Genomic DNA, 144,179 nt, shown 5'->3' with positions numbered 1-144,179 from the left:
TCAGCCTAGATCTCATTTTTTTTTCTAATGGTTGGTTCTATTCCTTCTGCTTTTCACATCAGCTACCTAATGAATGGAATTAGCCTACTGTCAGCCACGCGCCACTTTCAATAGTGTGTGGCTCAACTAATTGTACAAGGCACACGCACCTTGGTTGTAGTGTGACGTAAAGCAGCATGGGAACCATGCACTGGAGTAAATCTCAAGACAACAACCTGCGGCTGCCTCTTATCAGCCAGTTCTTGCCTACTGGTAGGAGAAACCTTGTCTGTGGATTTCACCTGGGAACTAGCATATCACTTGGATGTTCCCATGAGATCTAACTCCGGGCTATTTCTCACGTGTTCACTTCATTCTGCATGTGGAAGTCAGCGACAGGGAAGACTTGTGAAGGGCTGTTACACTCTACAACCCACCCCACTCTTTTAACTCCATAGTGTTTAGAACACCGACACTCAAACACACACACACCACACACGCACAAAAATATGACGGCTAACATTTCGAAAAAAAAAAAAGAGAAAGATTTTTTTGTCCGTCCCGCCAGAGGAAGAGAAAGAGAGTAGCGGGCGTCAAGCAAGGCACCGCTTGCTTAGGACTATTGTACTTAAGTGAAATACACGTGCTATGGGCCCCACTGACACGCACAGAGTAATTTGACCTAGGAAGCAAAAAAAGATTTCGTGAACCTAACCCAAACTTTTTTTTCCAATATATACTCAGTGATGGATTGCCTTTCTTTTAACTACTAATAAATTAATAATAAACGTTAAACTGCAATTAAAGTAATAATTTTTTCCCCACGTTGAAAAAGGTGCCGGTACAGTGCTTCTTTGTGAAGGTACGCACCGGTACGGCGCAGGGGGTGCGGGCCGCACCGGGTGACACACACTAGGATTGACACCCGAGCGGAAAATATGAGCTTTAGAGAGAAAAAAAGGAAATTTAAAAAAAAAATGTTACAGAAGCAAAATAAAAAAATAATAATAATGGTTGCATAAAATAGAGCCTAATTGGGAACAAAATCAAAGCAAGACGTTGTATTTATTTTATTGTTTTAATAAATTGTGAAAATTTCCAAACCAATTAAAATCGTAAGAAGACTGAAGAACATCAGGCTTTGAAACTTTTCAAATTGAAGAGTAGTCTTCGTTGAAATGGTTGAATAAAAGAAATTTTCTTGACCTTGTGGAAGTGTTATCCTAATATGACCCGGTAATGAAATAATAACTTATAAGATTGCGAGGCAGCGAGGAGAAACACATTTCAAAACGGGCAGTTCTGTACACTGAAACCGAAATCACTAAAGATATTGACTTTAAGGTTTTCAAGTTTGAAATCTTGAAAATGGAATTGTTAATTTGTCATTTTTAAAGTTCTTGTACGCTTTTAAATGTTAAGTTTAATAACTAACTACGATTAACTAATTATGAGCTCTTTAAAAGTCTACTAAAGAAAACATGTTCAGTTGAAGTTAAATCTGTTTCTAATTTAAAAATCTTAAATTTTAATATTTGTATTAACTAATGATAAAATGTTAGAAACAATCAAAGTTTAAAAAAGAATCGACGCTCATTTGAACGTAGTGTTAAGAAGAAACAAAGTTTCAAACAGAATCGATACTCATTTGAACATAGTGTAAGAAGAAACAAGCAATGAATGTAGGGCATTGGCTCACCGCATTATGGTGTAACAAAAGAACTAAACAAAGATAACCTGTATTAGGAAAATTGAGGGGAACGCTGGGGGGGGAGTGACACCCTGAGCTTACCGCACCGGGTTACAACCACCCTAGTGACGCCACTGGGATCACCGTCTCCTTCGGCAGAATGAATTACGCATACCAAGAGTTGCGACGACATGGAGGCGAATATGAGGAAAGCGCAAATAGGGACATCCTCGTATAACTTGGCGCAACACTTTCATGGAGGGCCTCTGAGCAGTGGACATCAGGTGGGAAGAGGCTTCAGATATTACCAGTGTCAGATCTTTGTGGAGACAGCTTGCTGCCCAATGTGCCGAACGGCGCGGGAGGATTTAAGTAAGTCTCCTCTCTGCATTCTCTATAGATAAAAGTCCACTCTGAAGAACATTTCAACTTAACTGTAACACATATGGACTAGGCTTTTTTTTTTTTTTAAACATCCAGGAGGCAGAGATTTATTTATTTCGACATCCATGGCTCTGTAACTTGACCCCTAAGACCTCGGAAACAATTGCAATCCCAAGTAGTCGACAGCTTGCAGTAATGGCTGGCCGAAATTACGTACACATTTATTCCCATGCCTCCCTTTCTTTTTTTTTTAGATATGAAGGAATTAAAACAGCAATTATAAAGAGAGAGGAGAGAAAAGTGTAACACAAGGGGCCGAACTGAAGAACTGGACAGCCTAAAATCACCTTACATACAAATGATTACAACATGGGCGTAGACAGGATTTTTTCACCCCCCGCCCTTGCCAGCGCTCCCCCAGCGCGGGGCAAAGCCCCGCCGCCAAACACTATTTCTTGTATTGAAAGTCAACAAGATACATATTGTGAGGTATCTACACTGCATTATCCTGCTATTAAAAAGTTTTATTTCAAAAACCTAATGTGCTATTCTTACTGACTTAGATCCTCCAGCGCCGTTCGGCGCATTGGGCGACAAGCTGTTTCCACAAAAATCTGTCACTGGTAATGTCTGAAGCCTTTTCCCACCTGCTCTGAGGGCCTCCATAAAGGTGTGGCGCCAAGTTGTACTACGATGTCCCTGTTTGTGCTTTCCTTGTAATGGCCTCCATGTTATCGCAACACTTATTATACGTAATTCATTGTATTGGAGAAGATGTCCCGCAAACCTCATGCGACGCTCTGTCACAACCTAACTAAGGGGTCGACTCCCAGTTCAGCATAGGATTTCCTTGATTGAGACCCGATCTCTATAACTGAGTTATAAAATCCGTCTTAGCCATCTTTGTTGAGCCACATTTAGTCTTTTTCACGGCACTTTATTAATGGAGCCCAGCCACTAGTAGAAATTTGTAACCTCTCTTAGCCACGCTCTTGGAATTAGGTGACTATAGTTAGTTTTAGATTTTATACCGAAAAGGGAGGTTTTATCGTCAAAATCCTCTGTTGGGGGGTTCTAAACTAAAAAAAACTCTGGATTGTTTTTACCAAATTCAAAACTACGCTCATAGGATTTAGTGACTGTATTTTGCTTAAGAATAATATTGAAGAGAGGGGATTTTAAACTCAAAACCATCTTGAGGGATTTTAAACTTAAAAAAAAAGCCCTTTGGAGAAGGGGGATTTAACTCATCCCCCCCCCCCATTGGCTTGGCTACGCTCATAGAATTTTTAGTGTGTAATTTGCTTTTTTTATATATTGAAGAGGTATTTTATAGCATCAAACCCCGTTGAAAGGGAGGGGTTAAATTTAAAATCCCTTTTGGCTACGCTCTTAGCATTTTGAGTGCGTAATTTGCTTTTTTTTTATATTGAAGAGATATTTTTTTAGCTTCAAACCCTGCTGAAGGGGGTTTAAACTCATAACCCATTTTGAGTGCGTAATTCGCTTTTTTTTTTATATTGAAGATGTATTATCTATTTTCAGACCACGCTGAAAGGGGTTTTAAACTCAAAACCCCCTTGGCTACGCTCATAGCATTTTGAGTGCGTAATTTGCTTTTTTTTATATTGAAGAGGTGGTTTTAGCTGCAAAGCCCGCTTGAGGGGGGTTTCAAACACAAAACCCCTCTTGGCTACGTTTATAGAATAAGGTGACTGATGAATGGATAGTCATATATTGAAGATGGGGTTTAATCGTTAATTTCGGAGGGGGTTTTAAAATCAAAGTCTTCCTTAGCTGTGCTCTTGGAATTTGGGGATTGTCGTTTGCATTTTTTTTAATTGTTTCATAGAAGAGGGGGATTACTGCGAAACCCCCTGCAAGGGGGTTTTAAACTCAAAAACCCTTGGCTGCGCTGGGGCAAGTGATGGTTTAGTATTAAAACCCCAACCCCCCCCCTGGCTACGCCCATGGATTACAACATACACGATTAGATTTTCCATAAACAACAATGCTGACACGGATAATGTCTAAGTCGTCAAATAAAAAGAAGAAATGTTTGTAAAACCCATCCAACTTCCACGTAATACTCATCTTAAAACAATTTTCAAGGTACAATCACTATATACCTATATTTGTTTTCGGTAAGAGGGTTTAGTAAGAGGAAGTGGGGAGCGAACCTTAAAAACCACTAACTACGATCATGGAATTTGGCAGTTGTAGTTTGGTTTTATTTTTGTTTTATAAAGCTTATATCAACTCTCTCTCTCTGTTACAAATCTTGTACACGTTATTTCTCCTATTGCCCATTCTCGGATCAAGCTGAGACTTTGCTCAATTATTCATTGTCGATGACAAAACACGAATCAATCGAATAAGAAACTAGCTAAGGGGAGATAGTAATAATTACTAATTTGACAGCAGTCACAAGGATAACAACTAGTAAGCTAGTTCAACAGTTCCGGAACAATATGAACGATTGTAAACAGTTAAATACTTCACACTAAATACAACCTGTACATTTGTGGTCGAATGTTTTGATGTAAATGACAATAGTAAGATTAAAAAAATATATATATTCGCAAAATAAGTTTCAGAAATTGCTAACTCTTGTTGTAATTCCTTAATTGGTAGTGTTAAAAGAAAAGAAATGTAAGTGTGTAATACAGTATAAATGGCAATTAAATGACATTATACACAGCTAGCTTATTTTTCTAAGTTGTAAGTTTTGGACAGGGTTTTAGTAACCACCTGTCACTGCCATAATTTATTTTAAAAAAATAAAACATTTCTCAGTCAAAGCACGGGACGCATCAGTTGTTACACTTGTCATCTTGTTCCAAGCTAACCCAACAATTTCAACACAGTTCTTCATAGCATTGAATGAATACTGGCCTGAGTTTGTGTCTTTGACTGAATGTTTCGAAATATTGCCAATTAGAATAATCTTCGTTTACTTTCAACTTTTCAAAATGACTTGTAGAGACAATGTTTCTTTAGCTTCATCATACGTAAAAAGAATCCGAAGTTTCAATAGTTTATGTAGATATTTAAAAGTATTTATTTTTAATATATTTGCATATTACAAAGCTTATATCAACTCACTCTGTGTGTCTGTCTGGCCAAACTTTTGTACACGTTATTAATCCGACTCCCAAATTTAGATCAAGCTGAAATTGTGCACAATTGTTACTTTTACATGACAACACAAGAATCAATAAAAAGTTAGTCAATTAGTTAATTAACTATTGGTAATAAATTACTTTATTTGGTATCTCAAACAAAACAAAGAATTAGTACTTCACTGATGTGGTGGTATAAGCTCAATTAGTCCCCTTTATATTAGGCTGCCATCTCAGGCTTAGTGAAAACTCTATGCCTCAGAAACGTGGACAGTGTACAGAAAACATGCAAAGAAACTGAACCACTTCCAAATGACATGTCTAAGAAAAATACTGAATGTCCAATGGCAAGAAAAAATACTAAACTTATTCCTGCGTTGGGCAGGACACGTCTGCAGAATGGAAGACCGCCGCATCCCTAAACGACTCTTGTATGGCCAATTAAGGGAAGGAAAGCGCTCGCAAGGTGGTCAAAGAAAACGCTTTAGGGACACCCTCAAAGCTTCTCTGAAGGCGTTCAGCATAGACCCAGCCACCTGGGAGACACATGACAGAGCATCATGGCGTCGCGCTGTGAAAACTGGCGCACAGGTTGCTGAGGAAAAGAGAACAACGCTGGCAGAAGAAAAAACGCCAGAGAAGAAAAGCAAGGCCAATGACACTAGCTCCAGCTGGAATAACCTGCCCAGTGTGCAGCCGAACATTCCGGGCTCACATAGGTCTCACCAGCCACATGAGGAAGCACAAAACCCAAGTGCAAAGCCCTCAGCCCCCTGGATGACAAAAGTGGTCATCATCGAACCACGATGGACGAACTATACATACAGTGAACACAAATATGAAATAGAAAAAAAAAAACAGATAACAATATAATCTAAATCTTCCATGTTCATAGACTCTTTGCTAGCAGTGTTGTTACCGCGTTGGTTTGAAAAGCCCGAGAAGGCTTTAGCTCACGCGTTGGAATTCAGGTCCCCCCCCCCTTTTTATTAAATAATTTGAAAAGCGATCACCCAGATACCCCGTTCTTTCTCCCCCTTTCCAACTGGTCCAGACAAGTGATAGGATCATGACGTATTGAGAACGCTAAAAGCATGAAATAACGCTATACAATAACAATTGGTAAAAAAATATTTCTAATCGCACAGATTTATTATTGTCTAGATTCTAGATCTATTACAAATTTAATCACATGACTGATACAAACTAATTGATACACATTAATATAATCTTTTTTTTTTTTTTTTTTTTTTTTTTGCCTGATAGTTCCAGCTCTGATATCCGAACTGTGGAAATTCGAGTTCGAATCCCGTTAAAGACATTTAAGGATAGTAGTTGGGGAAAATAAGTGTGGTTGGTCGTTGTGCTGACCACATGGCACCCTCGTTAACTGTCGACCACGGACACATAATAGGCCCTATATATCATAATATATGCTATATCTCCCTTTCTCGTCGTCGATGTATTGATAGTGTGTTACTCATCCCTAGCCATTTGGGTGAATATAGACTCTATATACTTATTCCATTAGTAAAAAAATAATAATATCGTGAACAACATACACAAGAAATTATAAAAAGATTACACACTGTCAATTAAAAGAATAAAAAATCAAGCTGTCACTGATAGTCGTTGTCTGCAGTGTCAGGATTCTGACTTAGCGCCAATCACACGCTTCGTCACGCTTGGCTTGCACGCCGTGTCAACCCAGGCGACCAATCAACAACGCTGTTATTAATATGACTGTAAACAAGGAGAACAGTAAGGAAATATAAGTTGACAAGCTTTCCGTCCCGAAAGAATCAAACTTTACAAGGTCACAGACTAATCAGATCTATCAGTTTAGGATCTTGGATTTAGATCAAGTTTTTTTTTATTTACTTGGCAGATCTAGATCAAATCTATAGGCCAGGCTAATATAGATTTATAGAATCTAGTCTAGAATCTATTTCTAACAGTAACACTAACAGTGACTGACTCTGAGTGATTACGAGATCTGATTCTGATAACTGTGACTGGATTAAGTTTTAGTTTAGTGTGTGACACAGTAAGTGTAAAGTGAGTAACAGAATCTAGATTCTAGATCTAGACTTGACAAGCAAGGTCAGGGGTAGCTCAAGTAACTGAAATCTGGATATTTATTCATATAATTTTAATATTCATATTTGTAATCATACTTAGTTACTTACCAGGACTTACCTGGTTAGACTCAAAATTATTGGATTGATTTGGATTGTAAGCTTCAAAACATCTAGATTATTCTAGACCTAGATTTAGGCTAGATTCTAGATCTAGATCAGATCTATTTTTTTTTCTATGTCTTTATACTCAACTTATAGATATAGAATCTAGATTAATCTCTAGTCATTTTAATTATAGTTTCTAATTCTATTAATCTATTAGTATTAAATATTAATATTAGAATCTAGTTCTCAAGCTACCTATATTAGTAGGCCCTACTACTACTAGTAGTACTAGATTGAACTAAGATTCTAGATAGATTTCTAGAATCTAGTACTAGTAGATCTATTACCAGATCTAGCATAGAGTCTCTATAAATATAGTTATCATGGGCGTAGCCGGGGGGGGGGGGGGAGGGTTCAACCGTAAGTTAGTGACTGATTTTGTGCTTTGATTTTACTTATTTTAGGAGAGATTTCAATACTAAACCATCACTAGCCCCAGCGCAGACAATTGGTTTTTGAGTTTAAAACCCCCTACCAGGGGGTTTTGCAGTTCAATCCCACTCTTCTATAAAACAAAACAAAAAAAAATGTAAATGACAATACCCAAATTCCAAGAGCATAGGTAAGGTTTTTTAAATTTTAAATCCCGTCCGAAATTTATGATAAAACACACTCTTCAATATAAAACTATTCAAACATCAGTCACAGTCACCAGATTATATGAGCGTAGCCAAGAAGGTTTTGTGTTTAACCCCCCCCCCACACACACACACACACTCCAGCGGGGTTTTCAGCTAAAAGCCACATCTTCAATATTAAAAAAGCAAATTACACACTCAAAATTCTTTGAGCGTAGTTAAAGGGGTGTTTTGAGTCTAAACCCCCCTCCAGTGGGGTTTGAAGCTAATAAATACCTCCTCAATATAAAAAAAAACAAATTACATGCTCAAAATGCTATGAGCATTTGAGTTTAAACCCCCTTTAAACCTCTTCAATATAAAAAAAAGCAAATTACACACTCAAAATGCTATGAGCATAGCTGTCACAGATTACGTTTGTACATTTCACTTTTGAAAGTAATATAAGCCCTCGATATGAGTCTCGGGATTTAATCCTCAAATTTAGACACTTGACATTCAAGTCAGGATTTACCCAAGGGACATAATTAGTATGTTTGAAATCTATTGGTTGATTTGAATTTAAACAAAGACATTTTTGAAAAGAGTTAGCGCCAGAGAATTGGCGGTAGTAAGAAGGTAAAGTCAGTCGATAAAATAATGCCTTTGTAGTCAGTCACGTTTCTAGGAGCTCTGTTTGAAAAGCCTTTGTAATATGCTCATTGATTTGTAATTTGTACATAAACTGTACTTACGTTGTATTTAAATAAAGTTCCAGAGTTTTGTTTTATCAAAGAATCGTTAATTTGTGAGTCTAGATCGTCATTTTTGTTAACTATTGAATTCAAGTAAAATCCCCGGCATAACAACACATCATAACATCGTGCATGTTGTTACATCTGGCACAAGTGTTGTTACATTGGCACTCTCCGACTAATAAAAGTTCACGGACAACTTTTAACGAAATTTATTCAAGATCTAGGACCAATTTCTAAAACTCTTCAAAGGAACTTCATTCTTATTTAACGGAGGACAGAATTTCTGTGTTTAACAGGTCAGTTGGTTATCGATAATTCTTTTATAAAGATTTTCGTTAGAGTTACGTCTAACTCACGAAATCTATTATTATATGTAATTGGCAAAAGGAATAAGACCAATATACATAATAACTGGCATTATAAAAAAGACCAGTAAAGTAAATAACTGGCATTATAAAAAGACCAGTAAAGCAAATAACTGGCAATATAAAAGACCAGTAAATCAAATAACTGGCATTATAAAAAAAAAAAAAGACCAGTAAATCAAATAACTGGCATTATAAAGAAGACCAGTAAATAATCATATGTGCAGCACAAAGTAAACAGAAGACCAGATTTAACCAACTGTTAAACCAGTAAAAAGTACATCGGCTCAATAGATCTATATATCAATCATACGACTCCAGTAACTACAAGTCTACTGTCAAGAATTTATTAGCAAATTGAGGCTTCAAGAACTTTGTCACTAGATCTATTTTATAATATCTGAGATAAAGCCAAAATCCAGATATTGAACATTTTGCTCCAATACAAGAAACTAACAAAAAAATTAAATATGGCTTCCAGTGCTAGAACACAACGATTCTTCGAATTGGTAGAATTAGCCAAAGAAAAGCAAATCCCAAAGTCAGACCAGTGGCAGTGGGCAGAGAGACAAGAAGAAAAAGAATATCAAGAGCAAGAATCTGAAAAACAAAGGCAAGACGCCGAAAAGCAAAGACAACATGAAAAAGAAAAAATGGAATTCGAAAGGCAAAATAAAGAAAGCATTCCAATTCAAAGTCACTCAAGTATGTTTGACAAATACAGATTAATGAACAAAATATCGGCTTTCAACGAAAACATTGACAATATGGACTCGTATCTCATAAGATTTGAAGAAATAGCTACAACATCCGGTCTACCTGAAGCACATTGGTCGAGCTCACTCCTCACCCTTTTGACTGGCAAAGCTGTCAACATTTGCTCACAACTGTCCATCAATGAACGCAGCACTTACTCTGATATCAAGGAAGCTCTACTGCGCCAATACGGAGCAACCTCAGCCAACTATAGAAAGAAATTCTATAATGAAAGGCCACAGCAAAATGATGATCCTCAAATTTTTGTAGCTAATATGTCAATGTGGTTTGATAGATGGGTATCCATGGCAAAAATAGAAGAAAGTTACCAAGCTCTTCGTCAACATATTATTATCGACAACATTACCCATGCTCACTCAGAAGATATTCAATCCTATATTATAGAGAGAAATCCTACTGATATCCAGACATTAACCAAGATCATCAGACAGTATAAAGCAGCATATCCAAACAAGTCAGTCAAACCATCTGTTGAAGAAAATTTTGTCTGTTTTGCTCAAGACAAAAATGCAGGATATAAGTCAGATGACAAAATCAAATGCAACAAATGTCATAAACTAGGGCATTTCACGTCTCAATGCCGCAGCAGAACCACAGAATGTTCATATTGTCATAAAAAGGGTCACCAAACTCATGAATGTTGGAAAAAACAGGCAGTCTCAAAAAATCAAAATTTTGATAGACCCACATCACCAACTCAAAGATACAGCAATAGAGAGCAATACAATCTCAACAAAGCACCTGGAAACAATAAACCAGATAACAACAAACCTCGCTACAGAAGTCATTCACAGGACTCCAGACCACAATATATGCCAAACAGAAGCTCATATAACAGAAGCTATTACAATGAGCACTCAACTATGACAGTCATTGCAAAGTCCAATGGTCTCAAATTTTATCCAGGCTTTGTAGGAGACAAGAAGGTGGAAGTTCTTCGTGACACCGGAAGCACGTCCACATTAGTACATGAACGCTTCGTACACGCAAACCGTTTCACAGGCAACCACGTCCAAGTCACTGCATTCAACGGAACTGTCAGCAAGTTACCTGAAGCCATCATTTATGTTACTACACCATTCTTCAGTGGTCAAACAAAAGCATTAGTAACACCCTATCTACCTGTGGACCTAATCATTGGAAACATAGAAGGAGTTAAAGAATGCACTCCTCAAGAACTTGCTGAATGTACAAATGCCATAGAGCAAGGTCAAAAATGTTTAACAGTAATGACAAGATCCATGTCCAGACAACAAGAACATTTGGCACCTGAACAAGTTAGCCAAAATAATCACATGGCTACCTCAGTTACTCAAGTTATGCAGAATGCAACAGAACCAGTTACTAGTCCAGTAGCCAGCAACAATCAAGAACATTCAACATGGACACCCCCAGTTACATCAAGCCCATCCCTACCGGTCATAAGTCCACCTCCAATTCCCGAATGTCCATTGTTGAACTTTGAAGAACAAAATGAAAGAGCCATTTCATGTCTTGCAGTCATACCAGAAGAAGATGAAAACGACACGTCCGAATTTGACGACATGCCCAGAGTCTCTAGCAATGATACAAAAACTCTAACTGGCCAAACTGAAGTCCATCAAGACAAGTCATATTTCACACATGATGACTTCATACATCAAGACTTGAATAAGACTGCATCTGCATCAAATACTATGATATGCATTGAACATTTCTGCTACAATCAAGACAAGTCTCATGAACCAGAAGCAGATACTTATATTCAATCAACTTTGGCTATACCAGACAAAAGAAAAACTATGCAACTTGACTCTAACACTCATACAAGTATTCCTCATTTGAAAGAATGTGAGTCAACTCAAGAAGCCATTACATCCAAGAACATTGAAGGTCAAAGAATATTACATGAACACATGAAATCAAAATATTTTGCTCAAGGAGATCAAGTCAATCTACTGTTACCAGATTGGAGTAACAAGCTATTCTACAAATGGCAAGGTCCATTTACCATCACCAGAAAGATTTCCAACCTGCTTTATGAAATCAATGTCAACAAGTTTACCAGAGTATTTCATGTTCATATGTTTGAACATTACCATGAAACAGATAATGAAAACATCAAAGCAGAAGTTGAACATTTTACAAGCTTAGCAACTATTCCTGAGGAAGAAGAAACATCATCAACACCCATTCCTGAGATAGATGTTTCATTACCAGCATCAAATCAATTTGACATTCCCAAGGTCATCACTCTGGATGACATAGCACTACAGCGAGTGAAGGACACTAAAGTGTTTACAGACCATGCAGATTTCTTTACCAGTGTTTCTGAAACATTTCCAGTACTGCAATTTGAAAACAACTCAGAGAGCAACAACATTGACAACACCAAGTTTCATCCTCCTTCTACTCAAGGGGCAACTTTTCTTCAGAAAGGAACAAATGAACTTCTTCAACATTGCTGTATTGACCGAGTGAACTCAGACATGTTCAGTCATTGCTCTATTGAACATTATAACGCAAAGCATTCTGCTACCATTGTTCTACAGCGTCAAAGTTCATCAACCAGAAAATTGAGTTTTGGTTTCGGACAGTTCTTATTTTCACCAAACTCAAACGCGGTTCAATCAAACATTATCTGTGAGATCATTATGACATGGAGACAACAGCTTCATAAACTGAAAGACCTTTTCTTCAAGTCTAGAAAACGCGTACACACATCCATGACGGCAACTCAGAAGGGTTCTGAACTTCACACTTACATTTTATATATGTACTATACCATATTTAGTGTCACTTGATCCATTATCATTCATACTCGTCAAGGAAGAACATTATCCAGTTATATTTAATTAATTAATTAATTTGTCTACTCATTTTTCACAGGAGTTCTATATCAGATGTTATATTTATTTCAGCACCAAGCAACCCACTGAGGAAAGTCACTCATTCAAGATACTTTGTTTATTATGTTTCAGCATCTTTGCATATGACATGCATCAGACATTTTAATTTTTAAATCATGAGCATTTTATTTCAGGTCGAATATTATTGCATATATCCTATTATAATAGTACAGATACATGACAGACAATTGGAATTTTTCATTGCTTCACACATATTGAGATTTATTTCACATTGAGTATTATTTTCTCAGAAGATTGTCATGTATACATCAATTTTTTCTATGTCAATTTTTTATATGCAATATATTTCTCCAAGTACACATTTTCACATTGGTACTAACCAAATGAGTTATATTGTCATATTTTAATTTCGTCATGAAGCTTCATAACTTATTCAATTCAAGATTTATGCTTTGTACAACTTTTGATATTGTTCATGACAAGCATTGTCTCATTTTCATAACCACTTGAATAGTGAGACGGGTATTCAAAGTCATCAATAATTTTATTCACTGCACTTACATTTTTTATTATTGTTGTTATCTCCAAGTTGACTTTATTTTGTCATATGTTACCTCAACCATTTTTCTATAGTTTCATGTATGGTATTTTATGTATACATATGAGCATTTCTATTACCATACAAATGCTAAATGGAGAGGGGGGTAATATGTCACAGATTACGTTTGTACATTTCACTTTTGAAAGTAATATAAGCCCTCGATATGAGTCTCGGGATTTAATCCTCAAATTTAGACACTTGACATTCAAGTCAGGATTTACCCAAGGGACATAATTAGTATGTTTGAAATCTATTGGTTGATTTGAATTTAAACAAAGACATTTTTGAAAAGAGTTAGCGCCAGAGAATTGGCGGTAGTAAGAAGGTAAAGTCAGTCGATAAAATAATGCCTTTGTAGTCAGTCACGTTTCTAGGAGCTCTGTTTGAAAAGCCTTTGTAATATGCTCATTGATTTGTAATTTGTACATAAACTGTACTTACGTTGTATTTAAATAAAGTTCCAGAGTTTTGTTTTATCAAAGAATCGTTAATTTGTGAGTCTAGATCGTCATTTTTGTTAACTATTGAATTCAAGTAAAATCCCCGGCATAACAACACATCATAACATCGTGCATGTTGTTACATCTGGCACAAGTGTTGTTACAATAGCCAAAGGGGGTTTTGAGTTTAAACCCCTTTTAGCAGGGATTGATGCTAAAATAATACCTCTTTAATATACCAAAAAAAGAAAATTACACACTTAAATGAGCATAGCCAAGCGAAGGAGGGGGGGTTGAGTTTAAACCCTCCTCCTCCAGAGGGCTTTTTTTTTTTAAAGTTTAGGTGGTTTTGAGTTTTCCCACTACAGAGAGTTTTTAGGTTGAAAACCTCTCTCTTCAATATTATTTTAAAGCAAACTAAATTCACCAAAGTCTATATAAGAGTAGCTAAGAGAGTTTTGAATTTGTTTAAAAAAAAAACTCTAGAGATTTTTTAGTTTAACCTGCGGGAGGTTTGGACTAGGAAGTAAATTATCTTCAACTCTGAAGGAACTTCCGAAACATGTAAAATAAAACATAAACTAATGAAAATCAACGTTTCATACATTGCCTAAAGCATTTCTAGGCATTCTATACAATGCCTAGGCAAAACAGGAAATCAAAATTTCATTTCGTACTTTGCCTGATGTTTTTAGGCATTCTATATAATGCCTAGGCAATCTATAGAATGCAGAATTTCACACTTTGCTGCTAACATATATATCCTAATATCAATTACTTGGATTTTACTAGATCTAGATAAGATATTGTTACGAATCTCACTATCCAGGCTCTCTGCAAACTGCACCATACACCACCACCAACTTAAAGAACTTGACAACTCTGGGCTTGAAAATAACGTAATAGTTTAATGTCAATAAATAACAGCCAATACTGTACAATTGGCAGCACGTAACACAAGACTGTACAAATATCTCTCCGCCGTATCAACTCTTGCACTGGTCTCTCTGTCTCGTCTCGGACTTGTACTGAGCCGTTGTAACGAACTGTAGATCGGGAAGTTGTGACTGACTGGTCTCTGATACCTTCGCTCTTTATATAGGGTCCCTGCTGGCCTTCTCGAACCGGACAGAACGCCGCTCGACGTTTCTGTGTGGTCAGATGACTACAACTCTCGTGACGCTCCTGAGCTCTGTTCACGTCGGCGATCCTTCCCGAACTGTCCTGTTGACACTTGACTCGGCTGACAGTCGTAACTCGTCACGGTTGACCGCTCCTCTAGCGCTGGCCTAGGGCGATTTGCGTCGGCTGACTACACACACACCACTACCCCTCTCTGTGCCACCACCAAGTTTATAACACTGCCCTCTCCTTAGATCTGTCCGTCCCGGACAGAATCAACATCATGGCATTGGCTGTGAAGTTTCATCGCTGTAGGTGGGGGTCGATCGGTGGCAGTTGGCTTGCCTCTTGAGCTTGATGGAGCCATCCATGTTGCAGTCATCTTCCTTCTTCTCCTCCAGTTGGCCTTCACCTGTTTGCCTCGCCGTCGTGCTTTCATCGCCATCCACGTTGAATTCAGAAAACGTTTTCTTCTTCTCCTCCAGTTAGCCTTCATCTGGTTGCATCGACGTCGTTGTCGCATCGTCATCCATTTTGCACTCAACAAAAGTAGCCTTCTTCTTCTTCTCCGCCAGTTGGTCTTCATGTGGCTGCAGTTGATTCTTGGTAGCATCACCATGCACGTTGGACTAAGCAAACGCCGCCTTCTTCTTTTCCTCCAGTTGATCGTCTTCTTGTTGCAGTGACGTTGTAGTTGCATCGCTCTCTTGTCTGTCGGTACTGAGGGCAGCCACTTGACACATGGAGAGGTATAGGATGTAAGGGTAGGGATTACCAAGATTGTTGGCAAAAGAGGTGGCTTCATAGGGCTTTGCGAAGAAGGACTGGGATGGGATTCAAATCCACAGGACAGGGAATTGTGGAACAGATCATCATCTTCAGCCTTGTCTGGAGTGCATGCTCGTGGGGCAGGTTGGCAACACTCCAGGTGCAAAGGTCCCTCGTCTTCGGCTTCAGGCTCCATTCGGCTTTCTTCACCACCATCAGGACCTCTCTCTTTCGTCTCAGTATCGGGCCAATCACTTGTTGGTTTCAGACCTTGTCGATGACTTTCGTCTTTCAAATGTCCATCAATGTCAACGTCAGACTGCCTTGGATTCTCTTTACCACCATCAGGACTTTCCTCTCCAGTCTTGGCAGCTGGACCAACGTTTGTTAGGTTCGGACCTGGCTGATATCTCTCGACTTGCATATGTCTCTCAACGGCTTTGTCAGGTTTCAATGGGTACTCATTATCACCACCAGGGCTTCTCTCGCTGAGCTTAGCATCTGGACGAACGTCTGTAGGGTCCAAGCCTCGCTGGTAGCTTTCATCATGTAAGCGTCCCTCGGCAACAGGCTTGTAGGCAGAATCAGCGTTCTCTTGATCTGTTTTGCTGTTTGAGGTGCTCATATCAGGTAAAGCTTCAGCACAAGATTCGTTCGAACTATGGGCAGCTCCCATTGTCTCTTCATCTGTCTCTTTCGGCTCCACAGATCTGTACTCCTTGTTTTCAGATTGACAGGCAGCACCACATTCATCAGCATTGCCGTTGTCACTGCATATTTCTTCAAAGCTTTGGGTGGCTAGTAGTTCATTGTTTAACGATGGCGCAGCTCCTTTATCTTTCAAGTCTCTTTGGTCGTACAGGGTTTCTTCCACCACGTCCATCGTTTTCACCACGGGGCTCGTTACTTCCTTCACTGAGGTATACATCTTTTCAAGCTTGGTACAGATCTCTTCGTTGGACTTCTTCCATGTCGTATTCATAGCCCGCAACTCTTCCTTCCAGTCATCTAGCTGTTGGTGCAAGAACTCTCTTAAATTTGGTGCGACTTCAAACAGATACGTGTCTGGATCTTCCTCTTCTTCAACTATACATTCTCGGAGGCGTGCTTGTAAGGTTTCTTTATTTCCGCTCGTTTTCAGATCTCGATCACGGAGTTCTTCCTTCAGTTCTCTAAATTCAAGTTCGTACAGCAGTTTCAGACGAGCCATAGTAGATCCGATCCAATCCGATTCCGATCCGATCCCACTTCTGACACCAGTTGTTACGAATCTCACTATCCAGGCTCTCTGCAAACTGCACCATACACCACCACCAACTTAAAGAACTTGACAACTCTGGGCTTGAAAATAACGTAATAGTTTAATGTCAATAAATAACAGCCAATACTGTACAATTGGCAGCACGTAACACAAGACTGTACAAATATCTCTCCGCCGTATCAACTCTTGCACTGGTCTCTCTGTCTCGTCTCGGACTTGTACTGAGCCGTTGTAACGAACTGTAGATCGGGAAGTTGTGACTGACTGGTCTCTGATACCTTCGCTCTTTATATAGGGTCCCTGCTGGCCTTCTCGAACCGGACAGAACGCCGCTCGACGTTTCTGTGTGGTCAGATGACTACAACTCTCGTGACGCTCCTGAGCTCTGTTCACGTCGGCGATCCTTCCCGAACTGTCCTGTTGACACTTGACTCGGCTGACAGTCGTAACTCGTCACGGTTGACCGCTCCTCTAGCGCTGGCCTAGGGCGATTTGCGTCGGCTGACTACACACACACCACTACCCCTCTCTGTGCCACCACCAAGTTTATAACAATATATAAATTCTTGATCTTAATTTCTAAAATTCTAGACAGATCTATTCTTCTTCTTCTTCTGGCCAGCTTTATTGCTGCTGAGCTGTGAGCTCTTTTGCAGACTGTGCCTAGGAAAAAAGTGTGCTGTTTTCTTCAGTTGTTCAGCACTGCCGTACAGGGTGTTGGTTATGTTGGGCTGTAGTGGAAGTAGGGTCTGCCTAAGGTGGATTAGGGAGGGACATTCAAAGAGGATATGGTTTACGGTTTCAAAGGGGTGGGCGCAGTGTCTGCAAAGGGGGAGCTGTGTGGAGTTTATTTTGGTCAGGTGGTAATTTAATAAATATGTCAACTATGTGATCAAAATAAACTTAAAAGTTGATCTTCTTGACTTACAGAATTACCCTATATAATAGAGACATGGGCGTTGCCAGGATTTGGGGGGGGGGGGGGGCTTCCCCCCTCCCCCGAAAAGAAATTATATATATATATATGTTTGTATGAATAGATGTGTGTGTGTGTGTGTACATAATTAATCTCTATAACATTCTGATCCTTCATTCTTTTGGAAGACGTTTATTGTGCCCCAGAAAAGGTTCTTCCTGGAGTTAGTGAAAAAATTGAAGACTCTTCGCCCTTGCCAGCAAGGGGTATGGGGGAGCGCTGAGAGCTCTCCACCGCGGGGCAGAGCCCCGCTGCCAAGCACTATTTCTGGTATTGAAAGCCAACTAAATGGATATTCTGAGGTACCTACAGTGCATTATTTTGCTATCAAAAAGTTTTATTTCAAAAACCTAATGTGTTATTCTTACTGACTTAGACCCCCCCATGCCATTCGGCCCATTTGCTGGCAAGCTGTTTCCACAAAAATCTGTCACTGGCAATGTCTGAAACCTGCTCTGAGGACCTCCATGAAAGTGTGGTGCCAAGTTGTACTAGGATGTCATAGCAACTCTTATTATTTTTAATTCATTTAGTCGGAGAACATGTCCCGCAAACCTCATACAACGCTCTGTCACAACCTTATTAAGGTGTCGACTCCTACTTTGGCATAGGATTTCCTTGATTTTGACCCGATCTCTATAACTGAATCCTAAAATTAGTCTTAGCCATCTTTGTAGAGCCACATTTAGTGCTTTTCAATTTCATTGCACTTTATTAATGGAACCCAGCCACTGGTAGACATGTGTAACTTTTCTTGACTTCTATCTTGGAATTAGGTGACTATTTTTCTTTAGATGTTATATCGAAAAGGGAAGTTTTATCGTTTTTTTTTAAAATTCAAAACCACATTTAGCGACGGTCATAGAATTTGGTGACTGTAGTTTGCTTTAGAAATAACATTGAAGAGAGAGGCTTTCAACATTAAAACGCTCTGTAGGGGGATTTTAAACTCAAAACTATCTTGAGGGGATTTAAACTTAAAAAAAAGCCATCTGGAGGAAAGGGCTTGAAACTCACCCCCCCCCCCCCCCACCCCCCCACCCCCATTGGCTTGGCTACGCTCAAAGAATTTTAGTGTGTAATTTGCTTTTTTTTTTATATTGAAGACATATTTTTTTAGCATCAAACCCCTATGAAGGGAAATTTAAACTCAAAACACCCAATAGGCTAGGCTACGCTCAAAGCATTTTGATTGCAAAATTTTAATTTTTTTTTATTTTGAAGATTTATTTTTTAGCTTCAAACCCCGCTGGCTGAGGGGGGGGGGGATGTTTAGCGTAAATTTTGGAGAGGGGTTTAAAATAAAAAAATCTTCCCTTGGAATTTGGGGATTGTCGTTTGCATTTTTTTTTTTATAGAAAAGGGTGATTGGAATGCAAAACCCCGTGGTAGGGGGTTTTTAAACTCAAAACCCCTGGTAGGGAGTTTTAAACCTTCTGGTATGGGGTTTCAAAATCAAAACCCCTTGGTAGGGGGTTTCAAACTCAAAACCCCCACGTAGGGGGTTTTCAACTCAAAACCCTTTGGTAGGGGGTTTTATCCATTGGTTGTGCTAGCGCAAGTGATGGTTTAGTATTAAAATTTCACCTAAAATAAACAAAATTAAAGCAAAAGATCAGTCACTAAACTCCAACATTCATTTCGGGGATACTACTAGAGATACTACTCAATTACAGTTCTAGTTTAGAATCATTCTAGATCTAAGATATAGATCTTCTATAGATGTATTAGATAACATTTTCAAGCATTTAGAGTACTTTTCTAAATTGCCATAAATGATAAATTAACAAAGCAAAGCTTAGGTATTAGACAGACAGTCAGAGTGAGTTAATATAAGCTTTATAAAAATTAAATTAATTATTAATTAAGTAAAATTGAAGTAAATGTTACTTTATTATACATTTTTTGTTACAGATGGTCATCACTTCTATAAATCATCAGTGCAGAGCTTCAGCTGCTCAAGTGGTGGCACGAAGACAAGTAAGAATGTATCTTCGGAAAATTCGAGAGAAAGAATATTCAAAATTGCGTGCCCTGGTTCCTTCAGTTGCTACCAAAAAAAAAGTTACTAAGGTAAACAAAGGTATTTTATAAACACTTTAAAACACAGTACTGAACTTTTACAGTCATATTCTAACTAAAATGAATTTTATTTCATTGTAAAAGAATCAATATGCTTACGTTTACCATTTAAGAATCCCATAACTTATGAAAAGTTAATCAGGTGGGCACATTTCTCTTGGTTTTAGGTTCAAGTAATAGAAGAGGCTGTAAGATATATTGAGAAACTTCACGAAGCTCTTTTAGAAAGATTTCGAGAAACACATGGTAAATATTCTTTTTGATTTGTTGTTGTCTTTACAATGTCTTAACTTTGGTTTATCTATTTCATTTTCTGTTTGCTCCTTGATCACTCAGTATCAAATTTGAAATGCTTAATTTTTATTACTATGTTTTCTCTAGGCAGTATGGCAGAAGACAAAGCTCAAGAAACTGTTAGAATATTTGTAAACCGCATGATGAGCCAACAGACATCAAATATTCATCACTCAAATCACACTCAACACAATTCCAGTAGTTTTGAAAAACAGAGAACACAACCAAGTTTTTTGTTTAGGAAACAAAAAAATCACTAGGTAACACAAGATTTATACATTTTAAGTCAATTTTATAATATTAGTAGATAACAATTTGCCACGTGAATTTTATGAACTCTTTCAATGTACAATAAAATTACTGAGGCTGAGGTCAACCCTGGTTTGATGTCATTATAATTATATATTCCGTAAAAGGTTCTTCACACTCACACTAATAATCTGTATTTCTGTATGCACCACAAAAATATATAATTATACTAGCAGGATATATGACCTGTGGCATGTGGGCCTAAGTTTGGGTATTACTGATCTACTGGATTTAATTTAGATCTATGTCAAAAATAGAGAATGTTCCCTTCACATTTTTTTAATATTTTGCAATGAAAATAAAAGTAGATTGTGAAAAAGGGTTTACCCGTTCAGCCAACAAAATCATAAGTATTATAAAACACTGTGAAAACAGGTTTACCGGATTTGTTAAAAAGTTTACTAATAGAGATACAAATAGGTACTTTTTGTCTATTTTTAGGGCCTTCTAGTTGTGGGAGGGACATTAAACAAACACTGTGCTCTCCGCCATGATCTAAGGAACATTTATGCCAAATTTTATCAAGATTGGTCAAATGGTTTTGATTTTTATTTGGAACATACATACTTACTAAAGTAAGCTTACTTTGTGCTTTATGTTATAGATATATAGATTTGTTTGTCTTTTCCAGGTAAAGGCTATATGATTGTCCTGTTCAAAGTGTTCAAGCTGTGATATTTTTTAGCATTCCATTCCAATTGTTGTTAAATGTTAGGGCTAAGATCATTAAGAAACTGGCTGATGGGTCCAGACATGAACTGTTTATAAAATTGCAAAAGTCACATCATTGCTTTGTCATCTTAATCTGATGATAGTTGTCTCTGCTAAAATTATACTACTGCACTCTTTGGTCTTGATCGCTTTCCAGCAGTTCTATAAATGGTGTTACATTAAAGGTCTGCTGACCAGTGTATTGTTTTACAAAATATAATTTATTAAATGTCTTAACAGGCCACATAAATATAGATTAAACTATAGATTAAATTTATGTGTGAATTAATACATTTTTGTGACTAAAACCATTTATAGGCTTAAATATGTTTAATGTCATTAAACTTAATAATATTTATTTCTATTATTTTTTTTTGTATTTGTTTTAAGAGTAAAATTAGAAAATAAATTAAATTGACTTATTGTTAAAATTTGGTACATTAAGAAAGACATGTTTTTTCCCACAAATATTATCTCATATAAGAATTTTTACGTGCCATTCAAGCAAAAAGTGTATTACCTAGAATAGTGTCAAGGTAAGAATACCAATTCTAAGAGGATTTAATTATTTAATTAATACAAGAAAAACATAAAAATACTTTTTAAAAAAGACCTCTTTCATACAGCTTATAGATTGATTATTTTGCTCTTAATAACTTATGAATGTTTGAATAAAAACAAGAAAAACAAAATACTTTTTTTAAAAAGACAATGGACCTCATTCACCAATCGTAAACAAACAAAATTTAGTCACGTGATAATATTGATAAAACACCAACAAAAAATTGTCATGTGATAGCCATTGTGTATTAAAAATTAGATCGTAATTTGTATAGAAGAGAGAATCACGTGGCTAAATGTTGTTTGTTTAAGATTGTTGAATGAGGTCCATTCTTCCTTTATACAACTTATAGAGTGATTGTTTTTCTCTTAATAACTAATGAATGTTACATTTTTAAAAAAATGGAACATTTTTTTTTACACACTGGGAAAATTGAGCTTGAGTACTAGATAATATTTATAAGTTATTTCAGCTTGTAGGAATTATTCATTAGAGTTTACTTAATTATGTTCAGGGACATTTGGCGTATCATCTAGACATAAAGGCTTATTAAAATATTATAGTCTAGTGGATTTATACATTTACTAACCAGGTGGGTGGAGGGGAATGTGGCAAGGTATAAAAAAGTTCCTTCTTTTTAAAACTTAACATTCATTAGTTAACAAGGACAAAATAATCGCTGAATAAGTTGTTTAAAGAGTAAAGGAGTTATATTGTCTTTAAAAAAGAGTATTTTTAAAATGATTTTCTTCTTGCTGCTGAGCTGTAAGCTCTCTGCTTGCAGTCTATGCGAGGACAAAAAATAAATTTTCAGTTGTTCCATACCGTCATACAGGATTTTCTTTTAACCTTGTATAGATTACATTTAAAAGTGTAAGTTAATACTATGGTGTGACTTAAACTGCTACCTTTCAAAAGTTAATTACCCCCTTAGTTCAAATTATTTGTATTTGCTTCAGTCTGGTGTTCAGCAGATTCTTCATTTTTTAAAAACTATTCTAAAGCATATGCTACTTTGCAAAGGGTACTATTTTAAATGTAAGATACGATAATTATTCAGATGGATTAAAAAACAACAACTTAATAATTGTAAGATTGACTGTCCTGAAGGAAATGTTTTACAAAACCAATCAACAATACTGAAGATATAAAAAGAAAAGAAAAATACATTTTTCAATAGTAATATTTATTTTCAAATAACACAAGTTTCAACTTCTACAAACTCAAAATAAAAGGAATGTAGTGTAGATTTACCTCTTGATTCATTTTCTGTAGTTGTTTAATACAGCATTGAATGAAGAGACTTTCTAACATTAGCCATCTCATGTTGTTGCTAGAGTATAAAGACATCATTACATATCAAGTGTCAATCACAATACGGGTATATATATATATATATATATTATTTATCAAAAACAGTGAAACAGTAAAAAAAAAAATGTTTCGGATGTTCCTTCAGAGTTGAAGATAATCTTATTGCTAGGATTGGCAAAGGAAAGTTAAACAACAGTTGTTAGGTCATACCAATGCAGTGCAAATATTTTCCGACGTTAAAGAAATAGAACCTTAGTATTGATAGATGAACTCACGCACTGTAGATTTTATCATTATTTTGCATTTTTTTAATATAAAAAAAGCCCCTCTATGTATGTATATATAAAGATTAATATATATATATAAGCTAAATATATTGTTGCCCCGCTGAGGATGGTCCTGAGTGAGGCTGAAAAAGGAGAAGAGTTGTGCGTACTTATCATAATAATCTTAATTTGTAAAGTTTGATTAAGCATCGAAAACTGAACTACTGTTTGCGTTAGTTGACCTAACCTATTGTATTTCTACACAAATATTGACTTAGAAAAAAAATACAATCGCAATCTTAATTAGTCTGAATAGGAGAGAACTTTGCATAATTTTATTTGAACTAATTGAAAAGAATAAAACATAACACGTGAAAACTGAGCGACATCAAAAGTTCTTTTTCTACAGCATACATTAGCCAACTAGTCGCTGACACATCGTTTACAATTTCTTGTAGAACGTCTTTATTCAATAGCCATCAACATGAAGAGAGAATATATTTAAACATTTACAGACTGATTATTATTATTCAAAGTGGTCCATTTGTTTGCTGCCCCACCGGCACATTCTGTGCAGCCCACAGAGCATTTGCCCGATTCGCCAACAAGTGTGTCACTATCAACTTGGTTATTGGGGGAACTGTGTTCCAACACAAACGAATACGCAAGGCAACTTGGGTATCACCAGACCTAGCAACAGACAACCAAATTGACAACGTCTGTATTGTGAAGAAGTTCCATCGCTCTCCTCAGAATGTGCTCGTCAAACGAGGAGCAGATGTTGCTTCAGATCATCATGTTCCGGTCGCCCGACTGAAACTGAAGTTAAAGAAAAGTTGGACAGGAGGATCCAGCCAACGCCGAAAAACTGCACACTCAAAAAAAAGTTGAGTTCAAAGTCACCTTTTCAATCAAGTTCTAGCTCCTAGAAGACAATAGATGTGGCAGAAAGTGAAGTAAAAAAAAAAGTACCCCCAAAACGCCAAGAAACACATCAAATCACACATCACTGGGCCACAAGTCATACACCTACAAGGAGTGGATTTCAGCACTCTTCAGAAGACCAAGGAAAGAAGAGAGACGAAAGCAGGTGTGAACAACAATAAAACTAAGAGCAGCAACAGCACAAAAACAATATGCGGATATAAATGTCAAGCGTTGCGTCAGAGCAGACCAGCGGAACTACATAGAAGCAATGGCAACAGAAGCAGAAGAAGCAACTCTCCAGAACAGTACTTAAGAATTTGAGTTTTGGCACATCGGCACAATTTAGGCCATGTCGTGCCCGCAATCCTTCAAGGGTTACTCTCCCTTCATATAACAGGAGCTAAATTTTATATAGTTAGGTCATTAAAGCAAGGTCTATTCACAGTTAGTAAAAATTGATTAATTTAATAAAAATCTGTTGAAAATATAATATGTTCACAAATAAAACCTTCGCAGACAAATCCACCTCCCGGACAAAGCCCAGTACCTTTCAAGGGTCGACATTATCGAACAGTGTTGTGCGCTCTAAAAAAATTCCCCCTAATATCCTGGTATCTGGGGCAATCAATGAGGATATGTTCCACGGTGAGACGAGAGTGACAGTACTCACAAAGTGGAGGCTACTCTCTCTTCAGCACAAAGGAGTGCGTGATGTAGGTGTGGCCAATCCTAAGTCTGGACATGGTCGTGCTTCCACGCCTTGTCAGACCTTTAGATGTGGGCCGCAACCTGGCATCCGCCACAATCTGTCTGAGTTTGTTGTGGGTCTCAGCCTCCCACCGATCCTGCCACTCTCGATATGTGGCAGAAGGAAATACTGTCTTAGGTCCGAGCAGGGAATTTGGGTTCCTGACACCGCTTGATTTAGGGCTCTCTTTGCTTCTCTGTCTGCCGTTTTGTTTCCCTCTCTATGCCCACGTGGAAGGGGATCCAGATGAAAGTGACATCCCTATGGTCAGCTGTTATTTGGTCCAAAAGCTTTAGGCTCTTTTGTACCAATGGAATGTCAGTCTTCATCCGCCCCAAAGCTTGCAATGCAGATTTGGAGTTGGAGCATATGAGAAATTTCCTCCTGTCTGATGCTTTTACGGCCATGAGTGCAAGAGATATTACATATAGTTCCGCCGGGGAGTCTACGGGAGATTGTTTTGTTCCGAAAGGAGCAGGCACACGCGACCTTTCCATCCATTGTGGATCCGTCAGTGTAAATGGTGCCACATCCGTAGCTCTCCTGCAGTTCCCTAAAGTGGACTACTAGTGTGCTAAGTTTTGTATTTTCTTTTTTCAAATTAAGAAGGGATAAATTTAATTTGGGTTTATTCATCAACCAAGGAGGGTTCTGTGGGAATTCGATTTTAGAAATTGGGTCAATGGGTGGGGTTAAATTTTGTATGGATTCTCTTATTCGAAGGCCCAGCGGCTGTGTGACGTTAGGCCTTCGATTGTATAGTCTGTAGGGATAAATATGGAGTCATCAAAAAGATATTGGGAAAATTACCAAGCCAGTATAGTGCAAGAATGGAGAAGTGATAGCAGATGAAGAAGGACAGAAGAGAAGGTGGATCGAGTATTTCCAAGAGCTATTGGACAGACCTACTCATGCAAACCCACCGAGATACCACCAGCGTCAAGAGAACTGCTTAAAAAATGCAGTTCACCCACTAAGGAAGAGATCCGCAGCGCAATCAAGCATTTGAAGAACGCGAATCTGCTTAAGGCAGACATGATAAAACTGAAGGGTGACCGGTCATTTCATCCCCAATTAAATATTTTTATTTTTCATTGTTTAATTGTGCTGTTTAGGCTTTGACTTTAAGCACTCATTTCATCTAATATATAAATATGATTATGTATATATATATATATATATATATATATATATATTGACATGTTACTAATGCGTTTATAGTATTATATTTTGATTGTTACTAATGCGTTTATAGTGTTTCCTCTTCCACTTTGCATTTTTGATGAGAAATTTTATAATATATTGTAAATCTAGGTGTGTACTTAGCTATAGCGCTTCTATCGGATGTGGGGGATGTAATATGACGTAATGATCAAAGAACAAGGTTTGGTAGAAGTAGAGAAAATCATTTAAGAGATAGAAGTACGATTATAATAATAATGACCATGCCGCTGATAACTTATCATCAAAGGCCAAGGTGTGGTGCAAGTAGTGGAAATCTTTTGAGAGATAGAAGTGCGATTAGAATAATTATGACCGTGACGCTGATAACTTATCATCAAAGGCCAAGGTGTGGTGAAAGTACGACCATGTTTCACTTTATTTTATTTTTCAATCACTTTCTTGAAATTCGCCACGTCATTTTTAGCCTGAAAATAAGGTTTAATTTTTTTCACTTATAATATCAGGATATCACTTTTTTTTTTTTACATTACCTCTATTCATGTTATTTTTTTTATAGTTTTTAATGGCATTTAATTTTAATGTTATTCTTATCTAATGTGTTACACTTTTTGTCATTTAAATAAAAAATGAATATATTAAATATTGCTCATTTCATGATTTTTTACTATTACTATTTGTTAGATAAAATGATCAGATGATGAAAATAACGGGATGAAAAGACCGGGGGATGAAATGACCGGGAACCCTGTGAAGCTACTCCACCCTCTCTTCGGTACCACCAGAGTGGAAGGAGGGCTACCTCATTTAATTAATTCCTGCTCACAATACCAAGGGACCGAATGAAGTTGCTGTAAATCAATATCTCCGTGATCAAAAGCCGTTTTTTTTTTAAGAAGAGATCATGCACATATCAGATTGCGAGGCTACGCATCATTCTAGAACAGTCCAAGTGGAAACAGCTAGACCACCTCGACTTGGCAGATGATATGGCTTTTCTCTCTGACACAACAGTAAATGCAGGAAAAGATAAGCACCTTTGCGGACAATTCAGCTACACTGGGTCGTATCCAGAAACAGAGGGAAGAACAAGGTGTTCAAGATAAAGGCGTCCAACAATACGCTCATTACAGTCCAAGGCGAGGCGCTAGAAGAGCTGAAAAGCTTCATATATCTTGGCAGTAGGCCAGCATCCTAGACAACCATGGATGCAGACGCCAGAGCCCGCATTGTTAAACTCGAGAAGCCTTCTATCGACTGAAAAACACACGGGGTTACACCACCAAGATCAGACTCTTCAACATAATTCTTAAGCCAATATTACTTTATGAAGCAGAGACCTAAGAATGAAAGAAAAAAATAACAAAGTATTCATCAATACCTGTCTCAGAAAGATTTTTTATGACCCACTGGTGTCAGGGCTGAGTTCTGGTCAGCCTGGGTCTCCTGTTAAATTTAGAGAAAGGGAGCAATTCAGGTTGTTGACTTCAAGACTATTTTTATTTTGGATTATTTTACTTTGTGAGATTTGTTTTTTTTTTTAATGGAATGTAACTCAAAATAAAATAGCTGTGTTTTTTTTTTTTGTTCCTAGTCCAGAACAGTTGGATTTTGGTTATAGAGTTGAATTATAGACTCTAATTATTTCTGTATAGTTACTATTCAGTCTATGGGATATTGAGCTGTTATATTGTAATTGATACTAGATATTTCATTTGCCAGAACTGAGCCTGTATTATATTACGGCATATGTAATAAACAAGTTATATCTCCGTGAATTGGCATTCTGAATATTCATTCTGTCGCTTCGTTCGTTACGGTATTGTTCAGGACTTGGGTACATTTAGTAATCAGCATTGAAATACACATACGTATATTAGAGAAGAAAAGAACTTTGACAACTAGCCAGACAAGATCTCAAATAAGGAACTGTGGCAACGAACAATGCAGCAGCCCATTGAAGTAGATATCCATTAGAGAGGCGCTGAAGATAGATATGTCACACCTTTCGCTAGGTTGCATCCAATATTACAAGGCAAGCTCACACCTAGAACCCCCCAAGGAAAGAAGACAATGGGATGGCCCAGGAATACATGGCGCCGCGATTTGGAAGCAAATGCCAAACAGATGTGCAAGACGTGTGGACAGTTGGATCGACTCGACAAGAACCGAGACACCTGGAGGAAACGGGTTGGTGGCCTATGCCCCAGGCAGATAAGATGCAAAATTAATCCTACTTACTGTGTCCATTAATATTCGTTTCTGAAGTAGCTGCATTTCTTTCTTAAGCTCACTTTGTAATAATTCTTGCTGGTTAAGTCTATTTCTTTCTAAGTCATCTAAACCCTAAAATCAGAAATACATCAATTTTTCAAAATGAGTTTACAATTATGATAAATGTAGTTCTAATGTAATTCACAAATTCGGGAAGTTTTTATGTACTTAAATAGCACCGCATACATTAACTTTTGAACCTTTCATGTGTTTTAAAAATGTATACTGGTACTTCTGTAATAAATGGAAGGCAATCTAAACATCTTTCTGTTAGAAAAGTATTACTTCCGAAAAAAAAAAAAAAGGAGAGGGGGAGATATCGAGTTCGAGGGTTATTGAAATGCTGGCAGCTTTAGGAGAGTGAAAAAAACAACGGTACGGCTAACGTATTAAGCCTGTGTGTGCAGCTGTAGGATGTAATAAGAAAAAATGGCCCAGTTGGTCAAAAGATATCATAGAGCCTATCAAATATTTCGAATAAGCCTTAACAACTGAAAAGCTGAAAAATAGTCATAAAGTGTAAATAAGAATAGGCCCCCCCCCCTTTTTTTTTGGGGGGGGGGGAGGGGAGAAGTGATGCTCGAATTTACGATCTGGTCCAATTTAACGTAATAGTTACTTGTTATCATTTTATTGTTATAAATAAAAAAGGAAGGTGGTCAATTATATTATCTCTGTGGCATTTTACGTCTCAAGAGACGATGCTTTCCCTTTGCAACTTCTTGTGTGACTAAAGAGGCCAATCCTTGATACACAGCTGCGATCGCAGGTTGGGCATATGTGATCGCCAGGCGCTGTTGCATTTTCACCCTTCTTTCTGCTTCTGTTGTGTTATATTGTTATAAGTAAGAAAAAAAGGAAGGAGGTCCAATCTATTGATATAAGTAACCAAAAAAAAAAGGGAGTGGGTCAATGGCAAAATAAACACTATATTAACCAGGGAACAAATCAATGAGCAAAGCCGGTGGGTAGTGCTAATATAAGATATAGGTTTAAACTTATTTGGCATATATTGTTTGAAGCAAGTTTAACTGCAATTTTATCGATTTGAAAAGTTATGGAACAAAATAATATATATATATTTAAATTTTGATAATTCTAGGCACTAGAAGATACTTCTATTTCTGTAAGTCCACATTAGATGCCTATGATAAAAAAAAATAACATTGTCAGATCATCAGAAGTTTGTTAAAAATTAACTGCTATTTTTGACAGGCAGGACAAATTCTGACATTTTATCAAAACTCATAAAAGTAAAAAAAAAATGTCAACCAATATTTACCCTTATAAACTGTGTACTTAGCTCCTTAATTGTTTTTAATCTTTGGCTCTGAATTATTACAGACTGCTGAAAAAACTTCTGCTGTTGTTTGAATAAAGTCTATGGAACAAATGTAACCAATACGTTATTTTGCATTTAACTTAAGCAGGAGTTATAACATGGTAGGGTTGAACTAAAAATTGAGTTTACAGTTATAACAAATGTGGTTATAATTAATTCACAAAATCAGGAAGTTTTTATGTACTTAAACAGCACTTGCATACCTTAACTTTTGTTTTCCAAATGTTTAACGTAATATATACTAGAATTCTTCCATGTGACATGTGCTTGACATGTCCAAGCCAATAGTCTTCTCTGTGTCAGTATTACATAAATCAAGTAGCCTACTCTATTGGTCAGCTTCAAAACTTACTCGTTTGTGACAATGTTTTTCCAGGAGATAAAGATAATGTGTCAGAAACAGCACAAGTGGATGGTGTTTAATTTTCCCTCTTAGATCAATATTCAGTAACTCCATGGTCATTGTAGACAGGGATTTCGGTTACCTATGTAAAATTAGTAGTTTCTTAGTCTGAACTTTTGACATACATCTGCTAAGACAGTAACAAGCCATTGTAATCATACTTGTTCATGAAGGGCTAGTGCAAGATCATCCGTAAACATAACTCTCAGATAAGGATGCTTTTAGTTTACGTTGCTTTAATTTGAGCCAAGTTAAAAAATTATTCCATCTAATCTGCTGTGGCAGTTGAATGTTCCAAAAATTCAAAGGTAGGCCTACTAAGTAGAACAACTGAGAAAAAAAGATGACAAAAAAAGTGTTGTTGCCAGAAAGCATAATCTTTTACTCCTGTTCTGGAAACGTAGTTATTGAATACACATTATCATGAAAAACTGTAAATAGACCACTTTTGCTTTTGTTCTATGCTTTTCTGTAGTTCTCGTAGTGTGTATTGTAGATCTACCCATTCTAAAGCCACACTAGACTCTAGACTAGGTAACTAGGTTCTGTAGCTTTTTTTTTTTAAAGAGGTCAGAGCGCTCTGTAATCTGAGCTGTCTGCGTTTTTTAAAAACATAATGATGATAGTGGCATTTTTTTATCTTAAGGAACTGTCCTTTATTTCTAGTAGTAGCTAGCTCATCATCATCATCATCTTTCCTTTGTGTTCATCATGGAACCTAGAGCCTCAGTAGAAACACGCCACTCTCCACGGTCACTTGCTAGTTTTTTAATGGCTTCCCAGCTCTTTCCTGTCCTCTTGGCTTCATCTAGTACACTGCGTCCGCTACGTTCTTTGTGGTCTTCTTCTACATCATGTGTCCTGGGGGTTCCACTCTAAGGCCTAGTAGTAGCTCATGTGTTTTAAAGACTTCTTATATCACCTAAATAGCTTTTCCAGGAGAAGCATTTTAATAGCTTCACTGAGTTCGACAATTGCTGAAATATGGAATTAGTTCAGCCTGAAAGATACTATTTTCAAAGTTCTTCATAGTATTCAATATAATTTAAAACACAACACACTTAATTGCTAAAACATGCCTTCATAAGTTATTTTGAAAAGTAACATAGTAACACATGATATAAACACATCAATTCAAAATGTAACAAATAAATGGGAAAAAAGCAATATATGGCTGTTTTATTTTACTTAAATGATAAAGTAAATAGAGATAGATCTAATTTCTGTTAATAAATGAAAACATCTCTCTTTCACAAAACCATTTTTTTTTGGGTATCACTGAGATTGTTTAAAGTATACATTAAACAAACAATATAAATAGATAATTTTTAAAAATGTAAAAGTTATTTCCATTCAAACATATTTAATAGTTACCAATAATTTATTGACTAACTTTTTAATTGATTCATATTTTGTTTGCTATAATAAACTGTTTAAAGTTTGAACTAGAACAGAGAATGAGTGTTGGAGAAGAAACGTGTACAATTATCTAAGGGGACGAAACCCTACCAATTTCGCTGTACCTACTTGATGGGTGTGGGAGAAATAAGGTGTACAAACTTTTTACCAGACAGATAAACAGAGTTCATGAAGCTTTCTAAATACACTTCATGTTCCAACCGTTTAAGATGATGTTTGTTAATATTCATCACAAACACTAGCTAGCCCCAGTTTGCATCTGGGTCGATTTCCTGAGGCTTTCTCAGTTCAAGCATCGCTCTAAATCGATCCTGTACATCCAAAACAGTTTCAACACAACATGGAGTCATGCCAGTTCTAAACACGATCGATGTATGTGAGATTATGCACACCAGATTTATGCATGGTGACGAATTTTTCAATACCAAGGTGTTTTTTTTATTATTGGAAAATGAAATTAAAATGAAAATTTAATTACATTCAAAACAGATTTGCAGCAATTGTCTGCTGTTATTGATGCAATTACCAATAGCACATCTCTCCAGGACAACTGACCATGTGCTGGAGACATTCCTCACTCAGGCGTTCAAGTGACCCAAGATTACAAGTTTGTCCGTGGTGTAATGTTCTGCCAGCAGCTTGTGGACATATGCACTAATTACTGTAAAAAATTTAGATCGATCCATTGTAAGTGACAATAGGTCAGATTGACCAACATATATGTCCTGTAGATTCCTGGCGATTGCCTGTTTTTTTTTATAGGGTCTTCTCCCAGACCAGTAGAGTGTATCAAGCTCCACTCTCTATTACTGACCCTTGATCTGCCAAATGTAGCACAGAAATAGCCACCCACAGCCTCCAGGGTTGATTTCCGCTGTCGGCAATCGTCATTGTCCTGCATTGTGCGGACATTCCAGCATGCACTTTTGATTGCCACTTTTTTTTAATCAGGGGTGATTCGACATCTTAAGTGGGTTATGCGAATCACTGTAAGACATCCAGCCTGTGCTAGGTATTTTTTTTTATAGTTGGGATTAGATTACACAGGCCAAAACCACTTTGAAAACCAAATGTCGACCAGAGTAGTTGGTTGTGAACAACAGGTTATATTTCTGCCCACCAAGGCTATAGTGCCAAGTCTGCCCCCATGGTCGTGAGTATAATTTCTTATAACAGATTCATCGTTTACAATTAATGAATAAAATAGATACTTAGTGTAGGTGTAAACTAAAGAGAAGAATATTTACAAATATGTGATATAAATCCTAACTATGTCGCCAATACAGGTTGCCCCAGTGAAAAACTAAAGATGATTTTAAAAGCTGACAAAATGGGACTAAAGAGCAAAGAGACACAGGGACAGTTGGACACAGGTAGGAATCCACAAGCAACTCATTGCTATTTTAACGATTATTTTAGATTAGCAAGAAAAAAATTAATTATAAAAAAAAGAAAAAAATTTACATTTAATTTTTCTTCTTGTTCTTTGGATTTTTCAATGTCAGATTCCCATTGCTGATACACTAAAAAAACCTGCTTGCTAAACTCTTCCTGCAATCTTTCTCTGAAATATACATAAAAACTTATTTAAACAATAATAGAAAAATGCATACTTTTTTATACTTATAATAATAATAATATAAAGCCTATAATTATTGACATTAGAAAATAGATATCTGTTACATATTTTACATATATCACTTTATATAATACAAAATTATATCAGATGTATTAAGATAAAAATGTATAGCATACATATTGTATTGTAAACAAAATAATTGAAACCATTTTTACCGTAAAATTTGTTGATTCTTCCATATTTCATCAACTTTTTTGTTCGCATTTTTTAACGATGCTTGAGTTAGTTGTTCCAGTCTTTTCTTTTTTTGTAGATGAGTCTTAGAAATGTCAGCTAAAGGAAACAGAAATACAAAGGTTGCATTACTGTACTAGATTATAGTTTGTTTTTTTTTCAAATTGTAAGAAACAAAATAAGTCTCTTTTTTAAGATTAGTGCACACATTTTCCTTTTACAAAGAACATTACCTTTAAACCCTTCAAGCATTTTTTGCATTTCATGGCTGTGTGAAAAAAAAAAAGAGAAGTCTGAATGAAACTCTGTACAAATTTAGGCCTATTATAGTTTATAGAACCTGGTTAAATATTTTTACTATATATTTCAAATACAATATATAAGAAATTATATAATTATATACAGGGCTGCCGCTACCTATTGTGCAATATGTGCATTGCACGCAGGCGGCCAAATTTAAGGGGCGGTCAAATCGTTATTTCCAAGGTTCCTTTGTTTTTAAATTTATTTAAATAAAAAAAATATTTTATAAATTCAAATTATTCCATTATCCTTTGAAAACCTAACCAAAGAAAAAACAAGCAAACGATATTCGTACATAAGAAATTATTTTGGAAATTTTGGAACAACTAAAATAGAGCAACATAAAAATGATCTCGTCCATTAGACTAAGACTAAGACTGCTTTATTGATCCTTATGGAAATTTGTTGTGATTACAAGGACTCATTTTCCCATATAAAGACAAGACAACAGAAACATACAATAAATAGAACAGACACAACATATAAAGAGTTCATTCAGCGACTACACACAGGCATCTTGGTCCTTTTCATGTTTCCTGATCAACGAGTGGCGTTGATATAGTCTGACCGAGTAAGGTACGAACGAGTTTTTGTACCGCTCTGTGTTTGCCTTGATTGACAGCAGTCACTCACTTCGTGGCAACCTGACGTAGTTCTGATGGAGCGGATGGCCGTTATCTTCCAAGATTTTTCCAACTTTTCTTAGACATTTTTGTTCAAAAAGTTCCTTTAAATATGGTAATGTTGTGCGTGTGATTTTTGATGCCCTTTTTTATGATGTTTTCTAGGCGGTGCAACAGTTTAGATGAAGCGTTGCCTTGCCAACAAGTTATTCCGTATGCTAGCAGAATTTGCATAGTCACGCCGTAAAAAGTATATAGGATGTTCTTATTTAGTTTAAAGCTATTGAGTTGTGTAGAAAAAAAAAGTCGCTGGGCTGTTTTCTTTGTCTGAGTTCCAAGGTGGTCTGTGCTTTATATGTACCTAGAATGTCTCTCGTATAATACTATAATAATACTATTGACCAGGGCTGCCTCTTTATTGTTAAACTTCTGAAAGAAAACACAACAATATTGATTGACCTTTTTATATTTTCTCTTCTTACTACGAGAAAAAGGCGCTGAAAATGCTAGGAAAAAGAATTTCTGAAGCTGAAAACGCCGAAATACGCTCAGCGCCAGGGACCCGCTCGGAATCAGACCCCTTGCCGACTTGAGCGGAAACCTGCCGCATCTTCATTTCTATCTCCAGGAAGAACTTTTTACAACACTTAAAAATTATGTAGGCAACATAATTTCCGAAAAAAAAAAACGGACTCGATTTAATTAGATTTCATTACGTAAATTTTGAATTCTATACACAGTTTCAATTAATCTAGGCTTAAATGAAAAAAAAAACAACTAAAAATTATGAATAATTGTAAGATTCTTTTCTTTTTCCTTTCATTCTATAATGTGAAAACTACGGAATTCACTGTGAAAACCTACGTAGCTCTTCTGGGCCCCAGCTTCTAAGAGGGTTCGAATGAAAATTTTGTTATCTAAGGGGTCCCCACCCGGTATGTGAGAAACACTGCCTTACTGTGTTTTATTTGAAGACATTGTATACTTGACTTGTACTTCAGATTATTTACTTTGTATTAAACTCAAGAAAAACATTCAGCGCTGAGTGCTTCTAGGCACCTACGAATCCGCTTATCTCAGATGATTGTGGATACAATGCACGTCTCTACAATACAATCGTGATAATTATTATGAAAGTTTACGGAATGTTGACAAAGTTCCCTCTTCAATGGCTTGTTCATTTACTACAGCTTCCAATAACAAACAAGTTAACATAGCCTCGTCCAGACCTTGTAACTTTGTTAAGCCGCCAGGATGAGGTAGATCATGATGATGATCATTGTAATATACCCGCTGCAGCTCATCAATCATAAATTCATCGGCGCAAAGATAAGCGAGTACGAATGAACGAGATCAGCTTTTAATGTTAATAAGAAATAACTAAGTTCAAAGATTTCTGAATGCACGTACATCTGAAATTGTTAATTGTGCATGGTTATTAGTTGTACTCTAGGGACACAACAACGATGCGAATATGAAATTAAGAAAAAGGAATGGTCTGCAAAAAATGGATTAAAACCAAGGGGCACCTATGGTACAGTGTCCAGCTCAGTCTTAATGATTTTTTTTTTTATAAATAAAGAAAGGGGGGCGGCTTTTTAAATTTTGCACGCAGGCGGCCACACCTCTTACGCGGAGTACCAAAGTAAACTAAGACTGCACCAGAGACCTGCTATTCGCAGATGACTGTGCCCTAAATGCCTCAAACGAAGAAGACCTTCAAAAGAGCATGTCCCTCTTCGTCAACGCCTGCATAAATTTTGGCCTCACCATAAATGTAAAAAAGACAGAAGTGTTGCACCAACATCCTCCCAGTGCTGCTTTTGGCAGACTTCAAGGACAACGAAGACTCAACCTATACCCCAAACTGAACGTCTACAGTGCTGTAGTTCTCCCGTCACTCTTATATGCATCAGAGTCACGGACCTTATATTCCCGCCACATGAAAAAGTTAAACTCCTTCCACCTACGCTGTCAAAGGATTATCCATAAAGTGACCGACCACATACCAGACACAGAAATCTTAAAGCTGTCCAACGTGAACTATAAAGTTACTATATCAATGCGACAGTAAAAAGTCCTAACTTCGATGGGCGGGACATGTAGTCCGCATGCCAGACAATAGCCTTCCCAAACGACTTCTGTACTGGTAGTTGTTTGCAGGAAAGCGCTCCCAGGGAGAGCAATACAAGCGCTATAAAGACACTCTCAAGAGCTCCTTCAAGGAATGCGATATCGACATTCACAGCTGGAATGCACTAGTTCTCGATCGCTCCTCGTGGCGTGAAGCTGTGAGTCTCGAGACTTGAAGCAAGAAGAGTGGGCAGGGTGAAATAGCGCCGAAACAACAAAAAGTTGAGAGAAGAAGCAGGTCTATCTGCAACTGACCAAACCTACCCATGCCACGTATGAGGTCGGCTTTTTTAAAGCGAGGATTGGACTTTACAGTCATCGTCGAGTCCATAGGATATGAGAAATGTGCTCATCTTCGATCACGAAGGAGGAGCTATGCATAAGAAATTATTAAGTTAAACAATTGCACCAACCTGAACTCAGCTGGATCATAGTCATTGTCAGCAACTCTCTTTTTTCCTCCTGCAGTTTTAGTATTCATTAGAGGTTGTTCTGGTTCTGTGAAATATTTACACATAATGAATAAAAGTGTATGCTTTAATTTCTATAAAAAATGGATTTACTATTATTATCAAAATAATCTATCAATTTCTTAGTTTTAATATTGTAATAAACTTAAGGAAGGCAACTCAACGAGGACAAGTGTTTATCACAAACACATAATAATAAAGTCAGACTGGAGCAAAGCTTCTTCACAAGTCCTAGACAGTGTCAACATTTATTCCAAGTCTAGTTTCTAACAGTGCAAGAGCTAGAGCGCACATTCTGCACTAGTTTGAATGGCGGTGTGCAATGGAGAGATATAACATTGTTTCCTTCGTCCCAAACACTATCTGGAGCAGTGGAGGTTTGTCAGTTCAGGCGGAGGTCGATCCATAGGAAATTTAAATCGACCACCTGCGGACAATAGTTATGCTTGCCCTGGATATGGCAAAATATGTAGATCACAGCTGGGGCTGCGCAGCCACGCGAAATACTGCATTCCTCACTTATCTTCGGACTCGATGACAAGCCTTATTATTATCATTATTAATTACATATATCTTTTCCCTTGCAACTTCTTGTATGACTAAAGAGGCTATTCCTTGATACATATGTGTGTGTGTGTACGTAGCAAATCGTTATTATATTCTGATCGTTCATTCTTTTGGAAGACGCTTATTGTACCCTAGAATAAGTTATTCCTGAAGTTCAGTTAGTGGAAAGATTGTAGACACCATGTCCTTGCCAGCTAGAAGGAGCTAGAAGGGGGGGGGGTGAGTTTTTTTGAGTTTTTTGGCACATCGGCACACTTTAGGCCATGTCGTGCTCATAATCCCTAAAGGGTTACTCTCCCTTTACACCACAAGTGCTACGATTTATTTAAAAACAAGGTCTATTCACAGTTAAAATAGTACGGTAGTAAAATTTAATAATTTAATAAAAATCCTTTGTAAATATTATATGTTCACAATTTAACAAATCAAATCTTCTTAGACAACTCCACCTCCCGGACAAAGACCAGTACCTTCCCGGAGTCGACACCATCAAACAGTTTTTTTTTAAATTGTGCGCTCTAAAAATTTTCCCCTAATATCCTGGTATCTGAGGCAATCAATGAGGATATGTTCCACAGTGAGACGAGAGTCACAGTACTCACAAAGTGGGGGCTCCTCTCTCTTCAGCACATAGGAGTGCGTGATGTAGGTGTGGCCAATCCTAAGTCTGGACAGGGTCGTGCTTCCACGCCTTGTCAGACCCTTAAGATGTGGGCCGCCACCTGGCATCCGCCATAATCTGAGTTTGTTGTGGGTCTCAGCCTCCCACCGATCCTGCCACTCTCGATAGGTGGCAGAGGCAATACTCTTTCTCAGGTCCGAGCAGGGAATTTGGGTTCCTGACACCGCTTGATTTAGGGCTCTCTTTGCTTCTCTGTCTGCCGTTTCGTTTCCCTCTATGCTCACGTGGGAGGGGATCCAGATGAAGGTGACATCCCTATGGTCAGCTGTTATTTGGTCCAAAAGCTTTAGGCTCTTATGTACCAATGGAATGTCAGTCTTCATCCGCCCCAAAGCTTGCAATGCAGATTTAGAGTCAGAGCATATGAGAAATTTTTCTCCTGTCTGATGCTTTGACGGCCATGAGTGCAAGTGAAATTGCATGTAAAGATGATGGAGCATCCATCGGGGAGTCTACGGGAGATTTTTTTGTTCCGAAAGGAGCAGGCACACGCAACCTTTCCATCCATTTCGGATCCGTCAATGTTAATGGTGCCACAATCTCAACAGCTCTCCTGCAGTTCCCTAAAGTGGACTTGTAGTATGTTTGGGTCTGTATTTTCTTTTTTGAAATTAAGGAGGGATAAAGTTAATTTGGGTTTATTCATCAACCAAAGAGTGTTCTGTGGGATTTCTATTTTAGAAAGTTGTTCAATGGGTGGGGTTAAATTTGCATGGATTCTCTCATTTGAATGCCAAACGGCTGAATGACGTTAGGCCTTCGATTGTATAGTTCTACATCTGTAGGGTTAAATATGGAGTCGAAAGCAGGGTTCGTTGGGTTGGATTTTAGCTTGACTTTATACTGCATTGCGAGCTTTTTCATTCTTATGTCCATGGGGAGTTCTCCAGCCTTCACGTGGAGACTTGGGATAGGTGATGTACGAAACGCGCCGAGACAAAGACGCAGGGCAGCATTTTGTATGGGCTCCAATATTTTTAAGTATGATTTCCTAGCTGCTCCATATATTATGGATCCATAGTCTAACTTGGATCGGATCAGACTCCGATATAGCAGCAGCAAGGTATCTCTGTCAGCTCCCCAGTCCGTATTGCTGAGCACTCTGAGTATGTTTAATGACTTTTGGCATTTCTCCTTAAGTTCCTTAATGTGGGGGAGAAAATTAAATTTGGAATCTAGGGAGAGGCCTAAAAATATTGTAGTTTTCACAACGGGGATCTTCTGTTTGTGTAAAAATAGTTCAGGGTCTGGGTGGATTTCCCTTAAATTACAAAAATGCATGCTAACTGTTTTGCAGTCCGAAAATTTAAAATCATTATCGTTTGCCCAATTTTGAATTTTGTTTAAACATAATTGTAATTTTCTTTCTAAAGTATTAATGTTTTTGCCATGTGTAAAAATGACAAAATCATCAACATACAGAGAGCAAGCACTCTATGCCAGGGGACAGAGCCTTTATAATGCTGTTTGGGAAAGCGCCTGTTTGCCACACACAATTATAGATTTTTAGCAGGGTCGCCAATGAGGGTTCGGGAAGATGCTTGAGGAACTGATAATGGATTTCTCTGATCTGAAGTCAATGGGGTGTCTTTACTCCCTGATTTTGATTTTTTTTTTGGGAATTCTGGCAGTGGATGATTTATCTGCTATTGAGGATGCAAGGCAGTCAATAATATCTCTGGGGGACGTAACAGTTCATCCTTGGTTTTTCAAACGCCCTATTGCATTTGATTCTTTCCCTTTGATCCGCCTTACTGCCTTCCAAACCGCTCTAGCAGAAGCTTTGGCATCCAGACTGCCGACAAAATTTCTCCAGGAATTCCTTTTGGCTGACCGTATGGTTTGTCTAGCCTTCGCTCTAGCTATCCTGAATAACTTTAGATTTTGCTGGGAAGGATTCTTTATAAATGCAGCCAGCCGTTTTTTCCTATCGCCAATAGCACTTTTGCAAGTTGTATCAAACTATGGTTTACTGGGCCGTTTTTGGGCCGTTTTTGATTTGCGGAGGTTAAGGTAACAACTTTCCTGGCTATACAAAGTAGCTTGCTAGCAAAGGTATCAGCTGGGTTCTGTTCATCAAGGATATTTTCTGTGATATCCTCGGAGCATCTTTTTTGGAATTGTTCCCAATTGGCCTTATTCAGTTTCCACCGCTGAGGTCGTCCCAATAAAGGGAGATTGTTAGTAATGATGATTGGGAAGTGATCACTTCCCCGTAGATCATTGCTAACTGACCATTTAAAATCGTCCAGAAGTCCGGGGACAAATACAGTGAGGTCAATGCAAGTGAGAGATCCAGTTTCTGAGTGCAAGTAGGTCGGCGATGCATCATTATATGGCTCCTTTTGTCTCGAAAGGCAATGGATGCGCCCAAATGAGTCACTGGTTTTGGCTTAATCTTGAGACGGGGCAGAATTTGGTGTGGCTAATCAAGCCAATTCTAGAACGGCAGACTTTGCCACAATTCGTACATGTGTATGCCTCTGATTTAGGGCTAGCAGACAGGGCAGCTTTCTTTTTATCCCTCTTGATTAAAGCCGCTTCAATTCTTTTGTTCTAAGCAAGGGTTGTCCCAGCGCGCACAGTCTGTCTCCATGCACTCCGGTCTTTGGCTATGTTTTCCCACATACTTTCGCTGATGCCTGAGGCTCTCATGTCTCGCTTGCAGACATCTCAATATGTTAGTCTTGGGCGGCCCTTGGGTCTGACTCCTTCCACAAGCTCAGCATATAAGATATCTTTCGGGATTCTACCATCTGGCATGCGGGTGACATGTCCGAGCCAGCGTAATCTTCTTTGTGTCAGGAGAGCATACATGCTGTTCATATTGGCCAATCTTAAAACTTCCTGATTGGAGACATGGTCCCTCCAAGAGATGCCCATTATGCGTCTCAGGCAGCGCAAGTGGAAACTATTCAATCTGTGCTTTTGGTACATGTATGTTGACACAGGCGTTGTAGACTAGGATTTTGGTCGCTGTGGTCAATTTACCATTTTCCCAGACGCGCTTGGAGAGTTTTGCCAATGCTGTGGTAGCTTTTCCTATCCTTTTTGTCAGCTCGATGTCTAAGTCTAAGTTACTGACAATTGTTGAACCCAAGTAGGTAAATTCCTGCACCACTGAAAGGGTGTGGTTCCCAATTTGTATTATAGGTATTTCTGCGACGTCTTGTGCCAGGATTTCGGTCTTGGAGAGACTTATAGTAAGGCTAAACTCTTGACAAGCAGCTGCTAAGGCGTTCATTAGCTTCTGTAGACCTCCTTGTGAGTGAGATACGAGTGCCGCGTCATCGGCAAACAGCAGCTCCCTTATCAAGATACGAAGCCTTTTCGTTTTGGCTTTAAGACGTGCCAGGTTAAAGAGCCTTTCATCGGATCTGCTATGGATGTATATTCCGTCTTCCAGGGATTTAAAAGCACTGGATAGTACGACTGAGAAGAAGATGCCAAATAGTGTAGGGGCCAGTACACATCCTTGTTTTACACCGCTCTTAATGGAGAATGGCCTGGAGGAAGAACTTTCAAACTGAACGGTTCCCTGCATATTTTCGTGAAAAGCTGACACTAGTTTTCTTAACTTATTTGGGCAGCCGATTCTCTCTAGTACAGCAAACAGACCGCTTCTGCTAACAAGGTCAAAGGCCTTGGTCAAATCAATAAATGCTATGAAGAGGGGCTGCTTTTGTTCTCTGCTCTTCTCCTGTAGCTGCCGAAGAGAGAAAATCATATCTGTTGTAGATCTACCTGCCCTAAAGCCACACTGCGACTCTGGATAAACACGATCTGCCAGGATCTGTAATCGCTTTAGTAATACTCTAGCAAAAGCCTTTCCGACTATGCTAAGCAGTGAGATGCCGCTCTAATTGTTACAATCAGAGCGGTCGCCTTTATTTTTATAAATTGTAACAATGTTGGAGTCTTTCAATTCCTGGGGGACCATTCCTTGTTTCCAGCACAAGCTTAGCAGTTCATGGAGTGGTTTGATTAGGGCATGTTTTCCAGCCTGAATTACTTCAGCAGGAATGCCATCTCCTCCGGGTGTTTTCCCATGTGCAAGCATGTCAATGGCAATGCTCAGCTCCTTTACTGAGGGCGTTTCGTCTAATTCCGTCAAAACTGGAAGTGATGGGAAGTTGGAAACAGCATTTGGTGAGATGGCATTTTCAATCTGGTAGAGTTCTGCATAGTGTTCAACCCATCGTTCCATTTGCAGCGCACGGTCGCTGATGATTGAGCCATCTTTTGACTTGAGCGGAGCACACTTGCTGGTGTGAGGTCCAAAGGCTTTTCTCATGCCCTCATATAGTCCTCTTATGTTACCACAGTCGGCACAAGATTGAATATCTTCGCATAGCTCCTGCCAGTATTTGTTAGCACATTGTCTCGCTACTCTTTGGGCATTGTTACGTGCAGCTCTGAGCCTTTTTAAGTTGCTTGGGGTGGGATCCTTCTTGTAGATTAGCATGGCTGCTCTCTTGTTCGTAGTGGCAGTTTCCATTTCTGGTAGACTAGCTTCAAACCAGTCTTCGCTTTTCTTGGTTTTGTTTCCAAAGACCAGTGATGATGTTTGGTAGATTGTATCACGCATAAACGTCCAGCTTTTTTCTACCTCAGTCACAGAGAAGTTTTTAAAAGCTTCCTCTAATTTGTTCTCAAATTCGGTGCAAAGATCAGGATTTTTTGTGCTAGTAGTATTCAGGCGTGATTTTCTTTTTCCCTGTGATGTGTGGATCTTAGTTGGCAGCAGTCTTGTCCGGCAGGACACTAAAGTATGATCAGTATCACAATCCGCGCTTTGGTAGCTACGTGTCAGCAGTATATTTCCAATGTCCTTTTTTCGTGTCAGTATCATATCCAGCTGGTGCCAGTGCCCAGACCTAGGGTGCCTCCATGAGACACAGTGCTGTGGTTTTGTTCTGAAGTATGTGTTGGTAATGCAGAGCTTATGGTATGTGCAGAATTCAAGCAGTCTTTGTCCGTTCTCATTCATCTTTCCGATTCCAAAAAGCCCAAGACAGTCTGGCCAGGTAGTGTGATCTGATCCTACTCTGGCATTGAAGTCACCTAGAAGGATCATATGTTCTTTTTGAGGAATGTTTGCAATGGCTTCTTTGAGGTCTTCATAGAACTTGTCTTTGTCCTCCTGAAGCGAGCTTAGTGTGGGGGCATAGGCACTAATTAGAGTGACTTTTCCAGATGCTGTCATCATACTTATGCTTAGTAGCCGTTCCGAGCCACCAACTGGAGGGACTATCATGGGAAGAAGACTGTTCTTGACAGCAAAGCCCACCGGAGCATGCCGTTTTCGGCCAGTCGGGTTTCTTGCAGGGCTGCAATGTCAATATGTAGCCTTTTTAGCTCGTTGTTTATAACTGCCGTCTTCCTTGCATCGTCGATCTGCCTTAGATCATCAGTGAGACCAGGACACATTGTCCTGACATTCCAAGTGGCCAGTCGCATGACAGGGATTTTCTTTTTCAGTTTAATTTTTCTTCTTTTGTTGCTTGGTGCAAGTTTCCAGCCTACTTGTCGTTTTAAACTAAGCTCTAAGCACCCATTAGAGCAGGCAGGCTGTGGCGGATCAGCACCTAACTGACTGGGGGCTGCCCAGGTTGAGGCGGGCGGTAGCTGATCAGTGAGGCGCGAAGACCTCTCCCACCGTCAGAGACAACCCGTGGCGTCCATACATTACGCCAATCAAGTTGGACTTATAACCCGTAACTGTTGTCTCCCGTGTTGTTTTAGCCGCTTTGAAGCAGCACCAGAGTTTCCTCTCCGGGGCGCATTCCTGGGCCTTGGATAAAGGGGTCATGGGTGGCCCATGCGTCATGATCCCTCTCTCGACCTTGCTGATGTGATCCAAAGGAACGCATCGCATTACATTTGGCACCAACTCAGTTGCAGAAGCTGCCGGAGGGAATTTCGCAGCTGATACTCCCAACGCCTAAGGGGCTTCACTCCTGATTTCTCCTCGAGGTTGTCTCCTGAAGCCTCAGTACCGCAAGGCAGCGGGGGTTTGAAGTCAGAGTACCCCTCTCCTAGATGAACTGCCTTACTAGGCTGACGAGCTCCATCTGCCCGAAGCTCCCGGTTTTGTGGCGCCAGGTATCCGCCTTCACCCCTTCACCTGTTAGTAAGAGCAGTTTCGCCGGGCTTAATATCTAAGCCACACGAGCAGGCCAGGTGCTGGACTTAGTTTGTCAGAGGCTATTTGAGACGCATGCCATTAGGAGTATTTTATAGACAATGGGAGCTTAACCCCATTGACACCCCTGGCCATGACAACCTTTGAAATTGTTCCCAATTGGCCTTATTCAGTTTCCACCGCTGAGGTCGTCCCAATAAAGGGAGATTGTTAGTAATGATGATTGGGAAGTGATCACTTCCCCGTAGATCATTGCTAACTGACCATTTAAAATCGTCCAGAAGTCCGGGGACAAATACGGTGAGGTCAATGCAAGTGAGAGATCCAGTTTCTGAGTGCAAGTAGGTCGGCGATGCATCATTAAGTATGCATAAATCATGTTGGAGGAAGATATCCTCCAGCATACGACCTCTTGTGTCAGTATTGTTGGATCCCCACATTGTGTTATGGGCATTGAAATCCCCAAGAATTATATAGGGCCGAGGGAATTGTTTTATGAGGTTCTCCATGTCTGTTGGGTTCAATGGAGCGCCTGGAGGTAGATACAGGCTGCAGCAAGTGATAACCTTTTGTAAGGTTATCCTAGCTGCAACGGCCTGTAGTGTGGTCTGTAGCTCTACCCTCTCATGGGGCACGCTGTCCTTCACAAGGATACAGACTCCACCTGATGCTCTCCCCGCATCATCAACAGTACTGCTGTAGATTCGGAAACTGATGTTAATTAATTAAGGAGACCAAACCCTACATATTTTTTTGTGACTACGGAAGTAACAGTAATAGTTTCCCTTGTTGGTATCAAACAAAATAATTAATTATCAGTAAGTGAGTAACTATTACTATTAGTATTAGAGGTTAAGAATTAAACTAAAATCTAGATCTAATTGACTAATGACTCTAACTAAAGGAGTAATTGTTCTTTTTCTTTATTATTATTATTATTAATATTAGATCTAATCCATGTCAAATTGTCATTAAAAAATTTTCATGCCTATGAGTATGAGTTTTGACTTTTGAGTATGCCAATGAATAATTATAAGTCTAAGTGTGCAAAGTTTCAAGTTTCAACTAGTAGGGTCTTATATTTTGGACACTCCGTCGAATTCTCCTTCAATGAACGGGTCGCTTTTTTTGTTTGTAATTCATTTGTTTTTATGTTTGGAGCAAAAATCAACGTTTCGGGACTGCGCATGTCCAATTTTAGATAAGTTCCGGTAATTTTGTTCCGTTTTTCCAAAGCAGATTCTCAGTAACCATGTATGTAAAGCTGTTGTTTTAACCTCCCCCGGCAATTCATACCCATATAAGGGATGAAGGCTATATCATGAGCCTGTTTGATCGTAGGCTGATGGGCATATCAAAATAAGCTTCCAAACATCTTTAGAAAGACAGTTAATCACATTTATACCGTTAGCTGTTAAATAAAATTTAATAAGGGGGTGTACAACGAATAATAATGAATTCAGCTCATTCTCCTTTTTGAACACAGCAAAATCGTATTAAGAAATATTATTGGGATAAATAAATCTATGATTTTTTCAATGAATAAACATGACCTTCATAGAGATATCTAGAATATATAACTTATGAATGAAAGAAAAAGTGTGGGCTGCTAAATTGAAGCCAGAGACCATGCCCACTGCATGTGATCACGCAAGATAAGCTGGCGGTGAGGAGAGGTATACACTCAGCGAGTAGTGTCACAAAGTATCCAACAGGCAGTGGAGGGAAGGGGTTATGAGAGAGTCATGAAAAGAATTATAAGCATCTATGGGAGGGAGGGGATTTTAAGGTTTCACAAAACGAACATCCAAATTATGAAAACAAGAAGAGGGTCCTTGGATGGGAGTTAAAAGAAAGACAGAGAGAAAATACAAGTAGCCTAGTAGAAAATATCATGTTTATTAAATTAAAATAATTAATTTATAGCTCTATAATCTATATAAATTTATTTCTGTCTGTTTCTACACATAGATTATATAGGTATTTAAATAAATAAACTATATATATATATATATATATATATATATATATATATATATATATATATATATATATATATATATATATATATATATATATATATATATATATATATATATATAGTAGCTTCTTATATTAGGCACAGCTCATCGAAATCTCCTTTAAGAAACACGTCGCTTTTTTTGTTTTTATGTTTGGAGCTAAAAACGATGTTTCGGGACAGTGCATGTCCAATTTTAGATAAGTTCCTGTATTTTTGTTCCGCTTTTCCAAAGCAGATGGCAGTTTTTTAGATTCTCGGTAACCAAGTATGTAAAGCTATTATTTAAACCTCCCCCGGCAATTCATACCCATATAAGGGATGAAGGCTATATTATGAGCCTGTTTGATCGTAGGCTGGTGGATCTATCAAAATAAGCTTCCAAACATCTTTAGAAAGACATTCCAAACACATTCATATTGTTAGCTGTTAAATAAAATTAAAAAAGGAGGTGTTTCAATGAATAATAATGAATTAAACACATTCTCCTATAGTGCACAAGGCAAAATCGTAATAAGAAATATTATTGGGATTAATAAATCTATGATTTTTTTCAATAAATAAATGTGACCTATATCGAGATATCTAGAATATACAATTTATGAATGAAAGAAAAAGTGTGGGCTGCTAATTTGAAGCCAGAGACCATGCCCACTGCAGGTGATCACGCCAGGCGAGCGCTGGTGGTGAGGAGAGGTATAGCCTACACTAAGCGTGTAGTGTCACAACTTATCATACAGGCAGTGGAGGGAAGGGGGAGAGAGTCATGAAAAGAATTATAAGCATCTATATAATCTATGGGAGGGAGGGGATGTTAAGGTGTAACAAAACGAACATCCAAATTATGAAAAGAAGAGGGTCCTTGGATGGGAATTAAAAGAAAGAGACAGAGAATACATGTAGCCTAGTTGAAAATATCATGTTTATTAAATTATAATAATTAATTTATAGATCTATAATTAGCCTATATAGATTTATTTCTGTCTGTTTCTACACATAGATTATATAGGTAGGCATATATATATATATATATATATATATATATATATATATATATATATATATATATATATATATATATATATATATATATATATATCGAGAGAGAGAGAGAGAGGCAATATACTATAAATACATATTGCAGAAGTGAATCTACTTCTTTTAATACAATCTAAATAATTTTTAATTAATGCAGATATAATTTATTAGCAATAACATAGTGGTGTTTCTTAACGGTGCTCGATGTGCGCTGAAGGAGAAAGCACAAAAACTGCGTTTATTATAGGAGCATGAAGTGGCCTTCTTTATTTTAAAATAAAATCTTGACTATGGGTGGTAATTCAAAGAAACACAGCTATTTTTATAGTCCTTTGGTTGCAGAATAAGAATCTGCTTTCAGTTTTTTTGTAAGTTAAACCGTCACCAAATAAAAAAATAAAATAAAAATTTGACCTAGTTCCCGAATACGGTGTGCCTAATATAAGAATCTATATATATCATGGGCGTAGCCAGGATTTTTTTTCGGGGGGGGGGGGGGGGTTGGGGGAGATTTTTTTCTACCCCCCCCCCCCCCCGCTCTCTCTCTCTCTCTCTCTATATATATATATATATATATATATATGTATGTGTGTGTGTGTGTATGTATAATTAAACTTTATTACATTCTGACTCTTCATTCTTTTGGAATACGTTTATTATACCCTGGAATAAGTTAGTGAAAAAATTTTAGACTTCCCGCCCTCACAAACAATGGGCTCTGGGGGAGCGCTGTGAGCTCCCCCAGCGCGGGGCGTAGCCCCGCCGCCAAGCACTATTTTCGATATTAAAAGCCTAAAAAATGCATATTCTGAGGTATCTACAGTGCATTATTCTGCTATTAAAAGTTTAATTTCAAAACCTGTGCTATTCTTATCTTATCTTATATAATACAGAGGTTACTTCAAAAAAAGAAGATGATTACGTCCTTCAGTCATGCATATTAACCAATGACTTAAATTCTGCCAAGTCACTGGTTTTCCTGGCTAGCTCAGGCAACCCATTCCATGCTCTAATAGCACTAGGGAAGAAGGAGCATTTGTGCAAATTTGTCCTAGCATATGGGACGAGGAATGTACCTCTATGTTTTTGTCTTTCTGGGTATTTTATTAAATTTTGTTTTTGTATTTGAAGATTACGGTTCAGTGTTTTATGTATAATTGCTACTTTACTTTTGAGACTTCTTTCCTGAAGGCTTTCTAAATTTAGTGATTTTACTAAAAGTGTTACTCTAGTCAAATGTGAATATTCGTTTGTTATGAATCTCACTGCTCTATTTTGTGTCTGTTCCAGTTTCTTAATGTTTTCTTGAGTTGAGGGGTCTTACTGACTTAGATCCTCCCGCGCCGTTCGGCTCATTGGGCGGCAAGCTGTTTTAAAAAAATCTGTCGCTGGCAATGTCTGAAGCCTCTTCCCACCTGCTCTGAGGACCTCTATGAAAGTGTGGCGTGAAGTTGTTCTAGGATGTTCCTGTTTGCAATTTCCTCGTAATGGCCTCCATCTCATTGCAACTCTTCTTATGCGTAATTCTTTTTGTCGGAATACATGTCCCGCAAACCTCATGTGACGCTCTGTCACAACCTTACCAAGGGGTCGACTCCCAGTTCGGCAAAGCATTTCCTTGATTGAGACCCGATCCCTATAACTGACTCCTAAAGACCGCCTTAGCCATCTTTGTTGAGCCACATTTAGTCTTTTTCAATTTCGGCAGATGACTATTCACTGCACTTTATTAATGGAGTCCAGCCACTGGCAGAAATTTTGTAACCTCTCTTGGCTACGCTCTTGGAATTAGGTGACAGTAGCTTGCTTTATATTTTATATCGAAAAGGAAAGTTTTATCGGCAAAATCATCTGTTGTGGGGTTTTAAACTAAAAAATCTCTGAAGTTTTTTTTTTAACAAATTCAAAACCTCATTGAGCCACGCTCATAGAATTTGGTGAGTGTAGTTTGCTTTAGAATAATATTGAAAAGGGGGTTTTCAACCTCAAAACTCTCTGTAGGGGGATTTTAAACTCAAAAACATCTGGAGTGGTTTTAGACTAAAAAAAAGCCATCTGGAAGAGGGGGTTTAAACTCAAAACTCCCCTTCGGCTTTGCTAAGCTCAAAGAAATTTAGTGTGTAATTTACACTTTTTTTATATTGAAGAGGTATTTTTTTAGCATCAAAGCCCGATGAAGGGGGGTTTCAACTCAAAACCCTCTTTGGCTACGTTCATAGGATTTTGAGTAATTTGCTTTTTTTTTTTTTTTTATAGAAGAGGTACTTTTTCGATTCAAACCCCGCTAAAAGGGGGTTTAAACTTAAAACCCCTTTGGTTAGTCTCAAAGATTTTTTAGTGTGTAATTTGCTTTTTTTTAATTGAAGAGGGTTTTTTTTTAGCTTAGAACCCCACTGAAGGGGGGAAGGGGTTAAACTTAAAACTCCCTTTTGCTACACTCATAGAATTTTGAGTGTGTAATTTGCTTTTTTTTTTATATTGAAGAGGTATTTTTAGCTTTAAACCCCGCTAAAGGGGGTTTAAACTCAAAACCCCTTGGGCTACGCTCATAGCATTTTCTGTGTGCCCTTTTTTATATTGAAAGGGGAATTCATAGCAAATTTCGGAGGGGGTTTTAAAATCAAAATCTTCATTAGTTATGTTCTTGGAATTAGGGTATTGTCGTTTGCATTATTTTTTGTTTGTTTTGTTTTATAGAAGAGGGGAGTTTAACTGCAAAACCCCCTGGTAGGGGTTTTAAACTCAAAACCCCCTTGGCTGCGCTGGGGCAAGTGATGGTTTAATATTAAAATTTCACCTAAAATAAACAAAATCAAAGCAAAAAATCAGTCACCAAAGTCCGTCTCCCCCCCCCCCCCCTTTTCATTTCGGGGGGGGGGGGGGGTTGAACCCCAAGAACCCCCCCCCTGGCTACGCCCATGATATATATATATATATATATATAAAGAGAGAAAGAGAGAGAGAGTATATGAGGAAATAGACTATAAATACATATTGAAAAATTGAATCTACTTCTTTTACTACAATCATAATAATTTTTAAGTAACACCGATATAATTTATTAGCAATTACATAGTGGTGTTCAACACCGGTGCTCACTATTCAACTTAAGGAGAAAGCCCAAAAACTGCGTTCAAAATAGGAGCATGAAGTGACCAAATTTATTTTAAAATAAAATCTTGACTATGGGTGGTAATACAAAGGAACACAGCTATTTTTATAGTCCTTTAGTTGCAGAATAAGAATCTGCTTTCATATATATATATATATATATATCGTGTATAGTTTATTTACTTAAATACCTATATAATCTATGTGTAGAAACAGACAGAAATAAATTTATATAGATTATAGAGCTATAAATTAATTATTTTAATTTAATAAACATGATATTTTCTACTAGGCTATCTGTATTTTCTCTGTCTTTCTTTTAACTCCCATCCAAGGACCCTCTTCTTGTTTTCATAATTTGGATGTTCGTTTTGTGACACCTTAACATTCCCTCCCTCCCATAGATTATATAGATGCTTATAATTCTTTTCATGACTCTCTCCCCCTTCCCTCCACTGCCTGTTGGATAGTTTGTGACACTACTCGCTGAGTGTATACCTCTCCTTACCGCCAGCTTATCTTGCGTGATCACATGCAGTGGGCATGGTCTCTGGCTTCAAATTAGCAGCCCACACTTTTTCTTTCATTCATAAGTTATATATTCTAGATATCTCTATCTAGGTCATGTTTATTCATTGAAAAAATCATAGATTTATTAATCCCAATAATATTTCTTAATACGATTTTGCTGTGTTCAAAAAGGAGAATGAGCTGAATTCATTATTATTTGTTTGGACACCCCCTTTTTTAATTTTATTTAACAGCTAACGGTATAAATGTGATTGGAATGTCTTTCTAAAGATGTTTGGAAGCTTATTTTGATATGCCCATCAGCCTATGATCAAACAGGCTCATAATATAGCCTTCATCCCTTATATGGGTATGAATTGCCGGGGGAGGTTAAAACAACAGCTTAACATACATGGTTACCGAGAATCTAAATAACTGCCATCTGCTTTGGAAAAACGGAACAAAATTACCAGAACTTATCTAAAATTGGACATGCGCAGTCCCGAATCGTCGATTTTAGCTCCAAACATAAAAACAAATGAATTACAAACAAAAAAAAGCGACCCGTTTAGAAAGGAGAATTCGATGGGGTGTTCAAACTATAAGAGCCTCCTCTACATGGTTACCGAGAATCTAAATAACTGCCATCTGCTTTGGAAAAACGGAACAAAATTACCGGAACTTATCTAAAATTGGACATGCTCAGTCCCGAATCGTCGATTTTAGCTCCAAACATAAAAACAAATGGATTACAAACAAAAAAAAGCGACCCGTTTAGAAAGGAGAATTCGATGGGGTGTCCAAACTATAAGAGCCTCCTCTACTTGATGATCCGAGAAGAGTGTGAGAGAAATGACGTGTACAAACTTTTTACCAGAGTTGATATAAGCTTTGTTAAAACTGTTAGGCCTAGACTTACCCGTGGCTGTTAGATCAACATCTTGATCATCTCTAATCGGACTGTCAATAGATCTAGAATTATCACTTTGGTCTTGAGGTTGAAGAACAGAGTAATCTTCAATTGCTGGGATTATTCTTTTGTTATTAGAAGGGCATTCACCTTTCTTTGCTTTTGGCATTTTAAAAAAAAAATTCTGTGAGAAGGGTTCTAGTTCTAGAATACTTTAGATAAAATGAGTCTAGAAATTCTAGATTTAGATCTAGACTAGATCTAGATCTAGATATGTCCTCAAGATATTGAAAATATTGTCTTACAGACTAATGACGTAAGTTAACAAACTAAAATTTCTAGCAGACGATAATGACCAAGGGGAATAACTTTAAAACTTCATTTTATTTACATTAAATATCTAAGAGTTACATGTCTTGTTGGCATGCATAAAGTCTCAAATCCTAACCATGGTTCCATGTCCTAACTAGATTGTAGATATCTAGATCTAGTAACTGAAACTTCTAGATCTATCATCATATAGCAAGATCTATATAGATCTAGTCTAGATACTCTGACTCTATAGTAGGTTGTAGATCTAGAATCCATGGTAATCAATGGATTGTTCGGCAACAGAAATGGATTGTTCGGCAACAGTTGCAAATAAAATCATTGATGACCAGTCCTTAGCTGAAGATGTAAGTAATTTAACTCAAATTTAAATTAATAGTTATAGATATCTAGTAGTTTATTTATTTCGGACATTACATTTACATGAATTCGGACATTCGATGTTTTCGTGGTCATTAAATAATTATTTTAATATTTATTATAAAACTAGCGCGTTGTATAATGTGGTTGTCCCATATTCTGACCCAATTTCCTTCCATTTAGCTATCTTTTTATGTACGAAAAACGAATTTCAAATTTGTTAGTCAGGTTGTTGTTTTTTCCTATGTTACCTGGATGACTTTACCTCTTCCTAGGGTTAAGACTATATTTTTTGATTGGCTAAGTCTATTCTAATGAGCTCAGCAATATTTATTCTGTTTTTGGAGCTGTTTTATTTGATTCATAAGCCAAGTAGTCTAATTCCATACAAAAAAAACATTAATAGGGTGTCCAAATTATATTACGATTTTCTAACAAAATTTTTTTCGGACAGCCAGTTTTGGACATCAATAAAAATGATCTTATATTATATTTTTTCGTTTGTTGTTGTTTTTTTAATAGAGAATATATGGGCAAATGTTTGGAGTGAGCTTGGTACATTGAATGAAGTTAAATGCTTAGATCTAGACCTACTAGATAGATCTAGATTTATATAGAGAGAATATAGTCAATATAGAGGATTCATTGAGTTAGGCAAGAATGGCTATCCTAACCTGTACTATACTACAAAAGATCATTGTATTAGAGATTTATAAAATTAATAAACAAAAAAGCACAAACATTCAACACACATCTAATCATGCAAACCCCAAACATTCAACACACATCTAATCATGCAAACATAAAATAAGTCTAAAAGTCGGTGCAGAAGTCACTATCCCAGTGACCTAATTTTGGTAGAATAAGTGTGTTCATATTTTTATTTTTTGTATTCGTATTTATGCATAATTTGAAAACATCTTAATGATTTCATGTGAGGGGCTATGCCTGGGGATCTTAAAATTTAGTTAATGTTAATATAGAATTAAAATCTGAGTTTATTGATGCCTAAATATAGAGACTGTCCGAAATAAATTATGGTGTCCGGAATCAAATAATGTGGGTCAAATTTGTCCAAATTAAATGAAAACACACGGCCTCTTTGACCTTAAATATAATAACAAATATAGGTTAGGGGTACAAATATTGTAGTCATCCTTATTCTCCTTTAACTAAAGAAGATTTTGATACGTCATTTTCTTTTCTATGTCGAACCATTGTAAAATAATGCGCTGTCAAAGTCAAACTTTCAAATTTGGGCCTATAGGTGTCCGAATAGCATAAACTACTCTAGATCTAGGTAGTTGCACAAACAAATTTTAATTTGTAGTTAATTAATTAATTATAATAATACTAATAATAGTAATAATAGATTCTAGATCTAGATGTAGAATGAAAGAGGATGAAATATCCTTCCAACAACACCAAATTTATGATGCTACCATTATTGGTTCAAAAGTTATTATGATTTTAAGTTTATCCGAAGTGTCCTGACAAGGTGACATCCTATGCCTATGGCTATGGACTTTAGATCTAGATCTATATTATATATACATAGAGAAATAAAAAAAAAAAATTGAAGCAAATTTTTTTTTTAATGTGAATATTTCAGAAACTATTGTGAATACACATACAAAAGTAGATCTATATATCAAATTGTACAATTTCAAAGGAGGAATTTTAATTTATAAGTGGCAAATCAAAATGAAATTACGAAAAACTAAAATTTTAAAATTTTCTTTAAATGGAGTCTATAAAAAGAAAAATGCTCATGGTTGTCTAGTTTTCAACTCACACACACAATATAAGCTTTTAAATTGATCTAGATCTATTTAGTTATAGAAAAATAGTGTAGATTAGAAAAAGAATCTTCAGATTTAAGATTTAGATTTTAGATCTATTTAAGTATTTTCTTTGAAAGAATATTTTAGACACCTAGATTTACAGATTTTAGCTTCTTCTTGTGTCTCGACATTGACTGTCCAAAAGAACTTCCAAGCATACAGATCTTTATTATATTTTATGTTAATCAATGATATTGGTATAAAGAAATGAATTATTCAATTTGACATGTTTTAGTGTACACTAATTTTATTTTACTAATGTAAAAAATGGGTAGGCCTATTATTGATAAAAGGTCATCCCGACCTTATTGAAATTTTAGTACATGAAAAAAGTATAGTAAGTTTTTAAGGGTGTTTAATCATAATAAATTTAGTAGCATTGTAAAACCGAATGAATTTTCTAAGTGTATGGTTAAAAAATGTATATATGCAGAGACCTATATATTGTTTTCTTTGTTATTTGAAAATTTCTAATTTTTCTGATTAAAATATTTTGGACATAGTAAGAGAAAAAAAAAATTCCACTAGCTGTTTGAGGAACCTCTTATCTTTAGAATAAACTCAAGTAAATGTCATAAAAACACTCAGTTATAAAGCAATGTCTTTTCTTAGGACATGCTTAATTTCAGTTTTGTAAAATCTGAACAGGAAATAGTTGATGTCAAATGTGTTTTTAGATCCAAAATGGCCACCTGTGAGGGTACCTAATTTAAGTTAAACTTAAAAGTTAATTGACTTAATCCACTTAGTGATCTTAGATCATGATCATTAATCTATCTACTAATCTAGTTCTAGAGTCTAGATCTAGAGCAGCGGTTCTCAACCTTTTATACTCGGCGACCCTTTTGACAATGCCCCACTCTGCCATGACCCCCCCCCCCTCCCCCAACCCCACTCACACACACATACAGCAATAGAAGAATAGGCAGTAACAGTCCATATTTTTGATGGTCTTAGGCGTTCCCTGGGAAATCGTCAATCGACCCACAAGGTGGTCAAGACCCACAGGTTGAGAACCCCTGATCTAGAGGTTTATACTTACTAGAGTCTATATCTAATTAACTTTATTATCAAGAATGATACTTTGAAACTTTGATAGGAATCAAAAACATTTCCCAGGTTTGAACCTTGGTGAAGACTGGGAGTTTTCATTTTGAGATCTTTAGAGTTGGGTGGACTCAGTTGAAGACCCTCACGTATATATATCTATATTCAGGAGGAATTTACATTTTAAGGGTTTTGCTTCTTCGTGGAGATGAATTAGTGCTCTCCTGAGTAAATGGAAGTATGAATGTTCCTCCAAGAACATTATCATTATGAGATTCATCAAGGTTTTTTAATTGGTTTTGCCAAACTGGTGTAGAAATCAGTAATTTTACTGCATCTTTTAGCAGAGGATTCCAGCATAAAAATTTTGCAATTTTTGTCTCTCATTTATTCTTCTTATCCACACCTTTCTTTTTCCTTATCTGCTTAAAATTGTGAATCGTGACAGATTTTGTAATGGTAAAATCCTGGGATCTTGTGATGAATAAACCCAATATTATAATGCACATTTCCTGGGCATATAGCCAATCTGCTGTGGGGAAATAAATACATCTTTCATTCTATATGGGCATGACGAGTAAAATGTTTGATAAACACTGGAATAATGTAAAATCGTTTCTGTAAAGTCAAAAAGTCTTTAACATGTTCAGTTGATGTTTAATCTGTTTCTAATTTTAATACTCTTATTAATAAAATGTTTTAAACTACAAAATATAAAAATAGAATCGACACCAATTTAAACAGTTGTTTAACAATTAATGAAGGTATATAATTAGCTTACTGTATTTTTGGTTTAACAAAAATAATAAACTGACAATTTTTTTTTAAGGAAATGTTCAGGGGAAGGGGGGCTAAAAGCACCTGGTGACATTGACCGAAATGATGTGCCACTGGTCTTTACTATCATTAGTAATAGTTAAAAAAAAAAAGTAAAGTTCCCTTTCAGACCTTGTTATCTATGATGATGAAAGGCCAGCTGTGTTATACATTTCAGAGAATCAACATTAATTTTAGCAGCTGAACTTGTTATCTTATCTTATCTTATCTTATATAATACAGACGTTACTTCAAAAAAGAAGATGATTACGTCCTACGCGTCATGCATTTAGTCATGCATATTAACCAATGACTTAAATTCTGCCAAGTCACTGGTTTTCCTGGCTAGCTCAGGCAACCCATTCCATGCTCTAATAGCACTAGGGAAGAAGGAGTATTTGTACAAATTTGTCCTAGCATATGGGACGAGGAATGTGCCTTTATCTTTGTGTCTTTCAGAGTATTTTATTAAATTTTGTTTTTGTATTTGAAGATTATGGTTCAGTGTTTTATGTATGATTGCTACTTTACTTTTGAGCCTTCTGTCCTGAAGGCTTTCTAAATTTAGTGATTTTACTAAAGGTGTTACTCTAGTCAAATGTGAATATTCGTTTGTTATGAATCGCACTGCTCTATTTTGTGTCTGTTCTAGTTTCTTAATGTTTTCTTGAGTTGAGGGGTCCCAAACAGAGGATGCATATTCTATTATTGGCCTAACCAAGGTTAAATAACATTTTAGTTTTATGTTCTTATTTGATTTATAGAAATTTCTTTTAATAAATCCTAATGCTTTGTTTGATTTTTTTGTAGTTTTATCAATATGTGGATTCCATGACAGTTTTTCATTTATTATAACACCTAGGTATTTTGCGTTTTTAGTCTGTGTTACTGGTTTGCCATGAATAAGATAAGTGGAATTAATTTGTTTTAGTTTTTTTGTTACTCTTAACAACTGACATTTTTCTGGGTGGAAAGACATGCTCCAATTTGATTCCCATTTCTGTAATTCATCTAATTCTCTTTGTAAAATATCTGTGTCTTGTGTTGTTTTTATTGTTCTATATATTATGCAATCGTCTGCAAATAATCTGACTTTTGTTCCTGAAGTAATGCAATTTGGTAAATCATTTATGTAAATTAAAAATAGTAGTGGACCCAAGACTGTTCCTTGAGGTACACCTGAGTTTACTGTTATCGGTGTTGATTTAGAGCCATTTATTATTACAGTTTGTTCTCTCCCTATCAGAAAATCTTTAATCCACTGATGCAGTGGACCATTAATGCCAAAATATTTTAATTTTTTAAGCAAACTATGGTGGTGAACTTTGTCAAAAGCCTTAGAAAAATCTAGTAAGATAGCATCTATTTGTTCACTATTATCTAAACCTTTTGAAAAATCATCAATTAGTCCTATTAGTTGTGTTTCACATGATCTATATTTCCTAAAGCCATGTTGGTATGGTGTGAGGACATTATGTTTGTCTAAGTGGTTTATGATGTTGCTACATATTATGTGTTCTAGGATTTTACATGTGATGCTGGTAAGTGATACTGGTCTGTAGTTTCCTGGGTCAGATTTTTCTCCTTTTTTAAATAGGGGGGTGACATTAGCTTCTTTCCAGTCCTTTGGTACTCTGCCCTGGTTAAGTGAAGCCTGAAAGAGTATTTTGAACACTGAGGCTAGCTCATTACTTAGTTCTTTGAGTAATCTAGCTGGAATACCATCAGGTCCAGAAGCTTTATTTGGTTTGGTGTTGGCTAATAGTTTTTGAATTCCATTTTCTTGTACTACTATATCTTCTATGTTGTCTACTTGGTTCAAATTCAGTAATATGTCTTTGTCTCCTGGGGCTGAGAATGCTGATGCAAAGTATTTGTTTAGAATGTTTGCTTTAGTTTCATTATCATTATGTATTATGTTATGTTCATCTTTTAATGGCGCTACGCCTGTTGTTTCCATTTTCTTAGACTTAATGTATGACCATAGGTTTTTGTTGTTATCTTTAGATATTACATTGTTTATGTATTCACTCTGCAGCTGTCTGCTTACTTTTTGGGTTAAGTGTTTAATTTTTATATACTTTTTGTAAACTCTTTCTGCATTAGTTTCTTTAAATTTTCTATATAGGTTTTCCTTCTGTTTACAAAGCTTCTTTAGTCTATTATTAAACCAGCATTTATTTATTTTGTTTGATGTGTATTTAGTTGGTATTTGATTTTCTATAATGCTTTTAAGATGGTTTTTAATGAAATTCAAGAGGTCATCGACTGGTTGGTTAATGTCTTTTTCTAATAAGAATGTCTGTTGAAAGTTTAATGCAGCTTGGTGTAGTTGTGTTAGGTTACATTTATTCCAGAGTAAGATTTTTCTTTTGGGTTTTATATTGGCTACTGCTTTTATCTGACTGTGTATTTTTATGATCTCATGGTCTGATAGACCAGGGATAATATCATAATCAACTACTAATCCAGGTCTGTTGGTTAAGAAGAGATCTAATGTGTTGTTTAATCTAGTTGGCTTTTTAATGATTTGATCTAAACTTAGGTTGTGTAAAGTTTCTATGAAAAGCTCATTTATGTCCTTAAGGTTTTGGTGTTTATCTATGGTTAGTGTTTTCCAATTTATATCAGGTAGGTTGAAATCACCCATAATCCAAAAAACTGCATTTTTATTTGTCTCTTTAAGTGTCGTAATCTGATTACATAGTTCCTGCATGTATTCTAAACTAGAATTTGGTGGTCTGTAAATGCTGCCTATTATTAGGGATGTTGAGGTGGTATTAATTTTACAAAATGTTGATTCTACATTTTTTGAGTTAGGTAAGGTAATTTCTTCTGCTATAAGAGTGTTTTTTATTGCTAAAAGAACTCCTCCATGATTATCAGCCCTATCTTTTCTAAAAATTTCATAATTACTATTGAAAATTTCTGCATTATAAATTTCAGGATGCAGCCAAGTTTCTGTTCCTGCAATTATGTCTGGTTTCTCACATTCTAATAAAATTTCTAAGTCTGCTGTTTTGTTCCTAATGCTTTGAAAATTTATAACTAAGGTTTTAAGGTATTTTGGTATTACTTCTTTAGTAGGTTTGTTTAGTGAGGCTGTTGTATTAATTTTAGTAGATTTAGGTTTAACAGGAGTGGATCTGGCTAGTGGTTGGTGAGTTTGGTTCGGGATGGTGTTTAGGATGTTGTATGGGTTAGAAGTGTCCGCATCAAAGGAATCAAACAGTCCTGATGTAAACTGAGGTAACCCACACGGTACACAGTGCCATGATGCGTCTTTGTTGCCTAAGGCATAATACACAGGTGTATTCATATGGAGACATGATGCATTATAAACTCATCAAGTGAGAAAGAGCCTATTCTCTATTACAAACTCTCTTTTTTTTTTGCCATAAAGCTAGTTAATTAGTTTTGCGAGGGGCAGCATTCACTTTATCTTGAGCATGAAACAATGAAAATTCTTTGCCTTTTAGGCCTACTTTCCATTTATCACATATTTTAAAAAAATAAAATAAATTAAAATTTGTCTTAAATTTCTTAATTTTTTTTCTTATCTATGAGATTTGCAAAATGAGTAATATCAGTAGACTTATCAACTTGAACCCACTTGACTTTAGCCCCCAAAATACTCTACAATATTAGAATTAGAGTTAAAATATTTGGCAATCCTAACCATTTTAAACCACACATAGGGAAATAAAACATATGTTTTAGGACATGAAACAAATGACCTTTCACCCCACATGGCAAAGCTTTAAAACAACTTTTTATTGCCATTTTTATTGACACATCAAAAACTAACACTGTTACAATCAATTATTTGATTAGCGGTTTAACATTTTTGTCCTTTTGTTGTTCATCAGAGCTTGTCTGACAAAAATCAAAACATTTTTTTGACATTGAAGATCATCACTATCCATTACCTGATTTGTAGAATTTATTTTAATGTAAAATAACACAATAGAACAAATCCTAAACCTTCAAATACTGTGTGAGAAATACCTCCAACGCCAAGAGAATCTTTTCCATGTCTTTATTGATTTCAAGAACACCATGGGCAGAGTATGGCATGAGGCATTCTAGGCAACAATGGAAAAGTATAACATAAATAACAAGGTTACAAAGACAGTTTGGTGGAAACAAACTCAAAATCAGCCCCTGAAGTGGTCCACCCAGGCAGGTAAAAAGGCAGGTTTCTATATTTTCTGAAAGAATATCAGAATTAAATTCTATCAAAGGCAAATGACAGAGAAGAATAAAGAAAGAAGGTTGAGATCATGTGTGGTGCCCCAATTGTCCAGCGGACCAAGGAATAGGTGAAAGTGAAGGTGAAGTTAGATGTGAACCTGGCCTAACTTATTTCATATAATGATTATCTTATTGATATAATTGTTTTGTATAGGGTCAATCTCTTATTCAAAGCCTCATTAAAAAAAAACAACATTTTGTAAAAAAAAAAATATTAAAAAATCCATAGTTATGTGTCTTATGGGTGTAATACCACCCTGCAGTTCATGCGATAATATGAAAAACTACTTATTAATTGTTGTTTTAAATTATTTTCCACTTATATGCATATTAAATAGATTTTTTCTCTTTGAAAAAAAATAGTAATCATTTTTTTTTATTTTTATTTTTTTAAATGTAGTAAATAGTATGACAGAACTTACATAATACATTTGTAAAAAAAAATTTTTTTGACAAAATATCTAAAACCGTTTGCATAAATGTGTTCAAAATATGGTAAACTGTAATCTCCCTTACTAAATAGCCTCCTGTGTTTGTTACTATTAGTATGAAAAAACTGCTTGCATAGTTGATTTTAAAAATTAAATTTTACTTTCAGAGAAGAAAAAAGTAGCTGTTGCATCAGAACTTTGAAAGGTCTAAAATATTATGATGTCGGATTTTCAATATCTTTTCTAGTTTACAAGATCTAAACTGGACGGACGGACAGACATTCCACACAAACTAATATCGTCTTTTCCCCTTTTGATGGCTGCTAAAAACTTAATAAAAGTAATCCAAAACTTCTACATGGAGGCCTCTAGTGGGGTGTACAATAACATTGGTAGAAAAATTACTAACTTGCACTTCGCGGGTGACATAGATGGCCTAGCAGGGGCAGAAGAAGAACTATCTAACTTGGTGAATAAATGGTGAAAAGTTCAAATTATGATCAATAGCCAACTGGGCTTTAAAAGAGGCATTAGTATTGGAGTTGAAAAGCTGACACGTGTCAGTAGTTTTAAATACCTCAAAGCTATCATCTCAGATGAGGGAATCAAACCAGAACTACTGGCTCGAATTGCACAGTCCACAGAAGAATTTGGAAAACTCAAATCAATATGGAAAGAAAAAGGCATAACCCTCAACACCAAAATCAAGACTGATGCGCTCCCTGGTCCTGGTCACATTCTTATATGCTTGCGAGTCTTGGATGCTGACTGCAGAGCAGTCCTAACAATTGAAGAAAGATGCTACAGAAGGATACTAGGTATCACATTAAAAGACCATATCACCAACAGAGACAGAGTTACTACAGGGATTGGTCCACATGACCTGCTAACAATTGTAAAAAAAGGCAAACTAAAACTCTATGGCCATATTGCAAGGTCTTCATGGCTAGCAAAGACCTTCCATATGGGAATAGTACCAGGAAAAAGAAGAAGAGGAAGACAGAGAAAGAATTGGGAAGACAACATAAAAGAATAGAATGAAATTCTATCCAAGGCAAAAGACAGAGAGGCATTGAGAAAGACAGACTAAGGGATAGGTGAAGATGAAGGAAAATAACACCATTTTTCAGTTTGTAAAATAGAAAAAAAATAGTAAAGAATGTGATTGAAAGCCTGTTACGATACGTTTTAATTTATTAACTGAGCATAAAAATGGGTAGTTTAAAAAATCAGAAAGTGCAACACGTAGCCCTTCAAACTCTTCCTGTACCCCACTTTAAGAAACACTGCACTAATCAAAAGTCAATATTTGTTTGTTATATTTGTAATCTGCTTTTTTTAATAAGAATTCTTAAATTTATATGGAAATATGATTTCACATATTTTAAGTCTTAACAAATACTAACTCAGATATAATATTCTTGAATGGAAATGACAGAGTTAACCTTATAATGTTAGCCTAGTGACCTGAACACACAATGTAATAGAGTCTTAAATCTAATAAAATAAGATTTTATTTAAAACTTGTACTAATCTAAGCTAAAATAACTCAAAGGCTCCTTTTTTTTTGTAGCAACAAAATGGCTGTGCATCATGTTATAGATTTCTCTTTGGGTTACCCATGCCTCATTGCCCCTCTCTAAACCTTGCTGGTATGATCCAAAGGAATGCACCATCTCATTGGCAGAAGCACTCAGGAAGAAATACCATAATTGATAGTCCCAACGCATAAGGTGCTCTGCTCCTGATTTTTCTTCGAGATTGACTCCTGACGCCTTAGAACTGCAAAGCAGCAGTTTTAAAATTAATTATCCCTTTCTTAGATGCATTGCCTAAACCAGGCTGATGAGCTTCACCTAGCCAGTGCTCCCAGTTTTAGAGGTGCCTGGTATCCACCAGGTATCTGCCTTTTAAAAAATTTTGGCCTAGAAAAATTGTAGTCAGGCCTACATATAACATCTGTGTAGCCTTGTAGTAAATTTAATTTTTGTTCATAACAATAATAGGTTGCACAGCTCTATTTAACCAGCAGATAGATTAGCAAGCGAAATAATGTTTTAAAATAAACTAGCCGACCAGCAGCGTAGCATGCACTGCTATTTAGTGAGGGGTGAACACTTCCTGAAAGATACAGTTGTCCAAATGGGGTGGGTTTGGGCAAACGACTGTGTGCGCATTCCTGGAGAGCAAGGAAGATTCGGGTGGGAGGAGGGTTAGAGATTCGGCATGCATGGTGTCCTGCATGGTTGGGCGACTGAGAGTTATATATACAGAGAAGATTACTTGTTCTCCCCAACCCTCTTTTTTTTCTGAGTGAACATTACGTGGGGTAACTCTAGTCCCACTTGCAGAAATAAAAGTGTTATCTTTTTTCCATGACTTTTTAATCGAGGGTTAGAGAGTCAGCGTGCATGCGTGTCCCACATGGTTGGACAACGTAAAGAATTATATATACAGATAATAATAATCTCTCTAATAATCTATAATTTTAGTTGAAAAATTCTCAGACAAATAATTGCAATCTATTAATAATTGGGTAAGTATAACTCCACGCATTTTTTTGTTTCTTTTTAGATAAGCCAATCAACCAAATTTTGGTCTTTCTTAAAACAAGGAAAATACATAATGATGAATCTTATTAAATAGTTGCTAGCACAGTATCTCCAAAAAAGAAATGTGTGGTTTCTATTAATTGCTTTTTAAAATTTGTATTGTTTCTAGATCTACATGGTAAAAATTAAAAAAAAATGTGTAGAATTAAAATAAAAAAATTGGACAAAAGGAAGTAGAATTTTTTGCTTTTTTTTTTTTTCAAGTACAAATTATGTGCTATGAAACATTAGTATGTTCACCTTCACCTATCCCTTAGGCTAAGTCCATTGACCATTGTGGCACCACACAAAATCTGTCAACAGTCTTTCTCCATTCCACTCTGTCCTTTGCCTTGGATAGAATTTCATTCAATGACAGGCTTGTCCATTCTTTGATGTCTTCCCATCGCTTTCACTATCTTCCTCTTCTTCTTTTCCCTGAAGGAAGGTCTTTAAGAGCCCTGAGGACCTTGTTATGTGGTGAAAACTTTTGAGTTTACGTATTTTGACAGTGTTTAGCAGGTCATCATAGGGTCCATTAACTGTAAAAATTATATTTCTTATCTCTTGATTTGTTATGTATGTAGGTATGTATTAGGGGTGCACCAGATAGTCGCTCCGGCTTCTGCCGAATATCCGGCATTTTTTACTATCCGGTGCTATTCCGCTCCGGTCGGATATCACTACCGGATAGTAAACCGGATAGTAAAAAATACACCTATTTAATATGCATAAAGTGGACCTCGTTCCATTAATGTCTGTTGTAGAATGTATTAATGTTTATATTAAAACAAAATAATGTGCTTAAAAATAGAGCCTTTATGAAAATGCACGAAACATCGTTTATTATAAAGACAAGGCATGTTAATAACTTAATATAAATAGAAATGAAACTTTACATCATAAATGCGCTTTACATACAGAGCAGCAATGGCTGGCACTTTTTTCAATTTGTCTTGACCTTTGAGTAGGTTAGTTAACTTGTTGAAAAGCTACATTCCTTGACTACGTCATGCTGACCAGACGTCTGTCTAGCTGTGCGGGTATATCTCCAAAGGTAGAGATGAACAACTCCCACCCCTTTTGTTTGTTTAGTCCATCACATTGAGTTTTTTTATAGGCAGGTTAAATACGATGGACGTAGGTTTAATGTCAGCGTATTGACACTCTCTAGAGGTCACACCTTTCGAGGGAACTGAGTTTGTTTATTTAGTAGTTAATCTTTATTAGGGGGGCTGGACTACAAGAGCCACACCTCTAAGGTAACTAGGTATATTTCCAGAAGAACAACTCCCTCCCCCTTTTATTTGTTTCGTTCATCACAATGAGTTCAATGATTGACAGGTGACCCCAAGTCAGATACGATGGACGTAAGCACTCTCTAGAGGTCACACGAGGGAACTATGTTTGTTTACTTAGTAGTTAATCTTAATTGGGGGTGGGGGGTGGACTGGACTTCAAGCCAAACATCTACACAGGTATCCGGACAAAGAGTTTGCTTATTTGGAAAAAAATCTTAATCACGAGGTTGGGCTAGAGGCCACACCTTTTCAAGTGTGCCGAGTTACTTGAATATAAATCTCAATTAGTAAGCTGGACTAGAGATCACACGCATCTAAACGAATGACCGTTATCTACACAGAACACAAACCGCGAGATTATATAGCCCAGTAAGCCAATAACTAATTATTTTGTAGAAGACACGACCAGGGCTATCTTTAAATGGATGGCTAAACACCCCCTACTCTTTATTGTATTTCTTTGGTCCTTGACACCCAATTTATTGATAGACATTGACCATTTTTAACCAGAATGAAAAAACACAACATGTTAACAAAGGATATTACACTGTCAATAAATATTACGGTTAAATAATTTTTCTAACGTGTTAACTTGAATATTACTCCTGCAGTTAAGTGTCTTGATTTGATAACAATATTCTTAATAATTTGTGACAGTCAATTAACTCCTTGTTATTACTATTTTTTTTTACTTAAGATGCGTACTTAGCCACTGTGTATCAGGCTAGGACGACTTTTACACACCTGACATCCATAGGCTTACTATCGTTCCCTATTGTAACGACGAATAAAATAATTAATAAGTAATAATTAAGGAAAATGTTTCCTACATACGTTCTTTGCATTTAATGTTTCTTACGTACGTTCTTTGCACAATAAAATAAAACAAAGATGTGCATGTTTGCGTGTGTGTATTTTTTTGCCTTGTATTAAAACCTTTAGAAAGAAAGCTAATTTCATTGTTGAATTCTTTTGACTTAATAAATAACGGAAAACCTTACAGTAAATTTTAAAATCGCATGAAATAAATTGAATAATAGTACCGCAGTTATATCTAGCAAACAAAGAAACAATATGCTGGAGCGTAACCCTTGACCTCTAACTAGTGGACGGGTATAATTTATCTATATGCTTGACTGACCATGCCAATGTGTTATCTTTTTTGACTGACACCCAACTCTATTGCGTGCGTATGCTCAAGGAAAAAAACAATACTTGATTGTTAACACAAACAACTATACACACAACACTAGGACTACATGTGTAGGCTCACTAGGTATATCTGACCAGGTAGTTGGTCTGAAATTAATGAACACATACATCCGACCACTATACAAGGCAGATGCACTATACTTATGAGAGATTTACATTAGTAACTAGTTAAATATATACTAACATTGTTTACATTGACCTTCCTACACACATCCTTTACAGTTAAGTTTCAATAAATCAATCAGTAACAGAGTTTAACACAATAAAGTATATAAAAGGAAAAAAAATAAAACCAACCAATATAGGTATGTTATTTAACAGTTTCGTAAAATGTTCAGCAACACAAGCTATTAACAAGACACTTCGGGCTCCGACCCCGGCCGAATATCAAATTTTACTATCCGGTCATATCCGGCCCCGGCCGGATATCAAAAAGTACTATCCGGTGCACCCCTAGTATGTATATATATATTTTTCATATTACCTAAAGTAAATGTTTTCTTAAAATCTCATTCTTAAGTATTTGTTACATTTTTATGAAAAGGAATTGTTGTCTGAGCTAGAAAAAGAAGAAATTCCTGCTCATATTAGAGAAGCCAGATTAGAAATCTTCAAACAGCAATCACTACAATTTCAACAGCTCAGAGACTTATCTTTTGGGCAGTACACGTAAGTACCAACAAATTTAAAACTAAAGCCCCCCTCCCCCAACCCACTCTGACAATGTTTGTGAAGATAGATGTATATAGATGTAAATAAATATACAATACCTTTACTTTATCTTCACAATGTATTCCACACAGTCAATATGCTTCACACAGCTACTTAAAGTGCTATTCAGTACTTTAGAAAGAAAGTGATATGCTTTTAGAAAGTTTTTTCTAAATACCTTTTGTGGAGACAGCTTGTCACCTGTTGTTGGTCATTAGACTGTAGCACCAGATTGCTAGTACAACTAACCAATGTAGGCGTATTATTATTTTTGTTTTGTAGAACTTATAATAACTTGAATAAACTTCTTTTTAAAACAAAACTAAATATAACTTTTATTACAATATAGACAAATTCAATTGAGATGAAATGAAATAAACTGATATTTAAGAAGATCTAACTCACTTAAAAAATTATGTCTTTAATGTTTCAAATTTCTGGGTCTCTCTTGTTTCACATTTGCATTATACCAGACCTTATTGTAACTTCTTCTGACCGTCACCTTGGAAGCACTCACACACACACAAGAGATGTATACATGAATTTAATCCTCTTATTAAATTTTGACCCTTTTTTTTTCTCCCACTTCCCATTCTTAGATCAAGATGAAAATTTGCATAATTCTTGATGACAATAAAATACAAATCCAAAAATCAACCAATTAGTGAATCATTTAGTACTAATTAATTAATTTTGTTTTATATAGCAAAAAGGGAGCTATACCCTGTAATTTTCAGATAAATGACAGTAATTAGCAGTTCTTACCCTTAGATAAGTTTTGTTTTTGGAAAGCTTATATCAACTCAGTCTGTCAGTCTGGCCTAACGATTGTACACATTATTTCTCCAACACCTATCTCGGGTGAAACTGAAATTTTGCAAAATTATTTCTTTTACCTGACAACACAAGAATCAAAAACAAAAATTAAACAATTAGTTAGTTAACTATTGGTAATAAATTATTTTGTTTGGTATCTCACACAAGGGAAAGAAATGGTACTTGTCTGAAGTGGTGGTATAAGCTGAATTAGTCCCCTTTGTATTAGGCTTAGTGAACACAAACATGAAATTGAAACAATAGATAACTATACAATCTTTAGCCCACAAGTTCAAATTCAGGTCGTTCCCCCTTTTTTTAAAAATACATTTAAAAAGCGATTACCCAGATACCCTGTTCTTTCTCCCCCTACCCTTTCCAACAGGTGCAGACAAGTGATAGGATCATAGTGTATTGAGAACACTAAAAGCATGAAATTGCGCCTAAACAAAAGAAAAATGGCAAAAAGTATTTCTAATTGCACATGTTTATTATTGTTAGTCTATATCTATTACAGATTTAACTGATCCAAACTAATTGATACACTTAATATAAGCTTTTTTTTTTTTTAAAAAAAATAGTACTTTTCTGTGTTTTGCTTGTTAAAAAGTATTCTTTTTTTTTTTTTCCTTGTTCTGTTGGCTTTATTTTCTTTAATGCCTGAAGTCATCAGTGCTTCTCGTTCAAAGCTTGCCTTGTCATCACCTATCTCAAGTTATTTATCATCTAGGGCTATGTCTTTCAATACACAACATATATGTCTACTGCTTTTTGTTTTCCATGTGTCTATTCGGCAAATTACCTGTTGATGATGACATTCCACATACAGGAGACATGACCAAGCCAATCTTGTCTAAGGATTATGATAATAAACTGGGTAGATAGGTTTAAGCAAGTATCTCAGATTCTCTCACTTGACTTGCCATGTGATTTTCAGGATACTGCTAATTGGTTAATTTAAAAAAATTGATTTTTGATTTGTCAGGTAAAAGAGATAATTAATTATGCAAAATTTCAGCTTGATCTGAGTCTGAGTGAGTTGATATAAGCTTTGTAAAAATGCAACAGAATGTAGAAATAATCATTTTTGAAACCTGAGTGTCAGCATTGAAATAGCACCACAGATTATTTCCTCTTTATTATTAGCATTATTTGGAATGAAATAATTTCATGCACATGGATTACAAATTTTATTTTACCTATACAATTGTTTAGGTTAATACCTGATGAAAAAAGTTTTTTAGATCTAACAACATCACCAATAGTTGAGAATTGTGTCATACATTTCTTTCATCCAGACTTTCGAAGATGTGCTATAGTGGACTCTCATATGGAGGTACTTAAATGTTTTTTTGTTTTAAGTTAAGGAGAGCAATGACACATTTATACTATTAGTGGTTATTTATTATTTGTGAAATATGTACAGGACATTGACCTTTTTTAAGACCATGAAAACAATTTATTAATTATTGGTAACTGAAAGTGTCACATTAAAAAGACAACAGTACCTTGCATATCAATTATTGTAGAATTGTAATATAACAATGGTGATGAAAATTATTTCTTTTTTTGCTCTCATTTGTCTTTTCAGTGTTGGCAACATTAAGCATTCATCTTGTCATCTTGAGATTTATTTCGATGTAAAAAAAATAAACAATCTTCATTTATCTGCATTCAATGACCAGCTTTGTGTCTATTTCTGTCCCTTGTATGTTATTGAAAAGGCAATTGAATAGAAAGAGTTCTTAGCTTGCTCCAGTAAATTGAACAAGACATTTTTTATTGCCTTGTGTCTTTCTTAGTATATTGCTAGGTTAAGTTTTTTTATGGTTCAGTATTAATGTTATATTAAATAATGTTTTTTTTTTCTTCTGTGCTGGAGTATCTCTAAGTTTAGTGCTTTTTTTTTATCAATAGTGTTTATTCTTTTTAAGTGGGAGTATTCAAATCATAACCCCACGAGTCAGGGTAGTTTTGTTTTCTTGAGGGATCCCAAACAGAGAAGGAATATACTAGTAGTGGTCTAACCATTGCTGATTATCATATTAATTTTCTGTTATTATTAGATTTAAAACAAAATCAAAAGTCCTATGCCCTGTTTGATATGCTATTTTATTTACTGGGGGGGGGGGGATTCCATTATAGTGTTGTACTTACTATACTATATATATATATTGTTACGATCTCTCCTACTATCCAGGCTCTCTTCCAACTGCACCACACGACACAACGAACTTAAAGAACCTCACAACTCAGGGCTCCAAAGTAACAGTAGCAATTTAATTTCAAATATATTACAACACTGTACAGTTGGCAACACTATTACACTAACTGTCCAAAAACCTAGCCTTGCTTCGCCTGACTTCACACACCGTCTGTCTCTAACTTTGCCTCGTCTGGTCACATTGCGAGGTAATTTGAAGTGAAGTGATTCTGACACACTGGCTCTTATATAGTGTCTCTACTGGCCTCGAATCTTCTTGACCACTCCAGTTGATCACTTTCGCCTATGACTTGCGTGCGTAATATTTACTACACTGGTCCTTGCTGTACTGGCTTGTACTGTCACTGGTCACGGTTGACCGCTCGTCCTGCACTGAACTGTGGCGATTTGGGTAGGCTAAAAACACACAGCACTACTCCCCATCTGTGTCACCACCAGGTTTACAACACTGTCCCCTCCTTAGATCTGTCCGTCCCAGACATCAATCTCATGACATGGGGGATGTGTAGTTTCATCGCTGCAGGTGGGGGTCGATCAGTGGGGGTGAGCAGACGAAGCCATCCACGTTGAATTCAGCAACTGTCGCTTTCGTCTTCTCTAACAGTTGACCTTCACCTGGTTGCACTGACATCGTGGTCGCATCGCCATCCTCGAACGCAGCCAACGTCGCTTTCTTCTCCTCCAGTTGATCTTCATCTTGTTGCAATGACGTCGTGGTTGCATCACCATGCACCTTGGGCTCATCAAACGTCGCCTTCTGTCATTCTGTACTGAGGGCAGCCATTTAAAACATGGGGAGGGATTGGATGCCAGGGCCGGTGTCACCAAAATCAATGGCCCAGGTGGTTTCAAATGGCTTTCTCAAAGAGGACTTTTGGGATGGGTTTCAGATTCACTGGAGGGGAAATTATAGGACAGGTCATCATCTTCAGACTTGTATGGAGGACATGCTTGTGGGGCAGGTTGGTAACTCTCCACATGCAAAGGTCCCTCTCCTTCGGCATCAGGCTTCATTCGACTAGTCTCAGCAGTGGACCAATCGTCTGTTGGGTTGAGACCTTTTCGATTACTTTCTACTTGCAAGGGGGTCTCTACTGCGTCATCAGGTTTCGGTGGGTATTCATAATCATCACCAGGGCTTATCTCGTTGGTCTTGACCTCTAGACAGACATCTGCAGGTTTCAAACCTCGCTTGTAGCTTTCATCATGCAAATGTTCTTTAACAGCTTCATCAGGTTTGTACTCGCTGAGGATATCGCAGCAATCACCACATTTCTTCTCATGGGGGCTACTTTCGTACGGCTTGTTTTTAGTCATAGGAAGCACCATCTTCACTAGAATGGCCATCGTAGATGCGTATTTCGTAGCACGGGGTTTCTACCACCTCGTTCAAAGCGTTCAGCTCGGGGCTCGTCACTTCTTTCACTGAAGTGTACATCTGTTCTACTCTGGTACAGGTATCTTTCTGTAAGACACCCTTCAACACGTTTGGAAAGTCAGCCGGCATCTGTTCTATAAAGGTGATCAACAGCTGCACTACATCGGGTTCTAACTCGAACAGGTAGGTGTCCGGATCTTCACCTTCTTCAGTTAGTTCTTCTCTAAGGCGTGCTTGCAAGGTTTCTTTCTTTCCGATTGCCTTCAGCCCTCGATCACAGAGTTCTCGCCTTAGTTCTTTCAATTCAAGTTCGTTCAGCAGTTTCAGACGAGCCATAGTAGATCAGATCCTACTTCTGACACCAGTGTTACGATCTCTCCTACTATCCAGGCTCCCTTCTAACTGCACCACATCACAACGAACTTAAGGAACCTCACAACTCATCAGGGCTCAAAAGTAACAGTAACAGTTTATTTTCAAATACATTACAACACTGTACAGTTGGCAACACTATTTTGCGAGGTAACGTGAAGTGAAGTGATTCTGACACACTCGCTCTTATATAGTGTCTCTACTGGCCTCGAATCTTCTTGACCACTCCAGTTGATCACTGTCGCCCGTGACTTGCTTGCGTAATATTTACTACACTGGTCCTTGCCGTACTGGCGTGCACTGTCACTGGTCACGGTTGACCGCTCGTCCTGCGGCGATTTGGGTAGGCTAAAAACACACAGTACTATCCCCCATCTGTGTCACCACCAGGTTTACAAATATATATATATATATATATAAGGCTTGTCTTCGAGACTGAAGATTAGTGAGGAATACAGTATTTCCTGTGGCTGCGCAGCCCCAGCTGTGACCTACATATTTAGCCACATCCAAGGCAAGCAAAACCATTGTCCGCAGGTGGTCGATTTAGATTTTCTTTTCGTCTGCGTTTGTCCTCTGTAGCAGATTTTCTTTTGGTCTCAAATGTGTATCCCGTGTTCTTAGTGACCTCCAGCTGTCTCGTTCCGACGCCGCATGCAGCCAGGTGCTCTCTTCTATGTCAGCCAAGGAAAGTTGATGCCTAAGCTGGTCTTTGAAGCGTTTCCATGGGGCGCCTCTGTTACGTCGACCACCTTTTAGCTTACCAAAATAGACTGCATTTGGCATACGTTCGTCTACCATACTAAGACTAAGACTAAGACTGCTTTATTGATCCTTACGGAAATTTGTTGTTATTACAAGGACTCGTTTCTCATATAAAGACAACACAACAGAAAAATACACATAAATACAACAGACAACATAAAGAGTTCATTCAGCGACTACACACAGGTATCTTGGTGCATTTCATGTTCCCTGATCAATGAGTGGCGGTGATAGAGTCTGACCGAGTGAGGTACGAACGAGTTTTTGTACTGCTCCGTTCTTGTTTTGATTGACATCAGTCGCCCACTTCGCGACGACCTGGCGTAGTTCTGATGGAGCGGGTGGCCATTGTCTTCCAAAATTTTTTCGATTTTTCTTAGGCACGTTTGTTCAAAAAGTTCCTGTAAATGTCGTAATGTTGTGAGTGTAATTTTTGATGCTTTTTTAATGATGTTTTCTAGACGTTGCAACAGTTTAGATGAGGCATTGCCTTGCCAACAACTTATTCCGTATGTTAGCAGATTTTGTACAGTCGCGCCGTAAAATGTCTCAAGGATCCCTGCCCAGCATGGCTGTCGGACCATAAGAAGTCCCTCTATACTGTCCATACCAGGGTTCGCAAGGACATCGCTGTTTGTAGTGCGGTCCTGCCACCGTATGTCCATGATGGAGCGCAAGCATCTTTAGTGAAAGCGCTAAAGAAGCCTAAGTTGTTTTTTAAATAGTGTCCATGTCTCAGAGCCATATAGAAGGGTTGAGAGAACTACCGCCTGGTAGACATTGATTTTTGTAGGCTGGTGGAGCGATTTGTTCTTCCATCTCTCGCCTGAAGGCGTCTAAAAGTGCTACTAGCCCTGGCCAGGCGGATATCAACTTCCCTTGAAAGTGAGGCGTCATTTGACACTATACTACCTAGATATGTGAAGTGGTCTACCACGTTTAGGTGCTGTCCGTTTACTGTGATCCTTGGGTCTGAGTATGTTTCATTGGGTGACTTATGGAACATGACTTCTGTTTTCTCAAATTTATAGATAGACCAAAAGAGGCGGCAGCATATGCAAATTCGTTTACCGTGTTCTGGAGGCAGCATATGCAAATTCGTTTACCGCATTCTGGAGGTTTATGTTCATTGTGAGCTAGCAGGGCGCAATCATTGGCATAGAAAAGCTCCGTTATGATCATCTCCTTTGTTCTTGTATGGGATAGTAGACACCAGAGATTGAACACTTTGCCTTCAGAACGAAACCCGATTTAGATGCCTTCATGCAATCGCGGCCTCATTTGACCCAGCATTAAGCCAAAGAAGATAGCGAATAGAGTAGGGGCAAGTACACAGCCCTGCTTCATGCCATTTTCTATTGGGAAGTGATCAGAAAGGGCACCATTGTGTCTGATCTGGCCTCTTTGTCCCACGTGAAACTGATTGAGAATGGATAGGAACGTAGGTGGGCATCCCAGCCTAGCCAAAATCCTCCACAAACCATTGCAACTGACTGTGTCGAAAGCCTTGGTGAGGTCTACAAAGGCAGCGTACAGGTTTAGGTTCTGCTCTTAACAAATATCATGTCAGATGTACCTCTACCGGCTATGAAACCACATTGGCTTTCAGATAAGACGTCGTCCACTAAAGACTGGTTTAGTCGGTTTACTATATATATATCCATAGTAAATGGTGGGATTTTCACTTAAGCTTGTCTTTGTGCTTTCACTAATGACACATTTGTCAACAGTTGACAGCAGAGAGAGGGACAGTTTATATCACCTGTCCCATGTTCCTCTATTCACTTCTAAATAAGTTATTTAAGAGAAACACTAAATTATTTAAATGAAAGCTCTTTAAAAAGTTTTTCTATTATGCTTAACTCTTTGACTCCGGAATTATTTTCCATACTTGGACGGAATAATTGTTTTTCCCTTTCTGCATGAAAAAAATGCTTCGATTAAACTTTTATAACTTTAATAATAATAATAATAATAATAATCTTTATTATCCGTAAGGAAATTTGTCTTACAATTTGTGCATTACACCAAACAAAAAACATCATAACTATAAGAAACCAAAGTGTACATTCACACCAGACTCACTCATAATTTACATGTGACAAAGTTTATACCAGATTGTTCTTATTTAATGATTTGATTGCCAGGGGAACAAAAGAGTGTTTGTGTCTGTCTTTGCTATCGGTGTCTTGTATCTCTTTTGTGATGGTAAAATCACACAAAGGGTGATTCTTTATTTCGAGGATCTTGTTAGCTTTTTTATAGATGTTTGTCTCAAACAACTGTCCGAATGGGGTTTGTTTTTTGCCAATGATTTTGCCAGCAGCATTTAGGATTCTATAAAGTTTATTTTTATTTTTAATGCTCAGATTGCCATACCAGGCAATGATATTGAAACTTAAAATATTGCAGATGTGAGCGTGATAAAACATAACCAAGGCCTTTTCGCTAACATTAGCGAACTTTTTGTTCTTTATTAGAAAATGATATATTTAGTATAGAATTAAAAAGAAATGCATGCCCTTTTTATATAGCACAAAGCAATTCTTTATAAAACAAAAAATTATTTTTATATTAATGTTTGAAATTTAAAAATAAAAACTGACCAACTGGGAAAAAGCCTCAATGATCTAGATCTAGATCTGATCTTGGAAAAATTGTATGATCCATATTGAAAATAAATATTTTTTAAATCATATTTATCCTTATGGTTACAAAACTTTATAGAAAAAACACATCTAAAACACATAAAATGGAAATTTTGAGCTAATTATTGGAAAATTTTAAACTGACCACTGTGTACAAGTCAACAGATCTTTGTCTGTATTAGATCTAAGAAATATATTATGATCCAAAGTAGAAATAAATTATTATTTATGATACTTATATTTCCACATAACTTTATATAAAAACCATTTAAAAACACATAGAATGAATGTTTTGAGCTCATTATCCCCTATCACTATGATCCAGAACATAAATCTAAAGAAAATAGAGCCTTTTTAAGACCTCACTCTTTCAAAACAATCTTTCACTGTAAACACCAGAAACAACACATGTACCCATGCCAAATGCCAATTAAGTTAAATTGTTGTTTTAGCTATGCAACAGCAGCAAAGTTTTCTTCTCCTGGGTCATACATTGTTTGCATTTCAGTACCTTTCTCAGCCTTGCTGCTTTATCTACAGGAATGCTTTCATTATATTTAGTACCATCTTAGTTGTAGGTCAGAGTAAATACCATGTTTAATAGCCCTAGTGTCTAAGGGGATTTCACTACTGATTATTGTGCAAGATTGACACCTGAAGTCTTAGTAAAGCAAGGCAATTGCCTTTTGAAATCACAGCTTCCCCTTGCCTAACTATGCTTACATGCTGTTTAAGCCTCATGAGCTGGCCTTGAGCTAGACTCAGTTTTCAGAAGCTATTTAAAAAGCATACTATCTAGATTCTACAACAATGAAGCAATAATATAGAAATGATCCTATAAAAACATAAGCACATCACTAAATTTCTATGAAATTCAAGAATAGAGTTGGCTCTATTTCTGGGTTGTAGCAGTAGAAATATGTGCAAAATACTCCACAAAGCTAATGCTTTATACAGTCTGGAAGGTTAATTGAAATGTACATTTGTTTTGATCTATTTGGACACATGCAATAGTGTTTGAATATTTTTTTTAAATTTGCCAGATAGTTAGGAATTGTTAGAATTCCTTTGAAAAAGTATAGAATATCAAATGATTTATTAATTCCAGTCAATAAGGTTTGCAGATTTTTATAATAATTTTCCTTTCAGAAACTGAGTAAAAAGTATTTTAAAACCAAGTTTGCTAAGTTAAATGTTGAAAAATCAAACTTTTTAGTCACCAAACTGAAAATTCAAATGTTGCCAGCAATTCTGTGTTTCAAGTCAAGTATTGTTGTTGACAGGTACATTATCATTTTGTTTTCTATGTTAGAAATTTAATTTTAAAAGAAATTGTTCCATTGTGTTTGTTTTGTATTACTGTTTGGACAAAACATCATACTATATAGGTGGGCATTATTTTGTTCAGGATTAGTATCGCTTGTGGAAATTTGGGTCACTGTGGTAAAAAAAGCTTGGCTATATACTGCCTGTCATAGTCAGATACAAATAAGCAACCATTCTTTTGTAGTACTTAGAATGTTAGGTCATCCACTTAGATAGAAGTTTTGAAAGTTTTTTTTTATTAATTTTTTATTTTTACTCTGTTAGCCCTTTGAATATAAAACTACTTATAATAGTGTTATGGTAGTTAAGGAATACTAAGGGCAGAATTTACTATCCAAATTTAAGTAGTCATAAAAGGTAGTTAAAAGAAAAAGGTGAAATAGTTTTTTCAGTAAAAGATATGGCTTATAAAAATATATATTTATGAATATAGTATTTTGTGTATACATTTACAAAAAAATATATATAAGATTTGTTTAATTATGTTTTATTTTCAATAATTAGAATTATTGGCTTTGAAGAACTTGGAAACACAGATGATTTCCCATCAGTAGTGTTGGAGAAAAGATTAGCTAAGTCAGGTATAGTATTTTTATCAATAGTCTGCATGTGAACCTTTGGTTTCACTCAAATGTGATGAAGATTTGTCAAGGAAGACACACGATTACAGCCTTTAAAAGGAAACTCTGTTGTTTTTTTCCAAATTTGAGTTATATATCTTTCTCTCTCTGTATATATATATATCTATTTATCTATCCAGACTTCAATGACAATGATTCAACTCACAATGACTGCTTGCCAGTTTTTGGGCAGTATCAGATTATTAGATTTTCTAATTTGAACCCCAGCCTTCATTGAGTTTTCTGATGGAATTGGAATTATATTTAGACATCTAGATCTATGAACATTCTCTACCTCTAAGCATTGCTCCTCATCTGGCTGTTCTCTCAGTTGCTTTTCAAAGCATTTTTTGGTGGATCTCATGTACAAAGTATAATAACCAGTGATACAAACAAAAGTGTAGCTCATACTTTTGAAGTATTTCTAAAACTCAAGCATGTTTTGATTTTCAAACACATTAATTCTTTATAGTTGTTTGAGAGAGAAGTTGTTACAATACCAGTAAAGCAATTATTTATTATTATATATTAATCTCCTCTCATCTATATGTTCAAACAATAGTGTCTTGCATGCATTTTGTGTGCATGTGTGCAGTAATGCTTATGCAGTGTAATTATTATTATGTAATACAACATTATTTGAAAAAAATATTAAATATAATTAATTGTACATAATATTAAAACTAACTTCTTTTTAAAATCGCCCCGACAAGCCAGTTGAAAAATGTGGGTGTACAAAATTTCCTACATTTTTTTCTGCTCCCATCACTGTTTATTAATTGAGTTTAAAGAAAAGTGGTGGAAGATAACAGAAATGGATCAACCAATGATTTTAGTACAATATACTTATACTGTATGCTTGACACTGAGAGTCCACTGTCTTAATTTATGATGATTTTTTCATCACAACAGTCTCCCATAAGGACTATCATATGCTCATGGTTAGTCGAGATTTTCCAATGAGTTCTAATTATTGAATCATTTTGAAAATGAACTTGACAGAAGCATGAGTCCCTCCTATCACATCAGCCTAGGAAACTGATAGTTTTTTTTAACTATTTTGTGGTATTACAGGCTTTAAACTCAGTTTGCCAGTGTCTTTGAAAAGCCTACTAGTACAAAAACTAACCTTGCTTTCCATTTTATAGTATTCAGTGATATGTTGCTGGTTGTTAATAGTGGTGTGACTTCAAGTACTTGATATTTTAGATGATAAACTAGATGACTATGTAACAGACCAGAACAATGAGATTCAAGTAAAACTGCTTAATTGAAAATACAAACTATTTATTCCCCCAAAAAAAGGGCACACCCCTAATCAATGCTGAAGTGAGTCTTTGCTGTTATTCTGTCTCTAGGCTATTTACAGAATAGATTTTTAAGAAATTCTGTTATGATTTTAATACAATACTGTCAAATGGAACTCCTCTTTGAATCACTGAATAGAAAAAGCTGCCATCTTAATAATAATAATAATAATAATTTTATTTATAAAGCGCTGTTAACAAACAAAATGTAGGCTCAAGGCGCTGTAACAACATTACAAACAAAAACACAACTGCCAGAATAACAGTTAATCTAAAAAAGTTTTAAACAAGTAGGTCTTAATGTTCTTCTTAAAAGTGGTATAGCATGTTGTCTGTCTGAGATCAATGGGGAGTGAGTTCCAAACCTTTGGTCCGTGAACTGAAAAAGCACGCAGACCGTAGCTTTTGAGGGAGAAACGTGGCACTACTAAAAGCGTTGAGTCCATTGAGCGCAGGGTTCTCTGGGGGACATATGGAGTAATCAGTTCGCTAAGGTACATCTTGTACTATGGATCTTGAGCTTGAAGCCCACACATGACTGGAGGACATGCATACACCCATGCATACACCTACCATGCATACACCCATGCCCATTGCATACACCCATGCATACACCCATGCATACACTCACCATGCATACACCCATGCATACACCTATGCATACACCCATGCATACACTTACCATGCATACCCATTGCATACACCCATGCATACACCTAACTCAAAAAGGTACCTGACATAAGTGGGAGAAAGTTAAGATGTTTTGTCATTGTACTGGACATATGACATTCTTATTTACTGTAGGCCATATAAAACAGATAAGTAAAAAGTAAATGTATCCATTTTCAGACCTTGTGTCAATGGGGGCAGATAATTTGAAGCTTATGATTTGGAAGCCATGGGCTTTATCACTCAGCCATTATTCCCCTTTAGAGTAAGAGTACTTTTGTATGGTTAACTTAAAATCTAGATCTCCCAAAGCTTATTTTTGCATTCAGTACACTTAGTGTAAATCACAATTTCTCAATTTCAATACAATTGTTGCACATCTAGCCTTCCAGAATGTACTCGCACTAACCTCAGTTCTGCCTCATCCTTGCTTAGATGTGTGAATACATATTTGATTATTTGATTATTACTATTTATATTGCAATTATATATAGTCTTTTTGTTTCTAGGGGTCATTCAATTATCAGAAGAATATGATCCTTCCAAAAAAACAATCTTTGGTGGGAAAAAGTCCTTTGTGAGGAACAAGCAAGATGATAGCAGTGATGAAGATTATTAATTTATAGTTGTTTTTTTAGCTAAATTAAGTAAAAAAAGTTGATAAATGCTTATCAAAATTCAACATCATTATAATACAATCTAGACAAACCATTGTGCTATTTACATTTTCCTGTCACTAGTCCAACTACTTGACAAATTTAAAACAAAATAAAATGACATTATCATTTCCTATCACATGTTGGCAAAGATTTTTCTATGACTCTTCTCTGAAAACATCCATTTAAAAAAAGATTTCTTCAGTTTCATTTTATTTCAATAGCAACTGTAAATGCATGTTCTTTTTACTCCCAAACTGATTGTTGCATTTTTAGGAAACATGACAGTGTCTAGCTGTTTAAAATATTACAACTGTCAATAATTCTGGTGTGTGAATAAAATACAATGAACACATTCAGTTTTTTTCACTTCTTTTATTGCCTCAATGACTTCCAGCTATTTATAGGTTTAGACACATACAATAAGAAGGTATAAATAAAAAAAATTAAAATAAATCATTACAAAGTGGTCTCAATCTTGACAAGGCTTATTTCTAAATTGATCACAATCATTTTTGTTATTATGTGATGCTGAGTGTAATGTGTTTGTAATGTTACTACAGCGCCTTGAGCCTACATTTTTTGTTTGTTAACAGCGCTTTATAAATGAAATTATTATTATTAATGTCATTAGGAAAATATGTGAAACTGGGTGTATAAATATATAAATGTTTCAGAAATGGATAAATAGACATTTAACATATTTTGTTAAATATGTTAGAAAACAGGGGCGGACTGGGTATCACCATATAAACTGGCCCACAAATGGCACTTCATATCATGGGCGTAGCCTGCATTTTTTTCCGGGGTGTATGTGTGTGTGTTCCTCCTTGCCCCCACCCCGCACATATATTTTTATATGAGTGTGTACGTCATTCATCTTCATTACAAACTGATCTTTTATTATTTTGGCCGTTTTTTTTGTGTACTCTAGAATAGGCTCTTCTTTTAGTTAGTGGAAAGGCAGTAGACACTCTGCCTTGACTGCTAGGGGGTCTGGGGGGCTCCGTTCCGGATCCAAACATATTAATGGAATTTAGTGACTGTCATTTCTTTTGTGTTTCTTTTAATGAAGAGGTGGGTTTTTAACCTCAAAATCCCCTGGAGAGTGATGCTAAGATCAACCCCCCCCCCACCCCCTTTGGCTGCACTGGCTAGATAAGTAAGTAAAGTTTCCTTTTTAGCCCATGAGGTCTGGGACAAGTGATGATTTGAAACTCACCCCCCCCCCCCCCCCCCCGGCCACATCTATGTGTCATATTATATGCGTAAGCCTAATATATATAAAATTTGATTATGCATCGAATATTGGATGCATGCTTGCGTAGGATTACGTAATGTATTTTATTTATACATGTATGTGATCTGAACACTATCAACAGTAGGCTACAATAGCACCATTAATAAGTTTGAAATGAATAAATTATTAAATGTTTTGGAAACTTTTTGGTATTACTTACAGATTACAAAAGTTACCTCAAAAAATAAGTAACTACCTCCCACGCATTAAATGTGTCAATCTAGTCAAGCATGTTGATCTGTGAATTCAACTCTGCTAAGTCGTTGGTTTTCCTGTCTGACTCAGGCACCACATTCCATTAAAAGATGAGAGAATGCAGAACAATTAGAGATGACACTCACTTAATGTAAAATTTTCAATGTGAAAACTCTTGCTTCATCCTAGTAGGGGCCTACATTCTCAAAAACGCAAATTGTACAATGACCCATTATTTTAAATAGAAATATAAATCTCCTTAAATATTGGATGTGAAGCGCTATATAAAACCAGATCATTATTATACAAATTTTCATCATTAATGACTTCATACTAAGCATATGTTTGACATTAATTAGGCCTACACTTGAGAAAAAAAAATTGATTTAGATCTAGATTGTTTTTTTTAAAAAACAAACAGTAAAATTGTGTGTCGTACTTCTTTTTCTGTAACATTGTCAATGGAACCATCAAAAGACGGGGGAAGGAAGAAGCAAAAACAAATGGGAGTGCGATCAAATGACCATGCCGACCAGCAAAATGATCTGACCAAACACAACCTCGAAGACATCAAAGCAGTGTTGAAGCCCATGCCGCTTGTACATAGCTAAAAGTAGGGTCCAACGTTTTGCAAATAATAACAAATAATAATACATACAGTATGTAGAGTGTAAAGTTTTTGATATTGTTGAATTTCCAAAAAAAAATTAATTGTCAATAAAGAAAACGGGTTCCGACATCTGTATCTTGCTGTTGGCACTTTTTAAGTTGCCTGCATTAAAAAAAAATATTTTTTTGTCACGACCACAACGGCCCATTTGGTGCCGGCCCACCGGGCATTTGCCCATATAGCCAGTCCGCCCCTGTTAGAAAACTAAACTAAACAAAATTCACACAATAAAAAAAGCCAGACCTCATTTGAACTAATGAATAATAACTATACAACCATTTATAATAATATATTCATAGAAATAATAAGGATTTGCTATATTATTTTAAACTCCACATCTTCATTATTAATTTTGTTCCAAAACAAAAGACATTTGTATTTCACTCTATCTGAACCTTTTTTTTCTTTCGTTTCAATTTTTTAAAAATTATTCATCATTGATCTGCAATTTTTTTTTTTTTTTTTTTTTTGTCATCAATGGCTAACCAATATCTGAGAAAATATATCCACAAAATCATTTAACACTTTGAAAGCAATGGACCAACAAATAGTATTCATCAATATTTTATTCTAAATTGCAGTCAAATACTGGTATTGTGTTCTATGTGTAACCTATTGATGTGAATTTACTTTCATACCTGATACTATCACTCAGTAATCCAGGAAAAATAAATTAATTTTATTAAGTTATCAAAAATCTAAAAAATAAAATATAGATACATTAAAAAAAAAAAGACTGTATATCAGAAATTACTCGATCAAATATTAACTTTTACATTTAATTTATTTATATTGAAAGAAAAAACTACACAATTTAAAGAGGAATGTATATGCGTAATAAAAATAATAAATGACCAAAGTTATCATCAATGTAAATTTAAAAAAAAAGAAACTAGAAAAACATAACTTTAAAAATAGCTTCTACTTCAAACTTTACCATGAACTTTCTTGTGGACGAGGCATTGGTGGAAGAAAATCAAGCTGATGTTGAGAGTTGATCTGAACCAGTCCAGATAAAAAACGAAAATGGGGTTTCATAAATGGACTTGTGACATCTGTCAACTGCATGCAAAAGATATACAAAATTTGAAGACATTTAAGAAATCAAAAGTAAAGTAAAATTATCTGTCTTCCATTGAAGAGTTTTGTAAAATTGAGGCAAACCCATAATTAGCAAGCATTTTGGTGTACCATTATGCCTTTAGAGAATACAGAAGTGTTGACAAATCAAATACATTTTTTTGTGGAATCCTATAAGAATTTTTAAATAAAATGAGCACCTCCAATGTATAGCATTGGGACATGCAGCTTTACAAACTGAATACATGAGAAATGGTAAACAGTTCAAAAAAGTGTTGAGTAGTCAACATTACTGTCTTGTTTGTTTTACAAGTTTTGGATGTTTCTTTAGAAATGAAGAATATTATGTTCTAGTCCCAACCTTTAGCAGGACAGCAGGGCATGGCAGCCAGCTGGGTTTGAACACAAGACAATGGTGATGAAATGACCAGGCAAAAAATGAAGTACACAGCTGTTTGTTTTTTTTTCCATTAAGCAAGATGTGTTGCATACTGATCATGCTTATTGAGCAGACAGCTCATGTTTCCTTTCTTCAATGTAGTAAGTTCATTGAAATGTACTATTCTAGATGCTTTCAATTTATATGTACTATTCTACATGCCATTGAAAGAGGTTCTATCTAAGGCAAAAGACAGAGGAATGGAGAAAGACAATAGATCAATGTTGTGTGGTGCCCCAACAAACTAAGGGATAGGTGAGAGGGGATTACTCTAGAGCAGTGTTTCCCAACGTGTGGTTACTTCAAGGGCTACAGGAACAGTTTGTTAAAATAGTAAAATAAAATATTAATAGGCCTATGTTTTGAAAGCACATATTCTATTATATATTTGTACGAAGCTGGTGTTTTTTTTACATTTTAAGAATAAAATCTACAAAAAATCCGGAAATGGATAAGGATGTTACAATTTCCCCTAAAACTCCTCCTTTTTTAACATCAAATATTTTTTTCCTTTTTTAACATCAAATATTTTTTAAAATCCTTTTCAATGTTTTTCATAGTACTTCCAAGGAGCAAAAAAAACAACCACTAATTGAATAGGCCTACTTAGTTGCAATTTTTTGATGTACAAATAAAAATGGAGATAGAGAAATATTTTGAAGCTCTGCCATATAAGTAAATGCAACTTATAATGCGAATTTTGCAAACTTAATGCGTTTGTTAGATATGATAAAAAAAAAAAAAAGAAATTCGTGACGAATTTTTACTTTGTCAGCCTTTATTAGATCACAGAAGGTATCTTTAATGTTATAAATAAATTTATGGAAGAGAACAAATTTGATTGGAATAGATGTGTTGGAATATGCAAAGATATGGACTCGTTGCAAGAATTTAAATATCATATTCACGGTGACCCGACAAAATAGCACCGCAAAATAGCGCGAAATTTCCTGACAAAATAGCGCAAGACAAAATAGTGCGGAATTATATATGATGTGTATAAAAGTACCGGATTTTAGTAAGTGAAGGTCCTGTGCAGCATGTTTTGTTGAGGCCTCTATCTTCTTCACTCTGAATACAATAATAGATCTCAAAGTCTGCCATATTGGCAGAGAAAGTAGTTTGATCCCATTCTCCTTTTTCACCAATGTTTTAAAATGAAAAAATTTAAAACTTGCGATCTATGGGGTAGATGATATTAAGGGCGTCATGTGACCAGCACAACGACCAACTGTCTTTACTTTCCACAACTAAAGTCAGACACCCATTAATGTTGGGTGGACTCAGGGGCGCCCCGAAAATTTCCGAAACTCAAAATCCCAGTCTTACCAAGTTTTGAACCCAGGACCCCAGATTCGGAAGCCAAGCGCTTAACCACTTAACCACCACGTTCCTAACCCCGTTCAATGGTTATGTATATATCATAATGTGTGTGTTACACATGTTTTTTTTTTAAAGTATAATCAGAAATCTTGATTATCTGCGGCATCTCTCTTTGATCAAACCAAGGCGACTCTCAACATTGGCAAACTTTGTGGTGTGTCCTTATTTGTTAAGCTGGCTATCACATTTCTCATCAGAAATACAGTAAATACTGCTTTCGAAGAATTAAATGATGCTCGGCCAGATGTTTGGGGGAATTTGTATGACTTTTGGGAGGACAACTATAGGCCTATTAGTCGCCAGAGACGAAGCCGCAGAGTGACTCCAAGATGTCCGATAGCATTATGAAATGTTAGAGATCGGGCACAGGACAATCTATCACGACAATTCAGTGGAGGGATGGCATCACGCATTTCAGCTGACGGTCATCACCTCAATGTTTACAAGTTACTCTCTCACTTCCTCAGAGAACAGAACACCGAGAATAAGATTATGAGGTACAATGCTGGAGAACGAAGTAAAGCTGCAAGCAAGATAAAGTAGGCCTACCTACCTACCTTAACTTAACAGACGTCTTGCAGCTATATTGCTATATTGTACGGAAACAAGCCACTGAGTTTCTAAGTGACATTGCATACAATTTAACATTATGAAAGTTTTTGTTTGTAAGCCCTGTGTGTGTGGATATCTGACTAGTATGCAAGTATCGTTGCGTGTTTTTGAAGTGCACTTTTGGAATCTAAATAAATGATACATTTTGAAATAGCCTATTATAATTCTTGCATAGTGTTTGCATTTTTATATTTTAAGATATCTAAAGTGTTTCCTGCAAAATAAGGAAAAAAATTAAAATAAAAAATATTGGCTTTATTAATATTTTACGGTATCTAAAGTATTTTTTGCAGACTTACTGAAAAAAAGCAACAATTTTCCGTGCTATTTTGTCGGCGTTATTTTGTCGGCGCTACTTTGTCGGCGAAACGAAAAAGAAACTACTTCCCATTTCTTTACATATTAGCAAAAAAATAAATAAATAAATAATAATAATCTTGCATTCAAAATGATTTTCATGCTTACATCCATAACTTTCTGTAGATGAACGGGCATCTTACATATTGCCAAAAGCTTTCTTTGTATGCAACATTGTGTGAATATACGAGCAGGACTATCTATTAGGCTGAATTGGACCAGCCCGTACATTCGAATATCACATCTAGCGACTGAACTAAGAGAGTGTTAGGCTATTAATATTAGAGGACATTACCCACAAAAGTAAAGTGCTTAAAAACTGAAGTATATAATCTTGTACTTTTCAATAGCTTAAAAAAAAAACAACAAAGTTTAGATCTAGATTAATATGCCTCATATTTACTGTGAGAATTTGTTGGATTTTTAGTTTTAGTCATTTTAGGAGTGGGGTTTCTAGTACACAGGAACTACATCAACTGTGTTGTGAACTGTTATCATATATCCAGTCGACTCATCTCCAAACGTTTAAAGGCATCAACCTTCAACATCACCATCATTCAAGCCTACGCTCCTCCATCAACATAAGACGACGAGGCAGTAAAAGAGTTTTATGAGCAATTACAGGAAGTGGTCAATAAGGTCCCGAAAAAGAACATTCGTGTTGTACAAGGAGACTGGAATGCCAAAGTAGGAAGCGACTCCTACCAAACCTGGAAAGGCATATGTGGAAGATACAGTAACCTCTCAACTAATGAACAAGGTCAACGACTATTAGAATTCGCGAAATACAACAATCTCGTATAGGCGAACACACTAGGATGCCACTAAAAATCGCGTATAGCCACATGGCACAGTCCTAATGGAGAACACCACAACCAGATTGACTATATCATGGTGCAAGCATTCATACTGCCAAAACAAAAAGTTTTTCTGAAGCTGACATTGGAAGCGACCATGACCTTGTGTGACAAGTCAAAAACTCGCTGTCAGAGTCACTCAAATTTATCACAGCATTAATTATTATTTTTCATTATTTATTTATTTTATTTTAATTATTTCCCCATCCTACCCCTAAATTCTCCACCCGCGCCACCTTTTCCGCTCCAGGCTAGACTTAGTTGACCACCTTGGAGATAGCTAAGGCGCGTCCTTTCATTTATCTGCCCTTGATCGGGGAAAGGTAAACACACAATCTCTTTTGTCTTACCCGCCGGATGTCTGACATCCGCAGTTGACACCACCTTGTGTGGAATGCAAGTCACTCCCCCCCCCCCCCTTTCTCCTATGTCTCTCTTTGATCTAGGAGACCACGAGGACAAACACGCCCATTGACCTCCCAATGTGCGAATCCCATCTCAAGTCTAATTCACCCACGTGTAAGATAATTCTTAGCCTAGGACATTTCCTGTTTCCGCCCGCCTTTTCCAGGCCTATATAAAGTAGCTCCAAATCAAATCAGACCCTCTTATGTCTCATGGTCGTTGAGCTATCGAGACTGGACTACTTCATACATTCTTTCTCCTAGAGGAATACCTGGTGGTAAGCCGAACTTAATCACAAGTTCCACCTTAATTACTTTTGTGCTATTTCCACTGGATATTATCATATGTATTTTGCTTATTTCATTTATATTTAATTAGTGCATTGTGTATTTCTCACTGGCGTAAGTAGAGAACATAAACATGTCCTATGTATGTATTTATGAATTGCATTAATCTATTAATGCTACGTTGCTCAATTGATCGTTGATGCAACCATGTATATATTTGTACATCTTATTTTCTTTATCTCGGCTGACAACCGTGATAATTTTACTAGCGCACTAATACGGTGTCTAGAGAAGAATTATGAGTTATCTCTCCTGTATTGAATTATCTCCCCTGTAGTCATTTCACTCTAACGAGAGTTGCGCCGCTTGAACGGACACCCTCTCCATTCAAGCGCGCTCCATTGTTCTCGACCTACGGTCATATGTAAACAAACCGTCTTGGTCGCTGACCACCGCCCAATTCACCCCCCCCTCTCTTTCTCTATCCACCTGTGTTATTTATTTGAGATTATTATTTCCCCTTTTATGTACATTTTTATATTATTACTTTCCCTTTTATGTACCTTTTTATATTGCTACTGTCAGCCATCTATTTTCCAAATCCCATTTGTCATCATCTCCCCATTGTGCTCTAAAGCAATTTTACCAATCTGACGAATGCACCTCAGTCGAGGGCATCGATAAGATGCATGAGAGACATGTCCTAACTTGTCTTTATTTATCCGCAGCCTCCCTCAGGTGTCTGCCTATTTATTTGCTATCGAGAATCACCTACTGCCATTTGCTGTTCAGTGTCTACACGACACTACTCAACTCTACTACTTGGCGCTATCGGCATTGCCCGCCTATTCGACAGCCCACCTGTCATCTTATTAGGTGCGACGTCCCTATGGACTCAGGTCTGTGCGAGACGTCATAGCTACGCCAACCCTCTGCAACTCACTGGACATATCCTGTCAACTACGCTGCCCACGGCAGATCAGCTCTGCCCGCAGTAACCTTGTGCCCACGGTAGCCGACCACCCGCCCTACTGTGCCCACTATAGATATTAGAGCTTGGGATTGAGACTCCACAAGAACTATATCACCGGCGTCCCTCTATCCGCTAGAGCGCCACCTCCAGCTGCAGAACCTCAAGCCAGGACACAGCCAGCTGCGACATCAACAGGAAAACCAGCTAAGTCAGAGGACAAAGTGACATACTCTCTTATTAGGTGCAAGAGTGATGATTAAAGCTAGTATTATTTAGAGATATAAGCAAACCCTCCCCCTTTTTATTCTTATATGTATATTTATGTAAATAAATATTCTTCATTTTTAACTTTTGTATCTATCTTTCATTGCTTTGTCTCGTTGCGTGTCTGCTCCCGATTCATATGCTGATAGGTTGGTGTGTGATAGCTTTAAAAATAATCATCCCCTAGACATAAAACGCGCCAAACACACGTCACATCTCCCCACCTGTCACACCTTGTTATGATGACTTTCAAATTGCATCTAAAAAAGGTAACAAAACAAGGACATACCAGGATAAAATTTGACCTGGATAAGCTGAAAGATCCCCGAGTAGCTGCCATATTCGAGACACAAGTAGGAGGACGCTTTGCAGCCTTCAATATCCTAGACTCCAGTGACCAGGATATCGACACAAAAGTCAATATGCTAAACATAGCAGTCACAGACACAGCCCTGGAAATACTAGGGAAGCTCCACCCGCCCAAAAAACCCTGGGTAACAGAGGATATACTCCAACTCTGTGACAAGCGACGGGAGCTTAAAGGGGAAAAGTTATCTGACCCAAAATATGTCCACGAATACAAAAGCGTCAACAAACGGATTAGAAAGGGAATGAAAGAAGCGAAGAAAAAGTGGATAGAGAATATGTGACAAGAAATTGAACAGGGACTTAACAGGAACGACAGTAAAAAAGCGTACCAACTAGTGAAGGACCTCACCACCTCGAAGAACTAACACAATACAAGAAAAAAAAAACAAGGTTATAAGACAGTTTGTGTGGAAACACAAACTCAAAATCGGCCCCCGAAGTGGTCCACCCAGGCAGGCTTCAATATTTTCAGAAAGAACATCCGAATGAAATTATATCAAAGACAAATGAGAGATAAGAATGGAGAAAGAAGGTTGACAGATCTTGTGTAGTGCCCCAACGGTCCAGCAGATCAAAGGATAGGTGCAAGTGAATGCAAAGTTAGATGTGAGCATGACCTAACTAGTTCCCCTTTCAGACCTTGTGGTCTATAGGGCAGATGATGTAAAGTTCATCTGTTTTTGTAGCCTACGGTTAACGAAGGAGTCATGTAGCCAGCACAACGATAAACTGCCTTTGCTTTTCCCCAACTAATGTCAGGTACCCATTACAGCTGGGTGGACTCAGATGCGCCCAAAGATTCCGAAGTTGAAAATCCCAGTCTTCACCAGGATTCGAACCCGGGACCCCCGGTTCGGAAGCCAAGCGATTTATCGCTCAGCTACCGCGCCTACTCTGGCCTAACTGAAGTGTTATAATTGTTTTGAAAAGGCTCAATCTCTTATTCGAATCCTAAAAAATAAACTTAATAGAAAATTTCCGAAAAATGAATAAGAAATGTTCAAGAAAAATGTAGTTTACAAGATTACTATTCGTTTTAAATTAGGTCTAATTTATAATGCATAATAAATAGGTTTTTCTCTTTAAAAACCTGCATGCGTAAGTGATTTAAAAAATTAGATTTTTCGCTTTCAGAAAAAAAAGTAGCCGTTGCATCAGAACTTTGAATTGTCTAAAATATTGTGTTGTCGGATTTTCACTATCTTTTCTAGTTTACGAGATCTAAACGGGACGGACGGACAGACATTTCACACAAAACTAATAGCGTCTTTTCCCCTTTTCGGGGGCCGCTAAAAACAATAGATGCTTAACTGAGGAAAAAGATGTGATATAAAGATGGACGGAATATTGTTAAGAGTTGTATATCTTAGAAATCTCAGGAGATACAGAGATACTAAATGTCCCGGCAGTCTCCAACATAGACGACTATCCGATTCTTCGCTCGGAAGTAGCATCAGCAGTAAAAGTCCTGAAAAAGAGAAAATCGGCCGGAGTTGACAACATTCCTGGAGAAATTCTACAGGCGGGAAGAGAAACCATGATAAATGCACTTTTTATGATTTGCAACAAGATCTGGCAATCAGGAGAATGGCCCAAATCCTGAACCCTATCACTCACCATTACTCTTCCAAAGAAAGGCAATTTACAACTCTGTCAAAACTACCGCACCATCAGCCTATAAGCCATCCCAGCAAAGTACTGTTATAAATTATATAAAATCGGCTAAAATGGATAGCAGACAAAATTATATCAGAAGAACAAACGGGTATAAAACAAGGTCGCAGCACAACAGAACAAATCCTAAACCTCAGAATACTGAGTGAAAAATATCTCCAACACCAAGAGAATCTTTTCCATGTCTTTATTGATTTTAAGAAAGCTTTCGATCGAGTATGCATGGGGCACTCTGGGCGACAATGGAATAGTAGGCTACAACATAGTACAACCATGGCTGCCTGGTCGTGCGGTTTGCTCGCTGGACTGTCGTTCGGATTTATCGATGGTCGAGGGTTCAAATCCTGACCGCTCCCATCCCCCGTCGTCCTGCGGGAGGTTTGGACTAGGAAGTAAACTATCTTCAACTCTGAAGGAACATCCGAAACATGTAAAACATTTTACAACAAACAAACAAAAACATAATTAAAGTTATCCAGAACCTCTACAACAATAATATTGGGGACTGGTTCAAAACCACAGTTGGAATAAGACAAGTCTGCCTACTCTCACAAACACTTTTCAATATCTTCCTTGAAAGGATAATGGAAGATGCTCTCGGGGGCTATGCCGGTACTGAAAGCATTGGAAGAAGAACAATTACTAATTTGCGCTTCGCAGATGACATTGATGGCCTAGCAGGTACAGAAGAAGAACTAGCTGACTTGGTGATGCGCATCGAGAAGACTTCCGGAGCATATGGCATGCAAATAAATGCCGAGAAAAAAAAACGGAACTACTGGCCCGAATTGCACAGTCCACAGCAGCCCTTTCAAAACTTAAAATAATAGGCCTATGGAAAGACAAAGGCTTAGCCCTCGGCACCAAAATCAGACTGATGCGCTGCCTGGTCATGGCCACATTTTTATATGCTTGTGAGTCTTGGATGCTGGCTGCAGAGCTAGAGAGGAGGATCCTAGCAATGGAATTGAGATGCTACAGAAGGATCCTAGGTATCACATTCAAAGACAGCATCACAAACCAAGAAATTAGAGACAGGGTTACTGCAGCTATTGGACCCCATGATGACCTGCTAACTATTGTAAAAAAACGCAAGCTAAAAATCTATGGCCATATCACAAGATCTTGGGGGCTCGCTAAGACTTTTCTTTAGGGAACAGTATCAGGAAAAATAAGAAGAGGCAGACAGAGAAAGCGATGGGAGAACAACATAAAAGAATGGGAGGACAACATACAAGAATGAACGTGCGTGCCATTGAATGAGGTGCTAAGGCTAAGGACAGAGAGGAATGGAGAAGGATGGTCGACGAATCTTGTGTGGTGCCCCAACGGTCCAGCAGACTAAGGGATAGGTAAGGTAAGGTAGATCTATAATAGGCCTACATGCCCATCGAGACTGAATCTTTTTTTATAATTTACAGAGGTTCCTTTTGACAGAAGATAGGCGTAATGAAATAGTAACAGTAATTCAGATGCCAAAGATATACATGGTGTAAATGTGTAGAAATAATACAATTAGACCTATAAGCTGAAATGAACAGGAAGTGCTAATTTTGTATCATGTCGTCTTTCAAAAACATATTGAGTCAAAATTGCAAATAAAGAATCCTACATGGTAAATTTAACCACTACAGTTTCGATCATGAAAATATCTTAGTTGTCCTAGATCCAAGTTAATTTAAGAGATAAAAGGTTAAAGTGGGATAATTAGTGATAGATGAGTCAGTGAATCAATCAGGGCCCTTATAAATATAGGCTACTCCCTATGCCTAGATAGATAATAAACAATCTTATTTTTCCTCATTGTTATTTTGTGTATGTACCAAAAATAAGTACAAATAAATATATTTATTATTATTAAAATAAATCCATTTTTTGTTGGAGTTGAGGGGTAGGCCTACTTAAAAATTAAATAAGCTTTTAGCAATAATGTTATAATTTTTTAAATCAATTGATTTCAAATATGCTGTGATACCATTTAACACTATTGCCCACACATTTTATTAGGTTCATTTTGTGTTTCAATGAAATCAAACAGTAAAATAATTTTTGAATGAAGTTAAATGTAAAGCTAAATTGATTTAGTCCACACACCTATGATTTAATAGGAATCAAGTAGCTAGCTCTAGCATAGTTGCTTGTTTCATCAATTAACTGTTCTTGTAGGGGAGATAAATAATGTTTGGGAGGTGTCAAACGCAAAGAGCCAACCTAGAATTAAAAAAATGATTTGGTATTTTATGATTGTATAATTTATAAGCAGAAAATAAACAAGGCTATTATTATAAATAATTGTTAAATGCCTTTCTATCTTTGCCCCAGACATGATATAGCAACAAAAAATGTTATTTGCAATTTTAGTATATTCTTTAGATGATAGATTAAGAACTAATAAAAATAATATTTATATTAATAAAAAAATATTAATAAAAGAATATATATTTCATCACAAATTAATTATATTCTACTAGCAGTACACACCAGCTACAGCCACTGATTTGTTCCCAGGAACCTCTGTACAAAATTTCAAGCAAAACCATATATATGACAGTTGATGAGATATCTCTTTATAAATTGGTCAGTGATAACTTGCAAATAAATAGATTAGCTGATACCATACTACGCTACGGTTTAAATAGGTTTTGCCTGGAACACTCTTAAACCATTATTAAAATGGCCCTAGACTTCCCACCCCCAACACATTTTTCTAGCCCTCAAATTCTATGTCCTTTTATGTCTCTTTCATCCTACAAATGAAAGACCCGCAACCTCCTATTATAGAGTATGCACAAAGACTTCTTAAGACCATCAGTAGTAGCCTTCCATATCCCTGCACTATAATGCCCCTCACATATACACACAATAGTTTCAAATGAAGCGCACCTTCCCGCAGAACAGTTGGAAGGAAGAAACCTCAATATTTGCAACTTAGTCCACTCTTGACATAGTTACTTTCATTTTGTCACTCATGGATCTAGATTTAGAGATGCACCTAACCCATCTTCACAAATCATTTTATACTCCCCCCCCCCCCCCCCCCAAAACAAAAACACTCACACACACTCACACTTTTAATAGGCCCTTATATTCACTGTGACAATTTTTAGGATTTTTCATTTTTGCTTTAGAATAGAGGCATGTAGATCTAGATCTAGTCCTTTTAAAATTGCTCTATACACATGATCATTAACTACAGTCTTTAAATGGAACGAAAGAAAGTGATGTTCCTAGTAGGCTTACTCAACAGAAGGAAGGATTGTTTTGTACTTTAGAGATTAAAATGTTGGCTTTCAAATAGAGAGTTGTTAGAATAAAAAATCATTTTGGTAAATTTAACTGCTGAGGTTTCAATTTAAAAAATAGCTTAGTTGTCCTAGTTTTAAGTTAAGAAAGAACAGGTTAAATTTTCGTATTTAATGTCCACGGTGACAGTCAGTCAGTCATTCATCAGGACCAATTAAGGATTGTATATAGTAGATTAACTCTTCCTCTCCTAACTGACAATACTAACGTTGATTTAACCCCATTAATTTAAATTAATTTTTAGTTTTATAAACTTTAATTTGTGTTAAAAAAACAACAACATGCATTCTCCTATAATTCTATACCTAATCTAATATTTCCTGATAACAAACAAAAAAGTTATTGAAGTTTTATCATAAAAGAGTAGTGAAACACAAATGAACACACAAAAATTAGTAACAACATCTTTTTATACACATACCATTTTATTCTTTATGTCTTGATTTCCTCCCATTTTCCTAAGAGGTGCACTTCCCATTCTTTGAGGTGTACCCCAGGTTGATTTACCTTTTAGATAAGTTCTCATTACTTAAAGTTAAGAAAATGTTCCCTAATTTAATCTCATAAAATTTCCACCTTCTCTTGAAGCATATCATTTGATATATATTATATATATGATTGAAAAATTAAACTGTTTAATAAACTTTAATGATGCCAAGCAAAAATGTACATAAGCATAGCAAAGATGATTTAAAAGTAAAATAAGTTATTATATATAGTTTCTTGTCAAAATTGTAATTTTTTTATTTTTTGCTAGGCTTGCATTGCTAAGAATATTAAAAGGATAACTTATAAATTTGAATTGAGAGAAAACTGCTGATAAGCTGATACCATTGCTTGGCTCAGAGTGGCAAGTCTGAGGTCTTAATTGCAGGCTGTTAGTGTCAGCATCATTTCCGTTTCTGAATGTACTTGGAAGGTTGGAGTGAGGGTGAATGCAAGCATCAGGTGTATGTCCATGAGGATGTTTAGCAGCAGATAGGGATGGAGGCTGTTGCTTTTCTCTGAAAAGTCAATTTTATGAATTTAATAGGAAGGAATAAATAAATATAAATGTACTTATTTACATTACTATGTCCTTTTGGTTTAACCATAAAAAAAAACATAGCTGTTTTTAATTGTTAGGCCTGCTGACATTATTGTGTTAGCAAAAAGTTTCCTTTAGCTTTTAAAATAATCCCCTCATTTCAAGGAAGTATTTGGTCATGCTTGTTCCTCCTGTTGAACTAAAAGAACATCTGTGAATGGAATATGCACAGGACAAGGTAGGGTTAGCCAATGGTCCATTTTTCACCATCCAGAGTTTCTTCTTCTTCTTCTAGCCAGCTTTATTGCTGCTGAGCTGTGAGCTCTTTTGCAGACAGTGCCAAGGAAAAAAAGTGTGCTGGAGGAAGTTAATACTGTCCAGTTTATTAGGCGTAGTCATTTCTTTGTACATGGCTCTGCCTGTGTTTCCTGATGCCCATTGGTTGAGCCACTCCTCTTTGTGATTGTTGACTAACATTGACCTTAGGGTGAGGTAGTTAACAGGTCTATCTGGTTGTTCCATAGATGAACCTGTTTGTAGACTAACATTGACCTTAGGGTGAGGTAGTTAACAGGTCTATCTGGTTGTTCCATAGATGAACCTGCCTTTGATAGCTTATCTGCCTTTTCATTTCCCATGATGCCAATGTGTCCAGGGATCCACTGTAGTGTGATATTGATATTTAATTTTGATATCATCTGATGGATTATCACAATGAGTGTTGTCAACTCTCTTGGGCTGTTTGAGGTGCTGCTGTTAAGTGCTTGCAGAGTAGATTGGGAGTCTGTAAAGACAACAATATCTGATGGTGGTTGCACTCCTTCATATAATTTGTTTTCCACTGTCTGTAGTGCTATGGTAATTGCCTCAATTTCGGCTTGGAAGTTTGAGCAGTAATCACCACTGGGTGCGCTTATCTCAAAGTGTTTATTTTTAGGGAAGACCAGGAAGGCACCAAGACCAGCATTGATGGTGGCTTTGAAAGCCGATCCGTCTGTATAAATATGGATAGCTGTTTTTTGATAGCTTTCAAATGTTTCAAGCGTGCCTACTTTGAGCTCCAGTGGATTTGATTCTTTTGTTAAGGTGTTATTTAGTAAATGTGTTTTAATGGTTGGTTGTTTGTAGTTTAGTCCGGGTGTAATGTTTGAAAATCTGGTAATTTTTTCTCTGTTATTGGGTAGGTGGTGTTTTAGGGCTAGTTTGTCAGTAAGTTGGATCAGAGTCCTTTGTTTTAAAAAAAACGTCTGCAGCAAGAAAGTTATATGTACACTTGGGCCATGGTCATGCTTTGTAAAGTCATCACATCCTGGGTCTAGGCTCCTTCATACTATCACATTCACTCTAGTCCCAAAAATCCTCATAAACCCAGCTTAACCAACACGCTGTATGGCCATGTGGAACAGCTGAGGAAAAACAGCACTTTATTCTGCCTTGGCACAGACTACAAAAGAGCTTACAGGTCAGCAGCAAAATGCTGGATAGATAAAGAAGAAGAGGCCTGCTGAAGTTTGAAAACAACCATTATCCTGATATAATTGTTTTCTTTGTGATCAGGTGAACTCTTGCCTTCAGTTATTTTTAACCATCAGACACTGGGCATCTTTTCTGGTGTACACCCCACTGTCACCCCAGTGTAATGACCTCTATTTTCTTTATTTGCATCCAAGACTAAAACATATGCATTTGTAGCTGTTCTTGGTAGTTACTTGGTTTGCACAGAGATCCACAATGTAGATTATTCATTCTATGTAAATGATAAAAAGGTTAATACCAAGTGCAACCTTGCCAAACATTTCCAGAACTGTTCAGAACTTATTCTTCTTGAAGCATGACTTTGTGGGTCAACAAAAACAATTAAGGTATAACATTTTTTAGGTGTTATTTCTCTTAATATTTGTTTCTTTAAATACTAAATCCAACAATCTTGCAAAGTTGTCTAAAAAAAAAAATATTAAAGAAATTTTTTTAAAAACCTGCGCAAAAAAATAGGTTCAGATTTCAGGATGTCAATGTTTGTTTTGATTTCTGTCAAATTTTCACATAGTTTCTCATCTTTGCTACTAAATGATTTGTCATCAGCTACTGAAAAAAGATAAACGGTAAAAATTTTAAATTATTCAGATGTTATAGAAATAAACCAGAAAATCAATGTACAGGTTAACATTTTACATCTTGAAGACTCCTCCAACAAAAGGAACAACTCAATCGTAGAAGAGAGATTGAATACTAGCACACATTTCTATCAGAAGCAAAGTACAAGTTAATGCTTTTGTCTCCCCATTCCCATTTCTTACAAAACTGTCTCCAGACATCCTAGTTTGAATGTCAATGTACCAAGATGTTTTAAAACAACTATCATTTTAACAGTTCTAACTATGGTTGATCTACAAAAGTAATCACAATAATTAGTACTACAAATGTTTCTTATATTGTTGTACAGAGGTTATCTCTTGCACTGTTATCTAAAATGACATGATCTGTGATTCTAGTTCATTGCATCTAAGAGCATCAAAATAAAATCCTTTAACTACCAGTGTATTGAAAAGTATGAGATGTTGGAGACAAAAGTATACATGCACATTGAGAACTGTGCAGATAAAAAACTCAGGATGCAATTTGGAAGCTATTGCTAAGAGGCTGCTATTTATTTTTCTTCATTGAAAGTCATGAAATTTAAACTGCTTGCTTTTGTTAAGAACAATTGAAGGTTGAATAGTAAAGCAGAGTCAAGATCAAGGCTTAAAAAGAAGTCACCTAAACATTCTAAAAGAGGCAACTGGAGAACTCTTCGAAGTCAGAGGAAAACTCACTCAAGACCAAAAAAAAAACTATCATCAAAAACAGGTGCAGAAAAAAGGAACAAACCCCTAATTATTATTGTATAGAATATTTAACTTACAGTAATAAACAAGAATTAACTTACATTTTTTACCATCTTTAGATGATTCTATATAAGCATCTTGAGTGACCCTATGTGTTGCTGTGGACCATGCTACTGCCTATCATTTGGAAATAAATATAATCCAGCTGGTAACTTTTGATGATATATGATCTTGTAAAATCTTTATGCAGTCACTAGCATTTTAAAGTAGTTTTAAAAATTAAAGTGCATGGATGGAAATAGATAAAGGAATTAAATATCATAGTTAACAAAAATGTGACCCAACCTGTCCATTAGGATGACATAGAAGAGTTGTACATTCTGGCCCTGTTCCCCATCTGTAAAGCTCTTTCCAATAAAATTCATGAGGTGGGTTGTGGCACTGGGAGTCATTTACTCCAGACCAGACAGTGACAGTAGAGTCAGAGGGGAATTTAACTTTAGATGGAAAACGAAATGCAGCAACTGGATGACCACCTACATTCTGCTGTATCATAAAGCCACCAAGTTCAATATCCTATAAGAAAAAATGCATACATTTTAATATAAATAATTGGTTGCTTCTAAATTTAAAACTGTGATGATGGTTTACAGAACAGTACAGAAATAGGCCAAAAGTAAAATAAAGTTGTTCAGCTTTAGATTCAAGTATTGAGAATATTTTAAGGGATATTTATAACATTTTTAACACCATTTTTTTTCTTTGGTGTAAGGTTGAAACAAATGTCATTCTAAAACTCAAAAGACAATAGTTAAAAAAACTTCTACATTTAGACATTTTCACTCTATTTGTCAACAACGAACTGAAACTTCAATATCCAGTGAACTAATTTAAAGCTCCTTTTTTCCATTACAATAACAATTAACCTGAAAAGAAATCTGCCAAATTGATCTACTTTGCCCCAGAAAATACTCTAAATGGTCATACTCTTAAATGAGGTAGATCACTTTACTTATCTGAACAGCCTCTATCAAAAGAAATAAACAACAGCCTGTGACCTTCAGATTTGTTTGAATCTTTGTCTCCTGAAAAAATGTCTACCAGGTAGACTTATTAGTTCTTGTAACCCTTATGATAAGCTTTGAATGCAGGGGGCTATATAGAAAGCTTCCTAAACTATTAGAACTATTCCACCATAGGTGCTTGTGCAGAACTACTCAACATTCTAGTGAAAGTGGTCCACATAGAATCAATAATTCTCATTGGATTGGTGATGACCACTCCACAGATGATAAGCTTTAAAGACCAGCTCAAGTGACAGATTACACTAATGGACAAGAGATAAACATATGGCTGTAAGTGGCTTCCAAAAAATTAATTTGCCCTAGCAAATTACAATAAAATGTAAATATAGATAGTCGATAAATCTGGTAAGTAAATACAGTACCATTAAAAAAGTTTGCAAGATGAGAAATATGTGTAATACAACATATAATAATAAAAGTATTTCACTCTGGCTGAGATTATGATGTTTCACAATAGAAAGACAATAGAGTTGTTTTAGATAAAATGGCTGAGCAGATGTAGTACTGTTGGTTGTAAGAAAAGTGATATAAAATTTTTTTGTCTAATTTTCTCCAGCTATTCTCTAGCTATTAACTACAAAATGATATATACTGATATTTATACTTTGATGTGAAATATTAAATGCTCCACATTCACTGTATTGAAATTTTTTGATAAACTAGCAGAGACAATCTTTGAAATATTCGCTTTTCAAATACAGAAGAACAAGCAATAATTAATTTAGATAATAAGGCTTGACTACAAAGATTAACTAGTTGTGCAGAATTTCTTGTGGCTACATATTTTACATAGAAAAATTCAAATATAGCTTACTGAAGGTCCATCGTTTAACAGTCGTACATATTTACCATCTTGGCTAACCTCAATAATTTTAAGATCACCCACTGCACTGTAATTAAAACACAGATGACTTTTTAGATTAAATTTTAAGATGCAATAGTTCATTAGGTCAAAAAATAATATCAACTGACAGTTTCTCTTATTAGAAGCATGTATAATAAATCAGAAATAATGAAAAGTAGCCTTGAATTTGTAAAAAATAGAAGTACAATGTATTATAGCTATGTGGTTCATGCATTATATGTAATTGCCTCCATTACAAATTCTAAAATCTTACTACTCAGAATTCAGGGGGGTGCACAAGCAGCCCCTTGCACCTGCCTTTTGGCGCCACTGTTTTGGCGCCGCCATTTTGGCACGAGATGTTTTCGCGCGAGCCGTTTTGGCGACGAGGACGTTTTGGTGCGAGATATAATTTGACGATAATTTAATAAGCACGTAGCTTTTATAACAATTTTTATTTCACTCAACCATAATATTGTTATAGTATGAATTCTAACACCGTTCAGCGAATTATTTTTTTTTAATTATAAAGGCTTTGCTTATTTCTTGAATATAGGCCTATAATAAGATTCCTGAATGGTAATGACATGCTATTCCCTCCTCTTTATTTATATGTGAGTTCTGCTAATCACACTGGATGACATTTTTGGATTTCTTTACAAAAGACTTTTTTTTTATTTGACATTAGTGTAATATACAAACTAGCTAAGTGTCACACTTTAATGTAACAAAAACCATGTTAACATCTAAATGGCAACAATAACTCCACACATAGTAAAGATCAAGACACGGAATGTGGTCAGTACAAACTCTAACGTGAATACACAAATGTAAACAAACACTAGGGGCGACAATAGATAGAAACAAAATTCACGACACTAAAATACTTTGAAAAGATATATTTTGAGGAATTGGGTAGGGGTGATTTGAGTGACACATCTCGTATTGACGCAGGTATAGTTAAACAAATGAAGACAAGAACAGCACCGAGCACTGGTCATTGCGTCATGCGTCTGGCGATCATCTACTTGGGACTGGTCATTAACTGTACCACCTATCCCGCCCCTCTCTTCTGGCCACATTTCACTCCAATGTTAATGTAAACAAATAATTGCATCAATTTTTTGTCTATCATCATTTCATTTTGTTTTGTGTTTTTTTTTTTTTTTTTTAATTTAAATGTAAAACCTTAAACAAAAAATTTTCAAATTAAAGTGTGCCTCTTAATAAACACACATACACAAGCCAAATTGTTTAGTAAAGAAAATGATGTGAAACACAAACACACATTTACATGTAGTAAATGATAAGTCACATTGATTAATGGACTTGTTATAGCTCACATAAAAAAAGGTTTTAGGAGCAGATATAAAAATAATTACTCAAATAACTCAAATATATAATGTACGAAAGCTACTAATGTGTTTAAAACAAACAGAATTTTTCACTTTTTTATACAGAGACAAACAGAATCTATATATTCTACCCTCCCCCTCCCTCCCATGAAAAAAAGTCTTAATAACTTAATAATTTTGACTATTTCATGCATGCATAGTGTGAAGTATGGATGGCAGCCTGATGTTGTGTAATGTTAGAGATTTAACAATAACTAAATAACAAACTTAAATACCAAAATAGCGGACACAAATATTTCTTCTTATGTATGTGAAAAATATGTCTTAACACAAACACTCATGCCAAACATAGATATGCATAATTATTTTTAAAGAAATAATACAATAAATGTACATAATGTTTTTCGCGCCAAAACGTCCCTTGTGCCAAAACGGCAGCGCCAAAACGACCTTCAAGCCAAAACGTCCTGCTTCGAGGCGCCCATGCTCCCATAATTATCATCATCAAACTCCATTTGAGTGAGAGTTTAAGAGGCTCAAATCCTCTCTTGCAAAAGCCCTGGACAGAAACCCTGCTGTAATGCGTAGTACATACATGTCACCATACATGTCAATGTTCCCATGGTAAATGTTGCTATTTCTGTGTAAGTTATATCCATATGGTTATGGTTATTCACCTTTGACCCTTCTCCTGTTAGTCAGACTGGCTAACCACCCAGGAGAAGGCAAACTCTGAATTCAAACCTCTGTTGCCTTGCAGCTATACCCAATCATGGGAAAGGCTTCGAGAGTAAATCCTGGGGAAAAACCAGGAGCTGGCGACCCTAAGGCAGTTTACAGCACCCAGTGCTACACCATCACAGAACCTGCGATGCCGCTGACCCCAAACTGTATCGGCACTGCCCTAATTTGGATATTTCAGCTGCGTGAACTGTTGTGTGGGCGACATCATTTTGACCACAGCTAATGCCCAGGCATTCATCTCATTTCCTTGAGATGATCCATAGTCGCTTCGAGACTGAAGGAGGCCGTATCCATATTAAAAAAAAATACAACAAAAATATTGTTTGTAATGTTTAGGTTTTAAAGATTAGTTTAAAATTATCTATAAAAGATTCTTGAGACCAAACTCCATCTTCCCAACTCAGCTTCAAGAGGCTCAAGGAAAGACAGAAAGTGACTTGATCCTACTTTAATGGAACTCTATTTAAGATCACCATAACTACAGTAATATATCAGAAATTGTTTTACTAACCTGGAATTTGTAACATTATAGTCTTGGAATGTTGAAGGCAATGGTCTTTCTAATGGGCTACTTTTTGGTCTTATTTTTGGAAACAATGTCTCTTTTTTGAAATCCTTGAACAGCTGATTGAATGCATCTTCATCAGTAGCTTTAGAAGCAGACTGTTGAGTTTTCAATTGATCAGTATCCTCACATTGGGATTCTTGAGCATTTCTTTCCAACAAGACTTGAAGTAGAAATAAATTGTTTTTTTCAATGGTAAGTATCATAATGTATCATAATGTTATAGATTTAAATTAACCTTGTAGAAAATATTGCACTAAATAAATGAACCAGTGTTTCTCAAACTTAAGATGTACCCCCATGATGCATACTGAAAAAAAAGGGAGGAACCATGCAGGTCTATTTATTTTTCAATGGGAAAGATTTTCATTGTTTATTCTGTGTTTGAATATCATCCAAGTTAAATGACAAAATGTTGCAAAAGTTAAAATGTTAGACATCATTTATTCTTCTAACAAGGATCTTTAAAATGTATACCATTTCATTAGAGCTGTCTGCAACAATATCCAATCAAAACTTTTTAAAGAAGATATTTCAAATTGTCTCTGCCATCAAAAATCTTCTTAAGTTTCTTGTGTCAGATCGGTTGAAATTCTCCTGACTGTCATACATTGTTATGTTGATGACTTTTGTGTGACAAAAGATAAAAAAAAAGTCCCAGGCAAAACATCTTTCTTAGCACAAAAATAATCTTTAAGACAATCATGCCCATTACTGATGGGGTGGACCCCCCCCCCTTTCCCTGAAAAGCATTTTCTTGCATTCTGACCTTCAGAAATTCTACTGGTGTCTACGACACTTTTTTCTCAGAACGCAAGAAAATGCTTTTCATGGAGGGGGGGGGGGGGTCCACCCCAGACTCTACTTGACAAGCTTACATCAATCCCCCAAATCCCTTGATGGTACCTGCTGCTTATCTATTAATATGTCCTGAAAGAGTCATATACCTACAAAACACTTAACCATTATCCATGAAAACCCTATTTCTGATTAGCTTAAATGAGTATTCATTACATAAATTTGAATTTTAAAGATATCGTAAATATTTTTGCAAAATAAAACAAAAAAAATTTGGTTCTAATTATATGTCTTTCTTTTTCATTACTTCTCAAAAACCTCCTGGAACAGTTTCAATATCTAGTTTACAAAAATCACAACAAATGGATAATCATAATTTGTAGTAGATTATATTTCAGGAGCAGTTTAATTTGTTTTTAAATTGTAAAACTAAAGATTCATTTAGAACAGTGAAATGTAAGCATAAAGGAGTCAATTTTAAAAAATTCTATTTGAATATAATTGTTCTCTTCAAGAATTCCTATTTCAAAACTTAAAAAGTCCTATTTCAAAACTTAAAAAGTCCTATTTCAAAACTTAAAAATTCCTATTTCAAAACTTAAAAAGTCCTATTTCAAAACTTAAAAAGTCCTATTTCAAAACTTAAAAAGTCCTATTTCAAAACTTAAAAAGTCCTATTTAAATGAAATGCTATTCTCTTACTTGGTGCTGATTGTGCTCGAGTTTTGTGCTGTTGATCATTTTCTAAATAAACTCTACTGACACTAGGTGTGGATTCATAATGATAGCTGACTTCTGTTAAAGGGCGACTATATTCTTCAGATATATATGGATTTGTATAACAATTATTAACAAGTCCATCTTCACTAGCCTGAAGTCCATTAGAAGCATATATATTATCTAGGACATGTTCATTATCATCACAAGGATAATAAGAGTTTACAACTTCTGAAAATAAATAGATTAAAAAAATATGCTTGTGTTTTTTAAATAAAAGAAAGTTAAAAAACAAGAGTAATTTTTTTTAAAAGATCAATTGTAAATATTTTTAATAAGGAGGTAAGGTCTAAAAAAAATTTAGGCTATAAATCTCTTACTTGTAACACAGTGCTGAGTAGGACATGCTGAAGACAAATTTACATTGCTTGAATGAGTTGGAGATGAATTCATTCTCAGAATTGGTGAATTATTACTTAGTGGTGTAGTCTTTAATAAGTTTGCTTTTCTAGCATCTGCCAAATTCTGCTGTTGACCTGACTTTGACTGAATATGATTTGACAAAGCATTTTGTAGAGCATTGAATGACTGATTGGACAACTCTGAATTCAAAGAAGGTAATTCTTGAAATGTTGGTGGCTGAGCTGAACTGATTCCAACTGGAACATGAAGCCTGTTTTTTTTTCATGATAAAAATTTTGTTTTCATTATTTTTTTAAAAACTCATGCTAGTGAAAAATAAAAAGAATTTTTTTTAAATATGTGAAAGAACCTCTTTTTACCATCATAATAATCTGGCCTTGTATGTTTGGCCCTTCTGGAGTCCTCAAGTGCCATACTGTTATTTCTGGCTAGGTATGTATTGCATATACAAAGCTAATTTTTTAATTTTAAAATTAATAGTATAAATAGCATTTTTTAAAATGTTAACCTTTTTTCTTCCTCGTCTAACAATATTTTTAGTGATTCAATTTCTGCTTTTAGTGGTAGGCAGGCTTCTCTGGAATGAACCATTTCTCTCATTTTAAGAACCAAAGTTTCCTGCACTTCTCTAAATTTTCTTTCTAGCTGTTTTATATTCTCAGATGCTTCACTACGTTCTGAAGAAAGAACTTGTTCTAAGGTTTCTTTCTGATGGAACAAATTGGATAGCTGGTAAAAAAGAGAATCATTTTTAGACAAAAAGGCACACTGTAATTGGATAAACATCAAACTGAAAATCTAATTTTAATTATAAAAAAATCTATTTCTCTTATTTCTTGGTCAATTATTTCAGAGGAGTATGTAAAATGTATTTTTTAATTACTTTTTACATTCAAAAAGATTTATAAATGTTATTGCACAAGTGAAATAAAGAATGATCAAGTGTGTACAATATTAAGATTTTGTAGCCCTTATGTAATACAAAAATACATTATTAAAAGTATCCTTGCCTGGCCTTCCAAATTCCTTATTTTAGCATGCAATTCACCAACTTCGCCAAATAGCTCAGCTTTCTCTTGACTGAGATTCTTTATTGTTTCAGCATCATTGTCAATTTGAGCTTTTAAAATTGAAAGCTAGTTAAAATAAAAAAAGTCATGATGTGATATCTTATTTTTAAAAAAAGAAGATACTTACATCCTACATTATTTGGCTAGTATTTTTAGGAATCATTTATATATTGACTTAACTAGTTTAAAGAAAATTTCAGCTAAGAAATCTTAACTTTTGATATCTTTAAAGGTTATTTTGACATGAATAGTATATTGGCAATGAATTGTCTAAAGATTGCCAAAACTTGATCTAGATCTAAATACCAGTGTTTATGCTTTCATAGAAATTTAAATTAAAAAAAAACTAAAGGTGCTGATAAAATAGAAAGGCAGACATCAGATAAAAAAAAATTACATTTCTGCTAAACATTTCTTCAGATTCCATTTGGTATTTTCTCATCTCTAATTCTGATGTGTCTCTAATTTGCTTCAACAAATCTGCTACAGACAAATCACTTATACTCAGATCACGAACATTTGCCTCCAAGCTTAATATGGTAGATGTTGCTGTATCAAGTCTGGTCTGTACAAAAAAAAATAATTTGAAGTGAAAAATAATCATGCTTAAGTGGATGAGAAATAAAATGTTAAGTTTCTATGTAATGAAATGTTGATTATAAGTAATGAAATGTTGGGTTAGTATGTAATGAAATGTTGGGTTTATATGTAATGAAATGTTGGGTTTATATGTAATGAAATGTTGGGTTTATATGTAATGAAATGTTGGGTTTATATGTAATGAAATGTTGAGTTTATATGTAATGAAATGTTGAGTTTATATGAAATGTTGTGTGATGAGTATTTATGTGTAGTAAAATGTTTAGTTTATATAAGGGGTGCAACGGATAGTCGCTTCGGCTTCGGACAAATATCACTGCCAAATAGTTAGCCGGATAGTAAAAACTACACCCTAGTACCTATATTTCTATTAATTTTGTTAGCACCTCCGCTTTTCCAGATAAGTCAAATGGAGGGAAAAACTTAAATACCAAAACAACATAGATGAAAGGCTAACAATATAAGGGTAATCGACGCTGATAAACTATGTCAAACAATAAGTTTAATACTTTATGAAGGCAACTGTCAAATGTCGTCAAACTCAATCTCAATAAAAAGCTGCCAATATTCATAAAGTGGACATGATTCAATAATGTCAGTTCGGAAATACATTAACATTTATGTTTCAAATAAAAGAATGTGCTTTTAAAACTATGACTATGCACCAAACATCTTTTAGTACAAAGACAAAGGCGTGTTAATGTAAATAGAAATAAAACTTTATATTATAAATTCGCATTACATACATAGCAGCGATGGGTGTGACATTTAAAATTTTTTTCTTGACCTTTGAGTGGGCTAGTTAACATGTAATATTCCTTAACTCTGTCACACTGACCAGACGTCTGTCTAGATGTGCAGATATATTTCCATTCTCCAGAGGTAGAGATGAACATCCCCCACCTTCTTTTGTTTGCTTAGTCCATGACATTGAGTTCATAGATAGACAGGTGACCACATTAAGCCAGATGTCAACATGTTGAAACTGTCTAGAGGTCACACCTTATGAGGGAACTGAGTTTGTTTACTTGGAGAAGAATCTATTAGGGGGCTGGACTTCAAGCCACACCTCTACACATGTAACAAGGGTAGAGATGAACAACTCCCATCCCCTTTTATTTGTTCAGTCCATCGCATTTAGTTTATTGATAGACAGGTGACCATAAGTCAAATACTCTCAGGTACTCTCTAGAGGTCATGCAAGGAAACTGAGTTTGTTTACTTAGATAATCTTAATTAGGGGCTGGACTTTTAGCCACACCTCTACAGGGGTAACCGGACAATGAGTTTGCTTAATCACAATCACGTGGCTGGACTACAGGCCACACCTCTTCCTGAATGCCTAGTTTGATTACTTGGATATAAATCTCAATTTTAAGCTGGACTAAAGATCACATATTTGAACCAGTGACCTTTTGCTAAACAGAACACAAACCAATTTCATACCCCAGTAAGCTAGTAACTTATTATTTTGTAGAAAAAACTACAAGGCTCAGATTTGTGTATATTAACGTAAAGGGGAAAGCTAAATACCCCTTACTCCTTATTTTATTTATTTTTTCCTTGACACTCAATTTATTGATAGACATTGAACATTTTTAAGCCAGAATGGAAAAACACAACATGCTAATAAATCATACTACACTCTAAATAAATATTGATGTTGAATTACTTAACTTGAATATTACTCCTGCGTTAAGTGTCTTGATTTGATAACGATATTCTTAATAATTTTCAACATGTCAAGTAACTCCTCATTATTATTGTTTTTTTTTATGTACGATGCATACTTAGCTACTGTGTATCAGGCCAGGTCAACTTTTTACACACCTGACACCTATAGGCTTACTATCATGCCCTTTTGTAACAGTTACAGAAACCACGATAAAATCAGTAACAATTAAGGAAGATGTATCAGTATTAAGCCCTTGAAGCCAGAACCAGAACCGGTCATTGGACTTTAAATTACAAGCCTGATGATCAGTTGTTGGTCTGAAATTCATGAATACATACATCCACCCACTATACAAGCCAGATTGCACTTTACTTTTGAGAGATTTACATTAGTAACTAGTAAAATATATACTTACATATTTTACATTGACCCTTTCCCACACACCCTTTACAGTTTATGGCCTCATACATAAACACACTCATGCTATACATATTAGTTAATTAGGCCTATCTGTTTGTAAATACTGTTAAGCTATAATTCATCAATCAGTAACAGAGTATAAAACAATAAGGTATATAAAAGGAAAAAGAAAATTAACACAAATACAGGTATGTTATTTAACAGTTTTGCAAAATGTTAAACAACACAAGCTATTTTCAAGACATGTAGGTATTCGGCTCCGGCTTTGCCGAATATCATATTTTACTATTTGACAATATTCAGCTCCGGCCGAATATCAATAAGTACTATCCGGTGCACCCCTAGTTTATATGCAATAAAATTTGTAGAGAAAAGTTAAATGATATTTTAAGAAAAGTTAAAATTTTACTTTGGTGTTGATGTTGTGTTATGTTGAAACTTTTTTTTTTGTAAAATAATAATGAGGGTTCAAAAGGAAAGATTGAGGTGTGCATAGTCAATTATGGAGTGTAATGAAAATATTAAGTGGGATTTTTTAAATTAATGGGTGCTAAATTGTTTGTCTGTTTTGAGCATCATCAAATTTTTGAGGTATGTTATGGAATTGTTTTCTTTTATTTTAGTGAAACATTTAATCAATGAAAGCTTTTGAAATGTATTATTACTTGATAATCTGTTATTTGCTGCTTGTAGACCTGCTCTGAAAATTCAACTTTCTTTCTATTTTGTTGCAACTTGTCTTCAGCTTCCTGTCTTGCTATTTTCTCGTAATCATATCTATCACAGACATTTTAGTTGTGAACAAAGTCATATCTATCACAGACATTTTAGTTGTGAACAAAGTCATATCTATCACAGACATTTTAGTTGTGAACAAAATCATATCTATCACAGACATTTTAGTTGTAGACAAAGTCATATCTATCACAGACATTTTAGTTGTAGACAAAGTCATATCTATCACAGACATTTAGGTGGTAGACAAATTCATATCTATCACAGACATTTTAGTTATATACAAATTCAATTCCAAATTATTAATTATAGATAAAAAAATAATTAAGAAAGTTATATTTGAAGATACACCGGAATATTCAACTTTTTTTATCCAACATCAATTAACAACCTCATTCATTGTTGTACAAAAAAATGTCTCCAAATAAGTTCCAAAGAACTATAATTAATAATCAAGCGAGAAACAACTTTAAAAAAAAAGTGAAAATTTAACTTTTTCTATTACTATTACAAGAAATGCATTGAATGAAGTTACAGAGTGCATTTGAACATTTGGTGGAAATTTTAAGGATTTTCACTGCTTGTACTTAATTGTTGGTATTTCAACATGAAAAAGAAATTTTAAAAATTCTTACCTAACTACACATATTGTTATATAAAAAAAAAAGTACCTATGTTTCCATTGCTCAGCTTCTCTCATCAAATTTTCAATATTTCTATGAAGATGTTCAACCTTAGCTTCTGGTCTTTCTGAAACTAATTTAGCATTTTGAATTTCACCTTCTATAATTTTTTTCTGTAGTGCATTGATTTCATCTAAATGATTCCGATTTTTTTCCGTTTCAATGGCCAATCTACAAGATAAATATGTAGCTGAAATTAATGTTCTTCAAAAATCAGTATTTCTGATTTTTCTTAATTTGAGATGAAGACAAACTAACCTTTGCTGAAGTTCATCAAGGCACTGCTGTTGTTTGTTCTGTTGACTATGAAGTGCATGTTTTTCATGTAGAACTTCCACTACTTCACTCCTGAGACAGAAGTAGAAGAAAAGCTTGTAATAAAAATGGACAAGAAATTTCTTATAAAAAAAAATAAAATATAAAGTTACATTCATTCAAATAAATGTTTATTACATTGTATAGATGTGTATTTCTAATAAATATCTATATAAAAAAAAAATACCTTAATTTTTCAATTTCTGATTCATATAAACTTTTAAGATTTACAATTTCATCTTCTAGAATTTGAGTAGACTTAATGAAGGCTGATGAATCATGAATGTTGACTTGCTGTGAAAGCTGTCTAACATGTCCAACATAATTTAAGAACCTATCATTCAGATGTTGTAACTCTTCTTTTTCCTGTAAGCGGGACTGGTGTGCCTGATTAGTCAGATTCTCTGATAGTCCCCCAAAGTAACTCATGTTACTGTTTAGGTTAGTAATTCTGAATGAAAATGCAAAGAGATTGTCACAAAGATTTCCAGATTGAAATTTGTATGAGTGTTTCTTCCAATAAAGGATTTTAAAATTAATTTAAAATCTCTACAATATCAAAAGCAATGTCTTTGTCATAACACATATATATTTTCCTATAACAGCTTTTCTTTTAAATCTTTCATTACTCTACTATAAATAAAGATGTCTCAAAAATGATTCGAAATAATAATCAGTAATGATCAAATGAGAAACTAATTTAAAACAAAAAATTAAATTTAACTTTTACTATAACAATAAATGCATTAAATGAGGTTATAGAGTCCAATTGAACATTTGGTGGAAATTTTATAGATTCTCTCTGCTTGTACTTAATTGTTGGTATCTCAAGTTTAAAAACCAGTGGGGATCCACTCAAATATTAAATGGTGATCAGGGACTGACAGGGTGTTAAAATCAGCCTGGGCATTTCTATGCAATCTGGCCCCCAAATTACATAGGGCATCGAATTATACATGTAGTCAAAATTATGCTAAGTTTGATAATGTTATGAAAACTAGGTTTACTAACATAATGCATTCTACTTGTAGGTTGCAAGCATGGTTAGCTGTATGGAAAATTTACTTCCTGATTTTTTAAACAATTTAGTATTAGTCTACTAAATGAAACTTGAAGTTAGATTTTGTATAGCGTGAAAAAAAAAATCATGCTCCATTTAGGCCTACATTAACTTTACCATGTACTTGATATTCACAAACAAGCTCGTTAAGATCCCCCATCAATGAACTATTCAACTGGGTCCAAATGGATTACTCATGGCACATCTTTATCAACAGCCATCCCCATGTAAGTTTCTGCTTTTTGTCATGATGTTTCTCTACACATCTTTAATATACAGTGGCCTCGTTTACAAGCTCCTTGCGTACAAGACAGCATAATTACAAGATAACCCCTGTTAATAAATTTACATCTTTAAAATTTTGTATCTATAACAGCAACTATCGCATCATCTGCACGTTCTCCTCTGATTTGGTTTCACTCCTAGCCATATTCTCGGTAATTAGGAATTAAATGTGCAAATCCAATTCTTCATTCTCAATTCCTTTGTCCAGCCACTTCATAAGGTCTTCTGCTGCTTTCTTAATAACTTGTAGATCCTGTTTGAGTGTCTACATCTTGGAGTAGGCTACACACACAATGTTATATGCTCTCAGAGCATCACATTCATTTGTTTAAAGGTAATTTAATATTATTGTGGAAAACAAATATTGTCAACATTGTTTCATATTTTAGCTAAGTTTCTTTGTATTTCCATTTAATTCTACATCTTAATTGTCTTGATATTAGTGTTTCTTCATTGGATAATGTGGCTTGATGTCCAGGAATAAATGACATAGTGTTTTGTTCATTCATAGACTCTATCAGCATGAGATTTAACAATGGTTGTTGAATATCTTGTGCTTGCTAGAACACAGATTTATAGATATAATTTCACTGCATTTCTTTGTTACACTGCTTAAGATAATAATTGTGTAATTGTGAAGATTACAAGATCATGCAATAACTCAACCATTTCAATAACAATTCAAATGTGACTGGACATTACATCTATAAGACTGAGAGCATTGTAATTGGACCCTTTATAGATTCCTCAGAATATATTCACACCACATGAATATAGGCCTACAGTTGCTTGTTAATCACTTACTGTTTAGGCCCTAATAAGGAATGAAGCCTATACAAATGATTGTATACAGATGTAGGCTATTACATTATTTCGGAATTAGAAGATTAGTAGCCCTAATACACTGTAGAGTCTGTAAATCACAAGGCTCTGAGTGCTCCTTTTATAAATATGAATATTATAAAATGAATATTATAAAATCTTTTTTACAATGTAATACGAGTCTATGGCATCGTGCGGCCCTTTCACTGGCCCTACTGGGTACAGGCCCACCAGGCATGTGCCCGAATGCCCATATAGCCAGTCGGCCCCTGATATAAATAAATAAATCCTTACATAATTGCACATATTGTCATTAAGTAAAAAGTACCTATGTTTTCTTGTTCAGTTTTTAGAATAATGTTTTTCTTATCTTTGCAGTTTTTTAAATTTAATATTTCTAGATCGTTAGATCCAGTTGTTTAGAATGTTACTTTGATCAATTGTAATTGTTTTGAGCTTCAAAAGTAGATATAAGAAATTCAAATTCTGAATTAGATTTAATTTAAGTATTTCTGTATATTGAAGAATCTTAATTAAAAATAGTCTGATATGTATTTTTTTTATATTGCTAATTTAAAAAATTAACTCAAAACCAAGCCACACATCCCAGTGAATAAAGCAATTATTTGTCTTTTTTTTTCATTTTTATTTTTTCATTCATCATGATGCCTCATAAGTATTAATGAGTCTCCCCCATAATATTTAGTAACTCATTAATAGAACAAGAATTAACTCCAAATATTTAGTAGCTCATTAATAATAATAATAATAATAATAATAATAATGGCAATGTCTTTGATTCTGAAGATTAGGGATGAGTGCATGAGAGCAGAGTTTCACATGCATCTTGTGCAGACAAAGGCATTATCTGCCAGGGGTTTATTTAAGTTTTCTTTTCCCCTTTTGCACCTGTTTTCAATAAGAGCTTTACCCTCTCTAACCCTAACGCTTTACTTTGGGTCTCAAATGTTTGTCCCACAGCCTGTGCGAAAGCTCTTCAACTGCCATTTTCTGCCAATTACTTTCCAATAAGCCAGTGATTGCAAAATAAAGCCAGAGTGGATCTGTGTAGCGCTTACGGGGGGCACCTCTGTTATGATGTCCTCCTTTAAGCTCACCAAAAAAAGATTGCCTTTGGCATGTAGTTTTCTCCCATGCAGGATAGTGTCTGACCCAACCCAGCTGTCAAATGGTAATTAGTGCTTCTATACTGTCCTCCCTGTCCTTCTCTGAACAGTGACGCATCATTGGACACTGCTGCCTAGGTAAGTAAATAGGTCCACAACATTAAGGAGATGGCCATTCGTATTGATTTGTAGAGCTGGATTAGTTCCAATTGAAGCATGACCTCTGTTTTACCATCATATCCCTGTACAAAAAAGGCAACAAATCAGACTGTTCCATTTACCATGTTATTACCTTATTGTCAATAGTGGGAGAAATCCTTGCCAGCTCATTAACAGACTAAGCTTATTAGCTTATTAAATGACAGAATTAACTTCAAATTCCATTTTGAGAAAGTAAAATAGGTTATAAGTGGTTGTGTTGACCATATGTTTAATAAATAGGATACAGGTGATACAAACACACTCATTACATTGAGCTTTTAAGTCTTGTCTTGTTAAGAACTTATTCTTTATATATGAAATCCTAATTTTAAATCTCAGAATAAAAATGATTTTACACTATATATCATATTAAAAAGAGTGAGTGCTTTTAATTAATTATGGGATAAATAATAAGCTGAAGCTCATGTTTCTGACAAGCTTAAAGGAGGACAGTATAACAGAGGTGCCTGCATGAAATGTGATAAGACTGGCTCAGGTGTCATAGAGTAAAATGACTGGTGAATTTTTAGAAAGAAAGCCAGATATACATTTTAGACCCAAAGAAAAGACATATGCTCTGACTCCTGGCAAGCAGCTGCTTTTCTTTGTTAGATGGGACATAAAGCCACAGCTGGGTTTTGTAAATAATTGAAATATGTGTTTTAATTTTCTTCAATAATCTTTGCATTTGAAGATAGTGCTTAGATTAGAAAAGATGCATACATTTGATACAAAATAATTGTTGAGTTTAAAATGTGTAAACAAAAAAAAAAAAAAAGAGTTGGGGGGGGGGGGGGGGATAGGGGGTAGGACTTTTTGGTCATGTTAGTATCTAGCATCACATTTGGGCTTTGCTGACTATAGATAGGCCTGAAATTGTTTTCCATGTTTCTGATTTTCCTTCTAAATTAAACATTATTAAATCCTAGCCAAAATTTTCCAAAAGATGATGTAGCATGGGGGCAGGATTGGTTTCAAATGGGAACTATTGAGATACAAAGAAAATACCACAAAATGTGTCAAATAAACATAAGCCATAACTGGGGGAGGGGGGAGAAAAGTGATACTAGAATTCATGGACCAAAGGAGGTGGAAGGGGCATTATAAAATGGACTGTTCCAATTCAACATAACAAATGCTAGAATTTATGCTTGGATCCATTGTGGGAGCTAGCAGCACTCCCCACACCCCCTTGTTGGCTGGATGGAGGACCTGATGGCTCCAATAATATCTCCATAAAAATTTTTTCTAGTACCGGTATAGAAAACACTTAAAAATTACCTAGGAAACAATATTTCTAAAAAAACAAAACCTAGACTAAACAGATTCGCTTTAATAAAGTATTTCCAACATATTGCAAATATAAATGGAGATGAGAAAAACAAGACAACTGTTTTTAATTTTATTTTTTTATGATAGTTATTTTTTAATTTACATTCTTAAAACACTCATGGGCCCCACAGTGCTTACAGTTCTCTCCTCCCACAAAACCTCCAGCTGGCTAAGGGAAGCATGAAGAATTTTTTTAGTTTAGGGGTTGCCAGTGACAAAAGTAGGCTATGTATAGACCCTTATGTTTATATAGGCCCAGTTAACAGACCTAGACCTTGATTATTCAGAGTGTCACTGTGTGAACTTTGATTTAAAGGAGAAATTATCACTTAATAATTATCTTAATTAGATATAGTAAAGATCTGCTATATGTGTTCAATTAGTATGAATCCCCTATGATGCCCTAATAGCTATTCTTACTAAAAGTATTAAATGATAATGAAAAGAAGATTCTGATACAATTGTGATTTAAGCCTATTAGAATTAGAGATTCTAGATCTAGATCTAGTTTATTATATTCTATGACTATTACTATTAGTATTACTCTAAAAGAATCTGGACTTTTACTATAGTTACTAGATCTAGTTAGATTCTATTATAGACTAGTCTATACTATATAGTAGGCCTATACCTAGTATAGTACTGTATAGTATCGGCCTACAAATAGTAAGTCTAGGCAGTCTAGGTCTAGATTTCAATATTTAATTCTAATGTCTAATTTTTCCACACAAAAAAAAAAAAATTTTAAATGTCAATCATGAGTGAGAAATTTAAAATATAATAATAATAATTTATTAATTTAAATATTATTAATTATTAGATCTAGATAGATCTATATGCTTGATTTAGAACTACCATTTAAAACTCTGGCTCTAGATCTAGATTCTATTTAAAACGTCTGGTTCAAGTTGAAACCGATAGACCTCTCTATTCAACAGGTTGTTGATTGTTGATTCGTCTCCAGGAAATGATACTTTTATTTTTATTGCGCATGGTCAAATTGATCTTTTCAGTTCACAAATTGTATAGGTTATGATATTATTTTGTAGTTATAAAAATAGATTTAGGACCTGTTCAATCTACATCAGCGGTTCTCAACCCTTTTAGATTGCCGACCCCTTTTTACAAATTCCTACTATGCGGCGACCCCACAACCGTAAAATTATTTTCGTTTATGAGGATAATAAACTGTGCCAATGTTATACAATTGTAATTATGATAAAAGGTAATAGGCGATATTATGCCGCCCACGCCTGATCCGGTTCTTTCTGTGGTCCTACCGTAGACCATAGGCTCATAAACCTACCCTCCAAAGCTGTACCATCGCAAATTAATATTAAGCCGAAAAAAAAATTTAGTTTTTACGGTTCCTTATTATTGCTGTAATAGAGGCAACGCCATATTGTTATGATGTTCTGGAGAGGAAGTAAAGAAAAAAATGTCACTGAACTATATATCGTTTGGAGCACTATATTATAGTTTAGGATTAGGTTAAGTAGGATCAAAATAAAAGGTTTACTGCTAGGTTTAGGGTTAGTTTAGAATAAGAATTAGGTAATAGAATTAGGGTTAGGTTTAGAATTAGGTTTAGGGTTAGTATTTAGGTTTAGGTTTAGTACAAGGTTTAGGGAATTAAGTTTAGGGTTAGATTTAGTATTTAGGTTTAGGGATAGGGTTAGTGCTAGGTTTAGGGTTAGGTTTAGTATTTAGGTTTAGGGTTAGTGCTAGGTTTAGGGTTAGGTTTAGTGCTAGGTTTAGGGTTAGATTTAAGGTTAGGGTTAGGCTTCACTAAACGTATTCTAAACCTAACCCTAATCCTAAAACTAACCCTAATTCTAAACCTAAACCTAACCCAAACCCCTAACCCTAAACCTAGCAGTAAAACTAACCCTAATTCTAAACCTAATCTTAAACCTAGCACTAAACCTAACCCTAAACCTAATTCTAACCCTAACCCTAATTCTAACCCTAACCCTAATTCTAAACCTAATAATCCTAATCCTAAACCTAACCCTAAACCTAATTCTAACCCTAACCCTAATTCTAAACCTAATCCTAACCCTAAACCTAATTCTAACCCTAATTCTAAACCTAATCCTAAACCTAACCCTAAACCTAATTCCAACCCTAACCCTAAAGCTAGCACTAAATCTAAATTTTGATCATACTAAATTCCATCAAAATAATATATAGTTCAGTGATACTTGATCTTAGTTTATTGTTTTTTAAACTTCTGGGATGGAGAGTTACATCCTCTTAAGAACGTAGTAAACAAAATGGCGTATTTTTCATTACAACAATGATAAAAGAACTTGAAAACTAAATATTTTTTTTTCGGCTTAATATTAATTTGCGATGGTACAGCTTTGGAGGGTAGGTTTAGGAGCTTATTGTCTACAGTAAGACCACAGAAAGAACCGGATCAGGCGTGGGCGGCATAATATCGCCTATTACCAAAATGAAAAATGCTTTTGAAACACAAAATTGAAGATTAATTTTATTATATAATGAAATCAATGGATCTTCTTTTGTCTTTTCATGTGTCAAAGTAAAAATTTATATGCGCAAAGTGTATTTCTTAAAATTAGATCTAGGTCTAAATCCTTTCTATCTTTTCTCATGTCAACATTGTAGACATGGCCTAGATCCATAAAATACTATAGCTGTAATAGAGTCGGACAACTTAATTTTTTTTGAGGGTCTTAAGTTTGTTTTAGGGCTACAATACATACACTACGGTCTAAGTTAGTACCCAAGGAACATTCCTGCCTAGTTTTATCAAGATTGGTCAAGCGGTTTTGATGTCTATAAGTAACATACATCCATACATACACCACACATTCTACTTTATAATATAGATTACTTTACCGAGTTGTTTTAGCATTTAAAGAATTTATTCCATATGACGTCAAAGGAAAAAAAATCCACTACGTCACACGGCCTAGTTAGACTAAAAAATATCATCTATACGAGCAGCTTGTTGAGGGTTCATAGACATTGGTGCACCGAGTGATTTCTTTTAGCATTTCATTTAAAGAATTAACTCCATATGACGTCAAAGGAACAAAATTCCATTACGTCACACGTCCTAGTTAGACTAAAAAATGTCATCTATACGAGCAGCTTGTCGAGTGTTCATAGACATTGGTGCACCGAGTGAGCTCTTTTAGCATTTCATTTAAAGAATTAACTCCATATGACGTCAAAGGAAAAAAATTCCATTACGTCACACGTCCTAGTTAGACTAAAAAAATGTCATCTTTACGAGCAGCTTCTCGAGGGATCATAGACATTGGTGCACCGAGTTTGTTATTTTAGCATTTCATTTGATGGGCTAGTTAGACTTAATATATATATATATATATATATATATATATATATATATATATATAAAAGGATTAAAAACGCTTTTTTTTTGTTTTGTCTGTCAGTCTGTCTGTCCGTTATGTTAATAGCGAGGAAAAAAAAGACTAAAAGCTTTTGAAAATCTGATTAAAATTTAATTTCCCTTCCGAAACATCGCATTAGTTTTAAGTTTCTATAATAGATTGTTCCGGATGTTTATATATTTATAGTGAGAGAAAATAAGAATTCCAGATTAATCAAATGCCGTTACATAAATTTGTGGGATGGTCTGTTATGAAAATTAGATGTACCATAGCCATATGTAGATTTTTTCAAACCATACTTTGGTGTTAGGAAGCTGTTATCCTTAAAAATCGGAGCATAATATTAACGATAATTAGATCCGTTAACGTTTTAGCTAGAAAGTTAAATGTAGTGTAAGAGAGAAGTGCGATTTTACATAAATAGAGTTAAACTATTTTTCATAAAAAATCCGGAACAACAAATTTTCGTAAATGAGAAAATTATTTGTTTTATTTATTAGAAGAGGGATTTCAAACATTTATTAGCGTTATTAGATTTTTCATATAAAATTCGGATCATTTTTGGCGACGATTTGTAAGAACATTTTGGACATTTCGCACAATCCTAATAGTGGCTTTTTCCCCTTACGGGGGCCGCTAAAAATAGGTATAGAATCTAGATGTAAATAAAAGTTGGTAAAGATGTCAGTGTGTAGGCTCAGGGACTCACTATTTTTATTTTTGTTTAGACTGACTCACTCACAGACTTAACTTCTATCACCCATTATAAGCTACCTAGGTAATAAATGACACTCTCAAAACTGTATTGACTCTTTCATTTATCGCTTATTTAACTCATATTAATAGTATACACTGTAAAAAGTAATTATCAGATGTGATGAAAATAGAAAAAATATATATTATCCAAGCTGGCATCATCATTCAAACATCGTGAATGTCGTAAAATAAGTTTATACCGGAAGTACCTCGACTCACATTTTGGAGTTGAACGAAACTAATGCTTAGTTACCCTTAGTGTTGGCAGTCCTGTATATATATACAGTCTATGGTTTTAATCTACAATGAATAAATGTTCAAATTTTCAACTTTATTCGAGAATGGGAAGTGGGAGAAATAACTTGCAAAAGATTTTGACCAGACAGAGAGAAATTGAGTTTGGTAATTAAAGTTCCTTTCAATTTTTAGGAAAGTTTATTTCATATTCTATATTTTTAAAAAATAATAAGCCAACAAAGGTTTTGTTGGACTAGCTTTATTGAGCTACAACCCAATATTAAAAGATCAGTTACTACAGACACTGCAATTCAGCTTTGAGATGGAATATACGAAATATTTTTTTCTTAGTGATCTTAATGATACTAGGATCTAAATGTCTGTTTGTAAAATATTTTTACATGTTCTTTATTCACAAATTCATATTTATAAATCGTAAACTTTGATATCGTATGACAATTAAAATACAAAACAGTCTGAGTAATCTATATTATAGATGTCAAAACTCTCTAAATCTAAATGGTTGCTAAACATTAAAACAAAACTTACACGTGTCCAGAATATTTTTGATAAGTATGTGGGTTGTATTTTTGCTTCTAACACTGCCAGCTTCTACGAGTCCGAATCCCAGGTCCATGACTGAAAATAATTATATAATTTCATACAACTTCATTAAAATAATTATATCAAGGATTAGATCAAGATATGTAAAATGTGCTTTAGTAAAGAATTATAATAGTTATAGATGTTTTAAATTTACAATTATAATCTAAAGTCTATATCTTGATCACGACTCTATATAATGGACCAAAACAAGACACATATATTAATATTTATCATCTATAATTCTATACATATAAACTGAAACCATACGTTGTTAAACGTATGTGTACTTCAATCCTGTCTCCCAAATGTAATCTAGTCATGAATAGAAATGTGACGAAAAATATAAAGATAAAATGAAGATTCAGAATGCCGATTCACTGACATATAACTTGTTGATTTAAAATATAAATAAAACAAGATTACAAAGAGGCGCCCTCCACTGACGATACATAAGAAATATTCCGTATGACGTTAAAGGAAAAAAAATCCACTATGTCACACGTTTTAGACTAAAAAAATGTCATTTTTAATACAAGAGAGTTGATGTCGGATAATAAATATTTCTGTATGTGTTCTTATAGCATTTCATTTAAAGATATCATTCCGAATGACGTCAAATGAAATAAATCCACTACATCATACGGCCTAATAATAATAATAATAATGTCAATGTCTTCGATTCTGATGATTAAGGATCAGTGTAGTCTTTCACAAGACTACGCAATTCCAGTTACGACGAACTTATTTTTCCGCATCTCTTGCAGACTAAGACGTTGTCCATACGACCTAGTTAGACTAAAAATGCATTTTTCAACAAGAGAGAGTTGACGAGGGTCAATAAAGATAGGCGCACGATTTCTTTTAGCTTTTCTTATAGCTTTTCATTTAATAAAATCATTCCATAGGGCCTCAAAGGAAAAGAGTTTCCACTACCTCACACGGCTTTGTCAGACTAAAACATGTATTTTTAAACATGAGATGAATTAGACGAGAGTTATTAGACATTGGCGCAAAAAGTTCTAATAGCATTTCATTTAAAGAATTCATTCTGTATGACGCCAAAGGAGAATAAAACCAGTAACGTCACACGGCCTAGTTAGATTAAAATGTCTTTTTAAGCACGAGAGAGTTAATGACAGATACTTAACATTGCGCACAAGTTCTTTTAGCCTTTGAGTGTATCTAATATCTATAATATAAAGCATACATTAAGGCGCATTTATGTATGTATGTATGTATGTATGTATGTATGTATGTATGTATGTATGTATGTATGTATGTATGTATGTATGTATTTATGTGAGACAAGAGTGTATGGTGTCTCCCCATTTCTCTTGCTGCTAGCCATTGACTATATCATGAAAAACAAAACATCAATCGGGCTGAATTCGGTATACAATTGCGTAAACGAAAACCGACTAACGGACCTGGATTTTGCAGACGACATAGCATAACTTGGGAATATAATTAAATGTAAATCAAGACATAACAGAGAGCCTCGACAGAGATGAACACAAAGCTAGGTCACCCAGTACCCTCGTCAACATTGGTCATACAGATCTTGAACAAATAGAAAAGTTAACCATTTTGATCAGCGTTCTCCTAAACGATGGAGATGCATATCACTATATTCTATTTCGGACAGGGAAAGCAGGAGCTGTGTTTCTAAAGTGCGGCTTATCAGAATAAACTTATCAAGTAGCCTGGAGACTAAGATCCATCTCCTCAATACAATCATTGTCCCAATAGCTTGAGACGTGGAAGATTGAAAAGAGTTTAAACAAAAGTCAGAAGTGATGGCTAAGAAGGATCTATGAATATCATACCTAGATCATGCTACCAAATAGAACGACGTTACTTTACTCATTGAAATGTCCTCTTAAAAAATAACCCTTTGAATCTAATTTGATGCTAACGTATTTATTCAACAATAAATAAATAAATATACTATATATATATATATATATATATATATATATATATATATATATATATATATATATATATATATATATATATATATATATATATATATACTAGCCAGATATTACCCGCGTCTCGTGGGTCTTAATTTGCGTAAGGCCTATCACTGAAATAGTCACTGTTATAGTGCATTAAAAACAATAAAACTAAAAATAATGTTATAAGTAAAGTGAATACATGAATTTAAAAATATTATGTATAGAGCTATTAAAATAGCTAATCGACCTAAATCCATTTTTTTAATCAAAACATTTACTTGTATATATATTTAGATCTAGATCTAGAGTCTAGAAACTATTATTATAATAGATGTAGTAGCCTAGTCTTTAATGACTCGAAGACACGTATTATTGTTATTATTATAATGTCTTTTTTTTTTAATGAATATAACATTCAACTTGTGGGATACCTGCGAGAAACTGTAAATGAATAGGACAATACATAAAACGAACGCTGTAAAGTAATACTGAAAGTACTTACACACTATCATTATTCCGAACGTAAGTAGGTACATCTGGTCCAGGAAGTGATTGGGCGCTGATGTCTCACAATCTGGGCAGAAAGAAGCATTGTATAAACTGCTGGATGTGGAATCATCAGCTTCGACAAAGTGGAGGAGGCTGCGGTTGAAAGAATCATTTCCTAAAGACATTTCGGTGACTAGATTTTGCTGAAAAACATAGTGAAGAGAATGTGTTAATTTTATGTGGCATATATATATATATAAGGAAGCCTGCTTCCAGGTACCACTTCCCACCATAGACCGTTTTGCTCTGTTAATGCTATAGCCATGAAAGTTGCACTATAAAAAAGTTATTCAATTATTACATGCAATTCATAAATATTCAAAACTTTTTATTTTGTATTTTATTAATGCACTCTTACAAACATTTATTATGGAACTATGGAAGAAAAAAATGACATAAAATGTGCAGTGGTAGATTTGGTTCTTGTGTTTGGCGAGTTTTATTCATTGTCTACACGTTAATTGAGGTGCGCAAATGTTTAATTAGGTCTTTTGATTCATTGAAAGTTGTTCGTGTTAGAGCCGCTTTCGAAATAAAATTTATATATATATATATCATCATAGGCGTAGCCAGTGCTCTGCCGGCTAGATCTAAACCTATTTGTGCTAAATCGTACTGTTTATTGTTTAATTTCCACAAAGCTGAAGGTAAGAGTATTCTTTTTATTATTTGGTGCCTTAAATGAATGCTAAGATTAATAGACATACACGCGAATACAAATAAAAATCGTCTATCAATCTGTTCTATTTAGAATAAAATTGCGGGAGAGTCTTGTGCTAAATTTATGCGCGGTAACCCTTGACCCGTGACCCTGAATAATTAGGAAACTGTGCCAGGGGGGAGTGACGTCACAGATCAGGAAGGGTTACCCCAAGGAGCTTTCAAAATGGCGACCTATCCATATCAACAATAGTTAAAATCGTGAAAACAAAAAAAAATTTTTTTCATGTTAATAATAATTTGCGATGGTAGAGCTTTTGGGTGCAGGTTTATGAGCCTGTGGGCTACTACTGGAGCACCGAAAGAACCTGCTAGGGCGTGGGCGGCATAATATCGCCTATTACCTGATAAAATTTAAAATACATGAAATTGCATCTGTTACTTGCATTAATTGTTTACTTTTCTATTTCTTAGTCATTATAAATTTTCATGTTGCATGTGAGAATTTCAAATGAATAATGTATGACCATAAGTTTTTTGTTGTTATCCATAGATATTAAATTGTTTATGTATTCACTCTGCAGCTGCCTTCTTACTTTTTTTGGGTTAGGTTTTTAATTTTAATATACTTTTTATAAACTATTTCAGCCTTAGTTTCTTAAATTTCCTATATAGGTTTTCCTTCTGTTTACAAAGCTTCTTTAATCTATTATTAAACCAGCAGTTATCTTCTTTGGCTGTGAATGGACCGCTGTCACGTAATATCATGTTGATTTGAAAAAGTGTGATGAAATTTCTCGTCACAGCGGATTCATACTCTCAGCCATACATTTTACATTCGTCGATGAATCACAAAGTAATTCTGATGACTTTTGGTGACTCATTCTGTACTAAACATTGATATCCAGACCAACATACAAGCATGCTTATAGCATCATCTGTGCAGACACGTCTTATATTTTAAAAAAATCCATAGGCCTACTGTTCCTAAAAATGAACCGACTTTTTCTTAAAGGCCTACATCATGTACTGTTGTAGTCATTTCAAGAGGCTTGCAAAAGAGAAACTCGTCTTTTCAATCGCTACCATCATATAATGACCATGCTTTAAAAGGCTGAGACTTGTAAAATTTTAAGTGACACATCTGAATGAGAAGTAAAAAAAAAATTGGCCCACGAAAGGAAAAGGTTGGCCACTCCAGGTCTAGATCTACTATCTAGATTTAGATCTACAATAAAAATATATTACGACAGTAGCGTTGATAAAGTGTTTTAGGAGTGCTGACAGCACCGGGTGACACTTATCAAGGGTATGACACCCTAGTGGAAAAAATAAATGCAAAGACAGATTTTTTTGTAGATGTCAGTTTCCTTCAAACACATTCAACGGATAAATTTAAAAAAGAAATATTTTTTTAAAAAGGTTAGTAGGTAGTTGGTACAAACCGGTAACAATGGCAGTCACAAAAACATAAAATACCTAACGTTTTTAAACAGAGTTACCAGAGGTCCGGTAAAAAGAGGACATATCCTTTTTTTTTTGGTGTCGTATCCACCGTCAGGCAAAAATTGGATTAATTGTGGAAATGTCCTGCTTTTACAATTTTGTTTACTATAATTGCGAATAGGTCATTAACTCAATCTATATTATGGAGATTTTTACATGGCGGAAAAACTCTAGATAACATATTAAGCTATTTGGTGTATGCGATGTACAACAAGGTTACAAAGAGAGTTTATGTTATCACACAAACTCAGAGACGGCCCCCGTCGGAGTCGGATCCTGTCGAATCTGCCTACTCGCAAGGAATATTCAAGATGTGATTTAATTTTGATGGTTAAAAGTAATGATGTTTCAGAGATTCATTAACCGTTGTAAAAAATGTTGTTTTTTCTCTTTTAAATGTGTCGGATGTTCCTTCTAAGTTAAAAATTATTAACTTCTCGATGGACGACGGAGGATGGCACTGAGCAGGGTATAAACCCTGCCTGGTCATGCAGTTTGCGCATTGGACTGCCGTTCGGATTTATCGATGGTCCTGATTCTCACCCTGCCAGCTCCCATCCCCCGTCGTCCTACGGGAGGTTTGGACTAGGAAGTAAACTATCTTCAACCCCGAAGGAACAACCAAAACATGTAAAAGAAACAAACAAACAACCCGGGACCGTCGTGATAATCAATTCAGCACGCTAACCGTACGACCAGGCATTGCTCTTAACTTAATAACAAACTGGTTACAAACTAATAGCCTATTATTTATAAAGATATTGTAATAACTTAAGTGAGACAACTCAACGAGGACATAGACGTTTATTTACATAGAGACATGACAAACACAAAGGGCATCTGCCTTGAGTACAGCATCTCCATATTGGTTCTCTCCTCGGCGGAAATCGTTTGTCTCCTAATGTCAACATCCGACTTGTTTAGTCACAGATGGTGCGCACTTTCTTTCTGCACTATCTTGGATGGCGGTGCGCATGGCAAAGTCATAACATTGCCCCCGTCTTAGCACTTTTCGTCCCGAAAAGAAACAGTGCAGTGGAGCTTTGACAGTTCAGGTGGAGGTCGATCGGTGGGAACCACAGACGTTAGGGTGTCTGTTGCCCACAAAGCCATTTGCACAGTTTCCCGTGGTCGTCGCTTCCTCTTCTTCCAGTTGGCAAGTCTACGCTTGAGGCGATATCCTGGTCGCTGCTTCGACCTCATGACGATAGTCGCTGATGCCAGCCAGCTGACACATGGAGAGTTAATGGAGGTCAGGGTTGTCAGCCACGTAACACAAATGGATGTTGTGGCGATCACCGTAGATTCCAGGGTTGTTGTTCTAAGACGCTGAGTGAGCGGACCTTTTCCATGGACCTGTCGTGACACAGTTGTAGGCCCACAGCTAGCCATGGTTTCAAGCACATAATCTTTCTCAGCTTCATCTGTAAAGTATGCCCATGAAGCATCCTTGTAATGTTCATCCACCACTACATCAGGTTTCGCTGGGATTAATTCACCACCTTTCAAGTCACTTTCACTGATGTGGGCAGAAGTACACATTTCTGTCAAATTCAGGTCTTGTAGCTGGGTTTCTTGGCATGGGCACTGTCCCCGCTGGCGCCGCCTATACAGTTCATGTCAATCGCCTGGATGCAGTTGTCAAGTATGGAGTTCTCTCTTATGCCGCTGCCAAAGTCAAATTCGTTGTTTCTGCCTCGGTCATTGTTGAGGCCCGTATTCGCAATTTCACCCTACGACATCCAAGGCAAGGAATCAGAAACGGTCTTGAGGCTTTCATGGCTTGAGTTCTCATTAAAGGTACTGACAGATAAATAGAGGTCTTTAAGGTCCACAGCATCCAGCTTGGACGCAGACCCAACGTTGTCTTGATCTGTCCGGCTCGTTGCAGGTATACCAGGAACAAAAGTTTCAGGCTCTTAACAGACTTCTCTAGTTACTTCATTTGTTTCTTTTCTTTCAATTCTGTATATCCCATTGATATCGCCGCAGCAATTGTTGTCCCGATTCTCGCCATGAAAGTCATCCCCGCCAGACTTGCCCACAACACAGTCACAGACAGCGCTCCAATCCCCAGCGCCTCCATCACCACTGTTTGTGCAGTCACAGTCCTGACCAGGCAACTGCTCCTTCCCTAAAGAATTTATTCCTCCTTTTGCTTGCGACACAATTTTATCACTTTGGTCTATTTGGCCTTCTACTTGTAATACACTTTTATCAACTTTGTTCAACATTATGTTCCTGCTCATGTTTAGTTGTTCATCAAATGCATCCAAAAAGTCCTGAATCTTGCCAATGAACTCAACAATCCCAAGTTCAATTTCAAATGTGTAGGTCTCCGGATCTTCTTCTTCATTGATCAGGGCTTGCATCAGACGAGCCCTGAGCGTTTCTCTGCTACCGAGGGATTTTAAACCTCGGTCCCGAAGCTCTTGTCTTATCTCTTTAATTGAGAGCTGATGCAATAGCTTCAAATATGTCATTGTAATCAAAGCCTACCTCCTCTCGTTGAGTTGCCTATGATCCCACTTCTGACACCAATAGTAATAACTTAAGTGAGGCAACTCAACGAGGACATAGACGTTTATTTACATAGAGACATGACAAACACAGAGGGCATCTGCCTTGAGTTCAGCATCTCCATATTGGTTCTCTCCTCGGCGGAAATCGTTTGTCTCCTAATGTCAACATCCGACTTGTTTAGTCACAGATAGTGCGCAATTTCTTTCTGCACTATCTTGGATGGCGGTGCGCATGGCAAAGTCATAACAACATCTATTAGCCTACACATTACGGCATGGTAACAACCGGATATGTACAATATGTCAGACGAGCGATTTTAGATTTTAATCTTTCAGCATTGAATTGTAATTGAAAAAAAAAGAAGTAAAAAAACATATCGTGCTTGTACTTCGATGTCTCAGCACAGTTATCAACAGAGCTATTGGCATTTTCAATTTTCGGAACTAGAATGAGGATGCAGATCTACATCTTATCTTATCTTATGCAATACATAAACTAAACTTCTGATTTAGCACTCTTAAGATCTGTATCTACTAGATCTAGATCTATAATATAAATTTGGAATAATTTAGATGTAATTTAGAATAGATTTATGCCCAAAAAAATCCTAGATAATCTATCAATAGACTAAATGCAACATTAAATTGAAAAATAGTAGATTAGTTTTAGTATATTAGAACATTGCAATATTGATCTAGACGTTTGGAAATCAAAATCTACTTTTTAAGTGTAGAAATTGAAATTCTATATCTTGATTTAGTCTATATCAGTCTAAACTAGACCTAGAAATTCTAGATCTAGACTCTACAAACATTTTAACTAGAATATAAATTCAGATCTAGTTTAAAAAATCTAGATATACTGTAAAAAAAATCTAGATCTAGTTTAAAAAATCTAGATTAGATCTAAAACTAGCTATTATGTTATTTTAAAATACGAGTCATGATAACGAGGTTTAATAAACATTACTATACCGAGTTGTTTTAGCATTTCATTTGAAGAATTCATTCCATATGACGTCAAAGGAAAAAAATTCATTACGTCACACGGCCTAGTTAGACTAAAAATGTCTCACCAGTACGAGCAGCATATCGAGGGATTATAGACATTGGTGCACCGAGTGAGTTCTTTTAGCATTACATTTAAAGAATTCATTTATATGACGTCAAAGGGAAAAAAAATTCCATCACGTCACACGGCCTACTTAGACTAAAATATGTCTCATCAATACGAGCCAGTTATCGAGGGATCATAGACATTGGTGCACCGAGTGAGTTCTTTTAGCATTTCATTTAAAGAAGAATTAATTTCTTATGACGTCAAAGGGAAAAAAATCCACTACGTCAGCGGCCTAGTTTGACTAAAAAAACGGCTTGATCAATTCGAGCCAGTTATCGAGGGATCATAGACATTGGTGCACCGAGTGAGTTCTTTTAGCATTTCATTTAAAGAAGAATTAATTCCTTATGACGTCAAAGGGAAAAAAATCCACTACGTCAGCGGCCTAGTTTGACTAAAAAAAACGGCTTCATCAATACGAGCCAGTTATCGAGGGATCATAAATATTGGTGCACCGAGTGAGTTCTTTTAGAATTACATTTGAAGAATTCATTCATATGACGTCCAAGAAAAAAAAATCCATTACGTCACAATGGGCTAGTAACAAAAAATGTTTTTTTTATTAACAATAGAGATTTCTTGAGGGTGCATGACCTCTGTTAGATATTATTTCATTTAAAGCCGCATTTTTTGAGCATTTTGTCTGTCAGTTGTCCGTCCGTCATGTTAATATCGAAAAAAAGAACATTTAAAAACTACTGAAAATTTTTAACCTTTAATTTTCCTTCCGAAACATCGCAATAGTTTTAAGTATCTATAATAGATTGTTCCGGGTGTGTGTATATATAGTGAGAGAAAAAGAGAATTCTAGATAAATCTAAAACCGTTAATTAAATTTTTGGAATGGCTTCATATAAAAAATTATATGTACTGTAGCCTTCCGGCGAAATTTTTTTACCATATTTTGCTGTTAGAAAGTTGTTTTCCTTTAAAATCGGAACATAATATTAACGATAATTAAATTTTAAAACGTTTAGCTAGAAAATTAACTGTAATGTACGACAGAAGTGCAATTTTACATAAATAGAGTTAGAATGTTTTTCATAAAAATCCGGAACAACCGATATTCGTAAATTGGAGGAAGATTATTTGTTTTATTTATTAGAAGAGGGATTTCAAACAGTTATTTGTGTTACCGGTAGTAGATTTTTTATATAAAATTCGGAACAATTTATGCGACGATTTGTAAGAAAATGTAAGTAATGTAGGTTGATTTCTTTTTCAAAATCGAATCCGGAACATTCTTAACATATAAAAAAAAAAAACTCTGTTATGTTTCAACAAGAAAATTCAATGTAAAATAAGTCTAAAAAGTGTTTTTCAATAATCGTTTCTAGTAAATTACTTCCTTTTTTTTTTAAATTCTGAACGACATATTGTCTATATTTTTGAAAAAAAAAGTCATTTGACATAAATTTGTTTTAAGTTGAAAATACGGAACGATTTGATATCGATAATTAAACTATAGTGACGTATTTTCAAAGAATACAAGTGTAATGTAAGTCACTGATGCGATTTCAAACAATCATTTGACATAATTTATTTTGTATGTAACAATTTTAGGAACAACTTCATATTTAATGAAATATAAGTAAGTATAGAGATTTTCATTTAGCATTTATATGCTATTTACATAAAAAAACAACCGGAACAACATATGATTGATAAAGTGTTTTGCAACGTTTAAGCACGGAAATTAAATATAATATAAATTAGAAGAGCAAACATACATTCGTTGACATTGACTTGTTTTTACAAAACCATCTGGAACAATCTATTATAGATGCCTCGCACAATGCATCTGCTTCGGAAGGAACATTAAAGGTTTAATCAGATTTCAATTGCTTTTAGTGTTGTTTTTTTTACATTTACATACAAAGTGCATTCTTAGCCTTTATAAACAAACATAAATGTTTTCTTTTAATTTTAGCAGCTAGTTGACCAGAAAAAAAAACCTTTAACTATTATTTATGTTTGTTGTAAACATTTCTTGTACATTTTATAAATATATTTGACTTAGTGATACTTAAAATACACAATGATTGTCCTTCTTTGTTAGCATATTGTAACATCGCCTCCCTTACATTTACGTAATTGTTTTAGAATTGGTGTATTTTTATGAAAAATTCGCTTGTATAATTAATTTTATAAATTAAACGGTTTGCTTTTAGAAAACCAAAAGTAGCCGGAATTTAGTGACTGATTTTTTGCTTTGATTTTGTTTATTTTAGGTGAGAAATTAATACTAAACAATCACTTGCCCCAGCACAGCCAAGGGGGTTTTGAGTTTAAAACACCCTACCAGGGGGTTTTGCAGTTAAATCCCCCTCTTCTATAAACAAAACAAAAAATGCAAACGACAATCCCCAAATTCCAAGAAGACAGCTAAGGAAGATTATGATTTTAAACCCCCCTCCAAAATTTACGTGAAATCCCCTCTTCAATATAAAAAAAAGCAAATTACGCACTCAAAATGTTATGAGCGTAGCCAAAGGGGTTTTGAGTTTAAACCCCCCTTGAGTGGGGGTTGAAGCTAAAAATACCTCTTCAATATACAAAAAAGCTAATTATGCACTCAAAATGCTATGGGCGTAGCCAAAAGGGGTTTGGAGTTTAAAACCCACTTCAGAGGAGTTTGAAGCTAAAAAATACCTCTTCAATATAAAAAAAAAGCAAATTACACACTAAAATTCTATGAGCGTAGCCAAGCAATAGGGGGTTTTGAGTTTAAACCCCCCCCCTTACAGATGGCTTTTTTTAAAGTTTAAAATCCCTCCGAATGGTTTTGAGTTTAAAATCCCCCTACAGAGAGCTTTGAGGTTGAAAACCTCTCTCTTCAATATTATTCTAAAGCAAACTACAGTTACTAGATTCTATGACCGTAGCTAAATGGGGTTTTGAATTTAAAAAAAAAATAACTCCAGAGATTTTTTAGTATAAAACCACCAACAGATGATTTTGACGATAAAACTTCACTTTTCGATATAAAATCTAAAGCAAACTACAGTACTACAGTCACTTAATTCCAAGAGCGTATTCAAGAGAGGTTACACATTTCTACCAGTGGCGGGGCTCATTTAATAAAGTTCAGTGAATAGTCATCTGCTGAAATTGAAAAACACTAAATGTGGCTCAACAAAGATGGCTAAGACAGATTTTAGGAGTCAATTATAGAGATCGGGTGTAAATCAAGGAAATCCTATGCCGAACTGGAGGTTGACACCTTAGTAAGATTGTGACAGAGCGTCGCATGAGGTTTGCGGGACATGTTCTCCGACAAAATGAATTACGCATAATAAGAAATGGGATGACATACTAGTACAACTTGGTGCCACACATTCATGAAGGTCCTCAGAGCAGGTGGGAAGAGGCCTCAGACAGATTAGTGACAGATTTTGTGGAAACAGCTTGACGGCGAATGCGCCGAACGGTGCGGGAGGGTCTAAGACAGTAAGAATAGCACATTAGGTTTTTGAAATAAAACTTTTTAATAGCAGGAAAATGCACTGTAGATACCTCAGAATATGCATTTTGAGTGCGTAATTTGCGTTTTTTTATACCGGGTATTGAAGAGTTATTTTTTAGCTTCAAACCCTACTGAAGAGGGGGTGGGGGAGGTAAACTCAAAACCTCTTTGGCTACACTCATAGAATTTTGAGTGTGTAATTTGCTTTTTTTATATTGAAGAGGGGGTTTATCGTAAATTTTGGAGGGGGTTTTAAAATCAAAATCTTCCTTAACTGTGTTCGTGAAATTTGGGATATTGTCGTTTGCATTTTTTTTTTGTTTTGTGTTATAGAAGAGGTGAATTTAACTGCGAAAACCCCTGGTAGGGGGGTTTTAAACTCAAACCCCCCTAACTCAAAACCCCCCTGTTAGGGGTTTTACACTAAAAAACATCTCCTTTGCTGTGCTAGGGCAAGTGATAGTTTAGTATTAAAATCTCACCTAAAATAAACAAAATCAAAGAAAAAAATCAGTCACTGAAGATTTCTTTTCGGGGGGGGGGGGGGGTTCGCCCCCCCCCCGGCTACGCCCATGATATATATATATGCTCCACCCAGTCCTTAATTTTTTTTTATGCGGCCCACGGTAGAAAAGGTTGCCCACCCCTGTCTAAATGATTAAAATTTGTTATTGATATTTAACCGATCTTTATATTATGCGTTTCTCTGTCGGCCGACTGGGGGGGAGGAGAGAATACATCTAATACCTAAACCGTTTGAGTGGGGGGGCAGGGGGGGCTGTCGTATTTTTAATATTTTTTTTTTGGAGAAATCATAATTTGTGAACAAAATTAGTTGAATTACTATTAATTTTTATAATATGTCGCTTTCCTCTGGTATTTTGGACGATTCGGCGGGGTGGGGGGGGGGATGGGTCGCATATACTGCCCTCCCTTTAAGGGGGGGGGCGGTCCTATTTTTATGGAGAAATCATAGTTTGTGAACAAAATTAGTTGAATATCTATATAATATGAGCTACTTATTGATATTTCAACCCAGTGGTATATTATGTCGCACCACACTTTAATCTCACATTGTATCATTAGTAAATATAAAATGAAAAAGGGTTGTACCAGATGGGATGGGCGATACATGCAATCGCCCTCCGCCCATCGGACATACCAATACTTTTTCTTTTCTATTTTAGTTAAGAAATTACAACATAAAAAAGTCTCTCTAATATAATTTATATATGCTATAAATAAAAAATTTATATCGAGTCGCCCCACCCCCTATTCTTTAATGCCAAATGCAATCATTAGCAGAACTTATAAAAAGGAGTGAGGACTGTTACTCGAGTAACAATTGAGATGAATTCTGAACACAAAAATGTTTTCCTAGTCGCCTTTTTCCCAACATTTACTTAATCTGATATTTTCTATTGTATAAATACATTTAGAACTATAACTTACAATTTATGCTTGAATCCTAAAAATGCAAAAAAAAAAAAAAAAAAATATCTTGATGAGTAGAATCCAACGGGCTATGTTGCTGCACATAAAAATTTAGATTTCAGACGCGAATAGCTCAAATTTTCAGTAACAGAAATTACAAAAGTCATATCGCTGTAAAAGAAGTTACGATAGTTATATATTTATAATTCTCTTCATGGCTCAATATATATAAAATATATAGTTCTGTGAATCTATCAATCGAGGAAAAGAATTTGTTTCCGATTTCCAGTCTAGATATAATTTATATAAGTCTATATACTGATTATATCAGCAAAAAAGGGCAGCAAAGATTACGATTACTAAGAAAATTCATCGTTTAATGTTAGCGAAAAGGCCTTGGCTATGTTTTATCACGCTCACATTTGCAATATTTTAAGTTTCAATATCACTGCAATCTGAGCATTAAAAATAAAAATAAACTTTATAGAATCCTAAATGCTGCTGGTAAAATCATTGGCAAAAAACAAACCCCATTTGGGCAGTTGTTTGAGACAAACATCTATAAAAAAGCTAACAAGATCCTCGAAATAAAGAATCACCTTTTCTGTTAGGATTTTTTGATTTTACCATCACAAAAGAGATACAAGACACCGATGGCAAAGACAAACAGACACAAACACTCTTTTGTTCCCCTGGCAAACAAATAATTAAATAAGAACAATCTGGTATAAACTTTGTCACATGTAAATTATGAGTGAGTCTGGTGTGAATGTACACTTTGGTTTCTTATAGTTATAATGTTTTTTGTTTGGTGTAATGCACAAATTGTAAGACAAATTTCCATATGGACAATAAAAATTGTTATTATTATTATTAAGCCCAAGACATATATATACTACATAATATAGGTGTTTGCTCTCTATTTACCTAGGTAGGTGCTGTTTTACTATTACACGCCAGGTATCAGAATTTAGAAAAACCCAGGTTCGTTTTTTGTGTAACTCTATTCGCCAACACAGTAGAGACCTATAAGCCTATTACATCTCTTTATTAGTATAATTAAATCTATGTATTAAAATCTGTATGGGTGCGTTGGTAATACAGCAGATTTAGAGCTACATATCATAAATGAGATTAGTAGATTTATGTTAATAAATTAAGTGGAATAGATCTATTGTTCTAGAATTTTAAAAACTACATATTTTTGGCATCTCGTACAGCACAGCAGATTTTATAGATCAGGCTGTTTTATTTATTTTAAACAGGGTTCCGGGGAAATTAAATAAAATACAGTCTATCAGTTGTATAATCTATTTCAAGGCAGTGAAGCACGAGTATCAAGGATACTATAATTCAAGGGCCAAGTATCGTGTGGAAGTGTACAAAGTTTATTTGAAGTCAGCCCTTTTTCCTTCTACGTTTAGCAGGGTACAAGAGAAATATGCTCATGATCAAATCAGCCAGGGAAAACCAATGATTTAGCAGAGTTTAAGTCTCTAATTAATATGCATGACTAGATTTTCAAATACGCATATGACGTAATTATCTTCCTTTTGAAGGAACTTCAATTGATAAAATCATTGGTTTCGAAAAATCAAAATTTAAAACCATAATTTATTGTGATGAATCGTTGAACGGATTAACGTTAGTGACCGGTGGGTATTGCTAGTGTATTGGAGATAAATTAAACAATGTCAGAGACTAATTAAACTTTACTGGTGTCAACTAAACACAAAATAATTGAGTTTTAATTTTTAACAAAATTTCAATCCGTCGAAGCTGGTCTTCAGATTAAATTTCCTTTTTTACCGCTAATTAATTGCTCATTGGTTTTTAAAATAAGTTTTCAGTCCTAGAGTGAAAGTCTAATGCTTTCGCAATAGTAAAATTATTTGATGCTATACACGGAACATCTCGCTGAGTTGTGATAGCGGCAAGAGCAGTGTCACTTCCCACATGTAATGTCATAGAGTATTGTGACAGCGGTAAGTACAGAATGAACTGTCACCAACTTATACCTGAACTTGTCCTTGTCACTGCAGTCACACAACTATATTAAGCTTTACTGTCACTTCTGACGCAGGTGTACTTTAGAATGTAACTCTTGTGTGTCTACGAAATGAATGCTTGAACATGGCTGTGATGTAAGTCAGTGTAGAGCCAGCACTTGTCTCCTACTACAACCTTACTTCCTACACCAACACAAACACGTGCAATTCTACAGTTCTATTTTTGGGGACTACTCACCTTTTTTTTTATACTACTAATTCTGTTTTTGTTTTCTTGAAGACTTATGCAATCGTCATTGTCGAGTATTTTATAACTTGTAGATGTTCAGTATCTTCTATTCATCTACAATTTTCGTACCTTAGACTTGATAACTTAATAAAACAACTGGTTTAATTCTATGACCTCCTCCTGGAAAGTTAATAGGAGAAACAGGCTGGATGTGGCAAAAGGTGTAGGCCGCAGCTGGGGCTTAGTAGCCACGGAAAATATTGCTTTCCTCGTTAATCTTCGGACTCGAACACAAACCTTACTATATATATATCTGTGGCATTTTACGTCTCGAGAGACGATCTTTTCCCTTTGCAACTTCTTGTGTGACTAAAGAGGCCAATCCTTGATACACAGCTGCGACCGCAGGTTGGGCATATATAATCAGCAGGCGCCGTTGCATTTTCAACCTTCTTTCTGCTTCTGTTGAGTATGACATCTGCAATCCGTGACCCTTCCTTTATGCTCTCTCTCCATGTGGATCTGTCCAGTGCCACCTCTTCCCAGTTGCCAGTGTCGATTTTGAAGAGCTTCATGTCGCGTTTGCATACATCCGTATAACGTAAAAGTGGGCGACCAGCAGCTCTCCTGCCTTCTATTAGATCGCCATACAGGATGTCCTGTGGAAGTCGACCTACTGGCATTCTACGAACGTAGCCAAGCCAACAGAACGGATGTCCTGGCACCCTGTTCTTTGTAGCACTTCCTCATTGGTTATCTTATCTTGCCACCTTATTTTAAAGATCCGCCTTAGGCATCGGAGTTGGAAGACATTCAGCTTTTTTTTCCTGCCATGAGTAGGTTGACCATGTTTCACTTCCGTACAGCAAGGTGCGCAACACACAGGTCCGGTAGACTAGGGCTTTAGTACTGCTAGTCAGCAATATGTTGTCCCAGACTCTTTTCTGCAACCGTGACATGGTGGCCATTGCCTTGGCTATCCTGTTGTTTATGTCTTTATCCAGTAGAGTGTTGTTGGATATGATGGAGCCAAGGTAACAAAAGTGATCCACAATTTCTAGTGGTTGGCCATTAATACTTACTTAATGTCGATATTTTTGACCTAGGTCGATGTTTTCTCACTGTGCATCCCCCTTAACTGCAAAATCCTCAAAACCTCCCTTGGCTGCGATGGGGCGACTGATGTTTTAATATTTAAATCTCATCTATAATAAACTAAATCAAAGCAAACAAGGTTACAAAGACAGTTTGTGTGGAAACACAAACTTAAAATCGGCCCCCGAATTGGTCCACCCAGGCAGGCTTCAATATTTTCAGAAAGAACATCCAAATGAAATTATATCAAAGACAAATGAGAGATAAGAATGGAGAAAAAAGGTTGACAGATCTTGTGTAGTGCCCCAACGGTCCAGCAGATCAAAGGATGGGTGCAAGTTAATGCAAAGTTAGATGTGAACCTGGCCTAACTAGTTCCCCTTTCAGACCTTGTGGTCTATAGGGCAGATGATGTAAAGTTCATCTGTTTTTGTGGCCTACGGTTAACGAGGGTGTCATGTAGCCAGCACAACGACCAACCGTCTTTACTTTTCCCCAACTAATGTCAGGTACCCATTAGAGCTGGGTAGACTCAGAGGCGCCCAAGGATTCCGAAGTTGAAAATCCCAGTCTTCACTAGGATTCGAATTCGGGACCGTCGGTTCGGAAGCTAAGCGATTTGCCGTGCCTCTCCTGGTCTTCACTTGATTTAGTTGTTTTGAAAATGCTTCATCTCTTATTCAAATTCTCAAACGTAATACATTAAAAAATATTTTCAATAAAATAAAGTTTATAAGATTACTATTCGTTTTAAATTAGGTCTAAATTATAATGCATACTAATTAGCTTTTTCTCTTTAAAAAACTGCTTGCATAACTGATTTTAAAAATTAAATTTTTCGCTTTCAGGAAAAAAAAAGTAGCCGTTGCATCAGAACTTTGAATGGTCTAAGATATTGTGATGTCGGATTTTCAATATCTTTTCTAGTTTACGAGATCTAATCGGGACGGACGGAGCGTCTTTTCCCCTTTCGGGGGCCGCTGATACGGTTAACGAGGGTGTCATGTAGCCAGCACAACGACCAACCGCCTTTACCTTTCCCCAACTAATGTCAGGTACCCATTAAAGCTGGGTACACTCAGAGGCGCCCAAGGATTATCGGTATGGAAAACACTAAAGGTAAAACATTGATTTTACCAGCCGTTATAGTTTTAAAAACTGTTTTACACAAACCTACTTCTGATATTATTAAACGAATTTCTTTAAGCAACAATACAATTCAATGTCACATCTGTGGCATAAGTTATAAAATTAAAAGCTTCTTATGTAATTCTTTGCAAACGACATATATACAATATGGGGTCAGCGTCGTCGCAGACTCTGACAAGCGCTGTGAAAACAGTTCTTCACACCCAATATTTGAGCCACACGTGAAAGATCAAGACATACACGAGAAACTGCTCTTTGCGAAAACTTTTACAATCATACATAAGACTAATTAATTAATTGATTGATTAATATTCAATGTTTGAAGACTACTTCATAGAACAACAAATTCCTATATGAAAAATTTATCCGTAGCAATGGATAATAGACGTGCAAAGAAACAAAACATTTCCAATGTGTTTGGTGATTCCAGTAATAAATATAAATTGTTATTTTGATTAGTTTAAATTTGAATTTTATCAATTAAAAAAAATATATCTCTATAACTTAATGTGTAGCTTTAAATTACTTTTGCACTCTTTAGCTCACTACAGTTACAAATTCGTTTTAAAAATTATTTGATGAATTTGCAAAAGTTAAGCAGGGGGGTCTACCGAAAACCAGAAAACATGGCAAGGGGTCTACGAGACAAAAAATATTGTGATGTCGGATTTTCAATATCTTTTCTAGTTTACGAGATCTAAACGGGACGGACGGACAGACGGACAGATATTTCGCCCAAAACTAATAGCGTCTTTTCCCCTTTCGGGGGCCGCTAAAAATCAGTCAGTGAATTCAGAACCCCCCCCCCCCCCCGCAGGAGGAAATTCATTTGGAGGTGGGTGGGTTGGGGCCCCACACAAGATCTGTCAACCTTCTTTCTCCATTCTTCTCTGTCATTTGCCGATGCTCTGGCCAGCAGTTTTCTGCTCAAGAGTTTACAAGATGGATAATTCTCTATACTTGCAGATAACAAAACGTAAATAGAAATACAATTTCCGCAATATCTGGACTAAATGTATTATAAACATTAGCTATAGTATACTCGCTATACCCAACAAGCATAGAAAGTTTTTTTTTAAGGCCCCTGAAAGGGGAAAAGGCGCTATTAGTTTTATGTGGAATGTCTGACCGTCCGTCCGTTTAGATCTCGTAAACTAGAAAAGCTAGTGAAAATCCGACATCACAATATTTTAGACCATTCAAAGTTCTTTTTTCTTTTCTGAAAGCGAAAAATCTATTTTTTTTAATCACTTATGCAAGCAGTTTTTTCATAAAAATACACCACTTTTACAACTATTCACTATTAATAGTAACAAACACGGGAGGCTCTTTTATAGGGGAGATAAATAGCTACCATATTTTAACACATTTATGCAAATGGTTTTAGATTTTTGTCAAAATTTTTTTTGTACATTTCTATTGTTAAGTTAAGCAAGTTATGTCATACTATTTACCACATTTGCATACAAAAAATGTTTATTTTTTTTAAAGAGAAAAAATCTATTCAGTATGCATATAAGTTGGACATAATTTAAAACAACAATTAATAAAGTAGTTTTTAATATTATCGCGTGAACTGCCAGGTGTTGTCATACTAAAAGGCACCCAACTAAAGGAAAAAAAATTCTTACGGAAATGTGATTTTTCTTGAGGATATATGAATAAGAAATTGACTATTAACAAAAGAATTAGATCAATTAGATAATCATTTTATGAAATCAGTTAGTCCAGGTTCACATCTAATTTTACCTTTTTCACCCATCCCTTGGTCTGCTGCACCGTTGGGGCACCACACAAGATCTGTCTTTCTCCATTCTTCTCTATCATTTGCCTTTAATAGAATTTTATTTTATATTCTTTCTGAAAATATTGAAACCTGTCTTTTTACTTGCCTGGATGGACCATTTCGGGGGGCTGATTTTGAGTTTGCGTTTCCACACAAACTTTCTTTGTAACCTTTGTAACTATAAAAAAATCAAACAAAGCATTAGGGTTTATTAAAAGAAATTTCTATAAATCAAATAAGAACATAAAACTAAAATGTTATTTAGCCTTGGTTAGGCCAATAATAGAATATGCATCCTCTGTTTGGGACCCCTCAACTCAAGAAAACATTAAGAAACTGGAACAGACACAAAATAGAGCAGTGAGATTCATAACAAACGAATATTCACATTTGACTAGAGTAACACCTTTAGTAAAATCATTTAATTTAGAAAGCCTTCAGAATAGAAGATTATTAAAGTAGCAATTATGCATAAAACACTGAACCATAATCTAAAGTACAAAAACAAAATTTAATAAAATAGGGCCTACTCAGAAAGACACAAAGATAAAGGCACATTTCTTGTTCCATATGCTAGGACAAATTTGTACAAGTCCTCCTTCTTCCCTAGTGCTATTAGAGCATGGAATGGGTTGCCTGAGCTAGCCATGAAAACCAGTGACTTGGCAGAATTTAAGTCTTTGCTTAATATGCATGACTAAATGCATGACGCTTAGGACGTAATCATCTTCTTTTTTGAAGTAACGTCTTTTTTATATAAGATAAGAAGATAATATATATATAAAGCGTTTTCTTGCATTTTTCACTGCAGAAACGCACTCTCCTGACATCTACAGTTCATTATTCATCCTATTAAAAATGACCTTTTCAATAATGTTTTACTTAAAAAAATATTGTAATATGAATTATATAGGCCTTTACTACATTGCAAATAAAACGATTGGAAGATATTTAGATTAAGGCTTTGAAGACGATGCCGAAAAAAAAATTTATTCGACAAATAATTTTTTTTTTTAAAAAAGCTTATTTGCAAGTGATACATTTTGTTCAATAGGCATGTTTGTAACTAACAAACAAAAATTATTTCGGAAGTGGGAGAAAAAATTATGTGGACCAATTAGATTCTACTCTAAATTTGTTTGCATTTTTAGGATTGAAGCATAAATTATGAGCTATAGTCCCAAATTTATTTAACTAGAAAAATAGCAGATTGAGTAAAGGTTGGAAAAAGGCGACTAGGAAAAGAATATTTGGTTTCAGAAATCATCTCAATCGTTACTCTTATACTGAAAAATTTCAAATGAATTTTAAATTTTCCAAAGCAAAGTCTTTCTTTAAAAAATTATGATAAATTCATGTGAAATTACATAAACTCTGTCGCCATATTTGACTATTTGTTTTAAAACATCATGTTTTCGTCTGGAAAGGGGAGGGGCGGTAGAGTGAAAACGATTAATCCTCGCTCCTTTTTATAATTTCTGCTAATGATTGCATTTGGCATTAAAGAATAGGGCTGGGGCGACTCGATATAAGAATTTAATTTATAAAATATATAAATTATATTAGTGACAGATTTTCTTTTAATTTTGTAATTTCTTAACTATAACTCAAAAAGAAAAAGTATTGGTTAGTCCGATGGGCGGAAGGCGAATGCATGTATCGCTCGCCCCTCCCACCTGGTACAACTCTTTTTCATTTTATATTTACTATTGATAAAATTTCAGATTAGAGTTTGTGTTCGGTATAATATACAAATGGGTTCACATATCAATACGTAGCTTATATTATATAGATATTCAACTAATTTTGCTCACAAACTATGATTTCTCCATAAAATATGACCGCCCCCCCCCACTCAGATGGCTAGAGTGGGGAGGGCAATAGATGCAATTCCCCCCCCCCCTAGCCCACCGAATCGGCCAAAATACCAGAAGGGGAGTGACATAATATAAAAATAATATTTTAATTCAACTAACTTTGTTCACGGTCTTTGGGTATTCCTCTTGTGTCCAAGTCGATTGAGCACGTCGACTAGCTTTCTTTGCCTGTTTTTTTTACTCACTTTGTCCGGTCCTGGGGCTTTGTGTAATCTGTTTTTCTTTAAAGCGTTGGTCACTTCCGTCAAGGTGAAGACCGTAGTAAAGGTATTACTCACTGCCTATTAGTCTCGGCCTCTCGGTTGGCTAAATTGCGTTTTTCTTTTGCTATCCTGGTACCGTCTAGTGCCATCGTTTAAATTTCACCTAAAATTAACAAAATCAAATCATTAATTAGTCACAAAATTCCCCTTCCCTGCTGGTTTGAACCCCAACAAACCCCCCCCCCCCGACTACGCCCTGCAATATTCTCCTCTCGTTTCTGCAGTTTTGTGCCTAGCGTGCCTCCTTTGGGCAGATTTTCTGTCTGATGAGACGTGCTAATGCGGTTGACCAGAATGAAATGTACCTGCATTTGTCATTGGTCCGTGGAATGGCTTTTCGAGCGGCCGTCAATATAGCTTTCCCAAAGAGGCTCTATGTACAATCGATGTGCTCAAAGTGTATATCAACTTTTTCCAAGAGAGCATCCGATACACAATTGAAGACGCGCCAATTCGCTTTCTCGTATACCCACTTTCGTTTTGGACTTTTCTACTTTTCTGAGATGAATAGACACCTACTTTGCGCAGCGATGTCCGCGGACACATGTTTTGACTCCCCTCCGTGACCCGTGTGTACGAATGTTGTTGGAGAATCATGTAATCATGTATCATCATGTTGGACCCGTCACATCTTCGAGCAGTTTGCACCCAGAGAGATCGTTTGCTGAACAAGTTTGCGACTTGGCGTTTAAACCACCACCAGCCACTAGGGTTCTAACGTAGGTGTGGCCTTCTATATTAAGCAGAAGTTCTGTCCTCGGAGGGTTGTAAACGTTCAAGCATATGAACTTTAGATCACTTTTGTATACCTCCATCGTTAGCGTGTCTGTCCTTCGTGGCCCCTTCAAGGCGGTTTTCACTAAACAAGCAAGTAATGGGTTCCTGACAAATTTGACTAACGCTTGACATTTCTCGTAGGAGCATCGGAAGGCCGTAAACCCCGAGAGCAAGGGAACACTGCTTTTAGATGTGCCAGCTTCCTGAATCATTACAACATGGACCTCGTTCTTACCACATAGCTTTTCAATCTCCGCCTCTTATGCAGAAGATGCCTGTACTCGTTTAGTTGTAAAACATTGAACTGTTAGGTTGCACCAAGACCCTTTTCTTTGTCCCGAGGTGCTGTCACATTTGGTGTGGAGAGGGTCACAACTCCCTAGTCTGTGTTTGAGCAGCTACTTTTGGGTCTGTCGGGCCCGGAAGGCCCCCCCCCCCGGGACGTTGGCTCCGTCAAACGCCCTGTTTTAGCTCTTAATGTCACTACCGGTAAGCTTAGTGGATCCTTGATGCCTTCGTCGTTGGTAGCACATTTTTGGACCATGGACCCAACAAGCACATCGCATGGCCTCTTAGTCGTGTCATGTCCAGACTCACGGTTCCAAGATAATTTTGTACTAGTCATGTTTTTGATAGTTCCCCAGCGGGGGGAGCTCTTACTCTAAGCTAGCTTATGCCCTCGTCGCACTGAGGCGCATACCTGGAAGGTATTGGAGAGGTTGTCAGGGACCGCTACTCTCAGCGCCCGAAAGCCCACCGTCAGCGAAGCCGTTTACTGCAATGCCGTTGTCTCTGAAACGTACTTCGAAATCCCAGGACGCCTATTGAGCGAGACTCTCGTACTGGCGCACTCTGTCCACTTTACAGGCACTCACGCATTGGGCTGGATTTCCTGGACAATGCGAATCCCGCTCGTTTTGGCCTTTAAAACTACAAACGGTGTATGGTCTACATTTCTCCAGGCAAGCACGTGAAAACTGGTTTTGTCATTTTTATTTGCTGAAAGGTGAAAGAGAAGTTCGAGTCAGTTCTTCCGCGGGAGTTTTATTGGCACCAGAAGCTGTATGACCACACTTTAAAAAAACTGTTGCTAAACTTTCACATTATTTGGGTTCACCTACATCTGTGAACAAGCTTTTTCTGTTTGAAAATAAACAAATGTAAGAACAGATCGATGCTGACTGTACTCGGTAGCAGTAAGCTAGTTCCACAGTTCCGGAACATTAGGCACGAGTGTTAACAGTTAAATACCTTACATTAAGTACAACTGTAACTTACAGTGAAGTGTAAAACAGAAAAAAAAATGAAACGTAAATGTATAATAGATTATAAATAGAAATTAAGTTAGCTAGTGTATTATTCTAAATTGTAAGTACATGTTATATATATATATATATATATATATATATATATATATATATATATAGATAGATAGATAGATAGATAGATAGATAGATGTATCTATGTATGTATCTATGTATGCGTCTCCCCATTCCCATTTTTTTAAATGCGGCCCTCGATAGAAAAAGGTTGCCCACCCCTGGTCTAATACATCCTTCATGTGAATAGAAACTGCGTATGGCTTCAGTGTAATATGCATTTCTGTTGTGAGCTCAATGTGAATGCCCTAACCTTCGCTTTATCCGGTATATTATCTGTTTATACTTCCCCCAATAGTTTGTGTATCGGCCAATTCAATATGGATGTTAATGTGCTCACTAGAAGTACTTTCAAGAGTAGGCAACTCCATAATTTCATCATCTTGATTGTCATCCTCTCGCTCTGTTACTAGTGACGCTATGCACGCATGTAATAATTCTTCCATCATTTTCGTACGAGACATGTGACGCAGTGCCCCGAGCAATAGATCAATATTTTTCTTAACTTCACTTTCAGTGTTGTTTTTGTTTTCGTAATATTTCCAAGTCTATTGCCATAAAGTATTTCCCCTCGACTGCATTTCTTTATTTTAACGTTGGACTTGTTAATTCGTTTTTCTACTTTATAAGGCCCTTCCCATTGTAAGGCTAATTTGTTCTGCCAAAGTAATCTTGATTGATTCACTGACGCATCCCAATTAGTCTAGCCCTCGTTTCCCTTACTATAGGAGCTTGTCGAACTATCAAAAAGTTTCAATCCTCCATCGGATCTATCCTTATATTCTACACATTCTAATGTGTC

The 144,179-nt window shown here is 35.8% G+C and overlaps 3 protein-coding genes across 7 annotated transcripts; 1 reads left to right on the top strand and 2 right to left on the bottom strand.

The window, feature by feature from the left end:
* Positions 1–23,020: 23,020 nt before the first annotated feature.
* Positions 23,021–52,371, bottom strand: LOC106059363 (synaptonemal complex protein 3-like). 5 transcript variants are annotated; one of them, XM_056044961.1, is made up of 8 exons: positions 52,063–52,361; positions 37,014–37,098; positions 33,775–33,809; positions 33,523–33,640; positions 33,193–33,292; positions 29,847–29,945; positions 28,532–28,636; positions 23,021–23,186 (listed from the first exon to the last, which is right to left on the bottom strand). In XM_056044961.1, exons 1-8 carry the CDS (start codon positions 52,220–52,222, stop codon positions 23,133–23,135), a joined length of 756 nt encoding a protein of 251 aa, XP_055900936.1. In that variant the 5' UTR covers positions 52,223–52,361; the 3' UTR covers positions 23,021–23,132. The 5 variants fall into 5 exon arrangements, with proteins under 5 accessions (XP_055900936.1, XP_055900938.1, XP_055900935.1 ...); XM_056044960.1 differs by lacking the exon at positions 23,021–23,186 and adding an exon at positions 27,193–27,736; XM_013216946.2 differs by lacking the exons at positions 23,021–23,186; positions 52,063–52,361 and adding exons at positions 27,193–27,736; positions 37,235–37,383.
* Positions 52,372–52,500: 129 nt separating this feature from the next.
* Positions 52,501–80,090, top strand: LOC106072353 (uncharacterized). Its single transcript, XM_056044965.1, has 6 exons — positions 52,501–52,730; positions 66,784–66,908; positions 68,982–69,102; positions 76,303–76,436; positions 76,984–77,060; positions 79,585–80,090. Exons 1-6 carry the CDS (start codon positions 52,650–52,652, stop codon positions 79,692–79,694), a joined length of 648 nt encoding a protein of 215 aa, XP_055900940.1. The 5' UTR covers positions 52,501–52,649; the 3' UTR covers positions 79,695–80,090.
* Positions 80,091–81,637: 1,547 nt separating this feature from the next.
* Positions 81,638–134,853, bottom strand: LOC106072412 (lamin-B2-like). The gene is made up of 18 exons (XM_056044959.1): positions 134,832–134,853; positions 109,968–110,231; positions 109,724–109,813; positions 109,454–109,636; positions 108,713–108,824; positions 105,750–105,917; positions 105,293–105,418; positions 104,791–105,011; positions 104,240–104,532; positions 103,845–104,090; positions 102,291–102,507; positions 99,651–99,726; positions 98,097–98,327; positions 97,853–97,928; positions 96,903–97,011; positions 94,731–94,903; positions 94,321–94,406; positions 81,638–82,958 (listed from the first exon to the last, which is right to left on the bottom strand). The coding sequence occupies exons 2-18, from the start codon at positions 110,207–110,209 to the stop codon at positions 82,830–82,832; spliced, it is 2,778 nt and encodes a 925-aa protein (XP_055900934.1). The 5' UTR covers positions 110,210–110,231; positions 134,832–134,853; the 3' UTR covers positions 81,638–82,829.
* Between the last annotated feature and the right edge of the window lie 9,326 nt (positions 134,854–144,179).

The sequence above is a fragment of the Biomphalaria glabrata genome, chromosome 10 (assembly GCF_947242115.1).
Source record: "Biomphalaria glabrata chromosome 10, xgBioGlab47.1, whole genome shotgun sequence".
Lineage (NCBI taxonomy): Eukaryota > Metazoa > Mollusca > Gastropoda > Planorbidae > Biomphalaria > Biomphalaria glabrata.
This window is presented reverse-complemented; position numbering and strand designations above follow the sequence as displayed.

Bases quoted from the DNA above. Each gene is read 5' to 3' on its own strand.
- LOC106059363 (XM_056044960.1), bottom strand. From the start codon at position 52,222: ATGCCAAAAGCAAAGAAAGGTGAATGCCCTTCTAATAACAAAAGAATA. The intron at 37,099-52,062 runs GTAAGTCTAGGC...AATATTTCACAG, and splicing joins TGTTGATCTAACAGCCACGG to AACCAGAACAACCTCTAATG. The intron at 27,737-28,531 runs GTAAGTAGGATT...TAAATTTAACAG, and splicing joins AACGAATATTAATGGACACA to GAGACCCAGGCTGACCAGAA.
- LOC106072353 (XM_056044965.1), top strand. From the start codon at position 52,650: ATGGATTGTTCGGCAACAGAAATGGATTGTTCGGCAACAGTTGCAAAT. The intron at 52,731-66,783 runs GTAAGTAATTTA...TTTTATGAAAAG, and splicing joins ACCAGTCCTTAGCTGAAGAT to GAATTGTTGTCTGAGCTAGA. The intron at 69,103-76,302 runs GTACTTAAATGT...TTTTCCTTTCAG, and splicing joins TAGTGGACTCTCATATGGAG to AAACTGAGTAAAAAGTATTT.
- LOC106072412 (XM_056044959.1), bottom strand. From the start codon at position 110,209: ATGAGTTACTTTGGGGGACTATCAGAGAATCTGACTAATCAGGCACAC. The intron at 105,419-105,749 runs GTAATTTTTTTT...TATTTTAACTAG, and splicing joins AAGAAATGTTTAGCAGAAAT to CTTTCAATTTTAAAAGCTCA. The intron at 105,012-105,292 runs GCAAGGATACTT...CTTTTTTACCAG, and splicing joins TAAGGAATTTGGAAGGCCAG to CTATCCAATTTGTTCCATCA.